The sequence below is a fragment of the Molothrus aeneus genome, chromosome 3, assembly GCF_037042795.1.
Source record: "Molothrus aeneus isolate 106 chromosome 3, BPBGC_Maene_1.0, whole genome shotgun sequence".
Classification (NCBI taxonomy): Eukaryota; Metazoa; Chordata; class Aves; order Passeriformes; family Icteridae; genus Molothrus; species Molothrus aeneus.
Window position 1 is genome coordinate 15,984,612 of NC_089648.1, and position 109,455 is coordinate 16,094,066.

General features: G+C 45.7%; 1 protein-coding gene across 3 annotated transcripts; it reads left to right on the plus strand.

Annotated features, from left to right (window-relative positions):
- Window positions 1-13,412: 13,412 nt before the first annotated feature.
- On the plus strand, window positions 13,413-88,214 carry SERTAD2 (SERTA domain containing 2). Of its 3 annotated transcripts, XM_066547811.1 has the most exons (3): window positions 15,277-15,373; window positions 70,213-70,370; window positions 87,235-88,214. In XM_066547811.1, the coding sequence occupies exon 3, from the start codon at window positions 87,239-87,241 to the stop codon at window positions 88,181-88,183; it is 945 nt and encodes a 314-aa protein (XP_066403908.1). In that variant the 5' UTR covers window positions 15,277-15,373; window positions 70,213-70,370; window positions 87,235-87,238; the 3' UTR covers window positions 88,184-88,214. The 3 variants fall into 3 exon arrangements, with proteins under 3 accessions (XP_066403909.1, XP_066403908.1, XP_066403906.1); XM_066547812.1 differs by lacking the exons at window positions 15,277-15,373; window positions 70,213-70,370 and adding an exon at window positions 13,413-13,657; XM_066547809.1 differs by lacking the exons at window positions 15,277-15,373; window positions 70,213-70,370 and adding an exon at window positions 70,853-71,140.
- The last annotated feature ends 21,241 nt before the right edge of the window (window positions 88,215-109,455 follow it).

The following is a 109,455-nucleotide window of genomic DNA, read 5'->3' on the forward strand; positions in this document are numbered from 1 at the left end:
CTTCTACCCTCTGGAGTCCTACTGCAGATGGGTTTTCTGACAGTCTAGGCAAGATGTTCAATTGCAGGACGCCCTCTGCCGCTACAGCTGCTATCCCAAACACCCACACGAGTCCCTTTGGGTCTTTGAAACATCCATTTCAGAGGAAGTCTATGCCTAAAATACATGGGGCCTCTGGGCCAGTCACAATAGGATGTTTCTTCCACTTATTCCAATCAGGCTCACATCAGCTTCCACCAAAGTAAAATCCTGTGATGGCCCTGCCACACCAGTGATAGAGACAGATTCTTCCCCACATGTCTCAATGGGATTAATGTGCACTGCGCACCAGTGTTGACTAAGACTTTATATTTTTGTGGTTCTGATGTGCCAGGCCAATGAATCCACACAGTCCAAAAAACACAGTTTTCCCTAGCCTCCAGCTGGCTAGAGGCCAGGCCCCTCTAAGCCTAGTTATTCTTCTTTTCCTGTGCATATATCTTGGAGGTTCTTTCAAGGGGATCGGACATGTCATCATCATCATCATCATCATCATACCTGGCAGTGCGGCTACGGGCTACTGGAGCTGCTTTCCTTTTTGGTGGAACTTCCTCTCTGAGTCTTGCTGTCCTTCAATTCATGCACCCGTTGTGCCAGAGCAGCAGTAGATTTTTCCATCCCATTTCCTCCACAATGTTTTCTCCACAATCACGCAGGAAGAACAACAGTTCAGCTTGTGGGGTGTACCTTCTCTCCTTGTCTGGTGGATGTCTTCATTTGGTACCATGTGAGAACCACACCCTCCAAGGTTCCCCTAATGGGGACAACCCTAAAAAGTTCTGTGCCAGAATTGAGAGGAAAGGGACTTTTTGATTTTTTCGGTCTTGAAGTTGTTGCTTATTTTTTCTCTTATCAACAGTTCAGCACTCCGTCTACATACCAGACTTAGCATACAAAGAGAAAGGCACCAAAAAAGTCACACCAGTGACACACAGGTTCATGGTCTTTTAAAACTATTTTGTCCAATTAACTCTTAGAATGTATTTTATTTCTACCTTTCTACCAATAACTAAGTATTTGTCTGTTCATGCAACATCTGCATTGCGTCTCTTTCTAACTAATCAGTCTGTGCTACCAACACTGCAGAAAATGGAGGAGATGAAGAACAAGAAGGAGATCAGACAATGCCCAAAATCCTCCATTCTTGTCTTCTATCTACCTGCATACTAAAACCCCAAAACTCTAAGTTTTCACCCTGTGATAAACTATACCACCAGCTGTTTCACACACTCATGGATTCCAATTTATCCCAAAGTCTTGGAAGATTTCTGTATGGGCAAAGGTTAAAAGCAGTGTTCTCCTGGGGATCAGGACTCCTCAGGACAGGCAGAGAAATATTCCCTGTGCCCTGGGTTCCAACAGTAGCAGAACCTCTGATCTGTATTGCTGAGAGTTGGAGAAGGTCCTCTTTTATCTCCTCTTTCATCTCCTCCCTGAGTTTCTTGTGATTCTCCTCTGTCTTACCTTCTAATTTCTGCAGACACGTTTCCACCACTGCGATTCTGGCATGTGTTGGGCCATGTACAGCATCCGCATATGCTCGGAGCTTCTTTGCCATATCAAGCACAGTCTCATCCCTCTCATCCCGCTTCATTATTGCTAAAGCAGAAACGTATTTTTGTGGCCCAAGTTATACAAGTTTTCGCCACATCATGGATGTGCATGGTACCAAGTGTGGATTTACAGTGTCTAGGTCATCATCAGAGAAGACAATCTCTGCCACTGCCATTTCTCTCAGGCATTGAATCCCTTGTTTTATGGTCTTCCACTGTGTTTGCTGCATATAGAGATCATCTGCGCACAGGTATCTTTGTGCAACACTTTTCAGGACCCGTGCCCAGAGGCTGTGAGGGTTTGCCTCCCTCATCATTCCTTGGTCGATGACAGGATCATATGACAGGGATCCCAAATGCCTCGCTTCAGTGCCATCCAGAATTATAGCATTGCTTGCAGCATCCCAAAGATGGACTAACCAACTAATTATGGATTCATTGGGTCTTAAGTGTAATACTTCCTTAGGTGACAAAGGTCCTTCAGGGCATAGGACTCAATTGTGGCTTCTGGTCTTGTGTCAGTTGCTCTGACTTCTGATTTTGTCAGTTGCTTTGACTTCTGATTTTGTGTCAGGTGCTGGCTTTGAGGGTCCTTCCCCCAGATCATCATCATCGATCACTGCCTGATTGGTTTGGCTTGGGTGCTTCTTCCCCACTGTGACTGCCAGTGGCTTAGGCTCACTGTCTGGTTTAGCTACAGCTTGGTGGGGTGTTGGCTGCAGCCTGAGTGACTGTGGTAGCTGCTGCTTTATCTCCCTGCCCCCCACTTCTATCTGCTGCCCTACTGTATCTAATAGTGTGCGATAAGCACAGGCCAGGTCCCAGCTTATTGCAATGAGCCTTTTCTCTTTAGAGACACCATGGCACTTCTCTTTCAGGTATTTCCCCACCTCAGCTGGGTTCTGAATTTGTTCACGTGGAAAGTCCCAGACTATAGGGTCAGAAAACGCCTTCAGGGTTTGGCCCATATCCTCCCATTCACCACACCACTCAGGATTTTCCACACCTGGGTCTACTCCTGGGTCAGAGGTCTCATCAGCTCCTCTGGACATCTCAGCCCTCATTCTAGACAACCTGCAAATCCAATGGAGGAAGTCTACCAGACTAAATATCAGGAAGGTAAACTGAACATTCTCAAAAAGTGACGTAACAGATTCAAAGGAGAAGAAGGAAAGGAAAGGCTGGAAAGCCTCATCTCCTGTTCTGCCTCTGACAAACTGGGTGCAATTACTGATAAATCCCCAAAACATGCTACTGGAACTGGGATGCAGGGTAGGACGAAGAAACCATAAACCATACATATCTTGAACAGACTCCAGTACCTTTGTAAACTCCCTGTAAACCATTATCACCGAGCCCAGCACAATAGCTGTTTTAATCCATGCCCCTCTACTATAAAAGCTACCTATTAGGGACAATACTGGAGCTATTTCTGGATAAGAAAATAAACATAGGGACCAGAATGGTATTAAAACCTCAAAAACACCTAGGGACCAGAAACACATGAAGGCCTCCACCCAGAGAGACATTATGAATTCAAGCAACATGGTTACTGACTGCTTTTCTGTCCCAATACAGAGTAAGTACAACCAAAATACAGTCAGTACAGGTTTTTTCCACTTTCTCAAGCCACCCTCTAGGTGCCAAAAAATGTATTTGTCCTGGTTTAGGGCAAATTTGGGAGAAAATCTCCAAAGGAGTTCCTCTAGAAAGCAGATTCAAGCGGCCCCTCCCCCAACTGGTTCGCAAAAAGATTGCCTTGGAGAAAAGTGGAAAAAACCTGTTCTTTAACAGGCAAAGCATTCACCAGCACAAAAAATTCAACAATATTAAACAATAAAACCCCTTGCTGCTCCAAGAGAGATGACAAACTCAGAAAGTCCTTTCCATGGGCTGCAGTTCAGCTCACTCAGTCTCTGATCAGTCCCTCTGGTGCTGGAAATGCCGCGGCCCAGGCCCGGCCTGGTGGGCCACAGGTGCTAGCTGCTGGTGCTCTGCTGGTGTTCAGTCCAGAGCAGGTTTGAACAGGTCCAAAGAAAAGAGGAAAAAACCACAGTCCAGGGAACTTCTCTGCCTCAGTTTTAGCTAGTTCAGCTAGCTAAAACTAACTGAAAGCAAAGGAGAGCTCTGCCCTGCCGTCTGTCCATCCGCAGACAACACAGTCCAGGAGCAGGAATGTGGAGGAGTGAGTGCAGCTCCTGAAAACAAACTCCAAGCTGCTTCTCTCCCTTCCTTCGATCTCAGAACCAGTCTTAAAGGTGCAAAACTTATTTCTGGGCTAAACAGACAAATGGGAATACAAGCATCATAAAGTCATCCCAGGACACTGGTAAACCTACTGGCTATTGAAATATCCAGAGAAAACTGCACCTCCTTCTGCAGAGGCTGTTCTTAGACAACTCCACACTGCTCCAGAGCTTCACCATCTTCAAGGAATTTAGGAAATTAGGATGCCTTAAGGGGTCCCAAGTTGCTGGGTGCAGAGTGATGTCACAGAGGGATGGTTCCTCCACTGGACATTGATGTGGCATTTTTGGGCCCCATGGAGACCCCCGAATCTGGGAGAAATCACCACCTTCCTTGGAATGGAGCACATCTCAATGCATTGGCTGATCAGAAAGACCTGTGTCTGCCTGCCTGTGACCTGGCATCTTCTGCTTAACAGGTGGATTTTTAGCAAATAGACCCATATAAGAAGAATTTGTCAGCAGGTTACTCTGCTTCTTTCCATTGGATTGTTGTGAGACCCTTCAACAATGTCCCATCATTAAGAATTTATTTTGGAAATGGGTGGAAAGCAGTGAGATTTGGCTAGTCCATCCTCATCCTTTTATCGGTGACATTGTGGGTCTCTGAAATTTAGAAAGTTAAGAAAAGATAAGGAAAATGCCATTAACTGGGCTCCTTCAAATATATATCAAATTGCCTGCAAGTTTGCCAAACCTTCCAAGGAGGAATTAAGGAATACAAAAGAGATGGAGAAATGACTGATAAGAAGCAGATCAGGTGCTCAGAAAATATAGCATTGTTGCAAAAACCAAAAATGAACATACAAATAAAAACAAACAAAAAAAAAAGGGGGGGGGAAATAATTGGAGTCTTATTTTCATCAGAATAAAAATTCATCTCCATGATTATGCAAGCATTTTATACTGTCTTAGATACAAGGTCTGTGGAAGAATTGCTTTACCATAGCTTGCTGCTACAGAGCTGAGCGGGAGCTCAGGAAAGCAAGGGCCAGGTCCTCTATCACTCCAGTCCTGAAACTGGTTTAGACAGCAATGGTTTAAAAGGACCAGGCAGGAGCAGCAGCTTTATTTATGGGAGGGTTGTCTCCAGTGGTGTGAAGTGATGGTGACAGTGATGGGAAATTTGGGCTACAAATGCTCACTAGCATCCCTGAGACGTTTGCCTTTAGTCAGCTTTGAGAGCAGCATTTAAACCTGCAGAGGAGGGATCACTAACAGTGATGGCACTGAACCAGCCTGTGCATCTTGCCCACCTTTAGCTCCTCGTCTTCCTCCTCTGACCTTTTACTACGGGGAGAGGAGGAGTGAGCTGGAGGAGCAAACAGCAGAGCAGGGCTTCAGAGATCCTCCCAACGTCCAAGTCAGGAGCGACATAGACCTTGAACACCCATTTATCCGAGCAAGGAGCATTTATCGGTGCCAACCCGGCAGTCGCAAGAGAACCAGAACACGCTTTGCAACACTCGGGCGAGGCGAGGCAGCTCGCAGGGACTCGTGGATCATTTCCCCCCTTTACTCCCCGAGCCTGCCTGCGGCAGACAGCGCTCAGCCCCTTTGCCCATCCCGGCCTCCCGCTGCCGGCTCCATCCCGGCCAAGCGCAGCTGCCGGGCTCGGGCCCCGCCGCAGCTCCCGCTCCGCTGGCGCGGCTGCAGCGCGGCGGGGCCGGGAGGGCCCTGGTGACGCACCCGATCGGTATTAGAAGACTTCACTGGCTATTTATAGGCCCCCACCGACCGCAGAAAGCTCTTGGCCTCGCTTTTTCTCCCTCCCTCCCTCTCGCTCACTGGCTTTAGCTCAGCACAGGAGGGGGAGCAAAGAAATGCTGTCAGTAAACCAGAGAGTCCAAGCGCGACATTCCCAAGCACAGCAAAATTTCTGCCCCTCCGCTAGTGGATTCAGTCTGAAGAAATGATTTCCAGCATGCCGGCCTTTCACTCTGGTGTTCTTTCCTCCTTTTCAGCCTGGATTTCTTTCCCGTTTCGCTGCCTTTTTTTTTTTTTTTTTCCCCTCTCTCTCTGCGCAGTTTCACTTTCCAGTTCCTGGCATTGGCTTGGCTGTTCCTCAGCAGGGGTGGATACACACCAGAAACGGGGAGACCTCTCTGTTGAGCTTGGCAGATTTCCCCCGTTCCTGCCAGGAGCTTCCCTGTGTGTCTCTCTCAAACACCCAGGCTGAGCCCTGACCCTTATTTTGGCCCGGCATATCTGATGCTTTCCTGACTGCAGGGCCAGGCTTCAGCTCCCACGTTCACCCTCTGAAGGACAAACCCATGGGCTCCACCCTTGTCACCCACACATCTCTCCAGCCCCTGCCCTGTTCCCGTGCTGGTGGGTGAGTCAGTGAGGACTAAGCAGAGCTGTGGATGGAAATTGTACCTACACATCGACCCTGGGTGCTTCTTCAGCATGGATAACCACAGCAGTAAGTTTTAAAGTGCTGTTGTTGCAAAAGCACAGTCTGCTCCAGTTTGGGGCAGAGGTGGCATTTGGAAATGTGAGTTAAAAGTTCAGTACACCTGGATACGGGCAGTGAGGTAAAAACTATGCCTAGTGTCCACAGCAAAGGCACTGATGGAGAAGTGAAGCCACCTATAATCACTTCAGTGAAGTGAAAAATAGAGGTCACTGGAGGTGCACATCCATTCTTTTTTTACCAAAACAATGCTGATTTTCACAATATTTATTGTCAGAAGCATTTCTAACAGAAACACTCCCGGTCTGCATGCAGGCCCTCAGGTTTATAACAGAGGTAAGAGAGGACGACTGTGAGAATTAAATCTGGAGCAAGCTATTCTTCTGCTTTGTCAGTGAATTAACCATTGCCCCACCTGAGAGGCTCCGTTCCTTGCAGCTCCATCAGCACGTCAGGGCTAAAGCAATCAGGGAGCGGGGTGTCTTCTCAGTCTTATCCTTGAATAAATCACTTTATCTCTCAGTTTTTGTATGGCACCCTGCTCCTCGCTTATCTCTGTGGACTTGCAGGCTCCAGGGCTCTCTCCCACTGCAGGGCAGGATGTCCAGCACCAAGGCTTGCAGAAACACTGGCAGACAAATAACAGGGCCAGGGTCTTTCTCTTTGGAGAGAAATGGCACACCCAGCTGCAAACAGCTGGTCCCAAAATTAATGCATTATGCTTTTCAAATTTATTATTATTTGTAGTATTTACCATGTCCAGTTCTGGGCTCCTCAGTGTAAGAGACATTGAGCTCCTGGTCCAGCAGAAACAAAGCTGATCAAGGGACTGGAGCACCTCAGTTCTGAGGCTGGGGGAGCTGGGGCTGCTCAGCCTGGAGAAGAGACACTGGGAGGAACCTCATCCATGTCTGTCAGTGCCTGCAGGGAGGGGCCAGAGCATGGACCAGGCTCTGTCCAGAGGCAGTGGGACAATGGGGCAGGAACTGAGGCTCAGGAAGTTCCACCTGAACATGAGGAAGAGCTTCCCTGTGCAGTGCCCGAGCACTGGGACAGATTGTCCAGAGGCTGTGGAGTCTCCCTCACTGGAGATTTTCCAGAAGTATCTGGACACACTCCTATGCCATGTGCTGTAGGACAACCCAGCCTGAGCAGGGAGTTTGGATCTGATCCCTGTGGTCCTCTCCTGACCCATTCTGTGATTCTGTAGCTCATCAAAATGAAGACACAGGAAATTCACTTGAACCTGGGGATGGTGTTTAACATTTGGCCACAGAACCAAGGGCATGCTTGACAAAAATTACTTTTTCTTGACAAGCTTGTCCCTTTGTAACTTTCTGATTCCATTTCTAAACCCTGATGTGAACGAGACTCTTGCTATAGGTGTCTTACAGCTGTGTCTTACTCATGACCAGGTCATCTGGGATGTGTGGGACTGGAAACTGAGTAAGAGAAAGGAAATTCTTATTCCTTCTATGCTGTTTCTTTAGAAGCTTCACAGAACTGTGTTTGCTGTGTCTGCCAAGGCGAGCAGGCTGCCAATGATCAAAAACAAGGGGATGGGAAAGGGATGGGAAGTGTTCTGGCAAAGGGAAAGCACCCCTTCTCACCTGACCATGCTGGAAGGTGCATGGTGTGGTACTGAAGAGTCATGTACCCCATTGACCCCTCTCCTCACACTACTTCTCTGCAGAGCTGAAAGCCTACAGAACCTTTTTCAGAGGCAAATCAGTACACATGGATTCCCCTTGCCACAAACGACAGCTGGGACACTTCATTTTTGCATCCTTCTCAACTTGGAGATGCTCCAGCCCTGAGAACTGCATGCTTACCCTGGAAATGTGGGATAAGCCAGTAAAATTTCAGGATGCCTCTGGAAGGCTGTTTTAAAAGCAGATCAGAAGCAACAGCCTGCACAGGAAAATTTTGATTTATTCCTTAGTTCCTACTTCTTCAGTTTTGGAGAGGCACATTTATAAACCACAAAAGCAAATTATCCCTCCACTGACAAAGACCCAACCTTGACCTTTCTGCAGCGCAATTAAAATGTAAAAGCATTTTTGCCATATGACTAGAATTGTTCCTTTCATTTACACCTCATTTTCTGCCAGCACCAATGTGTAAGGTGGTCATGACTCACAATAAATGTCTGGTAGTTCTCCTACAATAAAATCCTGATTTTGAGGAACTTCCAACTTGAGCTTGACAAAAACCTCTTAAGATGTAACTTACTCTTGAATTCAACATCCTGGTCCACATACAGCTTTGTTTCCTCTGATTTTTGTGTGTGAAACTTTCTCACCAGGGGTATCTTAGAAGTAAATCGTGTTCTCATGGATCACACAAAAGCAATCCTGCTACAAGTACCTGACCCTTGGCATTTGACAGAGGAATGTGCTTGATTCACTGCTATCATTTATGGCATTTTTGCCAGTGCTGCAGTTGTGCCACTCCATTCCTAAGCATGAAAAACCACACAGGCTCTGCCTTGGATGGGCTGCAGTGAGATGACAACTGGTAATGCTGAGATGCTGCAGGTGGCACACATGGCTGGGCAAGTTTGCACACAAGCATTCATTAGGCATTCCAGAGCTCTACATAAAAGTTCTGCTAATTTCTACAATAAACCCGTGGGGGACAAACTCCATATTTAAATTGCAGTTCCAACTTTGGACTTAACACTATTGTATTTTAATATACTAAATGTCATGTGGCTTCTGGTAGTGGAACAATACAAGCAACTCAATGTGTTATGCATTCATGGATTAGGTTGTAAATGTTTGTAAACGAGGCAATAAAGCTGTATGAGCAGAAGCATTTAAAAGATAATAGTAAAGTAATTTGAGTTTTAAAATTATGGGAGAAGTTGGTGTTTGGCAGTGCTGCGTGGGGAGACAGACATTGGACAGCTGAAAACATTATAACCAATAGAATAACACACTCCAAGGTGAAGAGCAGCTTACAATTGTGTATAAATGGCATGATTTAGGGATAAAACATTACAGATTTTTTTGCCTTTACATAAAGGAGGGTCTGTTTTCTTGCAACAAGACCTCTGGATCTTCTCTCCTGGTTATTTGCAAAGTAAAGGGATCAGGAATGTGATGCTAAACTTTTGGACAATGAACATGAGCATGATTATGTGATGGTAGTAATGACATGAAACTTAAATCTCAATCTGTCAAACAAGACAAATTGTTTGTCCTAAAATAAACCAATTACTTTTCACATAACTATTTGGAAAGACAAATGTCATTTAAAAAAAGCAGGCATATTACACTGGTATACCTTTGTTTCCAGTTCTACTTCACAGAGTAGTAGATCAGAAGCACCCAATATCTAAATGAAATTTATAAAATGGCAATTATCTCTGTTTCAGCACACAGTATTGTTATTTCTTTGCTAAATACAGCTGGTTTCCAAGAATCGATAAACTCATTGCAGCTGGACAATGTTTATAGGCCTGTGGCAGAGGATGGTTTCCAAAGGAATTTAAATATTGCAGAGAGTGGTTTTATATTCCAGGGCCCCAAGTTTGCTTTGTGATAGCGGTTTAGTTTCACTGTTGCTCAAGAAAGAAGCCCTCTGTTCAAGAGGGAAATGCAGAAGGTGTGAACAAATAAAATGTTCAGCTCTCCTTGCCTGGCATAGAGGACTAGGAATCAGGATGGCGGAAAAGGAGACAAGACTGGATAAACAGCAAAGCTACAAATCCTGAACAAATCAGACACGTAATACTGGTTTCCATTCCCAGAATATAAATTAACACCTGGTAAGATGACTGTGTTTTTGAGATAAAATTTTGCTTTCCATTAATACCCTCTAAAATGAGCTTAAAAATCTTTCCATAAACATTTCTATCCACTAATCTAATTGATGGGAAGGCGTTCAAAAAGTAAACATAGATGAAGGAAATTCACTGCTTTTATTCACTTAAAAGTGAGTATTTGCAGTTTTTTAAAGGTATTCCCTAAGGTCAATAACTAACTAAACAATCTTATTTTGTAAACAGCTGTGGTGCAGTAAAAAAGCCAGGCTCCAAAGGTCTTTGTGTGAAACTATCAACAAAATAATCTCAATTATGCTCAGAAGAACAAATATTTTTAGCAATTGTTCCCCTCAACATGATAGACACCTTCTGATGCTCCCTAGAAGATGTAGTTGAAAGTGAAGTTTATGTCAGCAGGGCACCTGCATGGGATCAAAGATTTCTGACTGCTTGGGATGTGCATGGATGTGAGCAAGGAGGGGTCAGGCCATCTTGCCAGACCCTGAATTGATTCAGGTTTTGAAGCTTCAAACCCAGGAGCTTCAGGGGAATTACTCCCTGCTCACAAGGGCCCCTGGGACCTAGCCCAGCTTCAGGCACACTGCACACCTCAAGCAGACCTGCTTGCCCGAGCTCCTTCTGCTCCATGTTTTGTGGTTTGGTTCTCTCAGGTGAAGCCAGAGCCAAACCCATGACACACTTCCTGCAGTTTTACCCCACACCCAAATTACAGGGGGAGAGCTGCTGGATCTCCAAGCCAGGACACCAACTATCCCTGCAGAGCTGATCCTTGTCTACAAGGCCCCAGCTTACCTGTGAGCATTCCCAGTTTGGTAGAAATGTGTAACTGCTAAGCCCAGTCTCACTGAGGAGCGGCTTAGCTCTGTTCAGCTGAAGCAAGTGCAATCCTAAACAACCAAACGTGCAAAACCCAAACCAAACCACCTCAGACAGAAATCACCTTTGGCAGGCAGGCTGCATTTCCAAACTATTATCCGTAGCTGTGAAATTGAGACTTTAAAATAAAAGCCTTCATACAACTGCTGCTTCCCTGCCAGCGCTGGCCCTGAAAAAACCCTGCTGCATATTGGGAAAACTGCAGTGCCGTGATGATGTGAAACATTCCCTCGGCTGCTGTCTCTGAAGGGTGTGCAGAGCCCCTGTGCAAGGCTGTACAGCGGCACAGGATGAGTGCTTTTAGACTTCCACCAGCCACAAGCAATCGTGCCCAAACTCACCAGCTCAATTTCTGTGTCTACTCTGTCAGATTATTGCTGCTAAAGAAGGTACAGCTACCAAAACACAATTGTCTGCCCTGAGACTCCCACCCTTTTCAGCTCTTTGAAGAGGGGTATAGGTATATATATGGGGGGTTTTTTTAATCTATCATTGAATGGTGAATGCTCTGTTCATTCTGTTTGTCAAATTGCACAGGACCTGATGCAAAGCCCTCCTTAGTGCAGCATTCAGAAGTCTCCAAGCATGAGTCAGTGTGAGCACTGCTGAAGGCTGCAGAACCCTGCAAGTATGTTAACCTCTTGCTAATGGCAAGGGGGGGTTGAAAGATGACAGATCCTAAATTCTCTGCTTTTGTTATCAATTCAAAGATGGGAGTCACTGATAAACATCCTTCATTATTCCCAACGATTAGTCGAAAAGAAAATCTTACCCCCACCATCTTTTTTTTCTTCCCTTTTTTATTCTGACAGGATGGCTTTAATGGTCTTATTTTCTTCCCCTTTCATATTAGAGCAATTTGTGTACTGTCTATCCTGGATTCTTGCAAGACACTATGGGAAGGATGGCAGAATGAGGCCTTAGATGCTAAGGCACAAATCAGAGAGCCTTCTTTTGGTGTATGGTTTAACAATTCCTGCTTCAAATGAGGAACTGTGAATTCTCCCTTCCAACTCCCTTGGATTTCAATAAAAGCAAGCAGGAAAATACTGTAATTAGTCCCACCATTTCTGAAGTGAAAAACATTAACAAATTATTGCAGGTTACCATTTTTCAGCTCTTCAATTACTGTGGATGTCAAAATAAGAAAAAAAATCCGTATTTATAGCAGTCTGTTGATGGAACAAGTTTTTAAAGCAAACAATATTGTATTTTTTCAGCCTGTGAAAATGCCAATGTAGCCCTTATTCTGTTATCTCACTATCTTATAGAAATCTATCAGCTGTTTTGTGCTTTTACTGCAAAAAGCAGGTTTTAGTATAAGAGTTAGTATGTAGAGATGAAGAGGTGAAACACAATTTGAGTATCATTTCCTTCACGGGAATTAAAATGTTGGTAAGGTTCCAGTATTTGTTGGAAACTCCTACTGGGCATTACTTCCTCCTCGTGCCCAAAATAAATTCCTCAAATATTAATCATTTCTGATAACAGCGTTGCTTTTTTACACCACTGTGGCTGCTCCAACCTGTCAATTCCCCCCTCAGCAGCAGGAGAGAGGAGTTGCTATTGCTCTCATTTTTTTTTCCATTCACCTGGTTAAATTCTGATACCGTACGGGATCCCGGGATGTGCTTTGTTCTCTAGAAACCTGTGACAATCAAAAAACAGCCGAGACCTCGAGCCGCGACACCTGTCAAACACAGGCAACAACCCGCAGCTCCCCACTTCCAGACGCCGGTGTCCCGAGGGAAGCCGAGGCTCTCCCAGCCCCTTCCCCAGGCTTTTCACCGCCGCCGGCGGGGCCTCCCCGGCTTCCCCCGGACCAGGCCCCGGCCCCGCTCTCCTTCCTCCCGCGGGAAACGACCTTGGCGGCGCCGGGGCCAGCCCCGATCCGCCCCGGCCGCCTCCCGCTCGGCAGGCGGCTGCGGGCCGAGCCCTTCCCCTCCCCGGGGTCTCGAAGACGCCGGCCCCGCCTGGCCCCGCCGTGGTTCCGCCGCCCGCGGCCGCCGCCCCCGCTCCCTGCGTGACCATCTCCCCGCCGCGCCCCCGCGCGCTTCCCATTGGTCGCCCGCCCCGCCAATCAACCCGACCCTCGCTGCCGATTGGCCGTCGACCGGGCCGGCGCGCGGGTCCCGCCCCACGGGGCTCCCCCCGGCCCTCCCCGGCACTTGGCGGCGGAGTGTCCTCAGAAGACTCGCAGGGCCGGAGGGGCCGCTCCGCTGCCGGCGGCCGGCCCGCGTTCCCATTGGTCACCCACCCTGCCAATCCGCCGGGCCGCGGTGCGCCGTTGGCTGCCGGGAGGGCGGGGGGCGGGGCGATCCCCCCCGCCCCCGCCCGCGCGGTGCCGCCCTGTGACCAACTCCCGTGTGTGAGTCACGGCAGCGCCGTCAATGCCGTGTGCGGGCGGGCGGCGCTGCCTGGGCTGCCCCGGCCCCCCTCCCCCGGCACAGGGCTGGCGGGCCGCACTTGTCACCGTGTCACATCCTCCCCGCCGCCTGCCGACCCGGCTCACCCTCCCCAGCTCGGCCGCCGCCCGGGGCCGCCGCGGCGGCATGGGATAGAGCCGGGCACAGCCGCCCCCGCCGCTGGTTTCACGTTGACCTCCCCGCGGTTTAAATCCTCCCCCGCGTGTCCCCCCCGCCGCCTCCTCGCCTCCCCCGCGGCCCCTCTCTCCGCCGAGCCCCCGCTCCCCCGGGCGCCTCCCTCGCCGGTCCTCGCCGCGGAGCCCCCGGAGCGGGTGAGTGCCGGGCACGGCCCTCCCGGGCTCGCTGAGGGGGCTGGGGGTGCGGGGGCGCGGGCCGGGGCAGCCCCGGGCCGTGCGGGGCGGCCCCCGACAACTGTTCCAAAGTTGGGGCATTCCCCTCCCGGCACAGCCTGGCGCTGCCCGCTCGGACTGCAAAAGAAGGGGAAAAAAAAAATTGGTGTAACCCCCCGGCGTCGTTGCCAACTTCTAGTGCGTGTCGTGCTGCCGGCGAATGTAATTTTGATTTTATTTTGGTTATTTTCCCCGCCCTGGTTGAGGCTGTGGTGATGGTTGACGTGCGGGTATCCCGAAAGCCGCCCGGGTCGAACAACCCCTCCATGCCGGGGTCTGGCCACTGTCCGTGCTGGAAAAGCGGGGAAAGGCACCTTTTGTATTTCTAGGTGCTCCATCCTCTCCCCACCCTGTCAGTGCTGGGTGTTTCGCTATTACCTGGCTTCACTTGCCGTGGCAGGAACATGCGTGTTTGGAAGGGGGAAGCCGTGCTCCGCAGCGGGGAGTTTTGGTGTTTTGGCTTGGTGTTGGGAGTGCTTGATGTGAACTGGTTATGTCTCTGTTTCACTGCTATTGATTTTCCTTTTCTTTTTTCTTTCCCCTCAATGTATTTTTAGAACATGAATGTGGTGTATGTTGTCGTGTGCTGTACGTACAGAGCAGCTAAAATAAAGCAGAGGCATGGAAAACCCCAGCAAATAAAACAGTGTTTCCATGCACAGGGCATCCAAAGCCTCAGTACTCTGCCAGGTTTATTTATTAATGTTAATTGCTCGATCTTTGTAATTTATATCATAGGAAAACTAATTGCTGAATTGAAGGTTTACCAAACCTCACAGTGCTCCAAAATCATCTATCTCAGGCATCTGAAAAATAAATCTACTGAATTTTTGTTAAGAGGAAAGGCCAGCATCATTCTGGGAATCCTCCACATGAAGTTTCTCTTTCTAAAGGCAAGCACTCTTGTAAATAAGTCCTGATAAAGAATGGCTTTACTCAGTGAGCACTCAAGTGTATGCAGAAGGTCAGTGAATTTCTAGAGAAAATTAAATCTTCACTAAATCTTGTCTTGCTTTTATCTATAAATAGAGGGAGGGAAACAAAAATGAATCAGCTGTGGGATTAACATGAAATAGAACATCAGTCCTTTTCCCAAGGGGTAACTTGCCCAACATAACCTGAAAATTTCAGAAATTTTGCCTTTATGGGGAGGGGTCCTTCAACTGCAGTCTGTTGAATCAGTATGAAGTGGGCTTGTTTCTCCTCTGGAACTGGCTTGGCACCAGTGTAACTTCATTAACAGAGCAGATTTGCATTAATGTGAGGAGCAATCCAGAAACTCACGTTTTGAGGAAGGCCCCTGTAGTAATGACGTGCCAAGTCGTGATTCCTCCCCTCATCAGACCCAATTACACCACCCTTACTCACTCTGAGTGGCACTTCACTGCGCAAGTGCTCCCTGCGATGCTTCTGTGACTACTTGTGTACTACAGTGCCAATCCGGGTGAGGTGGAGTGGCGCTTGTTTTTCTCATAACTATTTTATTCCCTTGCCTTGAAATGACAACGTGTTGGATAACTATTTTTTCCTTGGGCCACGAAGAAAACTTCTGAGGATTAAATGTAAATCTGCTTTGTTAAGTGACCTTACCAAAACCCCCCTGTTTGAGACTTCTGTGCTGCCAAGTGAAACGGGCAGGTAAGTTTTCTATGTGTTTAGCTTTCCCTTGTTTCTACAGCAAGTAGGAAAAAGATTGGTGGAAAATTAATTATCTTGTCCTGAAATTCCTCTGCGCCTGTGGGATTCCACACCTATATGCGGTGTTCAAGTTGGAGTTGTTTCTTACTTCCCCTCTGTCTCTAGAACCGCCGCCACCCCCCAAACATTCACATTGCATTGTTAAAGTGTTTGCTGTTGAAATCGCTGGCAGAAGGATCAGGTCCTCGGCTGGTTTTCTTAAAAGCAGTTGATAATGACTTGGATGTGATGTTGTAGAAAGATAATATTATCTGGTGTGTCCATAGCTCAGATCCACTGTTACTACAGTCTCAGAAGAAAGCTCTGTGCTAAGAAGCCTGTAAAGAAAGTGTCCAACAAAGCAGAATTGTCTTCTGCCTTTCTGTACTTATTTATAAATCTCTTGAAAGTTTGTTTGATAGTCTTTCAGAACAAGACAAGATCCCTGCATGTTTGTTTCATGTTTTCACTTCCTCCTATGACTGTGTTCATTGCTAAGCCTTTGTGTCACTGATTGAGATGTTATTGTAATTAACATTAATTATGCAAACTAGATTGTTTTTAGAGGCTCTCCAACTCTGTATTGATACTGTCAACTTGTTTGTTTGTTGAACAAAAATCCAGGCATTTCACCATTCTCAGAGGAAATAGATTAACCGATTCCAAGTAAATTTATGCATGGGAAACCATAGCAAAATCAAGTTATATTAGCTCAAATGGCACGCTGAATCTTGATGGATGTGGTGAACCAAGTATGGCTGGATCTGAACTATCAAGGCAGGGCAAACAGGGGGAGCAGGAAAGGGGACTCTAGGTACAGTCATTCAGGGAGGGTGTTTACACTGCAGAGTTCCATTACATTTTTTCCAGATAGACAGTACTAGGATCAAATGGGCTGAATTTTGCCATCCCTAATTGAATGAAACTCTCACTAAAATATACTGGAGCTGCCTGCTTGAATTTTTTTGAGAAATGGAGAAAAATAGCAGAGTTTAATTCATAAATTATTTAGGATGTTTTTGATTTTAGACTTGGAGAAGATATTTTCCTTAAATTTGGTTTAGAAGGTGTTTCAGGGTTGTCTTTTTAAAATAAAAGCTTAATAAAAATATCTTTGAAATATACATCCCTGTAGCAAGGGTAACATTTTATAATTTTTTCACAATTTTAATTGTAGTGACATCCACAAAAGTCTCCATGTCTGATTCCCAATCACCCTCTTGAAACCCCTCTGAGCTGAGAAGGATTTTAGAATTTCTCCCTAGAAGTCAAAATTGTTGCAATATTTGCATGTTGTATTCTTGTGTACTCTTAGGAAGAAAAATAATAGAGGCAGGGAGAGTTTAAATGGGAATTGGTTGTCATGATATCACATCTGAAAATATATGCAGACTGGCAGATTATTCCCTGTCTTAAAAATCAAGTCTCTCTAACTTCTCATTTAAATAAGCAAAATTTGGTTTGCAGTTTGCTTTGGGTAATAAAAGAGATTTTTCTTTTTTGTTTCTACTCTTGGTGCAGTGGTCCTCTGGAAAGTTAGAAACAGCGCCCTGGGGCTCAGCGAAGTGGAGGGTGTATAATTATATGGGAAGGCTCCATAGCATCAGTGAATTAGCATTAGCAGCTGAGTGAGTTTGTTAAGTTGTAGAGATGGCATTATGGAAATCAATAAAATGCTGATTTCTTTTCCTTATTGCAGATTCCATGTTAAAAGGAAAATATGCTATTTGTTTGTCTGCCTTTCATGTAGGCTTGCCAAACCGTTAGTTGATATGGAGAGGCAGGTTTTTCAGCTCTGGCAATCAGCAGTCAGGCTTGTTTTGTTTTGCTTTTTTAAAACTCTTTTAAATCTTTATTTATTAGATTGTCTTCCAGAAATCACACTAACATCCTGGCCTGCAAGTGGCTTCACGTGCGTCTGTTTGTCAGGAGAGGCAAGAGGGAAGGTCACTTATTTTTCTTATGACATGCTCGTGTGGCATTGTCTGTTGTAGCCCAAATGCTCTATGTGCCTGATATTCCTGTTTCTGCTTTAAATTAAGTTCTCCCAAGGATTTGGAGGATACTGATGCTGAAATCCACATTCAAAATAAAAGAGAGAGTGACCTTAACTATTTTCAGAGGTGTGTGTCAGGAGGAATGATATTAAGCACTGTAAGATGTATGATGTGCATTGGCCTTTATTTCTTTGTCTCAAAGCTTCTCCTGCTTTTATACCAGAGAGACAAGTACCCAGATCATTCATCACACTGAGCTCTTACAGAGACGTGACAGACCAACAGCCTTATGTTGCACGCTGTGGAACATGTACAATGCATTAGGTTCTGATGATCTATATAAAACATTTTAATTGGGAGGAGCTGTAAATGGGAACGGCTGTCTTCTAATCCTAAAGGGCTTCACTTTTTCTTCTCTTCTTCCTGATTGAAATGAAACTCAAGTTCACCATCAAATTATTCTGTTTTAATGTAGCTGTATGCTATGACTCCTGATGAAATTATTTATTTATTGCTGACGTACAGTTTGGGGAGACCTCTCTGCCCTTGCGGTGGATTTGGTGGACTTTCTGGAGCTAAGAAGGTCCAACCCTGTGGCTTCTTCAAGGATGCTGCAGCGAGCATCTGTTCTGTGACATGTGAGCAGCCTGTGTAACAGAGTTCAGATATCACAAGGCTTGTGGAGCACATTCTTGTATGAAGAGATGCAGTCCAAAATGCTGGGTGTATGATGCAGGCAACACTAAAGATCAGCAACCTGGAAAATTAATACTGTGGTTCATGTTGACATTTCAGAGGGAATTCTGATGGAGGTGTGGTCCCAGCAAAGGTAAACTCAGGGGTCCAGCAGCACAGATAAAATAGCAGCCTTACTCTTATCTCTTTGGTAACCCAAACCTGTTTGCTGATAACCTGGCAAAATTATGTTTATAGTCTCCCTATGCTTTGTTTCTGCTAATCTCTAATTAAGTAGATCTAGGGAAGGCCAGCATGGTGCTTTTAGTGCTCAACTACACCTTAGAAATGACACTCTGCTTTCTAATGATTACAAGCAGGTGAAGTGACAGGAAGGGCAGAGATGTTGGAGTAACGTGATCTGCAATTAAATTCCTGATTCTCTGAAATATTTACCCATAGCTGTAGTGATCCACAGTACTTCATATCTGACATTGGCCATGTGTGTCCAGATAAGGACTGTTAAAAAGCACAGAAATACGGGGGGGGAAGAAAAAAAGATAAAGAGATCTTTGCTGAACCCGAGCAGAACCTCTTTAGCTCCTACCATTTGAAATGGGGAGGAATCCCAAGAAATAACAAGGGTAAAGTCTCTCACAACTGCAAAATTACTGTAGTGATTGTGACTCTGAAAAAGCAGGTTCTAGATAGAGAAGGAATTGTAGTTACTCTGTGGTCTTGTCATAACCTTGCTAATATGGTTAAAGCATTAGTTCTGAAAACAAGTGCATTGAGACCTTGGAGTATTTTTCTTTAAAATGTACGAATCTATATTGATGTGTTTTCTGTGGAGCAAAATAAAATACTGCTTGTTGGATTACCTAATTTCAATATTTTTTTAGAAAAAAGAATGCACCCTGATTTCCACCTGTCAGATGAAGTCAGATATTCCTGTGGATGCATTTTTCTCTTTTATCTTTTTTTGTTTGTTTGTTTCCTTCTAAGAACCTTTTCATCATCTGCTTTCCTACTTTCTGTCCTACTGAATTCCTTTTTCATTGTTGCTTTGATTGCTTCTACTTCTTTCTGGATAATTTTTTTTTTTTTTCAATTTGTTATTGTTCCTTCTAGCCTTAATCAACTACCACTGTTGCTGCTTGCCTATAGAATCACAAGGTCCATGCTGAGGTGTGTCATGCCAATAGTATTTGGTGTTCTCTGTCCTCAGCAAGGAAAAGGTTTACCACTGCCGTCTTGTGAAGGGAGAGCCTGTTGGAGGGGTGACTTGAATCGGTGCAGTCATCTGGGAGGAGCCAGGGCCACAGCCAGAAATTATACCCAGGTGTCATCAGCTTCCAGGCACGTGCCCTGTGCTGTAGCAAAGCAGGTTTTTTCTTCTTCTATCCTTTGCAGAGCTCACTATTTTTTTTTTGTTAGTTTTTCTGCTTCTCTGGATTTGGCTGTCTTTTCTAGTTTTGTCTTTCCTCCTCTGTAATATGTAATAGCAACTAATGATCTCTCAAACTACATCACAGGAGTGTTAAGGCTAGTGTGTTTTCCCTCATCCTGTCTGGAATATTTGGCTGTTGGCAAAGAAATTGAGATCAGAATCCGGGTCTCTTTGAGTACCATGCACCAAAAGTGTACGTACGTGTGTTGAAGATACCAAAATACTGTTACAAAAAAATCAAACAAGATTTGTAAAGTTAAAAAAGCTAATACTTGTTTTGAGATGCAGTGTGAGAACTAAGGTATAAAATGATATAATGAATAAAGACAAAGATGGAGCCTTTTTCAGAGAACCTTTAAACTATTAAAACTTTTTAAAGGAACACATCAGTTCTTTGCTGAACCTACTTAACTGAAGGAAGGTGAGCCATCCCCCTTCCTGTGGGAGGGAGCAAATCTAAAAGGAAACTTCCAGAACAGAGCTGAGGTCTTTAGGCCTGGTGGAGGTGATGGCTGTTGCCTGATGTCAAGTGAAGGAAGTAGCGGCAGATATGCAGTGGGAAAATGCCCAGGAACAGGCATTCAGCCAATCCAAGGAGGCTGTTTTAACTGTCCTTTGATTCGGAATATTTTTAATTTATTCTCTTTTCAGATATTTCAGTGCAAATTCTAGAAAAGACAGTTTCTTGCTTTTCAGATTGGCAGATTTTTGTAGCGTGCCTATCTTATTGAAAATCCAAAAGAGGGAGGAGGTAAAAAAGTAAATCTCAGATACAGTTTTCTTCTGTTCCTCCTGCCATGTTCAAAATGATATCTCATCTTGTTCTTATCCTTGTTCAGAATAAAAGCTGTGATAATCCATTTCCTTTGCTGTGATAATCCCTTGCCCAAATGTCCTGGTAGCATAATTTGATTGCGGTGCTTGGACAGCTATCATATCACTCCTACAAAGCAACAGTAATAGTTGTTACAAACAACAATATAATCCAAGAAATCCAGAGTTAAAGTGCTTACAGCAGAGACTAATTGCATGCTAGAGAGTATTACTGTATCTTCCTGATTGATGTCCCTCATTGGCCAAGACAGACTTGCAGATGAGTTCTTAACATATTATTTAACAAGATGGTAGTGTTCTGTTTTTAAATTGCTTGTTGTTGTGTTTTTTTTTTTATTGCCCCTCCCCAGTGTGGGGTTCAGAACCTCCTTATTAGTTTTATGGGAAAGCTACAGATCCAGATTCCTTCTGGAACTATTGCAACGTGAGGGAACAAAGTGTAGGGAATTTTTCAAGAGCTACTAAAGTTGCCTGTGCTCCTTGCCCAAGAAAAGTTAAAGAGTCCTTATAATCGCTGGGGCTTTTTTGTGGTTTTTGTTTTATTTTTTATTTTTCCCTTGACTTTCTTTCCCACTTGAACCCTGATTCTGAAGGAGCTGGAGCAATTACCTAGCCTATCTTACATCTTCCCATTCAGAAGAGGATGGAGTGGGAAGGAAGGTCTGCATTGGACCTCAGATATTCTCTCTAGCCCCTTTGCCACCCCTAAGTCACACTATTTCAATCTGAAAAACAGCAGAGGAAAAATTCCTGCTTGAACACTTTTTCCTGGCTTTAATGAGAGATTTTTACAAAGAGAAGAAATAGTGTTGGTGAATGCATTTAGCACCCTTTAGGAAAGGGTCACCACCACAGGGATGCTGCTGAAAAAGGATGCCAAATCCTCCCAGACTCTCTACCAGGCCCTTTGAAAGGCTCCTATGAAATAAGGAAGCTATATAGCCAGTGTGTATGTATATTTCTGGAGGTTATGCTGGATTTCTGCCATGCCACAAACCCTGATTAGAATAATTTATAATAAAAAGTGAGGCATGGATTCCAGAAATGGATAATGTGATGGGGGAAAGAGAGAAGTGAGTAGCAGAGAAAGCAAATCTAGAGGTTTTCCTGGTCCATAGATGTACCCCAAAGTGTGGATTTACTGCCACTGACTGTAGGAAGAAGCTACAGTCCCAATTTTTGATGTCAGAAATGACTGTTGTATGGTTGGCTTAATATACATACTATGCACTGCTGTTTGTTAATTTATTTATTTGCAGTCAGACTCGGGATATTTCAGGTACTTTCCAGGTGCTTACAGATAATTTCTGCTCCAACGACTTCACAAATCAGAGAGGCCAGAGGAAAGTAAATGAGTGGGAATGGAGTGCTGAGCAGCAGAACAGGATTCTCAGGATGCAGGGCCCTTGAGAGCAGTGCAGGTGTGTGGCAGAGGTGCTGTGCAGCTAAGATGAGGAGGAGGATGCCTGCAGTGGCCTGCAGGAAAGAAACAGGCACTTGGTGTGTCTGGAAAAAAGAGAGATCCTTTTGCTTTTCTTCTGCCTTGCAAGTCAGCCTGTGGTCAGTTCAGAGCTCCCAACTCCTGATCTCTCTCTTGGATCCTTTCCCCTGTATTTGTGATTGTGTGATGTGGTGGCTTTGTAAGTGGAGTTATTCTCTCATGTTCTGTGCAAAGAAATGCTGTGAAAATGGGAGAGCAGGTGACTGAGGCACAAAGGTGTGTGCATGCAATATGAGGCTTGACATGTCCAGGGGAGAAGTAGCATTGGGGTTTTGCACAAGCATTCTTTGGGGCACAAAGTGTCATCATCTTCAGTTCATTTTTTTTTGCTGTGATTAAGGCCCTGAGCATGCCTGTAATGCAAAACAGAAAACATAAAGAAAATGTTTTCTCTTCAGCCATCATTCTAGCATGCTTATGTGTGTATGAATCATTCCTCCTCCATCTGGAAGGATGAGATGCAGAGCTCTTTTCTAAGGAGGTATCTAAAGTACATCCTCATAGCAGCCAGCAATTGGCATGACAAAAGGGTTATAGCAAGTGGCTGGCACTTTTCCCATCCATCTTGCCACTGGAAACATAATGCTTTTGCAATGTGCTTGTTCTTCAGGCACCCATGTGCAGAGCCAGTCCTTGGGACATGCAAACGGAAAAGTTGCATGTTGTTCGCTTTTGTTTGTGGCACCTCCTCAGCAGCCCCAAAACAGGGAAGAGGAAATAACACTGATAAACTGTTTTCCTTGATTTAAGCATGATATGGAGTGAAAAGGACCAGTGGGGTACTCATGGAACATCCCCAGGTGTGGGAAGATGGGCAGCAAGGCATCTGGCACTGCCAGTGTAACATAAAGTGTGGGAGAAGACTTTGTTTTGCTTCTTACCTTGTATACTTTGCACAGAACAAGGAAAAATATAGTAGTGTTGAGTGCACAAGGAAAAAGGTTTGATTTTTAAAAATGTCATCTGTTGTTCATGTACACTATCTTGTATGGATTTTGTCTTTCACTTGATTTGCAAGAAGGCCAAGGCCCTGAATCAATTAATTTAGTCTTAAGTGTTCCTGTGATGTCAAGAAAGGGTTTTACTGTGCTTTTTTTGGGTAGAGGAGTGTTTAATGTGGTGTCAGAACAGGCAGTAGAAAGAAAGGCCTCTAAATCTCAGTGCCATGTTTTAACAACCCTATTCTTACCTTTCTCTTCTGCTGACCATGACTGGGAATGTCTTTGTCTTGCAAGCAGTGGCCAGCTCTGTATGTACTTCAAATGTAGAACCTGGCTGTTCTTCTGCTGAAGCTCCTTGGGACACTCTTGAAACTCAACAAATGCATGTCCGTGGGACTGGACATGTCTTTGCTGCTTCCTTCTTTTGCAGGGGATTGGAGATGAGGCAGGAGCATCCAAGATTCATTGCCTGACCTCAGGTCTTTGATGCAGTAATGAGCTTGTGTTCAGTTGTTCTCAGAGCTGGCACCAGTGGCCTTTCCTCCCTGGGGAGTGCCTCTGCAGACAAGAAAAGCCTCTGTGCCCCCCATTCCTGCTCTGCTTTCTCACCAGTGTCTGTTCAGCAAGGCAGGCTCATTTTTGCTGCAGGAGCTGAGAGGATTTCTCCACCTCATGCAGGATAGTCTGGAGGTTTAGGGCACTGCTCCTGGAGGACCTCAGCTGACTTGGATCAGTGGGAATGGCAGGGAGGAAATCACCAGCCTGTCTTACTGGAGAGCACCAAGTCCTGCTGTGCTGCATGGAGAACGCAGCCTGCTTAGTGCCTTGTGTATGAAGCACTTCAGCTTTTTGAAGGACAGGTTCTTGCCTTAGTGTATGGATGGTGAAACTTCCTTTCTGCTTCTTTGCAAAGGGTGGGTTCAAGATGCAGCCCTGTTCTTGGCATCTCTTATGAGCTGACTCTACACAGTGACATGCTGACCTCAGGAGTTCAAAGTACTGTCCTCTTCCTTGGTATACTTTGGGTTTGGGGTAGAGGGAGATGGCTGGTGGGTCTGTAGGCTTTCTGCAGCAGGGCTCCTGTTCTGAGGTGAGAACAGCCATGCCCCTTTCCTTTGGAGCTGTTGTGACTGCAGGCAGGGACTTGAAACCCTCCCGTGCCACTGAAGCTGAACACTGTGTATCCCTGTCTGCTGCCTCCCAAAGTGCTTTTAGGGGGCTTCTCTGGATCAGGGATGTAAAATGTTTTAGAAAGCCATTCTGCCCTGGAGAGTGAAATACTCTAGCATATTAGGGCACACTGTTGGACTTTGTATCTGGAGAGAGCTTTTCTTTGACTATATCTCAAGCTTCTGTGTTTATCTTTTTTCAGATACATGATAGCCTGGAGAAGACCCTTCAGGCAGAGATGCTTTGTTACTTTCTTTGGCTTCATAATTGCTGTTTATAGTATAGTGTAATAAACACAATTAGCATTTTTGGCTTATTTCAGGGTGTTTGCTTGCATGTGAAAAGGATTGGATATGTTAACTCTGACATCTTTCTTACCTGTGCCTGAGATATGATCTGATTATGATCTTTCCTGATACATTACAGCTTTGGAAAGGAAGTAACACTCCCTATACTTTCAGAAACATTTCTGTAGCTTGATTCAGTATGCAGTACGTTGGTATCAGGGATGAGGGGTGTTATGTTCAGTCTCTTGCTTTGAAAACTGGCTTCTGGATCCTGTAGAGCACGGTCAGCAGGTGCAGGATGTTCACGTTGCACACTTCACCTGCGGTGTCCAGCTCCATGTGTATAAATTCAGTTTTGCTTTTCTCTGTGTCATGGGTCAGAGTTTACAGTCTGGGGACCCCTGAGGCAGAAGAATTGCTCTGCCATGTGTGTATGAGTACACTCAGCAGGTGTCGTTTGTCCTGTAGTGTTTGGTATTTTCTCACCCAGGTCAGCTGTGGGTATTTCCACTAGTTGAGAGGCTGAAGACCAGGTTCCCATGAGCTAAATTGTGCCTAAGGCTCTGTGCTTGAAGGCCAGGAGTCAGATGGAACGAAATAAAAGATACAGTGACTTAAGTGCAATTTAGGACATGTGAATCTGGCTCCTCCTCTCCTGAAATACCAGTGTGCCAGAAGCATCTGATGGAGGAAGCTGCTCTGAATAGGCCAAGCCAGTGACCATATTTCACTTTCCAAAGTATTTCTAAACATCCCAAACTAGACTTTGCACCTTTAACCATTTTGAATTCTCAAGGCAATCCCTTCAATGTTAGGCAGAGCAAAGAATCTGATCCAAGCAGCACTGCTGATTACTGGAAATGTCCTGACATCTCACTTTACCCTCTGGAGAGTAACTGGAGGGGTGGGGGAGAGGCCTGGAGCTCTCATGTGTTAGTACATGTGTTGTTTTCTGCCTCTGGGGATTTTTGTTGTTGTGTATTCTCTTGTTTTTCCATCTTACACAAAATCTGAAAGCTTGTGTTGCAGCTGTGGCCTAGAAGGAGCAGTCAATGCTCTGTTACCCATCAGCACCAGAGAGACCTGGTGATGAATGAGGGGGAATTTTGGGCTCTGGGACAGGGATGCTGAGGTTGCTTTGCAGCCTTCCGTGGGTGCTGGGCTGTGGGAGACTGAGCCCTGTCAGGCTTTGTGGCTGTGGCCACAAAGAGTGTGATCTCTCACTGTGATGGCCCTGGTAATCTCTGACTATCAGTCATCCTCTTCTCATTTGGAGGAACTTTGACTTAATGAGAGATCCATCAGCTTGAGTAACTTCTACTTGAAGATACTAAGCTCTGTGAGTACTGTAGAATATCGTATCCTAAGCTTTTGAGCCCTTCTGAGTGTAATGTTCTTGGAATGTGCCGTTCTTGGAATGATTTGTTTCAACTATGGGGCCAGTTTAAATAGAACTATTGAAGTATATGTTGCTGTTCATCATACATCAAAAAGTGAAGTTCAGTGAATAATGAGTTACCACAGGGCACCACAATGAGATAAGAACTCATCATAGCTTTGCAATAAATGGCAATGCCATTAAAAGGAAAAAAAAAAGAAGACTTTTTGTCTATAAGCTTAATTGGAAGAGCCAGGAATCTTGAGTGGAGATTTTTAGCATGCTGACCAACTGCAATATGTTGTAATAAGAGCAAATATATGTGTGCAGAGGGTGTCCAAGATTTTGATTGCTGCATGAGACACATGGCTTTGGGATATTTTCCTATGTATGCCTTTTGTGTAGATAAGTGACGGTACCTGATTTTTGGTCCTGGAGGGAAAATGTACATCCTTATTATTGAGCAGCTTTCCAAGATGCAGCAGTTATCATTAAAACTCAACAGTAGACCATGGAACTGAATTTGGCAGGTGGGAACTTTTTTTCCCCTTAAACTTTTAATGGCAATGACTTGCAATTATGTCATGCTGTAGTTTTAAAGTGTACGAGGCACTTTGGCTCATTTATGTTCTCATTCAGGTTTCTAATGTGCACACAGAAGCAGCTACCCTCTGGGATTGCTGATAATATGGAATACAGTGAGGATGGCCAGCCCTTGGTGTGTACAGGGATATCAGGCACTCCCTCTTTCAATGAGTTTTGCAGCAAAGCCACTATGCTCCAATTTCCTTGTCTGCAGAATGTGGCCCCACCCTACAGTTTATAAAATATTTCAAATAAAAAATTTTAAGAGGAATGATGTGCAAGATTCATGTCACTTTTCGTCCCTTTGTGGTGCTTACTTTAACTTACTGCTTTTAGCAAGTAGAATCACTGTACCACAGTGGTCTCAGGCACGGTTAAGCAGGACACCACGATCTGCCCATCTGCAGCAGCTCTTCTGGAAAGGTCTCATCCGCAGGAGCCCTTGTATGCTCTTAAGGATGAAATGCAATTGAGCATCTGGTGAAGTCTGCTCTATGGTAGCAATTAATTATAAATATATACCTGGGGATTTTTTAATCATTAGTCTTAAATTGATTATTTCCTACTAGTTGTAGGACTCCAAAGAACTGCTTTTTCTTCCATAAGAAAAAATACCTGTTTGGTGGGCAAATGCAATGCTACAGGGAAGATATGGCAACAATAATGCATGAAGAGCAGTGTGAGGAAAAAGACAACTTCCTGCTCTGTGGTGTTCCTGATTTTTTTTTCCCTAATTATATGGAGTTGGAAGAGTGAGCTGGTAGGATATGAATGTTGCCGTCCAATAATAAGAGTTGTGGTCATGGGTGCCATGCAAGCATGAAGCTTCAAGAGACTATGATGTGTCTTGGGGGACAGACCAGGAATAATTCAGGCCTACATATGGCTTTCTCTGGTAGAAAGGTGAGTTAAGGGAATGTCAGCAAAGCTAGTGCCAAAGCTGGAATTGTGCTCCCTATTCCAGTTAAACCAATGTGTAAACAAACCAGTTCACTTGATGTTCCCATTAATTTGGACTGCTTACCTTTCCAGTTTTTCTAGCTTGTGATTTGAGCAGAATGAGCCAGTAGGAAAAATGACAGTCTGAAACCGGCTTGGCTTGTCTCTGGCTGTCCCCAGAAAGCCAGTTCCTTTTTTACCACCAAAATAGGGCCTGGCTCCATAGCTTTTGTTCAGGACACCTGAGACAGCAAGATCATCTGCCACTGCCTAGAAAAGGACAGCAAGGAAAAACTTTCAATCCTTTGCCAACCCCTTCTGCATCTTTCTACCTGCTAAGGCCTTTCTCCACTGCGCAAATGGTGTAGCAGCTGTGGCTTGAAAATCCCTGGGGCTTTCCCCTCACCCTGGGATATTTGACTGTGTCCAGCCCTGGCACCTTTACAGGCACAGGCAGCAGAAGCTGTGTGTGGGGCCAGTGTCACTTCTGTGCCGAGCAGTGCTCTGCCTGTGCCTCCTTACCGGAGGCACACTGTACAGCACAGGCACACTGTACAAAGCAGGCTGGCCCCTGGGAAGACAGGTTGTGCCATTTTTCTGACTTGAGGCCTTCAGGCCTGTGATGACCTTGAGCCTCTTGTCCCTGAAGAAGGGAATACCATGAAGAAGCCTTTCCTTTTTAATGGAGAACCAAAACTTGGGCTCCTGAGGGATCTCAGGGACCAGTTGAAGTAGGTTTTCCCACTGTGTGTGTGAGGGGGAATGGTAAGGAGAAGGAGACGGAGTACTCAGTACAGCATTTCATTTGATTGTGTAACTCCAGTGTAGCATGCTCATGACGTGTGTTTCTGACTTCACCAAGAACCACTGAAGGTGCAAAGCCCCTCAGTGTCCTCTCTGTTCCAGGAAGTTCAGACAAGCTTCTGGCTAAGCAGTCAATGAGTCCCTTTGGTGTTTTGATGCCTGTGGAAAGAATAGTTGGCAGTAGAACTAATTTTCTAGCTTTTGTTGCTGACTGTGACAAAAAAAAAAGCTTTCTTGATCTGCAATGATGCCAAGGCTGTGTGCAGGCTGGAGAATGCAGCCAGTGGTCTTTCCCTGGTGCCTTGCATCTTTGGAAAGAGATTTTTTTTTGGTGTTAAAGTAGACCATAACCTTCCATGGGATCTGGTTGAATTCAGAGGTCTGCAGCTGAGATCTGGGGGCTGCCTTCTGGTCAAGCTCACTTCACCATCCATTTTTAAATGGCTCTGCATGGGGCAGTAGTAGAGATTTTGATGTTCTGTATTCTCACACATCACTCCATGCTTTGGTATGCTGCCTGTGTATCAGTGGATACAGTTGGGATGTTTCCCTACTGAAAGTGTTTCCTTTTTTCCCTTGGTATTGCTAGAAGCCATTCTCAAATACATTTTGCTAGACAAAATAAAATCAAACCTGTGAATCCCAAACCCCAAGATTTACTCTAGGCTCTAGTGGGAGAAATGAAAGCAGATTGCAAACTCCCAGAAAGTTGTTTGAATATTCTGTGAGGAATACCACCTGAGAAAGGGATATTCTTGCTTCTTCAGAGAGAATGAGAGATCAGCTGAGACCATTTTCTCTAACCTTACGTAGCAGCGTAAAAAGAATTCATGGGAATTTTGTTTTTGACTAGTAAGCAAGTTGGAGAGTAGCAATAGAAGTTATTAGAGCCATGAAAGCAACTGTGTTGCTTTCATCTTGTGGCTGAATCAAAACTGGATTGGTTTGACCTGAAACATGAAAAGTTTCTTTTGCTAACATTAAGATTTGCTAAAATCAAGATTTTGGCTAATCCTAAACCCAAGTATTTTATATTGTCTAAAGTCCTTTAGGTAAAGAGGGATTGAAAACAGTTTTCTAGTTTCAGGGAAACAAGAATCTCTATGGTTATTCACTGAATTCAAATTTATTTCAGTCCTCTTGAATCCACATTTTGCTGAATATAATCTGGGAGAGGGACATGGAGCTGCAGTTCCCCCAGTGTCTCTCCTGTATCATGAGAATGAAATCACAACTGTTCAGCTCCCTTTTTCAAAGCAGTGCTGCACACATCTCTGTGATAGTCCTTCAGACCAAAAAACTTCCCAGCATTGATAGCAGACAGACAAAACTGAAAGTCTGTCACAGTGAGAAACAGAGCTTTTTTTCCACCCAAAGAGCAGTGTGCATGTAGAAGGCAAGTGAAAATTATTCCCTAATGAAAAAGCAGTAAAATTGCTGAAGAGCACAGCTAAACAAAGGTCAAACTGCAGTCTGAACGGAGACAGAGGCTAAATCTATTTGCAGTACATACAGAGTGCAGTATAAAATGTAGGTAACCAGCCCAAGCAATGTTACCATGCATAGATAATACATATATGTGTAGGTAATACATGCAATCATACTTTTTGAAAGCCTGTAGTCAGAACAGATTGCAAAGCACAGAATCCATGCAGGAGTTAAAAAATATGTAGCTGCAGAGCATAATAGCAAGGTCACCACAGAAACAGAGCATTTTTTTCAAGAACAAAAGAAGCATATCAAGGAATAGTGGATTAAAGAAGTTGTGTGAGATACTGATACAGGTCCTGGCATTCCAGCAGTGTGTATGATCCATGCTGCATCCCACTTTTCCCTGAGATATGAAGGAAAAGGTGGAGGGGTAAAAGTAAGGGTTGACAATTCAATGTAGTTATCAAGCAAGTTATTAGCATATGGTTCTGGTATACAGAAATAAATGTTATTTTGAACTGTTGTCTGTATACAGAAGGTCTGTATGAGGCCACGTTGAGAGTGTGGTTTCATGGGGAAGGTACAGAGATGAGGAGGCTTCCAAAAGAGGAAATCGTGTCTAGACTTCAAAATGCCAGTTCTCAGTTTTGTTTTAGGTGGTGATATCCTGTCTGGTATCTTTGAGGAGAAATAATTGAGAGGAAACAGTCAGTGACATGTAAGGAGGTGCTTTGTATAATTTCAGAGTGAAAGATCCTAAACTTTTATATTGAAAATTGTCACCAACCTTCAAAATTTGTCACACGAGAAAGGCAGCATGTATTTTATTGTCTGATAGAGTATCAATTTAATAACCACTGGCCAGCAGTGATGAAAAGTGTTCTTGTGAAGGCTGTCTGAAAAGTCTTGGCAAACTTGCATGCTGTAGTCAGTGTGCCTTCTTCATAAATTTTTATGTTAAAGGTTAAATATTTTGGTTTCTTTCATGTTTTAGCTGTCTTAGGGGTTGGAATGGTTATGCCAATTCTCAGCTTGGTGTTTTTATAGTTAACTTGATCTATAAGTAAAATATAGAACATTGGACCTACAGAGTAAAGTTCACTGTTTCTGATAGTTCAAATTAAGTTTCCCCACTTTTGCATATTTTCTATGTGCACTGTACTTCTGATGTTGTGAGGGGGATCTCAAACTCAGTACTTCCCTAAACGAAGAGGAAAATAATTATTTATGTTGTTTGTGGTTAACCTACAGAGCAGTATTAATGGTCTGTAAAACCTCTTCAGATAATTGACTCAATAGAAACTTTTGAAAAATTATTTAAACTTGAAAGAAAAGTTCCATTGGAAGAGAGGACAAGATGGAGTTAAAATCATCAAGAGGGTGAGTTGGTGTGTAGGTGAAGATCCTTTTGTAATACATTCATGGGAAGTAAGAAGGCAGAGGAGTGTGTATTTAGGTGCTAAGGGGAAGAAGCCATTAAGTGGAACCAAAAATCTTCAGTACAGTTAATTCTTTCACCCAGCTAACAGTGGCAGTCCACGCTTCGATGCAAATACTGGAAACTTCACCTGAGGTGCCAATAATTGCTTTTTGTATTCCTCAAATTCAAATATGCTGGAGTGTTTTCCCAGGCAAAAATGACAGTGTAATACTTAAAACTTGAAACGGAATCTTACAGCCATTGAGATAATTATATTTGTGCCATATAAAAGTTGTGCTTGAAAGCAGGATTTGATGCTATTGTGTAATGTGTTCCTTTACAGGGAATAGTGTAAATTAATAAAAAGTTATGAAAAAATCACACAGGGTTGGATTTTTTTTCCTCTGGACTATTAATGATTTTGAATATTTTGATACAGAAAATTCAATTAAGTAATTGTAGTTATACCTGAGCCAGGGTTTTCATAGTCTTAGAAGTGGAAGGCAATGAAGTTTCTCTGAAAGCTTATATAGCCCTTGTAAAACTTGGCTATTTCTTCTGTTCTGTCAAGTATTTAAATTTTCACCTCAATCCTTTTAAGGATGGACAGGCATTAGGGTTTTTTTAAAATTATTTCACTGTGTAAACTTCTTTGCAGGGATTTTAGGGGTATCCTAAGCTTTTAATTATGTTTTCATCCATACTGTGATAGTTCTTACAAGAAAACTGGCAGCATTTCCCTCTCTGTGCTTCTCTATTTCTCAGAGAAGATGAAGTGCCGTATTTTTTTTCTGTCATTGTTTTTATTTCTGGTATCTGAGTGGAAAATAAAAGCCAGTGTCTTTTCCCCACGTTTGTGTGTGCCCACAAGCAGACACGCGCGCACACTCTTCGCGTGCACGCAAGCACACACAAGGAATTCTCGCTTGTGCGCAGCCAAAAGAGGCTGGACCCGGCTGTCTTCAGCTCAGTGGAAATTGGCACCGTCCCATCTCCAGTAAACAACAGCCTGACATCAGCTCTTGCTGCGGTGATAGCAGCAGAACTTGAGAGATTTTTCAACTGGCCGAGCTGTTGAAAGGCTATCGCTGGGTTTGATAATCTCTGGCTGCACTTGAGAGGATTTGGTGCAAAGGTGGGGGGAGAAATGGTTGGTTAATGACAGAAATAATAGAGCAATTCCTGATAACTTCATATGGGGTGGAGAGGTGATTTTTAAGTCTTACACCAGAGGGTATTTTGATTCCCAGCTCATCAGCTGCAGTCGTTCTCTCCAGGTTCTGAAATCCTGGCTGCTCTGTAGAATTCACATTTGTGCCCTGTTGGAAGTTGGAGCACAATTAAAGTGCTGTGGAACAGTCAATCAAGCAGATGATGAAATTTGACTTTTCTAATGTGTTGAATTAAGCACTTTTATTATGATTTCAATTCCTGATGTTTGCTTTTTTCAGTTGTAGATGAGTTCAAAGAACCTGAGCCTGGCAATGCTAAGATTTTTGCTGGTTTCTGTATATTCCATTTCTATTAGTAGGATATAAGTCATCGAGGCCCCACATTGTGGCCGCAACACCCAGAAAAGGTTTACTGAAAGATACTTGATTATTCATCATTATCAAATTGAGCTACAATAAAGGGACCATTTTGTGGTACTGGTTTCAGATAAGGATTCAGAAAAGTACCTGTTTTCCTGAAGTGCTGCAAGCTCCTTGACTGCAAAGTTAGTGAAGACTCTTGCATTTCTGAAACAGAGCCACTATGACTTAAATTTAATTACAGCTGCTTCTCCTCATAACAGAACAGTTGAAAGAGACTTTTCTATTGTTCAGTACTACCGCTGAAAACACATTTCCATTATGAACTTAGAGTTCTCCTATGCCAAAATCAACAGTTAAAAATGAATGGTTTGCTCTGGTAACAGGAAAAACAAACATGAAAATCATTGTTTTGTGTGACAGAAAATCAGAATGTTAAAGTAAAAGAAGTTGATAAACCTACAAGAATAACTATCTGATGGGCTGTTCTTGAATCAGGGACACTTCCAAGCAAGTATTTCAAGGACATAAATAATAGTGCATCAACTTCTGCTTTGTTTCTTGTATGGCTGCAAAGATAGCAAAAAGTTCATGTTCCATTTAGGTCCTGTCACCGGGGATTTAAGAGTTTTGTGAAACCCTGGAAAGGAATGTGAATATCTGCCAATATTAACATTTTCTAATGTACACATTTTTACATCTGCTTTTAGGGTACATTCAGACTAGGTTAATCATAAAGTCTGTCTTAGCAGGGAGGGACAAGAATGCAAGAGGGGAAGAAAAATTGGACTCTTTCTATGACTATGTCTGCCCTATTAGCAGTTTTTGAGCCTTTTGACCAAATTTGATGGGGATGCACAAGTCTCAAAAGTTCATAGCTTCTGTGAAAGTGGGCAAGAAAGCGAGGACCTACACTTCTTGGTGAATTCATAGTCACTGAATATCTCAATGATACAACTGGGATTGCTGATCTTGCAGAGGGGAAGGAACGGGTGAGCAATGGGTCTTTAAAAACCAGGGAAGTCCTGGATTTCTGTGAGTCTGAGTGTCCTTGGAGACTCATGTGGCTACTTGACATCCTGTCCCCAGAGGGGCTGGCATGTGGCAGGGCCTGACTGTGCTTGATTTATGAGAAAAGCCCAGGACAATTTTAGACCAAAAGCCAAGCTGTCAGAAAGCTTGTGGTTGAGAGCTTGCAGTAGCAGAATAGTTGACAGCTCAGGTAAGGAATTTGTTCAAAAGAAGTTGGCTGGAGCAAAACTCTCAGACTTCCTACACTTCAGGGCCAACATGCAACTCCAGGATCACAGCTTTGGCCCTGTGCAAATGTAAACTTGCCAGCATGTAGGAGAAGGGCAGACCTCTTCAGCTGTCCTTCCTAGGCAGGTGTGACTCAGGCTGGGCACCATGACCTGTATACAAACTTGGGAACAGGTTGCGTTAGGTCTGTTTATGACCTCTTTCCTTCTCTGTGGTGGTAGGCTCTGAGACAATGTCTTCCCTGCAACCTGCCTCCTTTTCTGGGCTTGTGCCTGCAAAGGGAAAACTGGGACTTGTAGCCCTGTGAAATTTTTACAGTGGCTGTAGCTGAGCAGTGGTCTCATCCTAGGTCACTTCAGCAGTACTGAGTATTTATCACAACCCTGAGCAGAACTTCCCCTTCCAAAAACCAAACCAGCCGCTCACAAGGGTAATCTCTCAGCTGCAGCCTCCCTGAAGATGATGTTAGACCATAACTGGCAGGAGATGTGCAGTAGGAAAGGTCCTTTATGTTGTTGTTTTGGGGTTTTTTCTCCTTGCTTTCTTTTACTGTCTTTCAGCTCATTTAACCAGCCTGCTAGTGCTCTAAATAGGGATATGAGGGGCTGGGAAAGGTCTGTACTCTTCTCTCTGCCTCCAAGTGGGTAACACTTGCATTTGCTGCCCGGGGTAAGAGTTAGCCAGAACTGCTCACACTAGCCTTGACCTAACCCAGAAGCCAGAGACATGTTGTAGCATGTTTCCTCTTGCTGGAAGCCTGCAGAATGGCCTTTGGGATTCTCAGCCCTGCTTGTCTCTGCATATAACAAAGTCTGCTGGATGGCTGCTGAGGTTATGGTTCACTCTGTATCAAGAAAAGTTACATTTGGCTTTAGAGTGGGTAGGTATCCAATAATACACATTTATAATCAGTTTAAAAAGATCTTGAATTTGCTTTTGGTTTTATGGAAAAAACTGTTAAAGGGCTCCCAAATAGGCTGGTTTGCTATCAAGATGTGATTTTGGAATGGCTTTGTCATGCATCTTGAAAGGAATTATCCTATCCCAAAGATTCAGAAATACCTTGTGGTTAGCCCCTTCAAAGTAACATGTCAAGACTTCTAAAGAAATGATGCTGAGGGCATCCTTTTGCTCTTAGATGATTTTGGATCCTTGCAGGTTGATATTTTCAAGATTTTTGTTTAACATAAAGGGCTAAAAAATTGAAAAAAAAAAAGTAGTAAAGCTGAAGTTCTTTTTTGGTGGCTTCTCAGTACTTGGAAATGTTACATGCTCCTGCCTTTGCTCTTCTGTGTTCCTCCAATGTTACAACTTTTCTGAATAGTAAGGAATCATTGTAAAGATAGCTCTTCCCCATGCTTGATCACAATGTGAGATGCAATGCACAAATAGCTCTGGGCAAGACTGAGGGAGGGAGGATTCTTACCAGCCTCAGCCACTGGAGTCTTGCAAGAGCTGCTCCCAAACCTGTTCTGTGTCTGCTACAGCACACACATTAGTGACTTTATTGAGGCAGAGGGTAGTCCCCAGTAAATTTTGGGGATTTGGGGTTTTCTTGTTTAGGACATTTCTACAAAGCGAAGGAGCAAAATAACTTTGCAACTCACACCGACTTTATCTAAACTCAAAAAAACCAAGAACATTTTCCAGGCAAGGTTTCCCACCTTGGTCACGTCCTCACATCTTACTGTATAAAACATGTTCAGCTGAAGAGACCAAAAAGAGCAAAACGGAGGGAGGCACAGTGATCCTGTTTCACAGATTAGAGATGGCCACCATAGCTTGCTCCTTCCTTTTTTTATCCTCTCTAATTATTTCTCTCTAGTAGGCAGGGAGTCCCTGAGTTCCCCACAGACATTTCATCAGACTGGAAAGGTTCTCCTTCTTGTTTGGTCATTTTAAGGGTGGTGTCAAGCACAGGAAATTTACTGATTTCTTCTTGTTGGCAATGCCATGCCAGCCCACTATGGAGGAAGAAATCAAGAAAACCAGAGCGGAGGCGGGGGTAGACTGATGAGCAGGAGAATTTGGACTTTTACGGATCTACACTGAGCAGAACAGGGATTTGTGTGCTATTTGGACAGTTGGGTAAAATGCACTGCCCTCTGTTCAGCTCCATGGTACTGCTGTTCCCTGTTGAGGCCCCCCACTTTTACCTGTGCAAATTCCTTGTGGATTTTTTGTCACCTGAAATAAAATAGCGTGATTGGAGGGGGCGGGGGGGGAACCACAAAAAAACCCATTAAAAAACCTCGAAAACCACACCCAAACACACATTAAAAAAAAGTTCTTGCAACTGAAATGTCTGTTCTACCACTAAAAGCTCAGTTTTCTCATTACTACAATAACGTGTTGATTTGAAATGTCTGAGTGGCTTTAATTATAACACTGATTTTATTTTCCTTTTTGGTAGCAATAATAGTCAAGCAATGGCATGCCGACAAAGACAGCTTTGAAGGAGCAGCAATGCTGAGAGGTGCCGTCCTGCTCCCTCCCCCCCGCCCCATCTCCCAACTCCTGACAAAGAAAACAAGTCGCTGCCTCTTCAAGACTTTTCTTGTCCTTTCTGTTCGTGACAGGCGTAAGTGTTAGTAACATCTGCTGGCCCGAGCTCGCTTCCTCCTGCTGTGCCGGGCTCTGGCAGGGCCGTGCAGAGGAGCCAGGAGCCTGTGCCAAGCACGGAGCGTGGTTTGCCGAGCCAGCGCTGAACGCAGCCGAGCTGTGCCTGCAATCGCCGGGCACGGGCTCCGTGCACCTGGCAGGGTCTGCCCGGCCCCTCCTGCCTTCTCCGGCCCCAGCTCTCACAAGTGGAAGGCTTGCTGGCTTTTGCTCCTTGTGGATAATGAATGTTATTTTAAGTAAAATAGCCAAGGGGGATAAACAGATCAACATGTGAATCTGATCACATCTTCTATGAGCTTTGACTTAGAAAGTTACTATAAGTTAGACGTTACAGAGAATGCTTTTCTTTCACAATTTATTCTTTAACTTGTTTCTGCCTTTCAACAATGTTCTGTGGTTCACTAGGTGGTGGGGGTTTTAGTGTTTTTTTCGCCTTTACTGTCAGATTTCCTTGGTAGCGGCAGTATTTTCCAGAGCAACCTGGAGGGAAAGTATATGTGTGTATAATTTCTCAGGGACATAGAATCTGTAAAGGCAGATGCAGACCCTGCTTTATTTTGTAATTATTTGCTTCAGAGTTGGGTAGCTTTCCCTTTGGATAAAATGGACAAAAAGTATTTGGGTTTTGCTTTTTTAAAGTAAGGCATAGAGTTTATCTCTTAAGACTGGTTGGTTGAATACTTTTAATTTTTTTCATCAAATTAAAAAGAAAGAATTAAAGGAATATGTGGAGATTTGGTCTATTTCATGTCACGTGTGAGGTCAATGGGGAAAATTATGTGCATCTAAGAGTAAAATTATCTCAGACTTGTCAGTTCCTAACAAGTTGTGATCTTGCTTCTTGCTCTTAGGTTGGCAGTAATGTGATGCTGTGCTTCAGGTCTGTTTTTTGGGGGATGGACGGGGAGTTCCTGAGACTATTTTATGTGCCATTTCCTGATGTGAGAATTTTTGAAGACTCTTGTAATGATTTATCTGGATATTTTCTTCTAACAACATCGAAAGGCAGCCTGAAGTTGCACTATCCTATACTTCACTCCAATCAGCCTTATAGAATAATCTAGTTGTTTCTTCTTCTGAGTACACAAAGAGTGTGTGTGGCAATGATCCTGGAGCCTGCAGGCAGCTGCAACAGAAAAGGACTTCCGTGGTTTGCTTTTGCTTTCTCTTCCTGTCCCCTCCATTTTCATATATGTTTTTGAGAAGGCTGAGTTTCTGATAGACTACCTAGTGCAAGACCAGGGGAAAGTGAAACTGTGTTTTGGGGCTTGTTTTGTTCTTTTGGTTTTCATATAGTGTTCTATCAAAAGCACTGTTCTGTAATACTACAAACAACCCAGTGGATGGAAAAATTAAAGATGTCAGTCAATAAAAATTAAAATCTGAACTTTATCTGTAGGAAATACTAATGAGAGAGAAGCTGAGTATGTCTCCCCCTCAGCCCTGCCCCCTGCAAAATGCCAAGCATCATCACTCTGGCATCATTTAGAAGTAACTTTGTAGTACTTCTAAGTAGCTGAAAGTGAAAATATTAGAAATCAGGTTGATGATACAGTTTCTTTTCAAATGCTTTCTTTAAATGTTTAATACTGTGTCCCTGAGGAAGTCCCATTATTAAAGCTGCGTGACTCTGAAATCACCTTGACTCTGCGGGGGCGATAGTTGAGAGTTCTGGGGATTTTCCTCATCTGACTCTCAGAGTTCCCTTTTGTTGTAAGGATTTAAAAGATTTTTTGTGAAATGTGTCCCTCTCAGAGTTTGTATCCTCTCCAGTCAAGCCAAATTGACAGGGGTGGCCAGAATTATCCCGTGTACACTAGGTGTATAAACCAAATCGTGTTTTTAACTGAGACTAGGGGTTGCTGTAAACTTCTCCCAAAGGATTTTGGGGCTTGTTCACAAACAAACACTGAAGAGGAGTTTTAGTGCTTTCCAGGCACCTTTCTCCCCATGTGGCATTAATAAAACTAACAAAAATAACTCAAGAGTGCATACTTCAAATATATTTAGTGACAGAGACCCTAACACACTTTGCCCTATGGATACTTGTAGAGGGGAGCTGTTCCTCTCTCCTCTGCCACAGCCTGGTGTGGGGTAGGACGTGGCAGCTGTGTCAGCGTTGGCAGCATACGAGGCATTGGGATGAACAGTGGGAGAATTTCACTATGTCCTGTAGAAACAGTTAAGAACTTAACCTGAAACAGGAGCTGATAAAGACATGAGAGTTTAGCAGTTGGCTGGTTGGGAAGTTTCATTTCTCTGCCGAGTGCAGACTGTTGGTTATTGGCTGATTTTTTCTCTCCTGAGTTACAAAAACTTGCTCATTCTTTGCTTCAACGTTCCCTACTCTAGGTTTGGTTATAGGGCAGGCAGTGAGCCAAGGCATGGGGTGTGCAGGGTGAGGTACAGCGTGCTCTGCTTTATCCTCTTCTCTATGGATAATGTGGTAGCAGCTTTGAAAGCGGAACTGTGTGTGTTGTGTAAGGGCATGTGAGGCTGTGAGGTGCCATGCTGCAGATCTGCACAGCAGCTTCCCTGGAGATAGGCAGTCCATGAGAGAGCAGAGCTGTGCTGCTACATCACTACTAGCTGGAGTATCTGCAGCACTTGGATCTTTCCCTGGGGACCTCTCCTTTGCGTATTAACCCAACCTGACCCTGCTTGCCTTGCAGGAACTGCCTAGATCACAGCTAAAGGGGGTATGGCTGTAGGCATGGAAATGTAAGGTCTGACACTGATGGTATCAATGAGCAGGAAGCCTTACACTGCTCTATGTGTTCTTAATGAATGCTGAAGCCAAAATATTCATGCATTTCTTTTTTCATCTGTTACTGGTACAGCATGTTTAATAGTTTTTTGAAAACAGTGTGATGAAGAAGAAAGACCTTAACTAAAGCATTAACAAAGCATTCTTCTTAATCTGTGTGGACATAAATATGGGCAGAATACCCTTACAGGTTTCTGACTGGGTCATTCAGCCTTAAATTGAAGTAACCTCATTCAGGGGGGATCCAAGGAGCTCAAACCTTGAATTTTTTTCTTGCCATGGTTGCTGATGATTTTTATACTGTTAGCAAGACTTCTGGTGGATGATATACCAAAAAGCTTGCAGTGGCAAAAATTACTGATGAATTTAGTGAAGGAAAGCGGTGTGCATGGAGGTTCCAAGGAGAAGAGGATGTCTTTGGATTTTTGTTATTTCAGCTTGAGCTTTGGTGTGCAGTTTGTCTGGTCCTTTGAGCTGCCACTCTCTGACAGTGAATTCACATTCAAATTTCAGCTTTTTTTCAGTTGATTTGATGTTGCCTAACAGGTTGAATTTTTTACTTACTTATGATCAGACAGTGCTGATGGGTTTAGTAGGGCTGATTTTGGGGTAAAACTCCAAGTGTAAAGGGACTTTTTGTGTTTCAGTATACATGAGCACAGAAATACTTTTAGTGACATGTGTTCCTTCTAGAAGCACATGCTCTTCTCAAAGCTTTGGGCTTGGTTGGTTGTATATACTAAAACCACTTTCTCTTCTGTTTTCCTCTTTCTGTTCCAGAAACTGGTCAAAGATCTGTTTGATTTCAGGTTTTCTTTTTAATAAAATTTTTAATGGACAGATTTCAGGAGTGGTTTGAAAGGAGTCTGACATAGAAAACAGGCATAAATGTCACAAAATTCAGTATCTCTGCATGATTTCAAATCTAAACCACAAAAAACTGAGATTTGCTTTCAGATTTGAAGACAACTCAAACTGCAAAGCAAGGCAAAAAGAAAGTCTGGTACTTCTAATGCTGCTGAAGTTCATGCAGTTTTTGAAGCCACTAGCTACTAAAACATGCTAATTACTCCATGGAGATGATAATGTTTTTGGGACGTCAGCTGAACAGTTGGCATGAAACCTGGGCTCTGAAAAGTCAGCTGCTGCTGACTGTGATGGAGTCAGTGTCACCTGCTGACCCTTTTTTAAAAAAGGGTTTAGGCATGGTGTCTAAAGGGGGTAGAAGATGTTTTCCTTCCCATAACAGAAGATATGGGGGTGTGACTACAGGAGTTGCCACTGCCCAGAGGCAGAGACTTGGGGTAATTAAGCAGGAGCACAGACACCTAAAGAAGGAGAGAATTTCCAATAACTAGACATACAAAATTAAACCAAACTGGTGATTCTAGTTTCAGGTAGTGACTGTACTGGTTTTGCCTGGCAGAGACAGTGTACACAGGGAGTGTTAGGTTATAGTGCCCACAGTAGCTTTCCAAATACCACTCAGACAGCCACAATTGATTGATTTTGTGCCTCTAATTTTGACTTCTTTTCTTCAGTGGGAAAAACAGATTCCTCTAAGCCAAGGGGACCATACCCCACCATTTTGCAGTTGTAAATAGAGCTTGGTTCTCTCCAAACTTCATTGTGAGTTGTTGCAGTATGTGTGACTCATAGCCTAATGAAACAGTCTCAAAAAGAATACAATCTCTGCATTAGTTGTGTTTTCACTAAGCATATCCAAGTATTTTCTATCTCTTGGAGAGTCAGATACATGGTTTTAAATCACCTGCCTGCCTGACATTAGATTGCCAAACCATCGGTGATATCTGTCATGAATGTGCAGGACTGGGTTGTCCTGTGAGCATGCTGGATGGCTGCTTTGGAAGGAGAATTTCTGTCAAAAAGTACCTGCACTTAAATGTTAATTGGGCCTTCATTTCTTAGATGTGCATATCTATGTAAGTGTATGAGAAAAATCAGCTGTGGAAAGTAATCTTACGGTTCTCTATGTGGGTATAATGGAGGAAGGAAGCTTTTTTTTTTATTATTATTATATTTTTTAAATTTATTTTGCTTAGTAGAATAATGTAAGGAGGTTCAGCCCTGTGTTTTCAGTGAATAACTACTTGGTAGTGAAATGAAGTAATGAAAAAACATCCAGTTTTTGGGGATACTGTGCATGTGAAATAGAACATTTTTGCATACTGAATAGGATGCTCCAAGGCATGTGTAGTCTTTGAGGCTTTTTTTGTTCCTTTTACATATGGGCCTTGGTGAAAAGTCAGACCTGCTATAGGTAAAATTTCCATTTGTGATCCTCTTGCTTCTAACCTTATTGAGCTCCCAGATGTGCTAACTTGTCCCTTTGAGTCTCTGTGTGTGGTGTAGAGCTGTTTATGCATCTCACACTCCTGTTTGCTCACCAAAAGCCATCTGATGCCCACAGAGGTGTCTTTCCAGGCCAAGGCACTCTTAAATAGAAGACCCAATTTTGATTGTTTGGTACCTAGAGTTTTATGACCACAAACTGTTGAGAGAATATTGATAACTTTCGAGACTTTAGTTCCTTTGAATTAGCTTGAGTTTGGATGTGTTTGCTTTATTTCTTGTCTATGTTATATCAACATCCATCTTATCTCTGCTGCTCCGAATTTGTCATTATTATGCTATGCTAACACCTTTATTTGGCTTCTGAAGCTGCCTTGTGTTGCTTTTGCATTTATTGGCTTCTTCAGAGGGAAAAACTTTTTGATTAGTACTTAACCTACTCAATAGCATAGGTGCTTTGCAGAATAATTTTTTTTATAAATTCCCCCAAAACAGGTGTCTTCATGTGGACTGGAATACAGGAGAGGAAGAGCAGGGGGTGTGTGGGATGGGAAGACAAATCAGGAGACCTGAGCTGAGTGCCCAGCCTTTAAACATTCCCTTTGCTCTCTTGCATTTGCTGTTTAATTCCTGAGGATTGCATTTCCTTTTCCCATCCCTCTGACATATCTGTTTAGCTTGTAAGATGCCTGGCACAGGGCTGTGTGTCCAGACATGGATGTGTGTGCAGAGCCGAACCCCCATGAATCTCCGGGTTCAAGAGGAGGACAGCAGCAACAGCGTTGCCATCCTGGAGCTGCAGTGGTTGTATTCCCATCCTGGGAGCTCCTGTACTCGAGGCTGCTTGTCTCTAGGTAACTCCTCAGTGTAGGAACAAGAAAGTCACACTCCTCTGCAAGCTGCGGCAGCACATCCTGGGAGCACTGTGCCACATCCAGCCCTCTCCTTCCTGCGGCTCCCTGATCCCCTCAGCCCTCGTTACCCACACACCGTTTGGGGGAGTAGTGCTGGTTACCTGAGAGCCCCAAACTCCAGGAACCAGACCCACCTAGGTGATTCCTCTGTCTCTCCTTCTCTGGGGGGTTTTGGGGATTTGCTGGCCTGTATGCAGGTGTTAAAGGCTTCGCTATTTCACCTCTGTCTTGCTACATTTTCCCCTGAAAGTGGAGTAGCACTGCAGCTGCCTCTGGCTTGGGCTGGTGTTGCCTGAGTGCCGCTGTGAGGTCTCCTGGGCCTCGCCATCTCTGGGCGAACTACCTCTGTCATAATTATCTGCTGTAGCTGCCTTACAACTACAGGATGCTTTTTTTCCTTCCCTTCCTCCTGCATCCTTCTTACCATAACTGGGTAGCTAGCGTAGGTGTTCTCTGGAGTGGGTGGTTTCCTCCGTTCCCTCGCTACCAAGCGCCCCTCACATGATAGCAGACCTCACCCAGAGCCAGGCTGCTGCAATCGCAGCGCGGCTCAGCTGGCAGCGCTCCCGACTCTCTGGAGCTGGCAACTGTCCTCTTTTCTTTGAGCTCCGATAGCAGGAGCAGATCAGCGCTGAGAGCAGCCGGAGCACTGCTTTATGGGCCTTTACTCCTGTATACCTCCGGTTTTCCACAAATCTTGCCAAGTGAGTTTCCTGATTGTGGGCTATGTCATTCGCTATGCTCCCCTTCCCTGCCCCCACCCATTTCCTGACATCACTTTAGATCCGGCTCTAGCACTGGTCCGGTTCTGCTGGAGCACTCCACCCTGGACTTCCGAATGCAGTAAATCTTTCTGGCCGGGAGAGTCATACGGTGTGTGGAGCATGAAAAGCTACAAAGCTTTGACAAGCTTAGGAAAGAAATCCTCAAAAAATGAGGGAGAGTATTGAACTCCTTTTTTTTTTTCTCTCTTCTCTCCCCCCACCCCATACTGTGTTGCCTTCATTTGGTGAGTTTGCTCTACCCTAAACAAAAATAAATAAACAAACAAAAACTTTAAATTTGTCTCTACTGCATTTCCTGCAGCAATTTTGAAATTATCTGGCATAAAGGAATAAATAAAGTACATTCTCATTTCCTTCAGTCTCTTTGGGGTGCCTTTCTAGGCTATCACTATCGTCATCTTCCGGAATACCATGGGTACTGTTTAGTTTACCAGTTCTTACACCATCTGGCCTCAGAGATTGGAGTTGGTCATTCTGGGGCTAAAACTGACCAAAGCAAGATTTGCAGTGCTGTGATTGTGAATAACCTCTTGGCAATTTTGCTGCCATATACCTTACTAAAAAAAGCTTTTTTATTAATGAGGAAAGTGTTGGAGCCCCCACTGGCATTATGACTAGATATTTTTCTGCTGGAGGTCCCTAGGTTCCAGGATTTCCTCAAATTCCTGGCATTTGGGCTTGTCCCATTTACTACTGATTCAAATCTCAAACAGCAAACACAGACTAGGTTTTGTACTTTTTTTGTCTTTTGTGTCAGCACTGGGAGTAAATGGACACGTCAAATTTTGAGATTGCTTTTCCCAGTGTAAAGTCAAAAGTCTTTCCACCTGCATAAAAGGGGGAGGGATCAGATGGACTTGAGTCCATCTGAGGTGTGTTCATAACAACATACTCCTCTTCTAAAGAAAACTAATTTCTTTAAGCAGTGGGCAATTGATGGAATTTATAGCCCAGTATGTTTTGCTGCAGGATTAATAAGCAGTGTCCTGTAGGACAGCTGCAATTTGCTGCCCTAAAACACTGCTTGGGATCAAAGTGCCCTTCTGCCATATTGCCCATGAGCAATATGTGGTGACCAGAACTTGGGTGTGAAATGTCTTCAAGTCCTTTTTTCCAGGTCAGTTGTCTGAGGCAAATACAGCCACCCCTTCTGCCTATCTCTGCCTCCTCGCCTTTAGCCACAGTTGAATTTTTGCTCACTTTGTATCCGTCTAAAGATATTTGCCATCATAGTGTAGTGTAAAAGCCCTGGAGAGAAACAATGTGTGGTGGAAATGATGTCTTGTGTGGACTGAAATCGCTTTGATGAATACTATAGAAAGAGTGATGCTTGCTGGTGAAAGTTTTTAGGGGATCCTGTCTTTTTCTTGCAGGAGATGTCACAGTTCTGCTGGATGCTGCACCATCATGATCAGGCAAATGCTCCTTTTCACTTTTGCCTCGCTGAGGCTTTTGCACTTTTTTTTTTTTTTTTTAATCAGCTGCAGTGATCTCCTTTGCTCTGGGTTAAATAGCAGGATGGCACTTGATCTGAATTATTTTTATTAAGTCCTGTGGCAGAGCACAGTGGTTCATTATGAGCAGAGCATATTTGCATGACATCCCCAACAACTTTGTCTTCCATACTTTATTGTGACTCTCAAGTTACTCCTGGGGAAATTCCAGGGACTGGACATTGTGGGGTGCAATGTCACAAACGCTCTAGGACCAGTTTGTGTCTACAGTGGTCAATTCCTGTGTGTCCTCCCCAGAAGTGACACACAGTGGGGATTTTTCTGCTGTGGGTGCTGATTACACTTGCAAATGATACTGACATGGGAGGAGCTCTGAGTTTTCTTGAGAACAGGGTTAGAATATAAAATCTTGACCAAGTGGAGAAATCACTTGGAAAAAATAAGAGGTTATTCAGAAAAGGACAAGCACAAAGTTGTTAACTTTAGGTGGGAATAATGGGCTGCCCAGACCCAGAATGGGAGATGACTGGCTGAGCAGCAGCTCTGCAGAGGGGGGATGGAGTTGATGGTGGATTCCAGGCTGACTGTGAGTCACCGGCCTCATACAGTTGTGAAAAAGGCAAACTGAGGTTTATAACCAAAAGGGTACAGCAATCTTCCACTCAGCTCAGCTTGGTGAGGTCTCAGCTGGAGTCTTGAACCAGTTTTCTGCTCACAGCCTTTAAAAACAGCAAAACAACTCAAAAGTGGGTCAAAAAAAAAAAAAAAAGGAAAATATGAATGGATGATTTAGCAGACATGACCTATACAGAGATGTAAGTATTGGGGTTGCTCAGTCCATGGAAGAAAAAAGTGAGGGGATGGATGAACATGTTAGCACCTGTAAAATGTGGGAAGGAATAAGCTGTTTATCATATATTTCAGGGAGAGGACTGTGTACTTGAGTCTTGTGGGAGCTTTGTGCAGAGCGGTCCCGGTGACAGGCTGTCACCAGAAATCCATGGGAGCCTCTTTTTAGCAAATGTATTTATCTGGAACTGTTTCTGTGGCAATGGCCCTTCTTCTCTCCTGCTTTGTGATGGCCAAGCCTGAGAAACACGTGGTGGGAAGGGAGCCTGTGCTTCCCATTGCAGGAGAGCTGGCTCTAGCCCAGTGAGTGGAAGAGAGCAGGGCAGCTGCAGAGCTGTCCTGCACCTCCGATGGATGCCGTCATGGCAATGCTCACCCTGTGCCTCCGTGCTGAGGAGGCAGCGCCTTCGTGTCTGGGTAGGACCCCACAAGTGCTTGGTCAGAGGTGTGCTCTGACATCAGGCAATGAGATTTTTTGGCTGCTGGTGTAGGGAAGTTGAACATATATGCATTTGGCTTGCATGGAGAGGCCAGTCTTTTTCCTCTCTAAGGCAGGAGGCAGGAGAGGTGACCAGGGTAAAAGCAGGAATGTGGCTTTAGACTCACTGCAGGACTTGGTGGTCCTGCAGGAGCACCAGCTATCAGTTCTCAGGATACGACAGATCCATCCCAACAGATGTCCCTTTAGCACCAGCAGCCAAAACATTGTGCTTGTGTTGTCCTGAGGGGTTTGTTCTCATCTTTAGGGAGATTTCTGTCTTGGTGATGGGCTTGCTCTACTCCATCATGTAGCAACTATTGCAGCAAAGCAATATTAGGAAGTAAGATTTTAGCTGTCTTCCATATGATTAGTCCTGCTTGAGGGAGGGGGAAGGGCCTCACACTCCCTATTAATCATTTCTTCTTCCCTCCTCCCATCTGCTCAGCGATTCTCTTGCTCTTGCATACACCACTAATATTTGATCACTTTTATTTCTCTCGGATTCTCTGACTCCCTCCCTGTCCTTGTTGGTTCTTTCTTGAATCTCTGCCCTCTTTGCTCCCACATTCTTGCAGAGATGCTACTTAATGACCTAATTTTCTTCCCTAGCTTCCTTAAAAAAATTAAAAAGGAAAAAAAGGAAAGAAAAAATACTCTGAAGTTCCTCATTCCCTTCTCCATGGACATTACGCCTTTTCCCAGCAGTCAGCACCTTCAGCCAGAGTTGTAGAGCATGTGTGGGCAGTGCCTGTTTCCCTCCTCCTCCTCTTTGGGCCCTCCCCAGAGGGTGCAAGCCTGACTCCTCCTCCTTCTCTTCCAGCTGCTTTCACTAGCCTCCTAGCTCTTCTTGGCAGTGAGGAGCCTGGACATCTGTAGAAGCAGCTGGAAGCAAGATGGAGAGCCAATATCCTGCAGCTCATCACATCTCTACAAACCTCAGCTCAGGAACAAACTGCTTAATTTGCTGCGTTTTTGTACCCTTTTAGTTCGCAACGCACACTGCTCGTTCCTCACGATCCCAGCAAAGCTCCAGCTTAATTGATACATGTCATGGCATGGCTATAGCCTGTTGTTTTAGAAATATTGTCACCAATCTGTGAATCAGAAGAAGAAGGCAAAGTTAAGCTTTGTTTCCACTTGGATTTTCAGCACTACCTGCCATTAGCATCATATGGTTCCACAGACAGTAGTTAATCCTGCGTTAGTAAAATTTGACCTCTGTCAAACAAGCAGCAGTACCACAAAATCATAGTCCTGAGAACACAGCAAAAGTGGTTTTTGCTGGTTCTCTGTCACTTCCCCTCCTGATTTACATCAAAACCTTCCTGCGAGGATGACTGTGATATTCTGAAAGGTGACAGTCATCCTCCCCTGTAAACCCTGGAAGGCAGCGTTAAACCGAGCTCCGCAGGGCTGAAGGAGCAAAAGGAGGGGCAGGATCCCTGTGCCATTCCTGTGGAGGTGGGAGAAGCTGGCGGGGGCTGGGAGCTGCAGCATTTTGCAGCAGGGCGTTCGGGGATGGGCCCCTGAAGGGAAGCTCGCAGCCGCGGTGCCGTGAAAAGCCTCGCAGCGTGTTACATGATGCAAGCTCCTTGGCAAGTGCTGTAATTGTGTCACTGAAATGGCTGAGCCACAATGCTTAGGGAAAGGTTTCTCCTGGTGAGCCTGCGAGCGCACTGTTCCCTTCCCTGGTGCACGAGAGCAGTCTGGGAAGGCCAGGGATACCACAGAGTGCTGAGAGAGCTCGTGTTTGGGGAAGGGTTCCTGTGCTCTGTTTTGGATTTGAAATGTGCCAATTTGTGGCTGAGAGCACGTAACAAGAGATATAACTAGACAGATGCTTTAAAAATATTTTTCAAATTACTTGGAAATGAGTGTGACGATTACGGACACCATTTTCATAAAGCTTTCAGCCCAGCATCCTGTTTTACTTTCATGACAAACTGCAGTTATGCACAAAAACAGCTACTGGAGTTTTTAATATCTTGCTCCCTCAGCAGTAGCTGTTTGCTTTCAAATGCCATTATTTGCACCCAGAGCCGTTGGAGCACAGAGGTGCAAAGTAAAGGGATTTGCTTTAGAAATCAGGCTTTAGGCTTGGTTTGGGGTCAGTCTTCAAACCACCAGCTCTGACATGGCTGGGCAGTGCTTTGCAGCGTGGGTGCCCATAGGTACAGGTGGGTGCACAGAACCTGCATGTGGTGTTGTCAGGTGTCTAAGTCCAGTATAAAGCAAATACCATTTGCAAGTAGCCCTAATATGTCCTATTTTTTTTCCCCCGTCTCTAAACCTTTGCTGTGAAACAGAGCTCTCATATTTTCCATTCCTAATTCAAGAGCTGGAGGGATTGCTAAAGCCAGGTATCAAGTTACAGGAGAAAGAGTGAAGACATTTGGTTGCAGCTTCATTGGCTCACACAGTGTATACACCCAAGCAAACATTTTCATCAGCCCCCATGTCTCTGTTAAAACTCTAAGGAAAGTCATCTTTTCTCTAGGTCTGTCCTTGGGAAGGACACTGTCTGCAAGGAAAGTTCCCTTCAATAGAGGAGTTTGAAGGCTGGAAACAGGAGGAAGGAAAAACCCTGTAATGATCAAAAAGCATCTCGTCCATAGTACAGGAAATGTGTTCCTACTCATCTGAACTACCAAAATAAGGCAAACCAACAAGTTTCAACAATAACAATGTTCAAATTAAAAAAATCCTTTGAATGGGTAATGTGTGTAGCTTAAAATGTGACTCAGCCAGGAATTGTTACTATTTCTGGTACTGTTTTAGTTTTTAAACATAGTCTACTTCAGATATTTGGCATGTCCTTAGTTGTGATAGGAGGCTGATTAGAGGTGGTGACTAAATATCCTTTATGGGCTGACTAATTCAAGCTTGGATCATTTTTGCTGAAATTGAGATTTGATACTCTCCAGGTTAGACATGAACTTGAGTGAACAATGCAGTGTGTAAAAGAAAGCCAAACCCCTGTATTTTTTTTTTTTTGCCTTCTTGTTATTACCTCCTATCTAGCATTTCATTTCTTGTTGGGGTTTTCAAGACCATGTTTCTTTTTCCTCAGACAGAACCTCTTCTCTGTGTTAGGATGCTTGCTTCAAACTTTCAGCTGCTTCTGTTTGATTCTTAGAGTGGTGGTGTGTGTTTGGCTGTTTCCTCAGTAGTTTGTCCCACCAGAAGAGCCTTCTCACATCCTCTTTTCCTTTCCTATGTATTCTCTTGGTCTTTCCCCTGTGTGCTGGTTTTCCTTTTGCTGATCTCCATGTGTTAGTCCTTTTTGTTGCTCATTTGCACTTGTCTGGCTGGGAATGATTTGCAGCCAGCTCTTCTGTTTCCCCACCATGCCTTTCCTTTGGTAAAGCTGATGGGAAATGCTGTATTTCCCCCTTCCCTCCTCCCTCTGCCCCCTTCCTCTCCTGCTTCCTTTGCTTGTACAGCGAAATGAAAAGCACTTAATAAAAAGGACTTTGGGTAAAAGAGGAGCAGAACAAACTCCAGTTATTTCCCTGTGTGTGTTTTCTACTGTTTGCCTGTGCCTGCAAACAGGCCCTCAGCTTTTGAAGCTGCATATTTTTGGGAATCAGTAGAGAGATTAATTTTGGGCAGGGTAGTAGTGGACTGACATTTGATTTCCTTATTTAAGTGTGACTGTTATCCATATGCTGGAGACCACACGTGACTTACAGCATCCACTCTCTGCGCTTCCTCAGTTTTTCTGCCCAACCTTCAGTTCACATTTTGTCGGCTACCCTTGCAGTGAAAAGAAGTAGAAATTGTCTTCTTTCCCACTGAAAGTTTAGGTTAAAATTAAAACACATACAAAGCTGCAGAAGCTGTGGGACTCGTCTCCTATAACCCAAAGGCTGCCTTTGAGGATAGCCCTGGGGGCTTTTCAGAGAGCTGGAAAGGGGAAATTTCAGTGTTGTATACAGGGATTTTGCTTCTTGCTGCCCATGTGGCAGTTGTGAAGGTGTCCCTAAACTGTAGTAGTTGTCAGTGTGTGTTTGCTATACTGAGATACTCCATGAACCCTAAATGTGAAGCATGCTGAGATCAGAGGGGAACCATAAATGAATCTGTATTTTCCGTCTTTATTTTTTCCAGTTTGGTGGACAGTGATTTGTTATGTGTGCTGCTTGTGTACCATGTTGCATGAACAAAGAGAGTCCATGCAATATGAAAGATACAAATAGAATTAAAACTGTCAAGTTCTTCCCCTCCTGCCACTTTTCCAGGCTGTTTTTTTTCCTGTGTGGGCTGTGTGTTGTTTGCGTGCTTCCGCTGCTGCTCAGTGAAACACACAGCACTTCTGGAGAACAGACAAAACAAAATTAGGTGCTTTGTTGTTGCCCATATGCCCAAAACTAAGGATAAGAAAAGACTCGTCCCTTCTCACAGTGTGACTCCTAGGGATGGTTCTGTGGAGGGCCAGGAGTTGGACTTCACAATCCTTGTGAGTCCCTTCCAGCTCAACAGATTTTGTGATTCTGTCCCTCATCACAGACCTTCAGTGCAAGCAGTAGGAGTTTGAAGAAGTTGGCTGAAAACCTGAAGGGAGTCCAAGGTCCCCTTACACTTGTGTAATTCCTGGTGGGAGCAGTGTGATGTAACACTGAGCAGAGTCACTGTGCTAATGTACCTTTGGACCTGGGCAAGAGGAAGAAAAGCTGTGAGACAGCCTCTTGTCGGGAGCTTCTCCCTGCAGTCCAGATTCCTGAAAGACAGGTCACATCCTACCAGGCATGAGAGATGCTGACTGAGGGTGTACAGCCTGTGGTCTGCAGATCTGCAGACTGGATAGGTCCTTTGAGCCTTTGCCTATGAATACAGGAAGGACACACTCTGGAAGGTCCTTTATGCAGATGCCTTCAATAGATGAGGAAAAAGAAAGCCCAAGTTATCTGCCTCCTCTTCCATCTTGCCCTTACAAATGCCTCCCATGGTTGCTAGCCCTTCTCTGGGAAGCACAACCCCCTTCCCTCTGAGGGACTGTGGACTGGAGACTTGCTCTGGGGCACTCCAAAGAGGCGAATCACCTTTGAGAATAAGATAAGGCTATTTAGATCACACCTGCATGCCCTGCTGTGTACCCTGGTATTCAGGAAAGGGTATTACTGGAGAGCTGTAACAGATGAAGCTCAGATGAGCAAAACCAGATGTCAAACATATTTTCTACCTATCCAAGCTGTCCCTTACTGTAATAGTGGCAGCAGGAGAAACTTTAAACCTTCTGCAAGTGAAAATGTAGCCCCAGACTTTGAATTGCTTGTTCAGCTGCTGTGTCAGATAGATGGTGTGGGATAGAAGCACACATCATCTTCTGTCAGCATGGGAGGCTCCCATAGCAAGGTGGACAGGATGCTTAGTGTGGGACAGCTTGGAAAGGCTCCCCAGAGATCAATCCCCATGTGCTCTTAGTCACTGCCTGTCCTTTACTCAGGCATGAGTTGCAGGCTGGGTGCTGTAGCTCACAGTCTGACCCCAGATGTGTGTTAATTATTTATTTTCCTCCACGTGCTGGCAGATGGTTGGAAGAAGAATCTGCCAAGCATAGTGCATGCTTGAGGGCAGTGATTTTGAGACACGTTGTTGAGATTATCTGATGTTTCACATTTTCTGTAATTTAGTTTGTGTGTGTGTGAAGGGAGTATTTAAAACTTGCAGACAATAGTTTGCTGGGTTGCAAGGAATTAAACCCCTAATGAATAGTCCATTGTTTACATCCATTTGAGGCTGTTACTTTGCTGAATTAGTGCCATGAAACATAGCTGCAACTCTGTTGTTTTTAACTCCCCTCTCCTTACCCATCCCCCCTTCCTATTCCTTATGGTTGCTAAATCCTGCTGCTATCTTCTCTACACAAGTTTCCAGGCTTCCTACTCTCTTCTTGATTTTCTTCTGCTTAAACCTCTTGTCCAAACTGGGTCATCTTTTGCTTCTAGGATTTTCCCATCCTTGGCCTCTTGGATTCACACTTCAGTCCTTATTATTTTTATCCAGATGAATGTGGGGAAAGAAAAAAAAAAAAAGCACTCGAACTGTTTTCTGCCATAATCAGGTCTAGATCTCCCTCTTACCATTGCCTTTCCCTCCCCACTTCCTTGCTTTGGAGCTCTTTCTGTGCCACTTTGCAGCTGTGTGTAGATATATAACTGTTTCATTTCATATTTGCCTGCAAGCCCTCTGCCCAGTTTCTAGCTGCATTCAGGAGGCTTCCCCCCTTGCTCTGTCAGCTCCACACTCTGATCTCTGTGCCATCTTCTGGTGACCCCTACAATTTGAGGTAGCTCCATTTTCCCTGTCTTCAAACAGATAAGTGATCAGTTGGCAAAGTTGTAAGCTTTTTTTTCTGTACTCTGATTTGTGGATGGTCCTTTTTTTTTGTGTGTGTTGCTAATTGATGCTATGTAGCTGTTTACCTGCATAATGCTGTGATTGCTCAGACTGATGCATACCACACTCTGGAACTGTTTCTTTTCTTTCCAACCCTGATTTATAGATAACTGGAAAAAGCAATTCTTGGCTGCCCTGTTTTGAAAACTATTACACCACAGAAAAACTCATTACATGAACACAGCACCTGATATAAAGAAGCTCTCTTTGGTTTTCTGGTTTCCCCCATGAAAAAAAAGCTTCCCTTTATTATTGAAACAATAATTCCCCTCAAATTATATTTAAGGGATGTAGGCACCAAGGCTTGCCTGCTCGTCTAGGACTTCCTGGAAATTGGAACTGGGGATTTTTTAGTAATCAATGGAGGGAATGGGGTATTTTGGAGAGGTTTTGTTTGTTTTCAGGATAGGCACATAATACAAACCCACCACATTTCTATCAGGCTTCTGTATAGCAGACGAAATGCTAGCAGAGGTATCTGCAGAGAATTCCCTGTGGATGAAGGTGTTGGTAGGGTTGGAAAGCCCCAAAGGTGTCAGGAAAGTAGGACTGAACAAAAGAGAGTCTCCTTTAATTAAAGGAGTGCTGTGCATGGAGCAAATCAAGTGCATTTACTTCCCTTTTTTCACAACCTCAGTGGGATGCCCTCTGGACTGCAATGCTGTAAATTGAGGGCAATGCTGTAAATTTTGAAATACTGTTTGTTTGTGTAGGATGGTGCTGGTGTCCTTTTGGGTCAGCATAGCTGCTCTAAAATATGGCAAAATCATCAAGTGACAAGCAAACCAATGATGCTTCAGCCCAATGCCAAAGAAAATCCTGCAAGAGAGAATTAGCTGTGAAAATTTACCCTGTTGCTACCGAACTCATTTGGTTGCATATATCATGTCAGAGTTGAATGATTGAAGAAATACTCCAATTGGTAAATGAATATTTATGCCAGTTAAAGGACAGCTTATTCATGCATAAAACCTGAGACACCTGGTAGTGGTGTGGACAGGTTGGTTTTGAATGAATGTGCTTGTTGGAAGGCAGGGGAGGAGTGAAATGCCTTTGTGTCTTTAAAGTATTTCTCTTTTTGATGCCCTATACTGTTAAGGAAACCGGATTTTGGGGACATGTTAGTTCTGTTAGCAGCAAAAGTTTCTGCTTCCTACAGTGGGGATCCTTTCTCCTTCCTACTTCCACTCCAGATTGATGTTAAGATCCTGAGGCTGTGGGACTGCTTTTGTTTTGGCCTCTTACTTCCCTCTAAAAACACAGAGTCAATATGCATAATATGATCAATTCCTGATTTTTTTATAACAATTTTCTCTTCTTCTCATCTCCATCACTAGACATTGCACATCCCTCCCAAACCAAACCCCTGTAGCCCAGAAATAGGTCACACCCCACCACCTGGACAGTAGTCATGGCTTGCGTCATCACTTGGCGTGACGTCGGCGAGCACTCAGCGAGCAGGACCGGCTTCTTCAGGGAGCAGGATGTGAGAACACCCTTTGTGATTTCTCCAGATGGGCCTTGGGAGGTGATGGGGGAGAGGACTCTGTTTACACAGGGAGAAAATAAGGAGAAGGTATAAGCTAACATGATTAGCGCACAGATTTTCTGCTGGTTGGTTTGGATGATTTATAGTGGTATACAGAGCTTTGTCGCCTTTAAGATGACTTGTTCCACTGCTGGCCAGAGGTCAGCCCGTTGGCCTGTAAAAAATGAATTGTCGATGTCTGTGGCTTTTCCTGGTGGCCACAATCCTGGGGCTGTTACCAGTCCTGCTGTTGAGCCCAACTGGGGGCTGGAGGGGGCTGTCCAGGATACTCGCTCAGCCTATTAGCAATGGTGAATTTGTTTTGGACATCCCTATAAAGTGTCCCTATGCAAGGCATATCCAAATCTCCTTTTTAGTTAGTGGGTAGAGGAGCAGCAGTGCCAGCAGTTGGACTGCCTGTGCTCAAAAATGTGATTTCTTGTTGCAGTGGTTACTTTGGGAAGCTCACAGGAAAGAAGCACACTTCCATTTTTCTTCAGATTTCAATTGCTGCAAAAGGGTAGCTGCACAGCAGATAGGCACAATGGAATTAGCAGCAGAGGCAGAGGTATCTACGAGCATGTGACCATTTTCATACAACATGTACTTCGTGCTTCGTCCTGAGAAATGCTGGGAACAAATTGTCATAGAAATGGAAAATACAGTTGGTCTGTTTTGGGCTGAGGCAAGAAATGAAGGCCCTATAGCCTGGAGAGATGTGTATGAATCTGTGTGGGGAAAATGCTCCTTAATTAGATGGCTTGACAGATCCTGTTTCTCCTGCTCCTTCCGCAGTTTGCAGCATTCAGTCTAGGAAACTCCTCCCAAACTCGCCCACCACTGCCCTCACGGAAGGCCTGGCACACTCACCTGGAGTCCTCCATGCTGTATGGCTGGACGTCACTGAGACCTGGATCATGACCTCTTTGGCTGGATGGACAGCTTCAGCCTGGGAGGGGAGCCCAGCACATCCCCTGCCCTCTGCACCCCGTGTTCTTTAATGCTCCTTCCCGGCAGCTGGCTGGGCTCTGTCCCGCGGAGCCTGGCCGGGCGCTGGGGCTGTGCCAGGGGCCCTGTCCCCTCCTCCTGCACTGGGGAGCTTGCGGTGCTGCCATGCTGAGCGCTGCTGCTCTGAAAGTTGCTTAACAGATGATGCTTGACTCTATCTTGACAATAAACCCTTTTCTTGAGAGAAATGAGAAATTTCAATTTCAGTCACTAGCCTGTTTTTCATTGACCTGTTTTAGTCAGCAAGTCATGGCTTTACTGTGCCAGTCTCTCAAACTGCCACTCATGAGCCTAACGAGACGGTGGAGCAAAACTCTCCTCTCCTCTGCAGAAAATGCAAAGAGAGAAGAGACAGTTTTACCCCAAATGTTAGAGGAGACTCAGTCAAATTAATGCTACAATAAATGTAAAATATTTTTAATTTACAGAGTACTTTAGGCCCCAATTGGGAGGTGGGTGGGGGAAGGATTTGGAGTGAAGTTAATAAACCTTTTAAAACTTTTGACTGAATCTTTTATTCAGTGTTTGTATAACTCAGTTATCTGCTAGTTAATACCAGTATTTTTGATACCTCTCCAGAGCCAATACATGACAAACCTTCAGCCCTGTTGGGTATTTGTGCTACAGCATATTTAATAGCCATGACAACAATTCAACAATTGTATAGAAGCTTCCCCTCCCTGTCTGAGTGTTGCAGGCACCAGAGTGTCTCCATTGGAAAACCCCTAAACATACAGTTTCAGCCAAAACTGGCTTAATGATAGTCTACTGAGAGCTTGTCAGGCGTTTTTTTTTCCTTTAAAAATAAAAAAGAAAAGGGGGCACTTTTTTCCCTTCCCCCCTCAATTTTTTTTCTTAACTTCTTCGCTGCTTTTGTGAAAGCTGCCGCTGTAAAACACAAGACAAATTAAAAAAATAAATTGCTTTAAATTGCTTAACAGGCTTGATGAGACAAAGCCTGGTGTGTTGGAGTGGCTGCAGGGAGCTCTGCGGCTGCTTTTGTATGATTTCAGAGGTGAATTTAGATGGCTGGAAGATAGATGGGTGCCAGATGCAGTTTGACACAGATTCCGGCAGCTGCTCCTGCGCACGGTTTCATTAGTGGTGAGTTAGCAAGCAGCAGAGTGCCGGCGAGGCCCCCAACGCTGCGCTGACAGCAAGAGCACTGAAACAATACAATATTCGCTAAGTGATTTTAATCTGGGAGATTAAATGACACCCAGTTGGTTTCCCGACTTAGAAAGCCAGCACAGTATAAAGCTGTTCATGGCACTCACTCTACCCGGGCCCTTGTCACATACATTTCCATTGAGAGTGCTTTCCCGAGCCCCTCACCCTGAAATGGGAAGAGAAGGGTTGATTTTGTGTTGCAGGCATATTTTTCCATCCTCACTGTATAATGTGCTTTTAACTACAACAGGAAACATTGGCCTCACTTCAGCAAATGCTTACATTGGACCGAAGTGCTCGCGTGCGCCTGCTAAGCACAGGCGAAACTGTTTGAAAGATTAGGGCCACAGTCTGTAAAGTGAACGGCTTCCTTTTTAATAGATGGGCAAGTCCCAAAATCAGGAAGCAGTTGGTATTTACAGGCTTGGGCAATTGGGTTTGGTTTTAAATAAACCAGTGTACTACAATGGATGACTTGATAGAAATGGTGGAGGAGCTGCTGTTCTCCAGGAAGATGGAATTTTATTTGTGGAGGAACACTAAAGATTAGGACTTGGTGAAGGGAGGGAAAATGTAATTGAACTTATTTGCAATACAACCCAGGCTGACTTCAAGATTCTTCTAGGGGGACTTTAATGGGCTCAATTTTGGGAACCCTCACTGTGGCACATTTACTGTGTGGTTATTCAGACTTTCTGTATTTTTTGTGTATCTCTAATTGCTTCAGCAAGTAAATCCTTGACTAGGAAAAAAAAAGGTTTTCTCCTCTGATAGATGGGGGAAAATATGTAGGGAAGCAAACAAACAAGATCTTTCTTTCACATGTGCCACCTGAATTTTGCCTTTACATATTTAACTGCTGATGTCGAACTACTCTGTTCACTTTGAGTCATTTGCTATCCTCACAGTAAACAGACAAACTAGCCCTTTTTTTTTTTCCCTTCAGTAAATATGCGAGTTGGATGTGTATAGGCTGCTGTCTTTGGATCTCAACTGTTGTTTGTAACATTTCTGCATGTTACAATTCTGTTTCTAGATGCCTTTGGTAAATACCCCATGCATGGCTTCAATTAAGCTTTCTATATTGAGAAGGTATGCCTTAATTTATCAGGTTAAAGATATCTCTGTTACATCAATGTGTTCACAGTGTGTTGTGACCTAATCAACTAGGGATGTAAGCCATTTCATGAGGAGTAATTACTCAACAACAAAAAATGTCTCTCTTTCCTAATAGCTGTGAGTGAGTTGGCTAATTGGAATTCATTTTGGTAGTGGCAGGTCAGCAATCAGGAGGTGGCTTTCCTGGCTGGCTTCTAGGTGGGAGGGAGAAGGCAGCAGCAGCAGAAACACAGAGCTGTGGTTTCCTCAGGTCACTGGGAGAGCTTCTCTCTGTTGGATCAGTGTCACATGTGCTGACATTGGGGTGTCCTCATGATCCCCTTTACCACCAATGCTGTGACAGTTTGGTCAGAACCCTTTCCTGGATATTTTTGAGGGAAAGAATTCATGAGTGGGTTGGAAATGCCAGATCTTCTTTGAAGACTTGCATAAGAGTTCTGGTGTTGTTATTGTTAGTGGGGGCAGGGGTCTGCAGTGATGTGACACATCTCCATGGCCTGGCTAGGCCTTGGTCAGGAGATGATGTGAAGTTTAGGGGGTGATGGCTCATTATGTCTCTACTCAAATCAACTTATGACAGCAACTGAGCAATTTTTGCTTTCAGTGCTGCATCACTTAGGAGCATGAGCTGCCAGTCCTGCTAGGGGTGATGTGCAGAGGCATCTTCTAGATGACCCCACTGGTTGCTGTCCTGTTTTCCTACTTGATAGATCATTGAGGTGCATTCTGGTTTTTTCTTCAATTTTTTTCCTCCCCTCCTTGTCTTCAAACCTTGCTGAGAGGGAGGTGGAGAGGAAAATCCTCATGAATTAACATTATTTCCCTGGTGGGCTTTGCTGCCATTTTATCTAATTACGCCTGCTGTTTTCCAGATCACATTGTAAGCATTTGCATGAAGGGGCTTTCACTTACCTCCTCAAGTAAATTAAATAACAGCCCTTAGGCTGGGCTGACAGCATAATGCATTTTCATGTGGGAGATCAACAGCTCCCATACCTTGAGATGGGAAATGCTGAAATGACAGGGAAGCTCTGTGCTTTTGTCTCGAATTAGGGCAGCTAGACGGAGTTAGGGCCACTTTGAAAATGCCTGCTGCTGGCTCTTCTGGTGTGTAGGGATTGGCAGGAAGAGAGGGGCACATAGGAAGCTGCAGAGGGCCACAAAGAATAGACTCACAAGGATCCACAAGCTACGAGCAAGATGTGCAGGAAAGCCAGGGAAAGCAAGCCTGTTGTCAGCAGGTTTGAATGCACCGCCCTATTGGAAAGCGTGAAGGGATCTGCAAACTGTGGAAGATTGGAAACCACAGACATAAAGCAAATGAGAGGTGTAGGCCCTGCCCTGAGGATGTTTACAGCATGACTTCGTGGATGAGGGAGGCTGGACTTGTGTGGAGAGCTCAGGAAATCAAAACACACGGCCTTGACTTTCATTTCCACAATAAGCCAACCCGTAGTTTCCCTGTGCTTCATTTCTTCAATTTGCAGAATGAGGCAGTGGCTCTTCTGCTGAAATGCTGGCTGAAATGCTGAAATGACAGTCCGCTGTTTTCCTTGCCTGACCCGTTACTCCAAACAAGCATCCAGCCCCAGGAGTTATCCTCCTCCAGATGTTTCAGAGTTCCCAGAGCCCTTCATGATACCAGCCTCATGGGATGATCTGGTCCCTTCACAGTCATGTGTGTTACACATCAGAAATGTAAATCAGCCCTTCCCGGCTGTGGTCACTCCTTCATTCCTTTGCTATAGTTGGGAGCTTCTGAGGAGGAGAATGGATCAGGAACAAATGACCATGAGGAAATGTGTTTCTTCTGCTCCTGATCAGCCCAGGCTCGTCGATGTTGATGGGAAGGCAGAGAGACAAACTCCACCTCCCCCAGCCATTAGGCTTGGACAAGCCTTGGGTAGCTCAAAATTCTGGTGTGCTCTTGTATTCTTTCTGAAGTGGGGACATGCCAGCAAGCGGGCTGGTGAGCTGCACGGTCAAACTGAGTCAGCACTTGGGAGTGAGGAAGAGAAGGAGATGGACCTCTACAGCAAGTAGGGAATTTAATCCCTACTCTGCCTTGCTGATGTTGGTCATGAATGGGGGCCAGCAACAGGAGAGGCTGCTTAGGTTGGGAGGCTGTACGTGACTTAAACAAAGCTCCCACCACGTAGATGTTTCACATAAAGGAAGAAAGGTGATATGTGTTCATTTAGATCACTGTAACTCTGTGGTGACAGTGACCCTCGCAGTATTACACCTGTAATGTTGAAGTACCTTCCAGCTTTTGCTGCTAATTCCTTTTATCCTGTGTCATTGGTTAGGGATTAAGGAAATCATGCAGATCACTAAGATCTGCTTGAAGGAGTCTTCAGTGACTTGCTTTTGTCTAGCGATCTTTGCTGAAGGAATGTGATTTACTTGTTTTTCTTTAGAAAATCAAGCTTTCTGTTCCATCAAAACATAGTTCCAGGTTGAAGGTGGAGGAGAGCTAGAAGTGTTAGTGTGGTGGGTGTGTAAACACCTTTTAACTTATATGTGAAAGCATCTTGGCTCTTCCAAGTAACTAGAGAACTACTTTGTGATGCATTTCTCTGTCTGAGATGAATTTTGAATGCCAGCAAGATAATGAGATTTATCAAATAAAAAGCCTGTCTTTCACTTTGTTCAAGCTTGGCCTCATGCCTCAAATACATGGAGTTTAGCTCAGAAGCAGCTTGTAATTTGTATCACAAAACCACCGTGTGTAATTGGTGATGGATGGTGGCCACTGGGCTGCAAGGGGAGGTTTGCAGTGGGCCGTGCTGACGGCTCCTGCTGACATTTGCGCCTGGTCGAAGTGGCTGCAGGGGGCAGGGGACCAGCAAATGGTCACCAGGAGGCTTCTGTGGGAGAGGCTGAGGAGGTGTTTGCCTTCATCAATCAGGGATTCAGGTTTAATGTCAATCACTCTTTAGCATGAACTTGCAGGATGTTCACAATGCAAGACACAGTGCTGCTTTTAACGTGTATGGGGAGATGATTCAGGACTCATACAGCTGCTTCAGTGATCTGGTAGTATACATCCCATTATCATTATTCACTCACATTATTCACTGTTAGAAAGCTTTCTAACAATTCATGATATTTCTCAAGCTCTCATCCCCTCCTCTCTCTTTCTAAAAAAACTAATTTAATTTTATTATTATTATTATTCAGATTCCTGCTGTATACATCCCCCAAGCAGGTGGGAGGGGGAGTTGGTGGGTGATGACTTGGCTTTGTTGGAACTTCACTTAATGCAGGGTGGGGGCAGAGAAAATGAAGCTAAATTACGCAGATCCTGAAGGCACAGCTAGTGCACTGCATCACTTGTGAGCATGACTAGAACTGAAAATGAATCACAGCCTTGTTAGACACGGTATGTGTCAGTGCATGTGGGCAGAAATATCATTCAGCGAGAGAGAGAAAAAGACAGAGAGACTACATCTTTTAAAGTGTGCTGGTCCCACTGAAATCTCTGTAGTATTTAACCTAATGGGTGAGAGCTGGGAAACAGTGGGACAGTTGCTCTATGATACTTCACCATGTCAATTTTTATTCCCTTTTGAAGGTTCAGAAGGAGTCTGCATTTGTCAGCAGTGACATCTATTTTCTAAACAAGAAAAGGCTATAATTGCAAGCTCAAGTTTGAACCCACTGCTGAGGACTTTAAAATACAACCACCCATTTGGGGCTAGGTTTGAATGTGGAGTTGCTTCAGCCTGTGTGTTCATTGTGCATTAGGAACCAAATGTGATTTGCTCTTTGTGTAAACTTTTGATGGTTGCATGTGCACACGAACACACAGTACACACACGTGCACACTGAGCCAGTTCACATATTCCAGAGACAAAAATCCAACCTGGAACTGTAACCCTGGTTCTTGCAGCTGTATAATTCAAACATTCTATTTCTAGAATGGAAATTGATTTGCAGTTCAGTTGCAGTGTGACACAGCCACATCAGGTGATTTGTTGGAGGAATGCTGGAATCAGCTGGCCACTAAAACCTGCTATATCTCTGCTTGTGTTCCAGAAGATATTTGCCACAAGTGATAGCAATGTTCCTAAAGAAGCTCTACTACCTCCTGCAGAGACCTATCCATAGCAAGCAGCAGCCATCTTAAAATTCCCCCCTTGGCACACTAAAACCACACTTTTTCTAAGCCAGATGGAATCAACCAGTGTATTCTTTAAGGGATTTTGGTTGTGCATTTTTGAATGTTGTGCTTGGTGCCTGTGCTCAATCATTGGCCTGTTATGTGTGATGTGTTGTATAATTTAAAAGCTGATGATTCTAGGCACTAGCCAGAGTTTTTAATAAGTGGCTGGAGATGTGTGTTTTCTCCTCTATCCGCCTCCCACAGACCAGGTGCTTTGTACTTTCTGAACATGCAGTGGTTTTTGAACGTTGTGAAGGATGTAAACTGCAGCTGAGAACACAATAGTGCACCTCCCCTGGCAAAAAAAAAAAAAAAAAAAAAAAAAAAAAGATCGAAACTCCACCATCAGTAGCTTTCTTAAATCCTAGTCATCATGTGGCATTCCTAGAATGTCCATACTTACTAAATGAAAGAGGGAAAATAGGGATAGCTTGTGATTTTCTGACTCTTAACGGGACTTTTCTGGGAGGAGGGCAAGGAAGGGATCCGTACTTGTGACAAGTTAAAAATAATTTTTAATTACTTAGAGTAAGAACATGTTCTGAAAAGTAAAGATTTTGGACTTAACGTGCATGGAACAAAAGGCCGTTGTGAGCTCTGTACGAGAGTTGCTGTGAGTTTGTATTCTGCCCTTTTTTTTCTGTGGGAGTTATTTCCTGTTGTTGACTAGAGTTCTTTATTTAGAACCACCTAGCTACTGAATGACGGCTTGCTTGCAAGAAGAAAAAGTGTGATTAAAACTTGCTAAGGCTTATTCCAAGATTTCCCTCCTTCCATTTATTTAAGGGGAATCTTTGCTAAATGAAAGAAAGTGAAGTTCAAAACAACAAATGCATTTCCTTCTCATTATTGTGCCCACATCAGCTGTGGCAGCTAGCAAAAAGATCTTGGGAGCCTGAGGTCTTTCACCTGAACATCTCATGGAAGACAGTGTTTGTCTGACAGAGATGATTTGGTTTGGGTTGTTCTGGTTTTAAAACTGAAACAAACCCATCAAACGCCAGGCCTCCCTTTTTGCTGGCAGGAGTAATGCACTGATGTTCTTGGGGGCAGCTCTTTCTATGAACCTCACAGGTCGAGTAAGGAGTGGGCACATGCACTTTCCCAGCTGCTCAGAGAAGGAAGAGTTTCTTTGAAGAGCATTGCCAGCAAAAAGAAGTTTCTGTATGCTGACCTGCTTGGCAATAGTATTTGGGTATCTATGTGGAGTCAAATTATCAGCAATTTGACAGCTGCCTAACTTCTTTTGCCCTTATGGCAGGGTCTGAACATCCAGCAAGAGTATAGTAAAGTTAGCAGAAGAGCAGATTCTGAAGGAAAAAGAAAAAAGAAAAAGATTTAACATGAAGGTTAACTCTACTGTAGGTAATAGGTAAGCAAGCAAAGTAGCTGGGGTTTATTATGAATTTTTTGCTTAGCAGGAAACATACTAGAAATGTCCCCTGAGTGTGGATGATTAGAAAATGCATTGGGGCATGAGTGATAGCAGATGGACAACCATCCCTCCTTGGCTTGGCTGGCCCCTTGCTGTGAGCCTCTGGCAGAGGGTGCCTCTTTCTGCTCAGCTCTTGCAAAGGGTCTGGTGCCTGTCTCTGCAGTAGCTGGGACTGGCTGCTCTGGCTAAGCAGGGACTTCACTCGGCAGGCAGGAGTTACGGCTCAGTCGTTGGCACCTTCCCTTTTAGAAATGAATCCTATAGAAACTGGTTTGCAAAGATGAACCTCTGTAGGAAAGTGATCTCTGTGAAAGAGAGGGGGGTTTGGGAGCCTTCTGCCCATCCCACGTGTGCTGGGAAAGTTTGTGGCTGGGAGAAGAAGCAGGGAAAGCCTCAGTGATACACCTCGTGTTATTTTCCTCTCCTGCTGCTGTGCAGTGGTCAAACAAGGGACTCAGTAGCAGCACCATCAACGGGAATGCAGCTCTTCCTCCTTGTTTCTTGGGTCTATTCTTTTCCCTTGACTTGTTTCCCTCTGTACTCCAATTGTGCCTCTGTTTTGCCCCCTCGCCACGGTTCAAATAAAAATAAAAGGAGTCAATTATTACTGTTTGAGCAACCTGCTTATGGCTGTCACAGAAAACCACCATAATTTATGCCACATGCAGCACCTTCTTTCCTACCTCCATGCCATCCCTGCTCAGAACATCTCCTTCCTTCCTTCCTTCCTTCCTTCCTTCCTTCCTTCCTTCCTTCCTTCCTTCCTTCCTTCCTTCCTTCCTTCCTTCCTTCCTTCCTTCCTTCCTTCCTTCCTTCCTTCCTTCCTTCCTTCCTTCCTTCCTTCCTTCCTTCCTTCCTTCCTTCCTTCCTTCCTTCCTTCCTTCCTTCCTTCCTTCCTTCCTTCCTTCCTTCCTTCCTTCCTTCCTTCCTTCCTTCCTTTCTTTCCTTCCTTTCTTTCTTTCTTTCTTTCTTTTCTTTCTTTCTTTCTTTCTTTCTTTTTCTTTTCTTTCTTTTCTTTCTTTCTTTCTTCTTTCTTTTCTTTTCTTCTTTCTTTTCTTTCTTTTCTTTCTTTCTATTTTCGTTTGCACCCCTGGAAATGTCCACACGTGCTATGTCCTATGGGTGTGACCAGGCAGGAGAGCTGCTCCTCTCCTCTTCCAGACCCTTTCCACATTTCAAGGACATTAGCACCCCAGAATCGCTGTGGAAGGAAGAAAGAGACCATTAAGAGGTGTGAAAGGAAGGGGACTCTGATGATAAATGGTGGATTTTCAGCTTTTTTTCCTTTGTCCTGTTGGTAGGACCTAAATGCTGGGTGGGTTTGCAATGATTTAGTGTTTCATCCTTGCTTGGGAATACTAATTAGGTGTAAACCTCTTTTAGCCTTTGGCTAATGGTCACTATAAATGAACAGCTTCCTTTAAAGTGAAAGAACATAAAAAAAAGGTTAGAGAAGAACCTAAATTAATTTGTGCAGTTCTCTTTTTCTTCAGAAAGATAAAATGGATTTCTGACGGTTACAGGGTCGTTTTAGGTAAAGAAATGCAGACATCACCCACGGTCTGTTTACCTGCATATGCAGTATGAGCTTCTGCTGACTCTTAGCCGTGCTAGCACTGGAGAATGTAGAAAGACAAAATGAATCATTACCACAGGCATAGTCACTAAAAGCATCTGATGTACTCATTCAGTCTTTTTTTTTTTTAATCTCCTCTTTGCACATAATCTAAGGAGTTACACATTTTGTGAAGGGTTAAAACAGAAAGATTTGTGCATTCACTGCATTGACTCAATGAGTTCAGTTCTGTATGAACTTCAATAATTTGTAGAGGAACAGAATTGCAGTGGGAGTTAATGCTGCTACATTTGATGTTCTTGTGCTAGGTTTTCTGCCAGCTCCTTTTTTTTTTTTCTTCCTCTTCTGAATTTGGCCCTACAGATTCAACTTCTGTTTTATTGGGGTTTGTTGGTTTTGGCTTTTTGCTTTTTTTTAAAAGAAGTGGTGTAGGTCACTCACCGTTTATTTAAAATTAGACCCTCAGAAACCTCTGTCTGAAAGGAGTGCAGATAAACATCGTCTGTAAAGAATTTTGCACCTGGGACAGTCAGAGAAAGAATTTATCACTGCAAATTGGAATTACTTTGAAAATGCCTCTATCTTGGTAAGCATTCTTTGAATCTAGAGGCTCTAAGGAGCTGCAGAAACTAGTTTTAAACAATAGGCCCAAGCCCCCAAATCTGCATAGGATCATTAATGTGCTTTACAGGTTGTATTCCAGCCAGCAAAAGCAGCTATAGGTGAGTGCATTCATTTGGATGTCCATGTATTAACTCATGTTTTCATTTAAATAAGAATTGAGATAGCTTGTTGTTTGGTTGGTTTTTGTTTTGGTTTGTTTTTTTTTTCTGGTAATGCATCTGAGCACAAACACGTTTAACTCCAGTGACATGGTTTAAGTCCTGCTTAACATTAAAATGCTGTGCAACATCCTACATCAGCATTGTAGCCACAACACCATTTCCATTGTGCCCTCCCAGTATCAAACTTCTTGTAACTGTTATATAATGCTTTAATGCAGCAAATCTGAGCAGGAATATCCACTTCTAGAAGCCTCTGGTCACCCCTCTGGTGGCCCCATTTGGTCTCTCAAGCCTTTGGCATCTGAGCAGGGTTGAGCAGCTGCCTATGCACCCAGGCCTCTTTCAGGTTTCAAGGGTGTTTAGGGGCATCTGTGCTCCAGAAATGTATGGCTCCATGGAGAGCTTTGTAGGAGTAGCTTTGCTTCAGGAGAGGGCTGTAGTGTGTGCAGCACTCAGGGTAAGGCAGAGCAGTAGAGCTGTTTTCCCCTGGTGAACCAGGAGCAGGTGGTCCCTCAGCATTGGGGATGTGGTGGGGACCTTTGTGCTGAAGTGTGTGTGGCTTGCATGTTTGACAGCCCCACGTTGTTAAGATTTTCAGGCTCATGTTGGGTTTGTGCTCAAGGCTGGTGGGTGGCCCAAAGGCTTTTGGCTTGATTGCAGTGACATCTGTTTACACCAGTGGTTAATTAGGCCTGAAGACTGGCCATCTCTATTTTTCTCCACCGTTTCTGTGTTTTTTCTTGATTAGAAGTATTCCCTCCTCAGCTCTAAAACAGAAGCTTTGGTTTTATCTGCAGATTTTTTTCCTCTTGATCCACTGGCCCTGGTATGAGATGAATATCAGGACATCAGCGTAGCCTCTCTTCAAAAAAGTAACCAAGTGTTCCAGAAAAGAATGACTTGTGCTTTTGATAGAGACTGCAGAGTGAGCATTGAAAGGGAAAGAAAAGCAGCCTGAAATTGTTTAAAACTCAGCTCAGTGCAGAGTACAATTCACTGTGTTACAAGAAGCAGGATTGGAAAGGAGAGACTGTTTTAGGAGCCTGTGTGCCATACAGGCAGTGCCAGTGTGAACAGTCTGGCCTGGGCCAGGAATGAAGCACATCTTGCAAGGGATGCAGCCTGAATGGGATTTGGAAAGGAACACAGAGTTTTATTAAAAGGCTGAAAGATGTAAGGAGATACACAGTGATGGTAGGCAGCCAGAACCTCTGTCAGAGGACAGTCTTTCAGCTGGAGCAAAGATGATGCACACCAACAGTCTCCAGAGGACTGGGAGTGCACAGGGAATTACAGAGGGAGGGAGTCATCTCCCTGCATGGGGAATGCAGCAAAACCTCCTCTGACTAAGCCAGCTAATGCACACTGCTTCTTTTTTTCTTTCCTGATAATCCTGTTCCATAATATTTCCTTAATAATTTAGTATGTGAGGAGTAGCCCTTCTGAAAAACATCTAAATCACCAAATCTTACATTCATATGAAATCTTGCTACCCCTGTCGTTTGCACGCACTCGGGATTTTTATTTGGTGTGGATATTTGAGAGTTATCCTGGAGTTAAGAGTTGGGTTCTTTCCCTTAATTACTTAATGAATTTACCATGTGGCACAACCCTTGGTACTGCCAAGCAATAGCTTCCTATTACTAGACTGTACAGGCCTGATCCTGCATTACCAAAGCCAAAAGCGGTATTTGGGAACCGACATTTTCATCAAAATCTGTAGGAAGCTTAGAATAACTATACAAAAGGGGTTAGTTGCACTCAGAATATTGATTCATGAGCTCCCTCGTTTTTTGCATCGCTGTTCATTTTACTCAAAGAAGATCAACTGCCCAACTGGACATATAATATATGATACTGCATTAAAACCAAGGCTGCACTTGGTCATACTCATTAATTAAACTGATTTCTCCTGTAGGGTTTTTTTTTCCTAGAGAACTAACCAAGAATAATAATTAAGCACGTTATGCATTCTAGGGAACGGTGTTTCTCCTACTGCCACAAACACATTAAAGGACAAAAATATGAACTAAAGGAGAAAATGAAGGGGGAAAAAAGAGCTAAAACTGGAGTGACATGAGTGGATCATCATGGTTTTTACTGACTCCTGTGCTTTAGGACACATGGGACAGCCGTGTTAGAGTTGTAACAGCAGAAAAGAAGAAAAAACCATTGAAATCCCAAGGAAAGCTGCCCAGCTCCCAGGTGCAGCTCCTTGCCTGCTTGTGTACAGGTGCAGGCTGCAGTATGCAGCACCTCAGTTTTTTACTGAGGAACTTGTTTTTTATTTGTGGCTGAGCCTCTCACATGAGAAGGGTCCTACTCCTGGAGGTCAGTGCTGAGCCTGAAGAGAGCCTGCACAAGGTGTGAGCAGTGTTTCACCGTGGCTTTGCTTGCAGCATGCTTTCTCCTTACCCAGGAGAGCCTCGCTGCTCAGGTGGAATGAGCAGCTCTGCTGTAGGCAGGCCCTTTGTCTAGCTTCTCCCAAGGTACCATTGCTGAGGGGGTCTTTATTTGCAAAAAGTTGTCTGCTCTGGGGGGCAGTATTAGGTGTTTGCCTGCCATCTTCTGCATGCACCAAAGCAAAGACATCCAGGGAGAAAATGAAGTTGTGTTGAACAATTACCTGATGAAATCTCATAGTATTCATATGTATTGCAATCAGAAAGGAAAAGGCCAAAGATGCAATTAGAAACATAGGAAGCAATTCACTCCCTCTATTTTTGAAATATGCAAGGGATGCCAACATTCCAGCACAAACTTTGCCAGTCTTTCCTAATTAGCATCCGTGTTGATGGGCAGATTACCTGGCAGTCTGTAGTGTTTCTAATGAATTGATTTATGAAGTCCAGTGTCTGTTTCCCCCTTCCCAATGTTTGATTTCTGTTTGCTAATTTATTACCTTGTTCATTTATTTATCTTCAATGCAGGGGTGGTTTTTGAATTATTTTTGTGAGACCTAGCCTCAATCAGACAGGCATTGACCATCCTTGCTCAAAGACAGGGCTGCACTCAGACTGTGCCTGTAGCCTACATCAGGTCGGTGCTGCTGCAGAAAGACACAGCTCAGCTCCTTCTCTTTTACTGTGTCATCTTCACATGTGAGCAGCTCAAGGGCCTCTGTCAAGGCTACAACTGCACAGCTAAACCTGTGTTACTTCCCCCCTGGAAGCCCATACATACATGGTTCTGAAATGGGATGCATTTTGGGTGGCTCCTCCTTGCAGACGCTCAGACTATTCCCCCTCCTGCTCCCGCAGGCTCTGGAAACCTCTGCCGACACACTTCCTAGCACGGCATTTTGTGGCTCCATTGCAGGCTGCTTCTCCGTGCTTGCTGAAGTGCTCAGGCAAACTGCATTTGGGTCTTGCAGACACCCTCTGGTAAGGCTTCTCCAGAGCTGCAGAGCAGAGTTTCTTGGCCAGAAAGGTCTCCCTCAATCAGGTGTGAGGCCATGTGAGGAGCAGGCAGCCGCGGGATTATTCTCCTTGCCTAGCCCAACCTCGTCCCGCCGCGCTGGAGCCTGTGCTGTGCACGAAGCACAGGAAGGAGCTGTATTCATATCGATTCGTATCGTGACCTATGTTCAGCTGGGAGTGCTTCTGAGTGTGGATGCAGGTTGTACTAGTTGTGTTCAGAGGCACAATCTGAGTTACAGCGTGACTGTAAACTCCTGCCAAGAAAGACTCGGGAGAGTTACAGTAGGAAACAGAAGGGGCGGTGAGCTTTTTCTTATGCTGGTGTAAAACTGGAGCAACCGAGCGAAGTCAGAAGCGTTTAAAACTCGAATGACACAGGCTCAGGCTTTTTACTGCCGACTGTATCATGGCAAGGGCTGTGCGCATCGGGCTGGAGCCCAGCTGCTTATTTAGCAAATGTTTGTGGTTCTGCCTCTGGTGCCGGTGATAGCGTGCACACACCCAGGCACGGGCACTGTAAATCTGCTGCGGACTTTGAGCTCCGGAAGGCAGGCGCTGCTCGGCTGGGCTCATCCACGGCGCAATTGTGCAAGGCCAGATCCCGCTGAGTTACAAATCTGGTGTAAAGGAGGGTGGAATGGGGCCCCGAAATTCAGTGAATCTGGCATGCAAAAAAAAAAAAAAAAAAAACCAAAACCAAAAAACAAAACAAAAAAACAACAAAAAACAAACAAACAAACAAACAAAAACAACAAAAAAAAACCAAACCAAGAACCAAACAACCCAGCCAACAATGTGCAAGTATTACAAATATTCTGTGTGGCTTTTGAGTAGGCAGAAGCCGACTGAACAGGTATCACTCAGGCCCTAAAGAAGATGAACCTTTTCCTTTTATTTAGTGATTTTGTTGTGAAGCTGGTAATTTCAGGGAGAGACTGGTTTCCCCAGGCAGAGGGACCAAATTTCAGTGCCTTGCTGCTGGAAAGTATCCAGCCAGGGAGATTCTGGTTTTAATGTTTGCCAGCTCCTGGGCAATTCGCAAATCACTCGTCAAAATCTAGTAAATGGCTCGTGAATTGCTTTGCAGATTGGTCTAGGGCTAACTCTGTGCCACAGGTAAGGGAGGAGAGAGCTTGGATCTCCTCAAAGGAATAGCACGGGTGGAAAGGGAAGGGTGTGCTGAGGCCTCCAAACCTGCAAAATAAAACGTCAGTTTTTAGGTCTGATGTCCTTTCTTTTATCTTTAGTGAGTTCAGCAGAGTGCTCAAGTGCCAGTCCTGGCGTTTTAACATCAAGGTGATGGGGCCTTTTCAATTCTAATTTTAAGAATCCATAAAATCAGCAGCTAGTCTCCTTTTATTTTGGCAGATTCACTGTTTTAATGGTTTGGTGTTGTTTTTCCTTTGTGAATTTTTGTCAGATACAGTTTCCAGAGCAAGGAAACCTTTCTTCTAAAGGTATCCTTTTCCTTTTCGGTTTTCGAACTGCAAATGGAACTTAGTTTCTAGTAAGACTATCATCTTGATTGATCACAAATCATTACAGACCGTTTTGAGCATAATACCTAAAAGAGTCGTGGTATTAATGACTAATAATCGCCTTTATATTAGGTCTTAAAGCTTTATTGTCCCGAAGTACAACCGGTTTAGTGGAACATGAAAGGCCGGAACGATCCGAGATGCCTGCTGGGGCTACAGCCAAAACTGTGAGGTGTTTGAATCGCCTTTAACAGCGCCGGCTGGGATTACAGCCCCTTTCAAAACTCAGTCATTAAGGTGACTTAAAATAATCATCTTCTTTCCAGATAGCGCCTGGTGCTGAGCGCTTCCCTCCTTCCCCCAAGTCTTCGCGCGCTCGAACATCTCCGTTTGGCCTCATTTTTGTGCTTCGGTGGTATCTGCACAGCCCAAATTAGCAGCGAGGATTCCACGGACGGGGGCCGCCGCCTCCCTCGGCTCCCAGGTGAGGTCCCGGGGCGGGGGGCGGCCGGCAGCGCCCCGGGCTTTCTCCGCATCCCCCCCCTCGCCCCTGCTGTGCTTGGCCGGGCCGGGGGCTGACCGGAGGTGCGGGGGGGGAGAATTTTGGGTTGTACCGGGACAATGCAGTGCCAGCCCCACGCGGGGAGCAGGGCTGGCAGAGCCCCGTGCCCCGGCCGGGTCCCCGCCACCGGATAGCAGGGATACTTGTCATATTTGCGGTCGGGGCGCGCTGGCACCCGCCTTTGTGCCGGCCCGGCGCTCCCCGGGGAAGCCGCGGCGGCGGCGGGGGCCGGGGCACGCGTGGGGAGCCGGAGCGGGGGAGGAGGAGGAGGAGGAGGGGGAGGAGGAGGAGCAGGAGCAGCGGCAGCAGCCGCGGGGGGGAGGAGGGCCGAGGCGGAGCTTTGACGCGGGCCGGAGGGTGAGGAGCTCGCCGGAGCCGCCCCTGTCGTCAGTGCTGGCGGCAAGTGCTGGGAGCCGGGGCTGGTGGTGCCTCCTCCTTCTCCTCCTCCTCCTCCATTGTATAATGCTGCGTGATCGCACCCGCCGGGGCAGAGCGGAGGCTTAAATCCTCACGCCGCCTGCTCCTGCCTCCTCCTCTTTTCCTCCTCCTCCTCCTCCTTTCCTCCTCCTCCGCATCCCACCCGGCCCCTCCCCGGAGCGGCGCGGCGAGGAGCGACATATGGAGCTGCTCTAGGGCGAGAGTTTCCGACCTCCCCCTCTCCATGCTTTAGTTCTCAGGTGGAGCTGCATGTGGTGAGTGGGGCTGGGGGGCTGCAGGGCATCGGGGGGGGCGGGGGCGGCGACATTCCTCCACCCCCTCTGGCTTTGCGAGTCATCAGGGCTTGTTTTATCTCTACCTTTAAATTGGTGCCCGGGCAGAGGAGCCCGGGGCGGGGATCCTCCCCGTCTCCTCCGGGGTGGGGGGGGGTTCGTGCTGAGATGAGCAGAGGAGGGAGAGCGGCGAAGTTGACCTTAAAATACGCCCCCCACCCCCGCCGGTGCGGGGGGATCCCGAGCCGAAGCAGGTGCGGGTAGCTGGAATGTACTTTTCTATCGAGGTGGCTGTTCCGGCCCCGGTAGCGCGGCCGGTTGTGCTCTCCGGAGCCGGGCTCCCTCCGACGCCAGGAAAGCCGCGCCACCCCGGTAAGTTCGCGTGTGCGCCGGGGAGCCCCTGGAGCCGGGGGCTGCAGCCCGGCTCCGTTCCCCAGCAAGAGCGGGGGATTCGGGGAACCCCGAGAAGTGCGTCCTGTAGTGCCGAGGGAGCTAAAAGGGCCTGGGGGAGACTTTCACTCCGCTGTAGCAAAGCTGACATATGGCTGGGCAGGACCCGGCTGGCCCCGCTGCCCGGCCCTTTTCAGGGGTTGGTGTTAGGGCTGGGGATTAGCCTGTCTTTTCCCTGAGCAATAGCGCGCATGGGTCTTCCTTGGGAGCACCGCCAGCGCGGAGAGACAGAGGCGTCTGGGGGGAAATTTGTGAGTAAGGTGGTTCATCTTTTGGAAGCGACGGCAAAAATGTATATTTATTAGGATTTTCTTCGGGGTGGATGAACACTTGAAGAAAAATCCTTTTGCGGTGCCACTTTGATTTAGAGCGTTGGCTGCTTTACTCACATCAGGATCTGGAAAAATAAGTTATTCCTATGCATGAAAATAGAAGTACAGTTACCTGCTGTCATTTCTTGCATTTTGTGAAACACAGCTGGAAAAGCCAGGGCCACTTTAGTTGGAAACCTATGGAGAGGCTTGTGTGCTGTCCAGTGGGCCCCTCGGTGGCTGATTTACAGCTGTGGGTCAGCTGCTGGTGTAAAATAAAGCGAATCTGCCCATTTTATCTCCATCCGGGGGGGGGGGGGGGGTGTCAGCTTCTCCAGCCGAACTTCAGTGCAGCACGCCAGAGCTGTTGCGTGTGGCAGCGTGTGCTCAGACACATCCAAGGCTCTCGGGAGCAGGGAAATCCAGGCTTTTTTCATCTGGTGCCTGGTGCAGTCATCAGGGTGACTCTTGCTGCCCGCCAGTGAGTGCTGGATTTTGCCACTCTAGAATGCACTATTGCTCAAACAACGGTGGGAGAGGGCTTGGCTGCCCCAAACACCAGTTTTATATTTGTGTCTCATAAATGAGTGAGCACTTGCAATGTGTGTGACTTCAAACAACGCTTTCTTAATTCTGATAATTTTAGGCATGCATCTGCACAAGTGAAGGTTCCTGTGTCTTATGGACTTCTCACAGGGTACAAAATTGACAGAGGCACTTCAGTTTGCATCTAAGGGCACAGGAAGCTTTCACGTGGTAAAACAAGCTATAAAAATGAATTGTATTTTCAAGTAATTGCTATAGAAATTAGCCAACTGATTTAGCAGTGTAAATTGAAAGTAGCCCTTTCTGGCTGAAGTTAAATAAAATGCATGCCTTTGACATAATAGGATGGCATCTTTGGGCTCTGATTTAACATAATGAACCAGGTGGTGGTAGAGAGAGGAGGAGGATTAGGAGTTTGTGCTGCTGGACAGGTATCCAAGAGCGTGTCCTTCGGAATACTTCCATTGTTCAGGCAAGTATTGCAGCATCCAATGTAACAGCTCTAGATATTTCTCCTCTCGTGACTGATCCTGCTTCCATTTAAGTTGGTAGCAGCAACCACCCACTCCTTTTCTGCAGGAACTGGATTGGACTGCTGAACAAACGAAGCTAGACTTTGTGCATATTAAAATGCTGCTTTGATTTTTGTGTCAAGCTGATTTCTTTTTCTCTGAAGCTGATTGGAAACAAAAAGAAACTTGATAGCCATAGGAACTTCAGGTTTTGTCTTAAAGAGCATTAAATACATCTGTAGGTGTTGATTTATTAAGAGTTGTAATTGTGTTCCTTTATACACCTGTTCTTTTTTAATGGGAAAGATGAAATAAAGAGTTTCACAGGGGAAATAATAACATAAATATACCAAGTGCTCAAATTGTCTGCCTGAGAGGCATCAAGGACTTTGAGATAATGTCCTAATAGCAAGGAAACACTCAAACTTCATATTCAAAATTTATTTTTTTAGCTTCCATGAAGTACAGCAGATTTTATGCATTATCTAGTTTGAAGGATTTTGCCATCATTCACACAAGCTGCTTTTTGTTTTTCAATAAATATTTCATTGGGAAAACATTTTTTTTAGGAATGCTGACTTTTTTCACACTGATGTAAAGCACTCCTGGCACAGTTCATCTCTGGCAGTGCTAACACTAGACAGATGATCCAAAGTATTTGTGACTATTTTTGCTTTTATGTAACATCTTAAAAGTGTAATCTGTCAAACAAGGAGAAGGCAGTACTTTGAAAGTGCGAGTAGTCTTCTGGTGATCTACTTCTTATAAGGGCCAGGTAGCAAGAGAGACACTTCCTTTTAGCTCTGTAGTGTAACTGGCTCACAAGGAGACAGCTCCAGTTGCAGTGGTTCCTAAACATGCACACGAATCAGTGCCAGAAATAGCAGCTTTCAGTTACCAAGTCCAAAGATCAGGAGTGTTTCAAAGGAGAGAGCAAGGTCCAGCTTCAATGTAAGCAAGTTGGCACTAAGTAGAGATCTTTAGTCTTGATGAATCTTTTGCTAATTAGTGGTTTGTGGAAGATGAAATTTGCCAATCTGAGCACAGTGCTCATTTTCTTCAGGGGTGTATAATTGCATGTTTTCTGCCACTTCTTTTGATTTCTAAACTTTCATCAGTCAGAGAAACTGTTGTCATGAAGAGGTGCATGTTTTCTGTAAATGGAGAGAGACTCTCAACATGCATTAGTTCTTTAATTCTTTTATAAACAGAGTCAATTTTTGTGTTTGCTGTAGTGGAGGCTTCAGGTTTGTTCAGCATTACTAATGCAAACACTATAACAAAAATAAGATAACAATGCTTGGCTGTTCAACACGAGTGGGGAGGGCAAGGCCTGTAAATGCTGTGCTAATGTTGCTCCTGGGTGTGCTGAAGTGTAGCCCAAACTGAGGTCCAAAGCAAACGTGTGGCTGGGAGACAGCAGAGGTTTAGTGGGAGAAACAGGCTTGTGTGTGTCACAGCAGGGTCCCTGCCCTGTCTCTTGGCTGTGTGGGTATTAAGCTCTGTGTCACTGTGCAGAGTAGAAACTGCACTGCCACCACGTCTGCCTCCCCGATGGCTCCTGGTGAGTGTGTCAGATGCCGGCTGTCATTGCTGAGTGGCCAGGAGGAGCTGTGAAGATGTGCTGGCTGGGACATTCCTCCAGCACAAAGGGGATTTTCGGGGTGGGGAAGGCCTGATTCGATGGGCATTTCCAAGGGAGAGTTGGGGTAATCTCCAGGGGTGATAGGTGCAGCCTCACAGCCTTCAGAAAGGGCTTTAAGCTGTGACTAGGGGTGGGAAGGCTTGAAAGGACCAAAGAAACTATCAAGTCACCAGAGAGCAAGTTTTTGGTTTTCATGTGTCTCTTTGAGGATGGAGGCTCATCTAGCTCAGGTGAGACAGCAACCACCACCACATCAGAGTGACACTGGATTCAGGCTGCTGTAGTGAAATTAAAACCATGCTCAGAGCCCTGCCTTAGGCAAGGTCAGACCACTGTTCTTCAAGTGAGGGGCCACGTTTGGTACCCTCCTCAGCTTGGTGCATAAAATCAGAGGTGTTGCCATAGAATGTCTGAAGTTCCCAACCTGTATAACATGATCAGTGTTTTGAGTACCACTGGTTTTAAATTTCTCCTTAATATCACAAATTTCACCTTAATATCACCCTGGAATTGAGTTTTAAGTGGCATTGAATGACATGGCTCTCAGTCTGTGTAATTATTAGGAGCCAAAACCTGTTTACTTTGCTTTCACACCAATATGGTGTGAAAGCAAATAAACAGTTTGTTTTCAGTGAAGTTAGAATAAAAATTGAATTCTTGCTATAGAATACAGAGAGAAGAGTTCAAACATGTGTTGTTTTTTTTTCATGTAATTTTGAAAACTGGGTAGTATATGGAAGTAGCAGAAAAAAGAAGTTCCCGTTTTCAAGGAGTCCTGAATTGGTGGAAAGATCTAAACTTGCCCTAATACTTCCTCAGATGTAACAATTAAAACTGTTTTTCTTGATCCCAGGTTTTCCACCCTGGAAACCCTTGTACTACTTGAACCACACTCACCTTTAATGGAAATGTAACAAGTATTGGCTGTTTTCATACAGTTTCTTGTAGTAGCCTCTAACATTAGTCTTAAAAAACCCTCCTGTTGTGCCAGGCAGGCAATAAGGTTGAGTGAACTGTGCTATAGCAAGAACCACCCATGATTGGAGGTAAACTATGCGGATATATGTTGGGGTGGAGATTGAAAGGAGCGTGGAGGGCATATTTGAAGCAGACTGTGCAACTGCTATAGCAGGTCTGACTAGTTTGAGATGCCTAAAGGCAGCTTTGTCTTAACTTCAGGTAGCTGCAAAATGAAGTTTTAAGTCCTAATTCAGAAATACATCATCATCATCTTCCGGTGCCTCCACAAACTTTACTTTTCATGTGTTTTTACAGGCACTCTTTCTCCCTTGGAAAAAAGCCTTTAGTAGGTACACATCCACGTGCATGCATATAATTTGCATATTTTTCAAATATACATTTCATCAAGATAGGAGACTAGCGTCTGTGTGCAAACCACAGTGTTTTTTTTGAACAGTGGTGGTTACATTTTGCTTTCTCACTGCTCTGTGGGCCTTGTGTGAGACAAGCCACTCTATTTCAGCACTTCTGGCACGGCCTGATTTGCTGTGGGTCAGGTCTCGTGCCTGCTCCTGGCTCTGTCGGAGCAGTGCCTTCAGCTCCAGGAGCCTGTGCTGTGGTCACAGGGATTTTGGCCAGGGTACTTCCATGTTGGCTGTCCCAGGGGTCCAATAACCTCCTTGGGTTACCCTGCTGGGACCTGGTTCCCCCTTTGCCCCTCCTGTTCCATCTGCTTGGTGAAATTGGCTCTTCTGAACAACCCTTCCACTTTCCTTCCCTAACTAAAGTGTTCCACAAATAGCCTGTGAATGAATAGAAGAGAGAGAATATTTTCTCTGTGAGTGACACACAGTGTCAAGCTTCCTGTCGCTGCTCTACTTCCCCTTGCTGGCAGGGGCACACACGTGATGTGTGTGTGCTTGGATGAGGACTTTAATTGTGGGGAAAATCAGTATAATATTATCATGGGTGAGGTGAGTGGGTTGTGCCTGACTGAATATGAAATAAAGTTTCAGGCATTTAGTTGCCAGAGCTGTACTCCTTCTGTATTTTCCGCTCCTGATTTCCAAATTTTCTAAACTAAAATTTAGTTTGTGGTTATTTCTTCTATGTTAGTTAACCTGTCCTAACCATGCTTCAAAACACAAACTTAATACAGACACGTGTTGTCAAAAGATGCTGTTAAAAGTGTGCTTTCATATAAGTTTTAATTATTTACTTGAAAATGTCTAAATTACTCCACATAGAAGAGACGTGGGTCCCATGGTGGCTGTTTTAAAGAACATCTCTTTGGTGTAGTACTTTTTGTTGTGAAATCAAGCAGGTGCCACGAAAAATGGAATCTCTTTTGTCTCTAACTCATAGCTATTACAGTTTGAGAATAGCTCAAAGTTGGCCAAAGTTCCCTTTAGTCAGTTTTCAGAAGGATCCTTTGTAGGACATGGAAACACATGTTGTATTTCAACAAATGCTTTAGTGCACTGGAGTGAAAGGCCAGCAGTTAGCATCTTATCCAACATCACTTAACACCATCTGAGCAAACTTTCCTGTCAAATTTTAACTATGTTTTAAAAATTTGTTTTGTTTTCACTGGTGGTGGAGAAACATCCAACAGCTTTTTCACCTCTATAAGAGGAGCTTGCAGGGTGAGTGGATTCTTTTTCATAGAATGTATTTGTTTGCAGGGTTGTGTTCCTTTCATTAAAGTAAAAATGTTGAAAACAACTCATGTGCTGTTTAAGCTACTTCAAAAAATGTTAGAGAAACAACTTTCTTTTCTCCTAACTCTCAGCGCAAAACTCGTTAGCAAATAAAATTTGCAGGCCAGAAACTAAAATGACTTGCCATTGCTGGGATTTGTATGATGCATTTGCAGTATATATTTCTTCAGAGGATTTTTTTTTTCCTTTCTCCTCTTCTTCTCTCCTGCCATTTGCTGCTTTTCAGTTTGACTGTGATAATTTATTCAACACTGTTTTCAGAGCAATAACCTACTTTTTGGCAAACCATTCAGTTCTTTCAATAGTGTGGGGTCCCCTCCCCTCCATGTGTTTATTAAGGGTCTATGACAAGGGGGAAAAACAAGGTATCTTTGGGGAGAAGATGCTACGATAGGATTCAAACAAAGTAATTATACATAGGTGAGAAAAACTCCTTTATTATACATGAAGGGGTCTCGTCTCTCATGGGTGCACACACAATTCTCATTAACCTTTGCAGGAATTGCACAGGTCCAGTGGAGATGGGTGTACAGTGCTCAGTCCCTGCTCACACTAAAAATAAAAGGCAGCCCGTGCCACGTGCGTGCCAATAGAGATGTCGTGTACAACACACCACAACGTCGCCGTCATCCATTGTTCTGTGCGCCCGTGCAGGGGAGGAGGGGTGCACAGCCGGGCTGGCTATTTCATCATTCTCTCTTAGAGCCTGACCAGTAGCATCTTGTCATTACAGGCGTGTAATTTTAGCAGTGAAAAGAGTTTGTGTGTGTGTGTGTGTGTGTGTGTGTGTGTGTTTCCCAGCCTGTGTCACTTTCTGGTAGCTGTTCTAGGTCTTTCAGATGATTGTTTTGAATTTCATTTACAAGCAAGGTGTCTTTTTTTAGACAGCACTTGAGCTGTGCTGATGCCTGCTGGCTCTGCAGTGGGAAGGAATGGAAGGCAGTCTTTGCTGAACTGGGCCCTGGAGCAGTACACAGCCATCTTAATTGCTGCTGCTCCACCTCTTGAGGAGATGGCTCTGGTTCTCCCAGCACAGAGTTGTGTGCACTGGCTCCAGCATGGCTCCTTGCCCACTGACACGGGAATTCATGGTGTTGTGGTGCTGTCTGTGGGACCAGCACCTCCTGCTTCCATGCAAGGAGGCCCAGAGTGCTGCACTTGGGGGAAGAAACAGTGGTGTGGAGCAGGAAGAGCTTCTGGGCTGATCCCAGGGAGGCTTGTGTGTAGAAGCTCTTGCATTAGAAGATGCCAATGCACCCATATTTTTTTGGGTACCAACAAGCAGAGTCTGCTGAATAATCAGCTAATCACATAGTAAAGTCAGGGGATCTGGCTCAGTGCTCTGCCTGGTTTGCTTTACTGCAGCTCTGATATCCTGCTGCTGATGCCCAGGTGTGTAAAGCAGCTCCTGGTCCTTCAGCAGATTGCTGAGCCCATGTGTTCACAGCACAGTAGAACTCAATTCACACTTGTCAGGCCTGGCTGCTTCTTTAACATTTTCACATGGAGACCCAAATTTCAAAACAGCCTCAGCCTGGCTCTCTTTGGTGTCTCTTTGAAGCACAGAGCCCAGGTAAGCTGAAGCCCAGGGAAGGAGGCTCCTGGTGGTGGCTCAGACACTGTTGTGAGCGGACCGTGTGTGCAGCCATCCTGGGAAAGGATGTAGAGGAGATTTGGCACAGAGGTGACCTGAGATAAGGGCAGCTTTACCATCTCCTGGAAAATCTCTCTCCTCTCAGTAGGTAGCCCTAACAAAGCATCTCCTGGTAGTGGGAAGGGGGGACGGCTCCACCCTGATCTGACTCAGAGCTGGTGGCTGGTGGTCAGCAGGCCAGTCAAGGGCTGTGGCAGGGTTTGCAGTCATGGACAGTGTGATTCCTAAAGCTTTCAGTTAAGGATGAGACAAAAAAAGGGGAGGTTGGGGGCTTGTTTGCATCTTCTGGGCACTGTTTTATAAGGAAGCACACAGGAAGTCCTGTCTGAAGCAAAACATGTGAGGATTGACATTTTGGCATTGAGATCTTTGAGTCAGAAATTAGTTTCTGCTGGGCAATCCAAACCTGTTCTGCTTTTTTCCAGTAAAGACCACTGCCTGCCTGTATGTGAATGCTAAATAAATGTTTTTCAACCCTGGTGTGTTACCCTGATTTATTCTCCCTCTTGCTTTGCACTGAAGAGGAGTTGTCAGAGTTGCACAGGGCTTTTGCTCTTGCCTTCAGCCTCACAGTGGTTTGCAGTGTGCCTTGCTGGCTTTCCATGCTCAGAACCTGTGCGGTCTTGTCCACTTTCTGGTTCTGCCAGGGCAGCCTTTAATGCTTTAACAAGCTAACAAGTGCTCCTCTGATTTAAACTTGCATTGACTTCTGCTACCCTGATAGAATTCCTAATATTATAAACACCCTTAATAACATGGCTATAATCTAGAAAACCTGCTGTCCTTTTTCCAAACAATTACTTAATGAGGCAGTAATTTATTCTAAGCTATATTTATTGGAGCCCATTCCAGCTTTATCAGACATACTCTGGTTGGATGTGTGTAGTTAGTCAAAAACATTAAAACTGCTCCACTTCTTCCAGGGGAACATGTTACATTTAGCAAACTGACAGCATTAGAAACTGTTTCCAATTTAATAGAAGCATATGTTTCCTCCAAGGCTTAACACGCTGCAGAGTCAGAGATTGCCTTCGACTGCGGCTTTGCCTTTTTTTAGCGTGGTGAAAAGGAGCTGCAAACTGAAGGCAGAAGTGGAGTTTGTGTTTTTGGTTGTTTTGCAGAGATCCTTCTAGCAGGGCTTCGGCGGGCTGCAAGTTTAAGAAACTCTCAAGAAAGTGGTGTGGGCGGTGCACACAGAGCTCTCGCTCCAAATGCAGTTTCTGATCATGAACAAACAGCAAGAGCTTGCTTTGCCCTCTGGGCCTCAAATAGTACAGTATGCAACAAGGGAGAGCAGGCAAGGCACGAGGATGGAAACAGTAGGATCAGATTACAGTTTCAAAATATCGCTGGAACACGTTGGCTGGCGTTACACTATTGACTAGCTTTATAATTGCATTGCTTATTTGCTAGGGAAGGCTTCACCTTACTTTCTGATTAACATGGACACTCCTTTGGGGACCTGGGGACTCCGGGCTCGGGGTATCAAAGGCAAACCCCGTGAGACCTGCACGACTTCAGATGCTTCTCAAATGAGAGTCTGAGCTTCCTCTGTTGTCTCCTGTTTGCCAGAGGTTTCCTTACACAGCCCCTATTGAAGTTCTACTTAGAATAGCCTCTAACAGTCACCCACTATGGTTTTCCTTCTTATTTTGATTTTAACGGGAGAGGAGAAAAGACCCATGTCACTCAGCTTGCTAGCTGCTACTTGCTCAGTCTTCACTCTGTGTTTCTGTAGGGAGAGAGAAGCTGCCTTTCTTGCTAAATGCAGGAATGGGGTGCTGAGGAGCTTTACTTGCTTCTCTGTTTCTTCTGGAAGAGCTGAGGTTTACCCATCCACCACAGGAGATGGGGAAGAGTTAGGTCCCTGTAAAATATGTGTGAGAAATACCTGCCACTTAGAATTACTGCTGGCACTGACAGCCTTGCAGTGAAGGCTTGCAAACATAAAAACAATCCCCTGTACTCTCTGGAAGCAGAGAGCTGCCCAGGAGGCCAATTTTTTTATATACTCTAAAGGAGAGTTTTGTAAGTGCTTATTAAACCTCACTCAGTTAAAAAAAAATAAAAATTAAAAAGGGCAGCCAGAATTAATGTAAAATGTGTCAGGAAAAACAAACTGTAAATACAGAATGTCTGAGCACTGGCCTGGAGAGGACAGAAATCCCTGCACAGCTCCATTCCCTCTACCTCTCTTCGGGGGTTGTGGGATTTGTTTCCTAACTCACATGTGGCATGAGACGACACAATTCTTACCAGGCAGTGTTGTCAGGAGTCCTCTTTAGCCAGGCAACATGGATGCAGTACACTCCAACATGTAAAAAGTGCATCAGATCCCGAGAAAGCAGCCTTGCAGGGAAAAAAAAATAAAATTGAAGAAGACTCCCCCCCTCCCCCCCAGCCACCATCCGAGCTGGTCGGTTCACACCCTGCAGGCCAGCTGCAGCACAGCACAGGCAGCGTGGCCGTGCAGCTCTGCATGGAACAGGCTGTCCCAGCACTGGGGATGCTGCCGTGCCAGGCTTTAAACACTCTGGTGTCAGCAGATGAAATCCCCAAGGAGGGGCCATTTCCACCCAGCTCTGGCTGCTGCCTGTGAAAGTCCATGTTGCTTGTTTGCTCCAGCCCTGGAGTTAAACCTCGACACCTGGGCTGCTCAGCTTTCCCCCTTGTTTTGAGCGAGGCTGGCAGAACCTGCCAGGTTTATACTGGCCTTGCCCTCTGCTTTTCCTTCGTAACTCTGACTGGGAGGAGGGTGCCAATGCTCTCAGATGTCTGTGCTTCCACCTGCTGGGGCAGGTTTGCTGTGCTTTGCCAGGATCCTGCAGGCCAAGGAGCATCCTTCTGTAGTGGGTGAGCCCATGGTCCTGCCCCAAGGGATCTTCTACAGATGTGTCCATTCTCTCTCTCTGCTGTGGCCTTTGGGACGTGGAAACAGGGACACAGAGAGAAAGGTTTACTGGTTTGCCTCCCTAGCTCTAGGGGACAGATACTTTGACGTTGTGGAGACTGGTTACAAGTTCAGGTGGTCCCTCAGGCTGGGTCCAGCAGCACTGAAATACCTCACAGCAGCTCAACCTGCCTCTGTTAGCTCAGAGGATCTTGCCCTTGTCTTGCCAGTTGAACCCAGATGGCATAAAAGGCCTTTTTATTTTGGTCCTGCAGCTATCTGTGCCAAATCCTCATTCTGCTGAAGTCAGTAACAAAACACCCATTGACTAGCATTGAGCCAGGATACAACCAATGGACCCCTCAAGGATGAGGAGTGAAGGGTGGAGAAGAGGAAAATTGTATTTCATGTGCCAGAAGTGACACAGAAAGCACTTCCATAATTCACCGGGTAGGTTCTTTGAGAAAACCTGGTGAGGGTCACTTACATCTGAGGTTTGTGAACTTTGGGGAATGAAGTGTACAAATTCAGTGCTCTTATTGCACTCTGGGGGCTCTTATGGGGGAGCTTTTGTGTTGTGGGGTTTTGTTGGGTTTTTCCATGCACATGTGTGAAGTAGCATTTTATTTTAATTCCCCCAAGTTGCCTTTTTCTTTCTCTCTCCTTTTTTACTCCCCTGTGGTTTGAATTGCCTAAGACTTCAGAAAGTAGCTGGTCCTGCTTTAAACTCCTCTTCTCACACAACCCCTGTGGTTCACACCTGTGTTTCAGTGTTCGGCTGCCTGGAGGGAAATGGTTGCCTGTGGACTCGGGGATTTTGATGCTTTTACCTTTTTGAGCAACATGGTGTTTGTTCCAAAAGTAACCTCAACTCTAATAAGCAAATTATTTATAATTTATAATAAGCTGTTCATCCTCTACACTGACAGAGGGGGTGGCGTAAATCTGTGAGTGGAAATGGGACTTCTTAAAAACCCTTTTCTGCTGTTCCTCCTGATGTTCAGTTCCTCCTTCTTTTTTTCTTTATTCTCCTTCCTGTCTGTCTCGATGAGCAGGGAGGGCCAAGTGGATTGTAGAATTGATTTCCAAGATCAGCTTTCGGTCTTGAGAGGTATTTTAAACTTAATTGTTAAAAGTCTTTGAGAATTAAAATTACAGGGTTTTTGTTGAACAAAATCACTTTTCCTCTCAATCTTTACATATCTGGTGCTTTTCTATGCCAAAGTGCGAATTATTAAAGACTTAAGAAATAATCTGGCAGTGTTGAAGTGTCCAAAGCACAATCAATAAACACCGTGCTCCTCTCACAGTCTACACATACCTCTGTCCTCTGGAGAGCAAAGGATTCATCACTGGGTGGGCTCAGAAACACAGGCATCGTACGAGCTCTTCTGTCATACATTGGTGAGGGCTGACTCCGGAGAACCTTCCACTCCAGGCTGATTATCTCTTCTACTGAACCCCAACTGCTTTTTTCTCCAGCTCTGTCTGAAGAGCATGCATAGCCAATAAAAGGAAGCTAAATGACACACAAATGAGGAAAAAAAATATACTACTTTTGTTTTTCAATTAAGAAAAGACAGCTCCCAAACAATGCTAGGGTTTCTCTGGCGCTGAGGCGCGTGCAATCGCCCTAAATGGGCAAAAAAGCAAGTAGTATCTTTGTCAGCAACAATGGTCTAGCTTTTGGTTCTGGGTCTTCCAGAGCTGGAGCCAACTGGTAGATAATGTTAGGGAAGATCTCCAAGTAACTCCCCCTGCCCCAATCCCCAGAAAGATGCAGCTTTTCCATTGTCTTTCTTCAGCTTTCTGGTTCCACATACCTAAGAAACATTGAAAACTCACTTGCAGACCAAAACCCTGCAACACCCTTTATTACAACAGCAACAACAACAACAAAGTGACATCCAGTCTCAACTCTTAACACCCAACCTCAAAATTATGTTTAGCAAATGGGTGAAAGTGCAGCAGAATTACATCTGGCTGAGGTTGCTGCTCAGCCAAAGTAGATGCATGAAAGACCTTCCATGAGCATTACCCTTTATTTCTGCCTATGCAGTGCCACATTTGGATGGGTTGGTGTTGTCTGGCTGCCCTTGTCACAGCTGTGTGGCTTGGTTGGACAGCTCTCTTTTGACACCTGGGATGGTGCAGGTTTGTCTCTTTTTGTACTTATCTTTGGTCAAGCTGATCTTTTAAGTTTGGCATTTTCATTTTCCCAGAAGGAGGTTTGGCTGGAAAGGCTAGAAGCAAAGTTTTTGAGATGAACAGAATTGATTGAGATCAAATGCTGGTGTTGTACAGCATCCTTTTTTTTTTTAATGTTATTCTTTATCTTAAGACATACAACACTGATCCTTTTAATGCAGGCATGAAAGTGATTGGTTGAAGGAGGGAAGAGATGGTTTGAACTGTAAAGAACAAGCAGACAACATTGTCTTAAGCTTTGATGGTTGGACACTATGAAATTCCTTTTTGAAGAGCCAGAGAAAGACTTCCAAGCCCCCAAGTATGTCTGATTTTACCAACTCTATCAGCTGGTCTAAAAAGATATCACCTCCTTGCTTCGCTTGGCATGAATTAAGTGATTTATGGAAACTGGAGGAAAACATTCTTTACAATTCCCATTGGCACACCAGAGGAGAAGTGGATAAAATAAAACTTTATAAAGCCAAGAGTCTAGCAGTGCTTATTTGAGCCCTCTTCTTGGTGGAATAAAGCCTCCATGCTTAGGCTGACATCCTGCTTTGGTGCCTCAGGGGTTAAACCCTCTTCAGAGAGTATTAGTGGGGAAAAAGGAAACTGAAAGCTGTGCTGAAAAGCTAGTAGGTGAGCCTGGGAGTTGCCTGATCTATTTTATCTTTAAAAGGGCAAGCTCTGAATCAAGCAACATGAAGATGGAGTGAGATGTGAAAGCTTGACAGTCACACATACAGGAAATCTTGAATTATCTCTGAGCTTCCTGGAAAATGACATAGTGAGGTTATCGTAGTATTTACTCAGTGATGATCCCACAGTTCTTACTGATCACCTTTAAATAAAGTGTTCACTACCAGCACCTCAGTCTTGGGTGGAAATGGGCTCGGTTGGGTTTGTTGGAAATGCTCGGCAGCGTCACCTGGCAATGATGAATAACTGAGCACAGGGAATGGAGGCTGGGCTGTTTTCTTTATTGTGGGGGAAAAGGTTTGCTTTGTACAGGGAATGTTTTTATACATTCCTGGCAGAGGCTGACAAACTTCAAACTCTTCTAGTCCCCAAGCCATTTAAAAATGTCTTCTTTAAATAGAGCATTGTAGAAGGAGCACTGCTATGTCTTTAAGTCAGAGTCTGTCTTTTTTTAGGGGGAGGAGATAGCAGGAAGGGATGGAAAGCTGCTCATCTCCTCCTAACCCCATGCTGCTTTAAGAACGTGCAGGAATTGGGCAGGGTTTTTAATTCTTGCTAGCCCCATGCTCCCTTTCTTGCTCTTATCTGTCTGAAGTGAAAGGAAGCGTGTCTGCTGTGAACACTGGAATAGCAAAGCCCCCTGCTCGCCCCCCAAACCCATGTGAACAGCTCCAGAGTAGTCCATGGAAGTGACACTAGGGAGCAGAGAAAAGCCAGACTTCGGCAGTAGTGCTAAATTTCAGAGGTTTTGTTCACCCGAGATTCCAGGCGCAGGAATTGCTGGTAGCTGGCCAAGGAGCTTGGATGGCAGCCTACCTGTTCCTCAGCTCTGCTCAGCCTGCTCCCTCCCCCCGCCTTTCTTTTTTTAATTGCATAATATGCTAGAAAATTATCTGGATTTGGGACTTATTTTTAACCAGAAGAGGCTCGCTTCACCCGATCTGGTTTTCAATTTACCACCCAGCAAATGCTCTCTGAAGCTCTTGTAGCACTGAAACTCTGACTTCTTTAGCCTCCTCCTTCTGTTTTCCAAGGGTCTCTTTGCTCTTAAATGTTTGTCAGTCATTTTTGGTGATGGTAAACTATGTTGTCTGTCTGCTGAACTGGTGTGCGACCATCAAACTGTGTTAGACCTGCCTGGTGCATTTGTTTTGCAGGCACTAATCCTACTGGGTGGATTGGGAATTGTACTCAAATAAGGAAGGCAAATTTTGTCTCCTAGATGATAGCTGCATAATGTGAGAAGGGGTCTGGGGTAAAAATCTGTATGATCATTGCAACTTCTTTCTGGATACCTGTGGCTAGAAAGCCTCTTCCACTTTTTGGGGGTTTTTAAGGTTTTTTTTTAGTGTTTTTTTTTTGTTTTGTGGGGGTTTTGTTTGTTTGATTGTTTGTTTGGTTGTTGTTGTTGTTGTTGGGGTGGGTTTTTTTTCCGTCTTTAAAGAAGGCAGACTTCTTCATGCCAGAAGAATTTGTTAAACAGAGGGAAGGATACAAGAATGAACAGGGAGCTCCTTGTGATCATATTAAAAGAGTGAGTGGGTTAGAGCTCCAGCACCTCACCACTCTACCGGAGAAAATGAGGGAGCATAATGCTAGGTCATGCTACTGTCACAGCACAGCAACTCCTTCATTCCTCTGTGTTTGGGGGGATCTTGGTGTCACAAAAATAATGGTGACAAAATGATGTTCGGACTGTGCTGTGTAGAGGAGCATTACCAGGCACTCTGAAACATCCTGGAAGAGATGGCACTGGGGACTGAACTGCCCTACTTAATCTTAGCTCAGAAATTATTTATAATGTGGGGCAAGTTTGGTAAAATCCCCTTTGTTTCCTTCAAAATCTGCCATCTGACCAGCAGCAGAGTGTAGTGCAGAGAGTGGTCTTGGGGATTAGAGTAAAAGACTTGACAGATCTTCTTCTTCATCTGTAATTTATCTAATTCTGAGTATAATAACTGCATTTCCTGCTCTGGTACTTTAGTCCTTAGCTAAATAAACCCATATGTGTAGATCCTGGTGTACCAAAGGGCTGGTCTCCCAACCTCACTGGGGAAGTTTCTCTCAACGCACAATTGCTTGAGCCTCACTTCCCTTCCCCGGTGAACACACTTTTCAATAAAAAGAGGAAATTCATTGTGAGAACTTCAGTGCTTTACATTTTTATTCCCAGGCATAGCACTGCCTCAGTCAGGGAATGTAAGGAAACGTTCAGTACAGTGCCTGTGGCTTGTGCTCCTATGGACAGGTATTTGCTTAATGTAAGGAAGAAGAAATTTGCTGCCAGGCATGCCAGATCTTGACTATTATAGATGCTGTTTGAATTCCTGCTTGAAATTCACCAGCACAGCCATGCCTAAACATGGATAGACCAGAGCCCTGTGTTAGGGTGGCTGCTGCTTGCCCATCACGCTGCTGTGGGCCAAGGCTGACTTATTGATGGGGACAGATGTGCACCTGCTTTGCTGCCTTCATCAGTCTCCTCTCTTCCCTTGCAGATATATGTTGGGGAAAGGAGGAAAGCGGAAGTTTGACGAGCATGAAGATGGGTTGGAAGGCAAAGTGGTGTCTCCCACTGACGGTCCCTCTAAGGTGTCTTACACCTTACAGCGTCAGACTATCTTCAACATTTCCCTTATGAAACTTTATAACCACAGGCCATTAACCGAGCCAAGCTTGCAAAAGACAGTTTTAATTAACAACATGTTGAGGCGAATCCAGGAAGAACTCAAACAAGAAGGCAGTTTGAGGCCCATGTTTGTGGGCGCTTCGCAGCCTGCCGACCCTCTCAGCGACAACTTCCGTGAGGCGCAGCCGGCGTTCAGCCACCTGGCCTCGCCGCCCCTGCTCCCCGCAGACCTGGTAAGCACTATGCCCCTGGAGTCCTGCCTCACCCCGGCCTCCTTGCTCGAGGACGACACTTTTTGCACTTCCCCGGCTGTCCAGCACGATGGTCCGACGAAGCCACCACCTCCTGCTCTCCAGCCAGTAAAGGACAGCTTCTCCTCAGCCTTGGACGAAATTGAGGAGCTTTGTCCAGCACCTACCTCCGCAGAGGCAGTAGCAGCTGAACCGGCAGCCGACGACTCGAAAGCCCAGCCCAGCGAGTCCAACATCCACAAGCCCGAGGGCCTCCCAGAGAGCAGAACGGCTGAATCCAAACTCATGGACCCCCTGCCTGGCAACTTTGAGATAACAGCTTCCACAGGTTTCCTCACAGACTTGACCCTGGATGACATTCTGTTTGCTGACATTGATACGTCCATGTATGATTTTGACCCCTGCACGTCTGCCACGGGGGCTGCCTCAAAAATGGCTCCTGTCTCAGCAGATGAGCTCCTAAAAACTCTCGCTCCATACAGCAGTCAACCAGTAACTCCAAATCAGCCTTTCAAAATGGATCTCACAGAACTGGATCACATCATGGAGGTGCTTGTTGGGTCTTAAAAATATTAGAAATATAGCAACTTTTTTTTTTTGTCTTTTTTCTTTCTTTTTTTTTTTTTAATTTTAAGTACCAGTATATACACTTGGTAGTATTTCCATAGTCCCTCCCAGCCCCGATTCACAGCACTGTGCATGCATCCTTGCTTGCCTTTTTTGAAAAGAAAAGAATCACACTAGTTTTTGCTTCGAGCAGAGTTGGAGTGCCTTCATCCATGTATGACCACTTCTAATGTATTTTTTTTAAAGTGGTTCCTCAAGGAAGACCGAATATCCTGGTATAGGAAAGAATACGTATTGTAGACAATGTTATGTTATTACAAAAAAAAAAAAAAAAAAAAAAAAAAAAGGAAAAAGGAAAAAAAGGTAAAAGCTAAGCACAAGGATTATGTTGGGGAAAGCTGTAAATTGCATGTGCATACTTGTCTATTTTTTCTATAAGTTTTATTGCAAGAGGTAAAAAATTTTATTATTTAGATAATCTCAATACCATTTTAGCCCTGTATAGGTTGACTTTAGCAATTCAGCCTTTTGGAGGCATTAACCTGCTCCTCTTTAAGTGTTGCATTTACATGGCTGTTTAGAAACTGCTGCCCAAATTTATTTTATATTTTTGTACAGATTCTGCAGTTTATGGTATTGTTTTTTCTAAAAACAAATGCTGTTTATACACACAAAAAAATAGCTATTTTGATAGGATTTGCTCACATAGTTCCTGCATAATTCAGATGTACAAGAACCACTTGTACTTTTATACAGAGTTGTAATGTTTTATATGTGTATGGTGCAAAGAGAAAATTGGATCAAATAAGCCTGCAGTCGGTTTCCCTGAATGCAAACAAAAAAAAAAAAAAAGTGCTTTAAGAAAGGGCTGGGAGCTTCTTTTGCCGGAGTTTCACAAGTGTTTGCTCCCTGCTGTACCCACTGCGCACTACTGTGATTCCTGAAACTTAGAGCCATGTCCTTTCCAACACGTATGTGAAGCAGTTGGCAGGAAACAGTTGTGGAACTTCACCCCCGGAGGTCCTGAGCGCTGCCGTGGCCGCAGCTCCTGCCCGCCTTGCCAGGCCCCATCCTGCCCTACGTGGAGCCTTAACCCGGCGGAGATCGGCACCTCCTGACCCGGAGCTCCTGGGAATGGTGAGGGGAGCGCCGTGCCCGGAGCCCCTGAGAGCCAGCCAGCCTCCCGTGGCACCTCCCTGACTGACGGGCGCGGGCAGAGAGCGGGGCTGGGAGCGGCCGCTCGCCCTTTCTTGGAGCATTTCTCCTCCCCTCTCCCACCTCACTGTGCTAAGTGCTGAAAAAGGCAGCTTCAGTATTACTGCAGTGAAGCTCATCTCGTACCTGCACTGGATGGACTTGCTTTAATATCCATTGCTGTCGAAACTGGAGCCAGTCGTGTGACATCACTTGGCATCTCGTATAGAGTTGGGTTCTTGTATCAACTGCGTTACCTGCTTTACACTTTATAGACCCGTTTTACAAGGAATATACAGACACAGCTTTCTATGCATGGTCCCCTCCCCTGTAACACCTGAGAAGTCTTCTTACTGCACCAATAGCTTTTTTTTTTTCCTGAGTTCGTTGTGGTGTACATTTAATTTAAAAAGAAAAAAATGTTTGCAATGTATCATGCCTATTGCTGAAGTTGCTATGGCATTTTAGTTTTCCAATGGTACTTTAGTTGTTGAGTGCCGGTTACAACCTGTATTGTTGACATGCCTATGGCTTCTTTAGGAATAACTTTTATATTTATTTAAGAAATTTTAAATTATGTTTTATGTCATTTGGCAATATTCAGTCGATTCTGCTCCCTTCTTGTCATGGATGAAATTGGGTCTTGCCTGCCTTTTGAGGAGGCGGCTTTTTGTAAATTGGCACTTTAAAGCAGGCCATATATATTTATTAGTATATAGATAGATGTAACGTAGGTATGCACACAGACACAGGATGAGAGCAAATACATTTTTGCAATGAAGGAACTCCTAATGGAAATGAAATGCATCATGTACAGCTGCAAAAGGCGCTTCTGGCTCCCAGCTCATCTGTCAGGGAGAGACAGGGCTGGGGGAGGAGGGGGGCACTAGCCCAGGGGCGTGGGTTTGCTTTCTTCTTTTTCCCAAGCTGAGCTCCGTGAAGCACTGGGGTGCTGATGGATTTGCAGTCACTACACAGACTAACAAGAAAGGAGGTTATGCTTCAAATGGAGAACCATTGACCAAGTGTAGCTTTAGGGACCAGGGGAAGGGAGGGTGGGGAGGGGGGGGACAGCTCCAGCTCCACCCAGCCCTTGTTCCACAGCAGTCCTCAGCCCTTGCAGGAGAACCCACGGCCTTTCTGTCCCTGCACCTCGAGTACCTGGGAACACAATCCTGCACAAACCTGGAACAGCACCAGTCTCACTCGGTAACTTGGTAGGCACTTGCCTTACCATTGTTAAAAACTGATTTGCAGGATGCTGGAGCCACCTGTTTTTTGGGATTACTTAAGTATTTACACCTGCATAAATATCACCTGCTAGGCAAAAGCTCCCATCAGTGCCCTTCTCAGAGACCTGTGCTGTTCAGGGGAGTCAGCTGAAGTGAAGTTTTTGTACCCAGAGAGCAGGAGCCAAGCTCCAAATCCAGCCTGCCACTTGGGCAGTGTCTGTGGCTCCTTGGTGCTGAAGCACATGTCCTGGGGCAGAATCCCTGCAGGAATCCCACAGCACAGAAACCTACTTGATTTGTGGGACTCAGCAGAAGATTGGGAAGGCTGCTGCAGGCCTGGGTCGAAGGGCTGAGCTGTGGCTTTCCCCCTGCCCAGTCACTGACTTGTCTCCAGCTGGGCCTGTGCTGTGGTCCCAACAGCAGCCAAGCATGGAATTTCTCTGAGACCTACACCAGGGATGGAGATTGATGTTAACGTGCAATGAAGTGACAAGATGGGAGCAGAATAAGAGGGCTTTGGATTTGAAGTGATTTTTTTTTTTCTTAAATTATTTATTCTTTTTTTTTCTTCTGTAAATATATTTATTTTATTGTGAAGCTAACAACATCTGGATTGTAACATGTACAGAATGTATGGTAGGAATGTATCCTCTTGTAGGAATGTAAATCTGTATGAAAAAGGGTATGGGAGCCAGATTCAGAAAGAATTAATTGAGTTCCAGTCAGGATATGCATGGATCACAGGATTATTTTTTCCCTACACTCTTTTTCTCATATGGGTCTGGTTGTTTGAAATATGCAAAAAAAGGTATGGAGGAGGGACAGGGTTATGTTCAAAATTAGTTCTAATCAGGCTCCCACCCCCCACTGGCTGCTTGAGAGGGGCCTCCCTTGGCACGCTACTGGAATCTGCCACTGAAGGCAGGAGCAAATGCAGTCATCTCCATCGTGCTGGCCTGGGAAAGGTTTAGAAAAGATGGTTTTTCCCCTTATTTTTTAAACACGCATGGGGGGCCCAGCAGAATTCCCTGGGGCCGGACGCCCTAGAAAGGGGCAGGATGTTCCCCAGGAGTTGTGCCAGAGCCGCGTCCTTGCCCGGAGCTGGGGCCGGGCGGGACATCCAGTACAGCCCAAAGCCCAGCTCTGTGTCCGGCCAGCCCGGCGCGTCCCCACCGCCCTGGGAGCAAGGGAAGGGGAGCATCCCTGTTGGAGAGAGCGGCCTCGCAGCGCCGGCTGTGTGGGCATCGCTCCGGCATCGCCTGCAGCCCACCCGGGAGCAACGCCGCCAGGAGCAATCACTCACTGCCAGGAGAGATTCAGACCTTGCACGAGGTAATTTGGATTTTCCTCAACGCCGTGTGGTAAGAGCCTGGGTTATTTAAAACTGATAATTTTGAATCCAAAGTTTACACTTTATTACTATTAATTTCAGTATATAGCAATGGGTCCTGTCTGACAAATGGTTTAATTCATTCTGGCATGTTTTGAACTTTTTGTTCTTGTTACAGGGTTTCTTTTGGTTTGGTTTTGTTCTTTTTTTTCCTCCCCCAACCCCCCCAATCAGGCTTCAGTATCCTGCTTCTGTGCAAGTTGCTTTCAATATTCTATTAATTAACGAGACTGAACATTTTAAAATAAATTAGTTATTTTTAAGCACTTTTTTCTTTTTCTGAAAATAAGCCTAATGCAAGTTCTGGAACCTCTTTAAAAACACAAATTTCAGATAAAATCCCAGCCTCAACTCCTATCTAGTTCTGAGCGTATTCCATACTAGTGCCTGCAAAGGCCAAGATTCTGGAAAAGGTGTAAATAGTGTGACATGTTCAGTGCATGGTTGTTTGAACAGGGCTTGTTATTGTCAAAAAAAAAAGAAAAAAAGAAAAAAAAAAGGAAAAAAAAAAAGAAAAAAAAAGAAAAAAGGCTGTATTTCCCCTTCCCCTCCCACAGACCTTAGAGCTGTGCCTTTTCTATGCAATATTACAGACATCTGAAACCAGATTACTGTATTCACATGTAGGTATGGGCTGTAATCAAAAAAACAATTGGACAAATGTACATGGAAATGAGCAGTCTTACTTTTGTAGTTTTATATTATACAATAAACAATTAAAATAAATTCTGGCTTTGTTCTTTCCCTCCACGAAGGAGGGCAGTCAGGGGAAGAAGACAAGACCCCATGAGGGCTGCAGGAGGAGGGGTGGGAGGTGTTCGCCCGCGGGAGGTGGCAAGGGACAGGGGCGGGACAGCCCGGTCTGACCCCGCTGCACCTGACAGAACAAGGGAAACATCGCCTTGTGCGGGGCCCGCTCCTGCTGCGAGGCTTTTGTCCTCCCCGGCACAGAGAGGTGCCCGTGGTGGCCGTTCCTGGCCTGCGTGTGCCGAGGGATGCTCGGGGCTGGGGCGGCTTCCCAGGGAGCGGGACTTACCCGCTGCCAATGCACAGAATGCCCCGTCCTTCAGGCCATCAAATCCCAGCAGGAAACATCTGATACCTTGATCCGCCGCTTCGTTTATCAGTGCCCTCCTCCCCTCCCCACTCCTCCAGGTGCCTGGTGTTTGCTTTCAGGGCCAGCCGGGAGGGAGATCTCGCCCCTGCCTTTGGCTCCCTCCAGCCTCTTGCGGCCCCGGAGCGCCCTGGGCTGGCCCCGGCAGCGGGCTCAGCTCATGAGTCACCCCCTGCGCACGCCTCGCCCGCCTCCCACACCCGCGGGAGCACGCCTGCTCCATTTTGGATTTCCAGAGACCCGAGAGCCAGCGGGAGGAGCAGCGAGCTGTGCCCGTCCCGCCCGCAGCATCGCGGCTGCGGGGAGCTGGCTCGGGTTACGGCGCAGCGCCCCGGGCCCGGCACCCGCTGCCGCCCGGGGACAATGGCTGCGGGGACACGGGGCGCAAAGAAAGGAGAAGTGGGAGAATTAAAGCCGGCCCCGGGGATGGATTTCTGTCTGCTCAGCAAGCGCTGCTCTCGCAGGGGTGAAGCGCAGCCGGCGCGAACCCTTCCCCGGGGGCTCGGCTCCAGTACGGGCACGGCCGGGTCCTGGTGCGCTGATCCGGGGCAGGGCCGGCGGAGATGCCGCTGTTGCACTCGCGAAGCTGCCCCGGTTTTGTTGCCACTTACCTTTTGACAGTTTTTTCCCTCACTTGTGACTTGTCAGTGAGAGCTGCCTCCAGCGCAGAACACCCGGGCTGCGCACAGGACCCTTCTTCCCCCTCCTGAGGTGGACAGCTTCCCACCCACTCCAACCCTCCAACTTCCCACCTCAGCGAGGGCAGACCATTGCTCTGGGCTTTCAAGCTGCATCTCCCCGCAGTGTCTGCCCCGACCCGAGGGCAGCTCCAGGCATCTGCCCACAGGCAGCCCTTGCTCCGAGCCGCCGTGCGGGCAGCAGAAGGAAGGGGCGCCAGGCTGGAGTTCAGCACAGGCTGGATGAGGCTCAGGTCCGAGGTATCTCACACCAACACCACAGTGGAGGGGTGAGGCACTCACCTTGTTTCTCGAGGTGACAGGGTTCTGTCACCTGGGAACCGAAGGACACTCCCTCCCTCCCTCGGGAGGTGCCACTGTGCCCCAGGAGTGGCATTTCTAGAGCACAGGGCAGTGGCTCGTTTCAGCAGCACTGACCCAGGTCTGCATCCAGCTCTGCAGATGCTCAGTATCACGAGTCAGGGCAGTGGCTCCGTGGCTATCGAGAGCCACACCAAGCTCCTCTCTGGGCCCGAGTGGAAGATCAGGGAGCTGAGGCCACCAGCTTTCAGGGACCTCGCTCAAGTATATGCTGTGTGGGCAGAAAGACACCCAAACACTGAGGCAAGGAGGGGATGCAAAAGCGCCCTTGTACACCACGCTGCAGGTGGCCTCAGCCAGGAGGGGTAACGCTCCCTGCCTCCAACCTGCACATCCATGTGGGACACGTGTTCCTCCAGCACTGGCATTAGCAGCCAGCCCTGCTCATGCAGCACAGCCAGCTTCCCTGGACCACACGCATCTCGTACTCACCAGAGGAAACCCAGCAGGGAAAAATCGTTGGAGAATGAAATCCCCTTCTGCCACAGGCAGTGCTCCATAGAGCTGCTGTGAACCACAGCAAACTCATCAGCTGAGACAGGTCTGCTGGGATGCTGGCTCCATGGCTGAGCTGTGCAAGGAGCTGCTTCTCCTGGCTCCCCCTGCCCCTTTCCACCTCACCCCTCTCCTCTGGGCTCCTTGCCCCCAGCTCCCATTTGTCTTCATCACCGGTGGCTGCAGGCTCCTCTCTCTGCCTGGTCCTTGCATGCATCATCTGCCTCCTCTCCAGGCAGCTCCCTCCTTCCACAGCTCCCCTCCCTTTTGAAGAAACTGCCTTAGCAACTGGCAGCAGGCCAGCAAGATCATGGGTTTTCCCTCCCACCCTTCCTTCTCCTCCAAAGAACAAGGTGGCCAGGGAGGGGGAAGGAGCCATGAGGCCTCATGTGCAGCAGCCACAGGGGTTCTGCGTGCGGCAGGGGGCTGGGCACACCCACATCCTCATCCTCCAGCACTCCAGGTGTGCCAGGTGCTCTGGGGTCAGCAGCAGGGAAGGTTCCTTTTAGTCCTCTGTCTCTCTTCCTTTTTCAACCAACATGTTTTCCCCAAAAACCAGCTGATTCCCCCCCAACCATCTCCAGATCTAGAGATCTGCCAGGGGAAGGCACAGAAGGAGCAGCTTCCAAATAGCCCATTTCTGCCAGGATTTCCTTCCATTCTTTTGGCCCTGCCTTCCCCACCTCATGCTACTCTCCCTGGACGATTTCCTCTCCTGTTTCCTCTCCTTTTCCCCCTGTTCTCTGGGCTTCCTTCCCCTCACCCTGCTCCTCCCCTTGCTTTCTCTCCTTCACACAGTTTGGCCTTCAGTACTTGCCCCTTTCCTGATGTGAGCAGGGATATCATGGATTGTGTGCTTGTGCCAAGTTCTGCATTTACTAGAGAAGGTGAGGAAAAACAGAAAAGAAAATGCCTCAAACCCCTGGAAGCTTGCTAGAAGACAATACTCAGGTAGGGTAACACTGCTCTTGCTTTCCTTGCACTCTGCTTTACTGTTTGCATGGAGAAAGGATTATTTGGGCTCCTCCAAAGGGACTTTACTGCCTAGCTGGCAGTAAACCCTAACCCTAACCCTTTGGCACAGCTAATCTGGCCAGCCTGCTCCTTCCTGGGGTGGGGGGGTCTGCTGGGGCAGGAGGCACAGAGGGATAAACCCACCTCCCCCCAGCCCTGATGGCAGAAAAAAGCAGCTGCCACCACCCTTTCCCTGCCTGCCAGGGGTTAATATTGTGGCAGCCAAAGTGGCACCTTAGTTCAACCAAAGGTTTCCACCTAAATCCTTCAAAAGTGTCACATGAAGTGGTCTGCATTGCTTGCCCTCCCTGCTGTTTGGTGGGAAAACCTGGTGAAGCACATCTGCCTAGTATAACCTTAATTAAGGGATGTGAGGGAGAAAGGAGACCCCACTGGGAAAATCCAGAGGCACCACAAACCCAGGGGCTGTGGATGAGGGGGGCTTTGAGTGCTGACTGGTTTAGCAGCAGCATTTCCATGTGATGCCTGGCAGCTGGCTCAGGACACAAATGGAAGGGGGGCTCCATTTCCAGCCAGTTTAAAGCCCAGCCCTCTGCTCCTGCACCTCTTTCTCCAGCCAGAAGTGCAAAGAAGCTGCTTCTGCCACCCTGAATGGGACTGAGGGTCACCTCAGCCACTTTCTTCTCTAGCCTCAAGCTAACACTCCAGTTCCAGGGATGAGGAACACCTCTTCTCAGTTTGGAGAACATCCCTCCTGAATGTAACTCCATTTTCGAAGCACCAGAGCATCCTGCCTCCCTTTGGTGGCTGTGGGGACACAGCTTCAGGCTACATCACGGTTTGAGGAGGGTCTGGTGAGCTGAGCTGCCAGACTTTGGCTTTCACTGGATGAAAGCAAGAGCAGGGTCTGGGCCCAGATCATATTCCCCAGGAGGAAATGTGTACAATTGGAAGCAGCAGTGATGCTCAAAAACCACACAGGGGCTGGCCAGTGCAGCCCAGAGGCAATCCAGCTCCAGCAGCAGGACTTGGTCCCAGCTGTGGAGCTTCCATTCAAGGAAAGGCTGGGGGGGTCAGGAGAGGAGTAGCTCAGCTCCAGGGTGAGAAAAGCCTTTCAGGGTTACCTGTGGATCCACGTGGCCTCTGCAGACAGCAGCTGCTCTGTCTCCAACCCTTGGATGCTGTGACACAGGGACACCAGGGGCACAGCCCTGAGCTGGCTGCGTTCCAACAGTGTCACCTCACATTCCTTGGAGCAGCCCCTCTCACTGAGGACCCTTGGAGCACTCAGATAGGGAGGGAGAACTGCACTGTGCTGCTCTGGGAACCAGGCTGCTCGTGCCTTAGAAAGGAAAAGGATTCAGGGAAACAACAGGGCAGGGGGGCTGGGGAAGAGCTGAGCTTGCAGTTTGCTCTTTTTGCCCTCAGATGCAGCTCTGCCAGATCAGCAAAGCCACCCCCATTTGGGTGACAGCCCTGTTTGGATGATACCCCAAAGACACACAGCAACAGCAACAAACAGAGCAGAATTTCTAAGCAGAGTTCAGGACACCCCCTCCATCCCTCTCCCGCTACAGATGACCCCAAACATGGTACGGCCTCACCGGTCTCATGGCTTATTACTGACTACAAGCTGAATTCTGGATGGCTTCCTTTATCCAGCCCAAGTGAAGAACTCCGATGCAACAACAACAACAAAAAAATAAATCACCTCATCACCTCTGCCACTCAATTTGAGTTATTAAAAAGCCTTGACTTAGTGGGTTAGGGATCACCAGCACACCCAGAATCACTTGCAGAGAGGAGCACAACCATGATTTGTACACACATGGTGTGTCACAGGGGCTCTGGGGATGGCAGCGATGCAGACGGCAGCCACAGCACGGCCCCAAAACCAGACACTGCAGCAGCAAAGCAAGGGCCCAAAGGTGCCTGGTGAACCATCCACTAGGAATTGGTTCAACCAGTCTGGAGTCCCACACACGAAAGCAAGGACAACCCAGGACTGTGTCATCCCAGACAAAGCCGTGGGGGAAAAAGGGAGAGAAACATGCTGGGCAGGAGGGATGACTCTTCGATGTGGCCCTGGGGATGAGCTTGGAAAGGTGGCAAGTCCCAGCTTGTTCCCTCCTGCCAGAAACTCCTATTCCTGCCTGCCCTCCCACACCCTGTGCTCCTGATGTGACCTTCCTCCCAGCTCAGCCACCGCGCAGCCGCTCCCAGGCAGTTCCCCGTGGGGAGCAGAGGGGCAGGGGATGGATGAGGTGAGCAAGGCTGGGGAAGGAGAAGGGCTCCAGGGGCTCAGGACTTGCCAAACAGAAGCATCCCTTAGAAGGGATGGGAGGAAAACCAACCTTCCCACAGTTGATGGGCTGCTCCTGGGGGACAGCAAATCCACATGGCTCTGACTTCATTTCGCACCCGGACCTGGGGCAGGGGAAGTGCTCTCCAAAGTTATGGATGAAAAAAATGTAACTTAAAAATAAAGCGTAGTCCTCTCCAAGACATCCTAGCCTGGCTGGTGCTCGCCAGGCTCAGAGCAGGCACGGTGTCTCCAGCCTGCCCAGCACCCCTGCCCAGGCAAATCCAGCTTTGGCACCAGCTCTGGGTGCCAGAATGTGCCCAGCTGGCTGGGAAGGGCTCCCTGGGACAGTGGCACCGAGGGAAAACTGCAGCCTCAGGAACACACACACACCGAGCCTGCTCTCTTGTGCTGCTCTAAATGCTTCACTGCTTCAAGGGAGAGGCATCAAGATTTAAGCCTAAATTAAGATTTAAGATAAACAGCAGGGACAAACCCATTTGGCCCGGCTCCTTCCTCTCCAGCAGACCTGCAATCTGTACCAGGTGAGCAGGGCCCAACCATTTCTGGTTATGGTGCCTGTTCTAAAGCAACTGATCTAAACATTGGTGAAACAGGCAAATTTGGCTCTGCTGTTCCAGAACACCCTGTGCCATCTGAAGATGATTCTTTACTCAGAGAGAATGTGCCCTGACAGAGTTAAACAACCCAATAGCTTCGTGTAATATATAATTTATCACCCAGAGTAACCGTAAGAAAAGCACATTTTAAATGTGGGGTTTGACTGTGGTTAACCCTGAAATTAGGGACTTTTCTTGATTACTGCACTCCTCTTTTTGAAGCACAGCTACCCCCCAAAGCCAAGCTCAACTCTGCTCCTTTAAACCCAGCTCCTAACCCCTGCTCCTCACACAGCCTTTAGCAGGAAACAGGTCCTGCAGCAGTACCTTTGGGCCAGCAAAGGCAACACCTGCCATGGAGAAGAAGAGTTAAAAACACTTTGTAAACTTCTGCCTCCTTGTTAAGCCAAGGGAGCAAACCCAGGCACTCCTGGTTTAGTGTCTCACAGCACCCCGAGCAGCAGAATAATTTACCAACATATGAACGGAGGGCTTAGGGGCAGCTGCACCACATAAACAGTCACGGTGGGGCTCTGAAGTTTCTGTCAGGATATGGGATATAAAGCTGGGTGAATAACTGATTTTTCGGTTCACTGGCAACCCTGAAAAAAGTTTCAAAAGAAAAAAAAAATTCATTTGGGGTTGACTGAAACAAATGTTTCGCTTTGACTTTTCAGCCCCTTTAACAAAAGTTAGCTCCAAAGATCATTCCAAATGAAAAGTTGCTTCAAATAGGAAAATCTCAATGCCTTTTACTCAGAAAAGGCTGAAACAAAATAGGTTTGTTTCTTTTCTAGCTAGGAAAAAAAAATGTGGCAAATCAAAACAACTCATTTTCATTTTGCCAAAATTTGCCTTTTTTGCTCAAGATTTTACCCAGCTCCAGCACAACCAATTTACACATGCAATAACTTAAAGAGAGACACTACTAATCCTGATGGAATACAAGTTTGGTTTGTTTAATAAAAAAAAAAAAAAAACAAACAACAACACTGCACAAATGTCCTGAAACTGAAACCCAACAGAAAGTAAGCTCAAAACCACTAAGCTTTTCTTGGCTCAGCTAGAGAATCTTATTAAGTCTCTGAATCATAGAGCCACAGATTTGGGATGTTGTGAAAATTAAATTAGTCTTACTTATTATTAGCAAGGCAAGAAAGGAACCAGGAGATTAGGATGCAGCAAGTGGCATTGTGAGCCAACTTTTCAGCGTGTCCCTGCCTTTCTCCTGCAAACCCACAATTAGCTCCGTGGTGGTTTTAATCTCGGGCTGCAGGTTCCTGACTCTCCCCTCAGCCTAATGCAAATCCAGGATTTAATGCCACGCCACAGTGAGATTCTCATTTCACTTCCTGCCTTGTTTCATTTGGAGCCTCTGCTTGTCTGTGCTCTGTAGGTGCATCCTGCCCCACGGCTGCAAACATTTAAGATCCAGGAAAAGCAGGAGTTAAAGCCTTGGGATAGAGGAGGAAAGGCACCCATCCATATGGACTTCCAGAGAGTACAAGTGGGATGACCTCACCCCTCTCCTGTTTGGCCTTTTTCATTGGGAGTTTAATATTGGAGTTTGCTGGCTGCTGGATGGCTCTGATGCCTTGGGGGACAGAGGCTGGCCAGCTGGGACAGGAACACTATGGGACCAGAATCAGAGATGGGATTTATCCAGATTTATTCATGCTTTCATTCAGGATTCAATTGCTTCACGTGTCAGGGAAGAAGTGGGAGCAAGGCACTTTGTTTTTCTAACTGCTGTACTTTTAAATTAAGGCAGGACATAGCACAGCTCGCCTTCGTAATTCACAGCTTCCAGACATCCCACCACACTCCTCAGTGGAAAGAAAGCAAAGAGCAGATATTCCAAATGCCTCACCCAAGCCTGGGTTTTAAACAGTAGGAAAAAAAAATAAACCTGGTTTTCATATGTCATAAAGAGACAAAGACAGACAGTGACAGTTTGCTGGAAATTGTTTTAACAGATCACAACTGAAAGTGGCTTTAAACCCACAGAAATCCTTGGAAGGTAAAAAAACACATCCAAAGAAGAATGTGGACCATCTCAAATCACCACTACAGTATGAAACCATAGCCTTCCTGAGGGCAAACTCCAAAGCAATATTTAATGAGCCAATACTTCCATTTATCATGAGCTCATTTGAATACCAGAGTCCCTACATAATAAATCAGACCTGCCTGCAGTGTTATTATTATTGTTTTGTTTTAACAGCCCCTTTAATCCCCAAACAGCTGGCTATCAGCACAGCAGGGCTGGGGGGGAGCAGCTGGGCAGCACAGCACCTCTGGTCCCTCAGGCCAGGGGCTTGCAGCAGGTGAGGTGGGAAGGGCTGTCCTGCTTTCCCAGCCTCAGCTCTCCCAGGACACAGTACTCACACCAGAGAGGAACCAGACATCTCCAACCCTGCTCAGAGCAAAAAGGAGCTGAAAGCTCTCCTGGCTGGAGGTGGGTTTTAGCCCTGCACACTGGGAGTGGGAGCCCAGGGAGTTCCAGCACTGACTGCACAGCTCCAGCCACCACTTCTGTCCTTCAGCCAAGGACAGTAGCTCCTCATCCCTTCCCTCTCCAGGGCACAGCACCCCACAAAACAGGCAGGCTTTGCACAGGGGCTTCCCAGCCTGACTTAAAGAATAAGCAAGGTTGGTTCTGTGCAGAAGAGCATGGAAAGCTGGAGTTCCTGCAGCCTCTGCAGTCCTAGGCCACACCTCTGGAAGAGACAAGCTGCAGGGAACTCCCAGCACACACATTCCTGTCCCTTGCACTTACTCCTGGTTTCACATCTCCTCTGGTGTGCCAGGTGAACAGAAGGATGAACCAGATTTGCTCCAAATCTCCCATCAGAGCCTTTTGGGAAAGAGCTTTTCCCTTGTCAGAGGTCTCCAGCCCAAGGTGAGCACATGCAGCCTGCCATGATGGAGCAGAGCCCAGAGACTCACTCATTCCTTGGAAAACTGCAGGCCCTCAGAGCACCAGGGACCCAATACCACCAGGTGAAGCCTACAGGAGATGGGATGTGGTGCCACTTCCAGCAGAGAACAAGGAGCTGGGGCTCTGTAAGCACCCTGATCACTGCTGCAGCACTGAAGATGAGCAGCTCCCACGTGCACCGTGCTCATGAGACACAGCTGGATCAGCCCAAACAACACCTAGCACCTCTCAGGATAATTCCAACTGCAGGAAAGGCCTCCCTGTATCAATCATGTGTGTGTATAATCATATATAACTGTGTATGGTAATTATCCAAAATCAGCTCCTCACAGCAAACTCTAGACAGGGAAAATGGTCTGGGCTGCATAAATGACACAAAAAAGCAAATGTAAATCCCTATTATGTGCCACTTGAGTTGAAGTGTTTGGCTAGAGAGTGCAGCCTTGAGTTCATCAGCCCCTCCTGTGAGCAGCTCCAAACAGGCAGCAAACATCACATTGAGACTGCAGCATCTTTCCTGACCCTGGCATCTCCCTCTGCAGGGAAAAGACACCTCTAACTCTGGGGCTGCACTTCTGCAGCTACAACAGCAACTGCAGCCTTAAAATTCACTTTTTGTGAGTTACTTCCTTTCCCACGTGCCAGTTTGTTTTGCAGGAGAAGAGCAAGGCCTCCCTCTGTCTCGCTTTCCTCTTTTCCAGGGGCAGCTCTGTTTTTGGGGAGCTCAGGGCAGCAGTGGGGGCTGCAGTGCTCTGTCAGGCAGGAGGGAGAGCCAAGCCCTGTTGAAAGTGGAGCAGGATCTCCCTTGTGGTCCTGCCAGCGTTCCCTGCCCGCCTCCACCTGTTTGGGTTGCCGAGAAGAAACCAGAGTCGATTATCAGGCCGGCTGCTTTGTCAGGTGCTGCTTTGATGTAAACTCAGCCACGATCAGATGTGCTGATGGCAGCAAACAGCCAAAGAGAACCGAACTGCCCTGCAGAGTGACCTGCAGAGATTAGAGCCAGCGGGGCTGTGGACAAATCACGGAGATTAAACGTGAACGAGCTGAGAAGTCTTGGGAGAAGCACCCAGGGAGGCAAAAATAAGCAATGCAGAGAGAAAGCAGGAAAACGAGGTAGACCAAGGATTGACTAGACCCTACTAATGCATAAATCAAAGCCCTTCCCCACCTCTTGATACTTCAGCTTTGTACAAATGCTCCTGCTTCCCTTGCTGCAGGCTAGCTGGCTGACAGAAACCCTGAGTGCACCTTTGGTGCATTCTGCCTGTCACAGGCATCACTGCAGAAACAACTCAGCCCTCACAGGGGGGAAAAAACAGGCTTCCCCCACCCACCCCTTTCTTTTATCCTTTTTTCCTTTTTCAAAAATTTGTGGAGAGCTGGTGACCTTTTGCCAGGGTAGAGGACAAGGCCAGAAAGTCCCATGCCCACATCTAAGGTGAAGCAACGCAGCTTCCCTTCCTGCAAATCTGTCCCTGCCTGCAGCTCAGCTGCATTTTGCAAGGTTTCTTTAAAATTTGTAGAGTAGGACTCTGCTTTTGAAGGTGGAAACATTTAATTTGGGGCACTATAGCACATCATTGCATTAAATATTTTTTTTTCATTTTTTATCTGTTGCTAGTGGCGATGTTCTGCCCCTGCAAGCTCTCAGATTTGAGGACCATTTCCCATTTAGGGACCACTCAGCAATGTGCCAGGTGGCAGATATGGGTATTGAGACACCCAAATTCATGGGGAAAACCAGAGAGCACCAGAGAAAAGCATTTTTTTCACTGATCAACCTTTCTGCAGCTAAATGAGGCCTGATGCCTTATTACAGGCACATCTACCCTTGGAATCCCAGTTGCAGACACCAATCTCTGTGTCCATCAAAAAGGGAATTTCTCCAGCAACAGCAGCAGAACTGTAAAATTCCTCCTGCAAACACACTGAAATTCCCCTTGCCACTGCACACCATGGCTCTTCTCACCACCACGTACAAACCAGGGCAGCCACATGGTGCTTACACTTGCAAACACGAGGGGGAATTTTCAACCCTGCTGGCCAGAAGTGGCAGAGTAAGAGCAAGATGTCATGGAGGCAGATTTCTGCACACCAGGCCTATTATTTGCTAATGAGATTTCAGCTGTGATCCTCCCAACTCAAAGCAAACCCCAGGGATCAGTAGAGTCAGGAATTTGTTGTCAGCATGTCCTGGACTCTCTCCCCTCATGCTGTGGTGCCAGGCTGGCCTGGGCAGTGCTGCCCTCACAGGGATCTCTCTCTACCTGCTCCCAGCCTCACGGGAAAGTGGCTTTCAGGAAGAGATGGAAATTGAAATGCACACACTGCAACATTCCAGCAATGTCCTGAGACAGCTTCACCTCCACAGTGCCAGCCTGGTCCTCCAGTGCACTGCACAAACACAGGGAATGAACAGGAGCCTGTGCCAGCTGCAATGGTCCCACAAGCTGGGAAGGACCAAACTCCCCACCTCCTCAGCCATGGACTCAGGAGAATTGGCTCAGGCTGCCTCCTGAATGAAAGAACAGCTTTCCTAAGGACTCAGCTCACACTGCCAGCCTGCTAAGGAGCTGCACTGACTGGAAACCTAAAGGACAGCTGTTTGTTCCTCCCTTTCCACCCTGCTTCCTCCTCCCCAGCCAAAGGAGGGGGAAAGTTGCCAGAAGAGACTTCATCTAGGTGCCATGGATAGAGAGAAAGAGATAGGACACCCCTTCAAACTGGAAAAGGGGAGAAAATGTTCCTGTAGGAGCACAAAGCAGCCACACAACTGCTCCTTTTGCCATTGTCAGAGGGAGGCAGCTCAGTCCAAGGGAGAGCGGAGTAACCTGCAAGAGTCTGAACAGCTGCAGAACACCCCACCAGCTGCACTTGGATTCTTAACTCGCTTCACCATCAACTCAGTGACAAAAGGCTTTAGTGCTCCTAATGAAAATACAGTCCCTGCACCAGTAAAATCACACAGCCCTGAAAAAAAGCCCCTTTTGGTAGTAGAATTCATGTGCAAACAGGTTTCAGGTCCAAGTTGCTGAGATTGGGACAAAATGTTTGATACCCGGGGCTGGAGACAGAGAGGAAAGGGAGGATTTGAAGGTGTTTGGGAGACACTTCATGACTGCTTTTGATTTGTTTCCAAAATATCCATGTTTTCTACTTGTGCTAATGCTCCCTGTAGTTTAAAAGGCAAAATGTGATCCAAAAATGCCTTATGGGTCCTGAGCCAGCCTTTGCATTTTTGAAAGTGCCTGTTAGGTACTTTCTGCTCTGAATTCCTGTGGAAGGTGCCCCCACATCCTTCTCCAAGACTGTTGTGAGCAACTGAAGTGCTTTAGGAAGAGATTCAGCAAATCTTGTTGCTTTGTCTTCTGTAAACTTCTTGGACTGGTGAGCATAAAGGAGTAAAAAAAACCCCAAACCAGTGGTCCAGCTACTCATGGAGTGTCTGCACACAGCTGCCAGTGTTGACTTGTTCTTTCCAGTCAGTCTCCTCACACACTTCTTTTCCTCAGCTGAAGAAGACATGAAAAACCAGCTCCAACCACAGCAAAAATTACAATTCAGACAGTATCACAGCCCTGCAGACATGAGTGACAGCCCAGAGGACACTAGAACATTGTGCATTAGACAGAGAACATAGAACACAGAACTAGAACATTAGACAGAGACAGTTCTGCCATGACCACACACATGCCTTCTGCACATCCCACTGTACCTCAATCTGCTCCTCTGATCACAGAGCTGTCCACTGGCTTTGGAAAGACATGTTGGGATAAAGTTGTGTGGCACGAGCAGCAGGACTGCCCTCCTTTCCCCTGTGTTGCTGTGGCCAAGACTAGTTGCTCCCTCAAGCAATAGGGGAGACCCTTACTAGGGGTTCTTTGGGCTACTTACACCAACAGGCTGCAGCTGACAATTAGCAATGTGGATCTAGCATGGAAGAGGCCAATTTGTCTGCCCATTTATCACTGGAGCTGGAGTCTGTAACAGACAAACCCCCCAGTGTGGCACAAGGCGCTGTATCCATGCCAGCAAACGTGCTTGGGGTGGGATGGGCTCTTCCCCCCAAGGGACAAGTCCAGAGGGTTCAGTCCTGTGCAGAGCCAGGCCAGCCCAGTGTGGATCATGAGGATGGAGCTGAACACCACTGAGGTCTTTGGGGTTGGTACCGCAGCAAGGTTTGGGGTGCCCACAGACCATGGCACGGGACCCCAGCTCCCTCAGGTACCCCTGACAGCTGCTTTTCCTACAAGGTGTCCTGCTCAGCAGCTGGAAGCCAGCCAACACTGTGAGGTCTGATCCAAAGAACTTGCTTTTCTCCCCTTGTGCAGTGCCTCCTGAAGACCAGCTCAGATAAGGCAACACTTTCTGCTGTTGGTAAGATGAAGACAGTCTTGAAAACCACACCTGGCCTCAGTAAACTGCCTTCACTGCAATTCTGTGCTGAGGGAAACAAACACCGAGTGTTTAATCACTTAAAGAGTCTAAAACCAACTGAGACACGTTTCACTGGAAAAGCAAAACTGAAAGCACACACGTGGCTGCTGAGCTGAGCCTGCCCCTTGGCTTCCCCTCCCTCTCCAGGTAACTTCATTGCTTTAAATATGGAAGGTGAGGCTCACACCATGGCCGCAATCCCAGCAGGGAACCTTCTCCTATTTTGGGGGTTTGCTTGCTGGAGCTGGTGTGAACCATGCAAACACCACGACCTGCCCATGCACCAGCACTAAGAAACCCTGATGAGCAAAGTGAGCAAAGATCACTCACAGCAGCTCCATGACAGTAAGTGGAGCAAATGCCACCTGGGCACACAACCAGTGAGGGCACAGGTGACAGCCCAGCAGAATCCCTCAGGGAACACAGCCCAACCTGATGCCTCAGATCAGCATATTGCACACACAGGGTACATATTCTAAACATACAAAACTATGCCAAAAGGATCATTAAGCATATGGAAAGAAAGCCAGAAGAATCATTAAGGATGTTTAGACAAACATTAAAAATATGTACAATACCCTAGTTTGACTCTCCTTTGAATTATTTTGTTTCCCACGGGACCTCAGTGTCTTTTATTTCAAGGAGAAATATTTTTTTGCCCCTTCATATTCTAGAAGTAGTCCCAAGCCTTACTTGAGGCCCACAATCCAATTACTATATGGGGCACAGCACAAGGAACCTCTGGAGGTATGTGCCAGGTCAGCAGGGTCCTGACAGAATCACTGGACCTGCAGAGGAAGACTCAGAGACCCTAAACTAGGAAAAATACTTTTCCTTGGTGAGAATATAGTGAATCCAGACATGAGACAGTCAGAATCCCCCTCTGCCTTTGAGATGTGAGACCTGTGCCAGCTGAGTCCTTCTCAGGTATTGCCGACAGAGTTGCTCTTTGTAACCTGTAACACAGGGTTAACAACATAGATTACATTTTAAAGTACAGGTTGACAAGGTGAAAACAAGAGCTCCATCAGTTTTGGATGCATCACATGTGAACCTGACTCCCAGTGCCACAGAGCCATGACTGAGTATCAAACAAGCAAAGCTCCTAACTGCTTAAATACATCCCAGAGAAATTAGCATTTCTGCACATTCCAGTCAGGCAACCCATACTGGGTACCGAATGACAGAAGTGCACAAGTGACCTCCTGCAAAAAAAGCTGGCATGGCCAGCTGCTTCCAGCCAGGAGAGCATCACACTCCACTGTGCCTTCTCTGCAATTTCCACCCAGGCCACCCCTTCCCTTCAGCCACAGGAAGCAGGGGCCCTTCAGTGAAGTTTCACTGCACCCTGCTGATTCAATCTACACAGGGCACAAGGCAAGGATCAGGTGAGGACAGGAGGATAAGTAAGGAACAACTGTCACATTGCAGACACATGACAGGACTGAAGCTGCAGCTGCAAATCCACAGCAGAGTTTTGCTTTGGAGGATTTGATTTTATACCTACAATGAGGAACTATAATGTACCTCCTTATCTAAAAATAATTTTTGAAAAAGGTCTTCTCACATCTGGACTTGTATCAATGCTACGACAGGCACCAGCAGCTGCATTTACACCCTCAGTCTGCAGTCCAGCTCTCTACCAGCAATAACTGACAGCAACAGGGGGGCTGTGGCAATGCAGCTCCCACGCACCCCATGGCTGTGACACATTTCTTCTGCAGAACAGGAACTCAGACCCTTGCAGCTCCAAGGCTCACTTCCAATTTTGGAGGAAAGCAGCCAGAGGGCACAGTGTGTGCACCTGTAATCCAGCCCAGGCATTCCCTTCTCTCCAAATGCTCCTGCTCTCCTCATGCTTGTATCCCACTTTCTCCACCATCTGCTCTTCCTACAGCTATCCCAGCTGCCTATACTCTAGTACTGCTTCACCTTCCTATTTCTTCTTCTGCTGAGCTCTTGCTTTGTGTTTTCTTCCAGCTCCTTCTCCAGCTGTTTGTAGGCCTCTGAATTTAAATGTGTTTCTTCCCATCTCCTTTCACATTCCAGGCTCTCTGGAAGGAGGAGACCAGGCTGCTGCTGCCTTTAATGGCTATGCTCTTCGGTAGAGGCCAGAAGACAAAAAACTTCTCTGATTTTGTAGCAGACACTTCTAGCAGGTACTATGCAATTATTAGATGACCTATGCTTTTATAAATTATATTCAAGTGTATTTTGCAACTATCCTGTATTTTCAAAATGCTCTGAAATTTACAAGATAAATATGCAGAGTTGCAGAACTGGCACAAAATGTAAATGGCTGGACCAAGTGTGATTCATCTCACATGCACTGAGCTACATCTCCCTCACATCCTAAAAGGCCACCAGATATTCAGCTCAAGTGCAGCAGTCCAACAACCCAACTTTACACATGATGATTTCATTACCAGGTAAAATTCTGTACAACAACTCAATGTGATAAGAGTTAACTTCAGTACACACTCACTGCATTTGAGGACACGTACACATGCTTATTTGCAAGCTTTACTTTTGGCATCTCAAAATGAATTTGCTGAGCTAATGATATTCTGAGAAGGTGTCAACATTCTGGGTGCTGTGGGCAGTCCAGCACTGCCAGCACCTGCGGCAGGTGGTGGTGCTCTGGGTAAGGCAGAGCTGAACCCCCAGGTGTCACGGCACAGGCTTTCAGATAATACTGAGCAGAGCCCAGCCCTTCTTAGCAGCCATTCAGGAGCCTGCAGCTCACTTCACAGTGGGATCTTTGGACTTTGCTTCCTGGCCATGTGCCAACATAGGGAATTGCATCTGAACCAGGTGTCCTCCGCTGCTTGGGCTGGATTGGCACATAGGCACCTGCTCCTCAGTGACACCAGTTCTGGGCTCAAAGTGATGCACCCTGACATGTCTGGTGACAATGCACAGCAACACAAATGTGCACAAAGCATGGACTGCCATCCTGCCCATGAGGCTGCTGGCAGCATTAAACCAGACCCTGCATGTTGTGTCAATGGGAACAGCATGGAAGGACGGCCCCGATGCAGCTGAATCTGTTAGCCAAAACCTTCTGCATATGAACAAAGCTGCCTGTACAACACAGAGGAGATAAGCAAGAGGATGCCGTCCATCCCACAATCAATAACAAAAAAGGAAGCTTGAGCTAGGAGACAAAAAGCAGTCCTACATCTTAAGGCAGGCAGCATCTACCGCAAAAGGCTGAATTTGGATGTAAACTTTACATCTTTCAGCAGCGTGAAGGTCTGTGGGATGCAGAAAGAACATAAAAACCCCATAAACACATTCTGGATAGTACCAGGTTTCACAAAGTTTCAGATTGGTACATCAGTCACAATAGAAATCTCCTTTTTCCCCTCCCCCATCCACGGCACGCCACCAGAACTGCACTCAGAGACTGGAAGACAAATAGGCAGCTGCCTCTGGAGGCAATTGTGAGGAGACTAAAGATCAACTTGCAGCTGGCACTTCCACCCCCACCTCTCCTTAATACTTCAGTCCA

What these genes read in the sequence shown, in the direction of transcription:
- SERTAD2 (XM_066547812.1), top strand. Translation starts at nt 87,239, where the DNA reads ATGTTGGGGAAAGGAGGAAAGCGGAAGTTTGACGAGCATGAAGATGGG.